This window comes from Quercus robur, chromosome 6, assembly GCF_932294415.1.
Source record: "Quercus robur chromosome 6, dhQueRobu3.1, whole genome shotgun sequence".
Lineage (NCBI taxonomy): Eukaryota > Viridiplantae > Streptophyta > Magnoliopsida > Fagales > Fagaceae > Quercus > Quercus robur.
The window spans coordinates 16,533,437-16,677,615 of NC_065539.1; the positions used below are offsets into that span (position 1 = coordinate 16,533,437).

A 144,179-nucleotide genomic window follows, 5' to 3' on the forward strand; every position below is an offset into this window, starting at 1 on the left:
AATTTTATAGCTAAGCTTTGGGTTTTTTTTTTTTTTTTTTGGTTTTAATTTGCTTGAAGGACTAGCTTGTATATGGATAGTCCAGCGAAACATGGTATTAACATTGAGGCTCTGCTTGGGAGGAGGGCATAGAATGAAATGGAAAGGAATGAAAAGAATCATTTTAGAATATTTTTCCCTTCCTTTGTTTGAGAGTTTTAATGGAGGAAATGTAAAGCTCATTCCCTTGTTTGGGAGTTTAAGTAGGAGGGAATAGAATGGGTAGGAGAGAACACTCATTCCTCTCTATTCTCTTAAAACCTCAAATTTTCATTCTCCCCGAAATTGGGAGGAATGGGAGGGAATAGAATTAAATTTAATGATTTTTTTACTAAAACTCCCAAAATACCCTTGTATATTCAATTCTTTATTTTAAAATAAGGGTCTAATAGTAATATTGTCATAAATTGATTCCATTTCATTCCCTCCATGTTGCTCCCAAACAAAATTACTTACATTCCATTATTTCCATTCGTTTATTTTAAAACATCCAAGTAAGGTTACTTAATTCTATTCCATTCTATTCTTTTCCATTGCTTAAATACATTCCATTCCATTCCTTTCCATTCTCTTCCCTTATGAACTCCCAAGCGGAGCCTGAGGGGAAACTTTTTTCGTATCAAAGCTCTAGATAATTACACCAAATTGTTTCACCTTTACAAATTAATACCATGATACTTGTTTATTTGGATTGTGACCTCTAGTTACTTATTTTCGACATTATTTGATATGACATATTTGCATCCTCAAACTATTTGAATAGTGTTTCCATTACCATCTTCAAATTGTTTTATTATCATTTTGCAATCATTTTTTTTTTCATTGGCAATCCCGTAGTTTGCAGTAGTTTATTTGCATAGTTTTTATTAAAAGATATAGTTTCTAATAGTTTTTTTACTAAATTGTGACAAAAAAAACAAAAAAACTAAAAGCTAGTTTATTTATTAAAAATAAAAAATAAAAACGTAAGTATATTTGTAAAAATGCTAAAACAAAAAGTAACAAGCAAAAAAGCTTTTAAGTGACGTTATATTAAATATTAGATAAAATACATAACCCACTTATAATACAAAAAACAATTTAATTTATAATAATAACCCACTTATAATAGAAAACAACAGTTTAAATTTTTCATTTAGTACAGTGCTTAAAAATTTGAACTTTAATGAAAGAATCATAAGTTTTACTATTTATGAAGGGAACACAGATTATAACAGAACACATAATTCATCACAACTAACATTATAACATATTTTGAGTATCTATTAGCTCCATTGGTAAAGTCATTTATTATCGAATAAGAGATCTGAGATTAGTTCTCTGTCTCTGAATATAAAAAGAAAATATTAAGAACGGGTATCATAGGCTGAAATATATATATATATATATATATATATCATTATAACACATTTCAAATATATACATGCATTTAAAAAACGTAAGATCACAACTCAAAAAATTGGGTCATTTTTTTTTTTTTGGGTAAAATGGGAAATTTGATTAAAAGAAATTAAGTAGTGCAAAGTTTAGGGTACATATCACCCAAAGCATTAGTCAACAACTGTTACCAAATATAATGAGGACTGGAATACAATATATAAAAGATTCACTACAAATGTTTCCTTTCCTCTCCAAAAGATCTGTGGACTGATTTCCTTCATGGAGGATATGTTGAAGGTGAATCTCTTCAGAAAGCTGGAGCATGGCATACAATTAGAGTTAAGAGCATTCCAAGGGTGACAAGAATTAATTAATATGTTAATGAGATCAGGATGACAAGGACAAATTCAAAAGGTTTGATCCTAATGGTAGCCATTGGTAGGTACATAATGGATAACAAAAGGGAGCATCTATTTTTTACTTCATTTTACTGTTGTATCTTTTGTCTTTCTCCATGCCTAATTTAAAATTTTAAAAAAAAAAATCTCCAAAAATAGACGTTTACTATTGTACTTAACTTGAATTTTTTTTTTTCCTTGGATGATCATGACTGTTAGAGAATAATTAACCTATATATGTCATGATTCACCACAAATTTTAAATCTAAAAATAGACGTTTACCAATGTACTGTACTTCATTGTTGTAGACAGTAATTAAAACTTGAAATTTCATATTCTTTGCATCCAAACTCCTTTTATCCCAAGACTTTCCAAATTTTAAAATAATCTAAGTGGACTAAGTACAAATATATCTGAGCCTTTCTCATGGTTACTCATTTTAACAAACCATAATAAACAATAGAAAGACGAGGGATTTGGTCTAGGAAACTGTGTTCACATGGTTCGTTGGGATAGACTATGCCTTCCTAAAAAAAGGCTGGAGGAGTAAAACTATCACAAACTTTCCTTCTAAATAGAGCACTATTGGCTAAACAATTTAGGAGGTTCATGCATGGCAAGAAGAATTGCCGAATGTTGTTTGGGCATATCAAACGATTGCCAGAACCCCCACCAGAGAAACACCATTTAACCTTGTTTTCAGCGTAGAGGCAGTTATTTCAATGGAAGTGGGAGTGGCAAGCCTGAGTAAGGAATTCTTCAATATAGTGAGAACAATGATAAAGAACTGAAACTTAGCTTGGATTGTTTGGATGAGTAGCGAGATAATGCCTTTCAATGAATGACGGGGTACTAGCAAAGGATGGCAAAATACTATGATCGAAGAGTGAAGCTTAGAAGATTCAATCTTGAAGATTTAGTGTTGCGAAAAGTATTACTAGCAACTAAGGATCCAACCCAAGGCATACTAGGGCTGACTTGGGAAGGCCCTTATAAGATCGTTCGTTACCGAGGGAGAGGAAGCTATTATCTAGAAGCAATGAATGGGCAAGAGTTGCCCCGTCCAAGGAATGTTGAACACCTTTAGAGGTACTATCAATAGGCATTGAACTAATTGTATTTTTATTTGTTCATGCTCTTTGAAGTTTTTTTTTTTTTTTTTTTGGTCCATGACCTAACTCTAACAGCTAAGTTTTCTCTGTTTGCTAGTGAAAGTTTGGGTTCCCCAACTTCTCTTAGGCTAAGAAAGAGCCGGCCTCTTCTTTGTGAAGGCTAGTCAGTCCCTGTTAGTCACCATTTGGTTGCTACAGGTTAGTGGGTTTTGCTTCTTGCAGGGGTTTGGGAAACACATCTTTTGTGGGTATCATGGACGGGATTACTGCGGGGTGGAACCAGATGTCTCTTCAGGGACCAGAGGAGGAAAAGTTGATCTCCGATCTGATATGGGTTCTAAGGATTTCATCTTGGCTGCAAATTTTCACATAAAACGGGTTCTTAACGTTGAAGCCGTAGCTCGGAGCTTCTCTCAACTATGGCGAACTAGGAACGATTTTAAGATCAAGGATCAGGGTAACCATGTAGTTCTCTTTATTTTCGAAAACAAGTTCGATTGTGATAGAATCTTCTCTTCTCAACCTTGGAGTTTCGATAAGTTTTTGGTGGTTTTTCAAAGATATGATAATAACATCCATGTTCGAGATTTGGATTTTGAGAGAGTCCCTTTCTAGGTGCAAGTTTACGATATTCCGATTAGCTTCATGAAAAATACGGTGGCTGAAGGATTATGTTCTGGTGTTAGTGAAGTATGCCCCTCTGATTTTTCAGTCATGGAAGGAGGTGACCATGTGCGTGTCCATGTTATTCTAGATATTTCAAAACCTCTTTGCCATGGACATAAAATTTCTTTGGACGGTGGAAATACGGGCTAGGTTTCTTTTAAGTATGAAAGGCTGCCAAATATATGTTTTTGGTGTGGTTGTTTAACCCATGGGGAGAGGGACTGTGTACAATGGATTGCCAATGAAGGCTCGCTCACTGTGGAAGATTGGAAGTTTGGGACATGGTTACGAGCCCCTTTATCAAACCAAATCAGAAAATCCACCATTGTTGTTCCAAGTTTCTATTAACAAAAGAAAGACTTTAAGGTTTCAAGGGACGAGGGGAGTGAACTGGCTTCGAAACCTCATCAAACTTCCTCCCCGGAGAGTGGAACTCTGACGAAAACATTGGAAAAGGTAACTCTGATCTCTGTAGTTCCAAATTTCTTTAACTCTGCTGCATATCCTAGTGTCAGGGATTTGGAAGATCTCCCACCGGGTTTTGAGGGTCAGCCCAATACAAATGGAATCTTTTCACACACTTTATTCGAACTTGCTGCAAGATAGGAAAAAGGTGATGTGATGGAAGATGGGAATGGTCACTTGGAGTTGTTATCAAGGAAAGGGTCTGCTATTTCAAAACAACTTAGGAATGAAGGTAGTAAAGTGATAAGGCCACCGGGTTTTAAGGGTTAGCCCAGTACAAATAGAAACTTTTCGCACACTTTATATGAACCTGATGCAGAACAGGTAAAAGGCGACGTGATGGAAGATAGGAATGGAAACTTGGAGCTGTTACCAAGGAAAGGATTTGCTACTTCAGAAAAGCCCAGGGACGAGATTAGTAAAGTAATTAGGCCCACTTAGCCATCAGTCACGTGTGAGTCTCCATCTATTATTGCCAGGTCAGTTAGACTCCCATTGGTTGATCTCTCAAATACTTTAGACTCTCCCATGTGCACCCAAGTACCACTCAAGCCCTCTTGGACATGTATAAACCATAGCTTCTCTGAATCTGATGAAAAATTAGAGATAGTTGTGGGAAAAAAAAAGGGTCTCACCGCGTTAAAAAAAAAATAAAATAAAAATCAGCAAGGTGCTACTAAAAAACAAAATTGATTTCTCTGACTAAAAAAGAAAATACAGTCATACTGGTGGAGGCTGGTGGCCAGCCCCGCCAAGATTTATGAATCTCATTTGTTGGAATTGTCGGGGGCTTAGGAACTGGTAGATAGTTCAGGAGTTTGGAGAGTTGGTTCGAGCACAAGATCCCTCGATCGTGTTTCTAGCCAAAACATGGCTGGAAGAAGTAAGGCTAGGCACTATTCGTGATTCTCTTCAGTTCGGTCACTATTACGATGTTTCAAGGATCACTCGTGGGGGTGGTTTAGCTATCTTTTGGAAGAATGAATTCAATTTAGAAGTGGAATCCTCTTCCCAGAATCATATTGATGTTGTGATAAATAAAGGTAAGGACAATGTTTGGTGCTTCATAGGAATTTATGGAGCTCCGGAAACACATTTGCGATCTGAAACTTGGGAACTAATTCATAGGCTGCATAGACAAGGTTCTCCACCTTGGTTGTGCGGAGGCGATTTTAATGAAATTTTGAAATCACATGAAAAGAGTGGTGGCAGACTCAGACCTTATGGTTAGATCGAACAATTTCATAAAGTGTTGGATGAGTGCAATTTATTAGATCTTGGCTTCTCGAGAAACAAATTCACTTGGTCTAGGACTTACCTGAATGGAGGGATGGTTTGGGAGAGGTTAGATAGGGCAGTGGGCTCAGTGGATTGGTATGATTTATTTCCGACAACTTGTGTTCAGACCTTGACTTGTGTGTCTTTGGATCATAACCCTATTTGCATCCGTCTAGAGGGGATTGAAGTCAAGTCTTTAAGACCCTGGCGCTTTGAGCAAATGTGGCTCAAGGACTTGGGGTGTAGGGATACAGTGGTCCGGACATGGGAAAGAAATGTATTGGGCTCTCCTATGGAAGTAGTGGTCTCAAAATTGGAGGCTTGTCAAAAGAGTCTCATGCACTGGAGTAGGATTTCTTTCTACCGCGTGAAAAGGGAGATTATTGAAAAAAAGAAGTTGTTGAAAGTGGCTGAACATGAAGTAGCCAAGGGGAGACAAGTGGATCGGTTTCTTAAGATTAAATCAGAAGTTGTTGATCTTCTTCGCTTAGATGAGAAAATGTGGCAGCAGCGTAGCAAGGAGCATTGGATGATTTCCGGAGACCGTAATTTTAAATACTTTCATACTAGAGCTTTTCAACATTTGTGGAACTCCGAAATTCAGAGGGAGTGTTGGTCTCAGGCGAAGGAGATCTCACAGAAATGTTTCGGGATTATTATAAAAACTTATTCCTCTCTTCAAGGCCGATAGAAGTGGATGAAGTGGTCTTGTCCATAAAAACAGTTGTGACCGATGATATGAATAAATGCCTGATCAACCCCTTTTATTGGGGAGAAATTGAATGTGCCCTGAATCAAATGGCCCCCCTTAAGGCTCCCGACCCCGACGAAATTCCTCCCATTTTTTTCCAGAAATTTTGGAGTGATATTGGTGACGATGTGGCCCGCGCTGTGTTGTCTTGCCTTAATTCTGGTAGTCTATTTCTAGGTTTGAACCATACTTTTATTTCCTTTATTCCTAAAGTAAAAAATCCTGAGTATATTACTAAATTCCGACCCATTGCGCTATGTAATATTTTATATAAGTTGGTATCAAAAGTGCTAGCAAACAGGTTGGAAAAAGTTCTACCTCATATCATTTCAGAATCTTAGAGTGCCTTTCAATCTGATAAGGCAATTTCAGATAATATTTTGGTAGCCTTTGAAACTCTCCACCATATGAAGTGAAAGAAAGGGGGTAAAGTGGGGCACTTAGCTTTGAAACTGAACATTAGTAAAGCTTATGACAGGTTGGAGTGGGTGTTTCTTAAGAAGGTGATGGAGAGAATGGGTTTTCATAGTAGGTGGGTTGGTTGGATAATGGAGTGTGTTCAATTAGTGACTTACTTGGTGTTGATGAATGGTGAGCCTACAGAAACCATTATCCCAACTAGGGGCATTAGGCAAGGGGACCCTCTCCCCCCTACCTTTTCCTCCTATGCTCGGAAGGTTTAAATGGTCTCCTTGAACAAGCCGTGTTAGCAAAGTCTCTTGAGGGCTTCTCTCTTTGCAAACACGGGCCAAAAATTTCCCACCTTTTGTTTGCCGATGATAGTCTCCTTTTTTGCTGTGCTAGGGTGGAAGATGTGTCAAAAATCCTCGAGATCCTTGGAAAATATGAGCGAGCTTCGGGGCAGAAATTAAATGCAAATAAAACCACTATCTTCTTCGGTGGTAGTGTGATTGATGCGGAAAAGTTGCAAGTACAAATTCTATTGGGTGTTTCGGAAATTAAGGAGTACGAGAAATACTTGGGGTTGCCGACGGTTGTGGGGAGACGTAAAAAAGCAAGTTTCAATTATATTAAAGATCATGTTTGGGGTAAATTACAAGGGTGGAAGGAAAAGCTTTTATCCCAAGCTGGGAAGGAGGTTTTGTTAAAAGCCATTGTTCAAGCCATCCAGACCTTCGCTATGAGTTGCTTTCATCTCTCGGCAGGTCTTTGTCAAGATATTGAGGTGCTTGCTCGAAGGTTTTGATGGGGTCAATGGGGGGATCGCCAGAAAATACATTGGAAGAAGTGGGAGGTGCTTTGTAATCCTAAGGAAGAGGGGGCGATGGGTTTTAAAGACTTGTGTAAGTTCAATGAGGCCTTGCTCGCAAAACAAGTGTAGAGGCTGATTCATGATGAGCACTCCCTATTTTACAAGGTGTTCAAAGCTAAGTATTTCCCTCATGGGTCCATTTTTGAAGCATTTTGAGATCTAGGCATTTAATTGAAGTGGGTGCTAGATGGAGAGTAGGTGATGGGCAACATGTTAGAAGATTCACCTATAGATGGCTACCAAATGGAGAGGTAGTTTTGTTTTCTTCCTTGGGTGAGCTTCATCTGGAGGCTACTGTTTCTAAGCTTATTAATCGGACCTCAGGGTGGTGGAATGTTCAGTTGATTGACCAGTGTTTTCATCCCCCGGATGCAGCTCGGATTTTGTCTGCTGTATGAGGGTTAGGTTTCCACTGAAAATTTGCTTCAAGCTAGCATCGATGAAACAGGTTTCTGGAAAAATCTTTGGAAAATTCAGGTCCCTAGAAAAATTAAACATTTTCTTTAGCGTGCTTGCACAAACTCCCTAGCTACAAAAGAAAATTTGGTGAAATGAAAAATCTTGTTGGATGCAACCTGTTCTTGCTGTTCAGGTGCTCATGAAGATACACTTCATTCTCTGTGGAGTTGCAACGGTCTCAAGGAGGTTTGGGAGAAGGACTTTGGTTGGATTTTCAAGTCTGAGGTGGTCCTGTCTTCCTTTAAGGAGTTGGTAAAGCTAGTTTTTACTAAGTCAGTGTTGGTGCCTCTATTTGCTACAACTGCATGGTCAGTGTGGTTTCATAGAAACAAGTTCCAGGTTAGTGAGAATGCTAGGCCGTTGGGCTGGATAGTGGGCTTTGCACAAGATTATGTGCATGATTTTAAGTCCCTAATGATAGCACTCCCATGGTTCGTGTTGTAGCTCCTAAGGTTTGGAGTCCACTTGACTATAACAAATGGAAAATTAACTTCGATGGAGCTATGTATTGTGAATCGGATGAAGCTAGGGTTGGGGTGGTTGTTCGAAATTCCTTTGGTGAGGTGAAGGCTGCTCTGGCTGAAAAGATTAGGAAGCCACCCACAGTGGAAGTGTTGGAGTTGCTAGCTGCCAGACGCGTTACCCTCTTCTCAGATGAACTTGGTCTCAACAGGGTTATTTTTGAAGGAGATTCGGAGCATGTTATAAAGGCGCTTCAATGGGGTGGCTGGGATTTTGCTCCGAGTGGTCATCTCATTCGAGATATCCTATGTATTGTAAACTCCTTTGTAAGTACCTCTTTCTCTCATGTCTATTAGCAGGGCAATATTGTTGCTCATGCTCTGGCCTAGAAAGCTAGACATTGTTCCCCAATTTTAGTTTGGTTGGACTCATATCTAACAGACATTTCATCTTTTGTATTAGCTAATTTTCAACCTTGATATATTAAAGTTTCTAGTCTAAAAAAAAAAAAAGTTTTTTTTTTTTTTTTTGGTGTGGAGAAAATCATGCTCTTTGAAGTTAGTAGAATAAGAGCATTCACATCAAGAATGCTAAAAATGCTAAAAAGCCAATTTTACAACCAACACACAAAAATACCTACTACATCAAAAAGCTCTCAAATGCTAAAAATTTTGACACTTAGTTACAGTGAGCTGCCATCTATAACAACTCACTATAACTGAATTTTAAAACCAAAAAAATATTTTTTTAATCCCTCAGGGGGTGTTTGGTAAAGTTGTTTGAGAATTGTTGTTTGGAATTTTTTTAAATACGTATGGGTGAAAAAGTGTGTGAAAAGTACGTAATATTGTTTAAAATGTGAAAATGTGAGTTTGAACTCACTCACCAAACAAGCCCTCAACCTCTAAGCCTCTCCCTCTTTCTCTCTTTCTCATGCTGCCCCTTTTTCACATTTTTTCTATTGGCTCTCCCTCAGCCCATCCCTTCCCTTCTCCCATGCCTAAGACAGAACCCAAGCTTGAAACTTTCTAACCAGTGTGGGCATCAGTGTGGGCATTAGTGTTGAGGTAAGATCGGCGTGGGTCATTGGCATGGAGATCTGTGGGTCATCGGCATGGAAATGGTGGTGGTTGTTCGGGTTTCGTGGGTTGGGGTTGTGTGAAATTCGTGGGTTTGGGTTTCGTGGATTTGGGTATCGTGGGTGGGTTTTTGTTGGTTGTGGTATGGGTGGGTTCATTGTTGTCGATGATGGTTATGATTGTTGTGGCTGTGACTGTGGTGGTTGGTGGCTGTGGTGGCAGTGGGTGTGGATATGAGCTTGTGATTTGATTTTAGGTATGTGATTGGTTTTGAGATTGTGATTTGGTTTTGGGTTTGTTTTTGTTTGTGATTTTGGTGGGTTAGGGTTGAGGTTGTGGGTGGTTGCGACTATGGTAGTGGGTGTGGGTGGTGGTGGCTGGTGGCAGTGGGTTGGATTTTTTTTGTTTTGGAGAAGAAAGATACACATACAAAAAGAGAGAGGAAGAAAGAGAGAGGAATAGATGAGATTGAAGATAATAAATAATTAAAAAATAATTAATAATATTTTAATGAAGTGTTAAAAAATATAAAACTTTTGATGTTGGGTATATTATAAATTGGGGTGTTAAAATAAATATAGTGTTTTGAGTTGCTAAATGCTATATTTTTTAGCATTCTTGATGTGAATGCTCTAAAAGAATGGAATTCTTCATAAATATTTGTCCAAAAGAATTTTGCCACTCCAAGAAAGTTGCCCAAGCAACAATGATAAAAATTCTTTATAGGAATAAAATCATTCAATGATACATTCTTCATGTAAGAATAAAATTTTCCAAGCAACTATGATACAAATTCTTTATGAGAATAAAAATCATTCAACAAGAAAACTGAACTATTGCGGCGGACCTATTGCGGCGGGTGCGAAAACCGCCGCTAAAGGTCGCCTATTGCGGCGTTCTATATGCCCGTCGCAATAGCTCTACTATTTTGCAGCGCACTATAGCGGCGGGCCAATGACCCACCGCAATAGACCTGTTTTAGCGGCGCTAGGCTTAGATATAGCGGCGGGTCATTGACCCGCCGCAATATGTACTCCTTTTTGCAGCGGGTAATAGACCTTTAAATTTCCATCTATTTTTTTCGCATTCCCACTTAAAGATTAAATAGTAAATTACACCCGATTGGCATAAAAATTGGCATGCATGTTAAGAACATATAGAATATGTGATCCAACGGTTGGATTTTAAAAATTTGAATTCAACAATATGTTATTGGTTGGTGTAACATTTTTTAGAGTTACATCAAGTGTAACTTGAACCCAACGCTATATTTCTTAATTTGATGTGAATTTTGACAAATCTACCGTTAGATTACATTTTTTTCATATATTTTTCATGAATACAAAATTTTAAGGTGATAAAAGATTAATAGTCATGTCATCAATCAATTGTTTAAATTCAAGTTTTTGTAATTTAAAATAACGCATAAAAGATAAGTTTAAAGATCAAATGGTAAATTACACCCGATTGGCATGAAAATTAGTATGCATGTTAAGAACAAATAGAAAATTTGATCCAACGGTTGAATTTTCAAAATATGAATTAAACAATAAGTTATTGGTTGGTATAACATTTTTTAGAGTTATATCAAGTATAACTTGAACCCAACGCTATATTTCTTAATCCGATGTGAATTTTGACAAATCTGCCGTTAGATTACATTATCTTCATATATTTTTTAGGCATACAAAATTTCAAGGTGATCAAAAATTAATAGTCATGTCATCAATCAATTGTTTAAATTCAAGTTTTTGTAATTTAAAATAACGCATAAAAGATGAGTTTAAAGATCAAATGGTAAATTACACCCGATTGGCATGAAAATTGGCAAACATATTAAGAACATATAGAAAATGTGATCCAACGGTTGGATTTTTAAAATTTGAATCCAACAATAAGTTATTGGTTGGTGTAACATTTTTTAGAGTTACATTAAGTGTAACTTGAACCCAACGCTATATTTTTTAATTCGATGTGAATTTTGACAAATTTACCGTTAGATTATATTATCTTCATATATTTTTTATGCATACAAAATTTCAAGGTGATCAAAGATTAATAGTCATGTCATCAATTAATTGTTTAAATTAAAGTTTTTGTAATTTAAAATAACGCATAAAATATGAGTTTAAAGATCAAATGGTAAATTACACCCGATTGGCATGAAAAATGGCATGCACGTTAAGAACAAATATAAAATGTGATCCAACGGTTGGATTTTCAAAATATGAATTCAACAATAAGTTATTGGTTGGTGTAATATTTTTTAGAGTTACATCAAGTGTAATTTGAACCCAACCCTATATTTCTTAATTCAATATGAATTTTGACAAATCTACCGTTAGATTACATTATCTTCATATATTTTTCATGCATACGAAATTTTAAGGTGATCAAAGATTAATAGTCATATCATCAATCAATTATTTAAATTCAAGTTTTTGTAATTTAAAATAACGCATAAAAGATGAGTTCAAATATCAAATGGTAAATTACACCCGATTGGCATGAAAATTAGCATGCATGTTAAGAACAAATAAAAAATGTGATCCAACGGTTGGATTTTCAAAATATGAATGAAACAACAAGTTATTGGTTGGTGTAACATTTTTTAGAGTTATATCAAGTGTAACTTGAACCCAACACTATTTTTCTTAATCCGATGTGAATTTTGACAAATCTACCGTTAGATTATATTATCTTCATATATTTTTCAAGCATAAAAAATTTTAAGGTGATAAAAAATTAGTAGTCATGTCATCAATCAATTGTTTAAATTCAAGTTTTTGTAATTTAAAATAACGCATAAAATATGAGTTTAAAGATCAAATGGTAAATTACACCCGATTGGCATGAAAATTGGCATGTATGTTAAGAACATATATAAAATGTGATCCAACGGTTGGATTTTCAAAATTTGAATTTAACAATAAGTTATTGGTTAGTGTAACATTTTTTAGAGTTACATCAAGTGTAACCTGAACCCAACCTTATATTTCTTAATTTGATGTGAATTTTGACAAATCTACCGTTAGATTACATTATCTTCATATATTTTTCATACTTAAAAAATTTCAAGGTGATCAAAGATTAATAGTCATGTCATCAATCAATTGTTTAAATTTAAGTTTTCGTAATTTAAAATAACGCATAAAAGATGAGTTTGTAGATCAAAGGGTAAATTATATCCGATTGGCAAGAAAATTGGCATGCATGTTAAAAACATATAGAAAATGTGATCCAACGGTTGGATTTTCAAAATATGAATTCAACAATAAGTTATTGGTTGATGTGACATTTTTTAGAGTTACATCTTGTGTAACTTGAACCCAACGCTATATTTCTTAATTCGATGTGAATTTTGACAAATCTACCGTTAGATTACATTATCTTCATATATTTTTTATGCATACAAATTTCAAGGTGATTAAAGATTAATAGTCATGTCATCAATTAATTATTTAAATTAAAGTTTTTGTAATTTAAAATAACTTATAAAATATGAGTTTAGAGATCAAATGGTAAATTACACCCGATTGGCATGAAAATTGGCATGCACGTTAAGAACAAATATAAAATGTGATCCAACGGTTGGATTTTCAAAATACAAATTCAACAATAAGTTATTGGTTGGTGTAATATTTTTTAGAGTTACATCAAGTGTAACTTGAACCCAATCCTATATTTCTTAATTCAATGTGAATTTTGACAAATCTACCGTTAGATTACATTATCTTCATATATTTTTCATGCATACAAAATTTCAAGGTGATCAAAGATTAATAGTCATGTCATCAATCAATTATTTAAATTCAAGTTTTTGTAATTTAAAATAACGCATAAAAGATGAGTTCAAAGATCAAATGGTAAATTACACCCGATTGGCATGAAAATTAGCATGCATGTTAAGAACAAATAGAAAATGTGATCGAATGGTTGGATTTTCAAAATATGAATGAAAAAATAAGTTATTGATTGGTGTAACATTTTTTAGAGTTACATCAAGTATAACTTGAACCCAACACTATTTTTCTTAATCCGATGTGAATTTTGACAAATCTACCATTAGATTATATTATCTTCATATATTTTTCAAGCATAAAAAATTTTTAGGTGATAAAAAATTAGTAGTCATGTCATCAATCAATTGTTTAAATTCAAGTTTTTGTAATTTAAAATAACGCATAAAAGATGAGTTTAAAGATGAAATAGTAAATTAAATCCGATTGGCATGAAAATTGGCATTCATGTTAAGAACATATAGAAAATGTAATCCAACGGTTGGATTTTCAAAATATGAATTCAATAATAAGTTATTAGTTGGTGTAACGTTTTTTAAAGTTACTTTAGGTGTAACTTGAACCCAGCCCTATATTTCTTAATTCAATGTGAATTTTGACAAATCTACCGGAAAATTACATTATCTTCATATATTTTTCATGCTTACAAATTTTCAAGGTGATTAAAGATTAATAACTATGTTATCAATCAATTGTTTAAATTCAAGTTTTTGTAATTTAATATAACGCATAAAATATGAGTTCACAGATCAAATGGTAAATTACATCCAATTGGCATGAAAATTGGTATGCATGTTAATAACATATAGCACATGTAATCCAATGGTTGGATTTTGAAAATATGAATTCATTAATAAGTTATTGGTTAGTGTAACATTCAATAATATGTTATTGACCACGCCATTTTCTAAATCCAACCGTTTGATTGTGACCATAATTTACCAGAATTAAACTTTCATTACACTCTTCAAATCCAACGGCTAGATTTCAAATCTAAGAATGGCATGTGATGGATATGTGCTATGTACTTGTATGGTTATGTTTACTCAATCTGACCATCCAATTAGTCATATTATTTTTTTAAAATGTAAACGAAGTTAGTCACATATTAAAATTCTTACATAAATTTAATAATAGCTATGATATATATTTTTTTTAAATTTTTAATGAGATAGAACGTGTGATAATTTTTGTTGTGTGATATATATATATATATAAATATTTTGAGAAAGTTGTGTGGTGACTTTTATTGAGTATATGTAATTGTTTTTTGTTTTTAAATTTTATTTTATAGCTCATTAATAAAATGACCAAGTGACTTCACCAAATTGCAGATTTTTTAAAATAAATATAATTTTTTTGTTTTTATTTTTTTCTCATATTTCTAAGTTGATAAAAATATTAATTTAACTACTATCTAAACTCTTCATCTAAACATTTTTTTTTTTATTTAAATTATATTATCACATGTAATTATATGTCGTAACATTAATATGTTTTAAGCCAACGTCAATTGCGTGTACCTTTTTTTTCTTTTTTTGTTGAGTTAAACCACTCGTGTACTTTGTGATCTAAAATAGGTTACCTTGTTCTAGTAGAAGTAAAATTGACCTTACCTTGTTCGGTCATTTTTTTTTACGTTAATGGGGTAAGTTGGCCTTTTTTTTATATTAATTATTAAATTATATTTTACTAATTTGTAGTACTAAATTATATTTTATTAATTTGAAGTATTATATTATATTTTATTAATTTTTAATATTAAATTATATTTAAATAATTGGAAGTATTAAATTATATTGGAATTATTATATTATTAATTTTTTTTTGTGAGGCAACTCATCACTTAACGCATTTAGACTTAGGAAAAAAAAAAAAAAAAAACAAAGGAAGAAAATGAAAAATCATGCCCAGTACCAATACAAAAGAAAAAAAATTATTATTTAAAAAATAAAATATCCAATTAAAACTTTTTTTAAAACTTTAATCAATAGAAAAATCTTGTTAAAACTTAAAAAAAGAAAAAGAAAAAAAAAAGCATGTCATGCCCGTCATGGCCAGGAAAGAAAAATGAAAAAAAATGTAAAAAGAAAACTTAACAAAAAGGGCTTATTAACAATAAAGAAAAGACAAAGGAAAAAAAAGAAAAAAAGAAAAAAAAAGAAAGAAGAAGCATATCAGCAAATACAAAGAAAAAATAAAAAGAAAACAACGAAACGATTAGACCAGAGCAAAAAAAAAAAAAAAAAAAAACAACAACAACAAGCTTTGGTTAGGGTTTTAATTTTTTCTCTTCTTACCCATTACACCAGCCGTCACTCTCTTTCTCCCTCACCCTTACCCTCACCCTCACGTTCGCCTCTCTCTCTCTCTCTCTCTCTCTCTCTCTCTCTCCCTGCCTCCCTCACCTGACCTTTCCGCCGCCGCCGCCACTTCCCACCCTAGCCATCGCCGTGCTCTCCCCTTATTCTCGACTCTCTCTCTCTCCCTCATCCTCGCCTCTCACTCTCTCCCTCACCCTTGCCACTTTGCCGCCAGCCACCACTGCCGCCGCCCTACTCCTCTTCCCCTTTCCTCCTCTCATGTCCACCTCCGCCGCTAGTCTCCTCCACCGCCAATTTTCTAGTACCTCCTCTACCCTTTGTAATTTTTATTTTGTATTTTTTGTTTTTGGGTTTTTAGTTCAATATATAGAGTGTGGGTTTTCTGGAACCTCCTCTACCCATCGGTGAGTTTTTTCTTTTTTTTTTTAATTGTAGAAATTTCATATAAATACATTACAAGAAAATCATTGATTTGAATTTCATATTTTTGTGATTGAATATACTATTGGGGTTTAGGTTGCAATGTGATTTTGATTTGCAAGTTTTTTTCCCTATTGGGTCTTGTGGTTAGTGCTTTGATATGGATGTTTGGCTGTGGGATTGGGGTTCAAAAAAAATTGGGGTTTTTGTTTTTGGTTGATTGTGAATTCCATAAGTATTTTTTGATTTGGGATTTTCAGAGTTGGGTATGTATATTTCTTGTGCTCATTTGGCTATAGGTTTGGGTTTGTGCTTGTGTTTGAAACGTGGGTTTTATGTTGACCCAGAGGCGAAGCTCCTGTTTATCATTCGCATTCGTGGGTAAGTTTTCTTGTTTGATTTTTCCGTTACATGAATCATTATGGTAGATCACCAGGTTCTTATTATTGGAATTTGGAACTTACAGTATCAATGCCATGCACCAAAAGACTAGAAAGATCTTGCAGCTCTTGCGTTTGAGATAGGTATTACATGAAACTCACCCGTTATGGTACTATAAAATGGCATCTGGTTATTGATGTTTTTATTTATGTTTTTGTGTTGGTCATGACGGTAAATATATCCTTTTGAAGGCTAAGGCAGGTTCAGACTATTTGCTTATTGTACCGGGTAGTTTTAGTAAAAGTACTCGTTTTTAAAGCTATTTAAGTTTAAGCTCCTTGGGTCATAGTCTAGAAATCTTTGAGGCGAAGCTCAAACATCTAGTGTCAAGGTGTTTGGGTGTAAGCACCTTTTTTATTTTGACCTTTTAGAACTTTATATAAGCATTAAGTACACACTATTTCTAGTAGGTTTACTGCTGAATAGTTTGAAACTTGAAGCCCTTTGTTGTGAGTGTTATGAAAAGCTAATCTGAAACTATGCCTGATTCTTTTATTCTGAATGCTGGGACATGCCTAATTCTTTTATTCTTTTAATCTGAAACTATGATAAGCTAACTGACACTGAATGCTGAAACTTGGCCCACGTATTTAGTCATCAAAGGTAAGTTTCAATTGCATTGAATTCAGCCCAATATTTTAAAGAAAATTAAACAGAGGCATCATCCGTGGCCGCCACCTTGCCTCCATTAATGACGAGTCACCTCTTGCTTTCTCCGCTGGAAACATCACTCTCCTCAGTAATTCTTTGGGATTGTATGATCCTTATTCCACTCCTCAAATAATCATTCAAATATATGTTTTTAGTTTATATATATATATATATATTTTTTTTTTTTTGTGTGTGTTTTTTAGTGAGCTTTTGATATGATATTTTTTGGTTTTTAAAATTTTTTTTTTTTTTTATATGTGATATTTTTGGTTCCTGATAAGAGAAAGAGTTGTTTTTTAGTGGCCAGTTGTATTATTGTAAGTAAAAGTTATAACTTTTTGTGGTCTCCCAGCCTATCCAAAAAGACCCCAAATGATTTTTTTTTTTTTTTTTTTTTTTTTAATTTTCCTGGGTGACCAAACTGTTTGTTTCAATTCGGAGTGTACTGACTTTATTATTTTATTTGGTTAATTTATTTATTTATTTTCTATGTTTGTTGATGTTTTAGTTTGCATTATGCTAATGTTTCTTTGGGGAATCCGAGTTTATCATTCTTGGTGGTGTTAGACACAGGCAGTGATTTGTTCGGGATACCATGTGATTGTCAGAAAAATGGTTGCGTAAAGGCCTTATAGTCATCATCTGGAGCGGTATATTTACTTTTTTACTTTGAATTTTCGGTTTCTTTGTTATCGGTTTTATTACTTCCAATTGATACAGCTATATGGGTTCCTTTTTCTTCCTTTGCTATTGCAGTCATATATGCTTAAAAACTTGTTAGAAAATTGGCTTGAATAGAGTGCATTAATTGCACATAGATTTGGCATCATATAGGAATATAACCCAACTTATTAAAAGATGAATCTGTCTTATATGGCTAGGAAAGTCTCAGTCAACTTAGATTGTAGACTTTTTTTTTTCTTTTTTCTTTTTAACTATGGAATTCTACTGTGGAATTTTACTATGGAATTCTACTTGAAAAGGTACTATAGGCAAATAGAATGGAACTCATATGAATGAGTAAAGCATGGCAGGGACCGAGAATTCTAGAAAGAGATGTAGTCGTCTCATGTTACTATCACTAATGAAAATGAGAAAGAACCACTAAACCAGACAGATTTAGTGGTCTGATATACTATTGAATTTTTGGTGGGTATATAATCAATTGGTGAAAGCTGTCTTGCATATTATTATAAGATTATGATTCCTTCTCTTTGATTCCAATTTAGTTAAGTTTGAAATCTTGTGGAGTTGTTTCATATCATTTTTGTATTTGTTAATTGAGTTGTGATTGTTTTATAACTACTAACAAGATGTGGTAGCCGCAAACATCATGTTGATGATTGTCTGGTTGGTTGCTGAGTAGTGAGTAGTAGAGGAAAAGAAAAACTAAATGTTATAAATTCTTAAACTTGATGTTGTTTTCTCAATGCTGATTTTGACTAGATCTACATTGGAATTACTTTCAGGGGTATGTTGAGTTAAACACAAATTCTTCATAGCAGGGATGGGTTCTGGACATTGGTTTAAGATGATAATTGGCTCAAAGAAAGGGAAGCGCAGCAGTTCAAAACAAGTAAAGGTATGAAGCCCTTAAATTGCAATAATACTGCTAAATGGGACTATTTGCCCAACAGGCCTCCAATGGACCAAAAACTAAATTGTTATCTTCTTACTAATTTGCAATCCCTTTAGCTGTCACATTGAATTCCTACTAATTATAGGCTTAGAATTGAAATTAATGAGCTATTGTTGCTACATTATATATTGTTACTTGAAGACTGAAGAGGGGATTGAGTTTAGGAATAGGAAACCTAAATAGAGTTAGTCAAGGTTTTGGCTTAGAATTGAAATTAAGGAGCTATTGTTGCTAAATTATATATCGTTACTTGAAGATTGAAGAGGTGATTGAGTTCAGGAATAGGAAACCTGAATAGAGTTTGTCAAGGTTTGGGATTTATAATTTATGAGCTCAGGGATGGTGTACCTCCTTTGGGAAGTCCTGATTAATTGTTTTTGAATGCTTGAAGGGCTTTTTATTATATATCTTTCTTGAAGTTAAGATGTACAAATCTTGTGCTTGATATGAAAGTAGCTTTTCATGATAACTTTTCTTTTTCGTTTGAAAGGCATGATTATGTTTTTATAATGATGCAGTGGGCTTAGATATATTGTGTAGGTAGTATCAAATTAAAATATGGTGCTAGAATGGTGCATCCATTGAAAAGCATTATGTTGATATTTCTATCCTTTCTTAAATTTCCTTCACCATCTGTAATTAATGGGTCTCAAGGAAAAGTCAAAGTCCTCTAAAGTTAAAATCTTTGCTATTGGCCACTCTATCTCAACTTTTCTGATGGTTTTTAAATGATAAATCTATAGGTCTACTTGCTTCTTTTGTAACTTGGATCGGCCAAATGCCACAGTTCGTTCTAGAGTCAGAAATCCCAAAGGTATTGACACAAAACCCAATCTTTATCTTCTTTATACAAGAATGCTTGATTTTTTTTTTTTTTTTTTTATAAAAATTTTATTTACCACTTTATTGGCTTACACTTTCACAACTTAAAAAAATTGTGTAAAGAAAAACTATGTTGGTTTTATAGTGAGAAAAAGTGATAAGAATAATTGCTGCACTTTGTTTTTTCGTGTGTTTGAATCTCATTGGTTTGTGAGTAGTGGGAAAAAAAAGTAGATCAATTTGGAAGTTACAACAATCTGTAAATAATTGCCAGAAAGAATAAGATAAAAATTATGATCATAGACTAACTTAGAAATAATGTGCAAAACTCTCAATTTTTGTGAGTTCCACTTATTAAAATAAGAAATAAAAATATTTTGAATAGATAATGTGAAATGCAATTTGCATGTTATTGCAAACAAATCATTATAGATAACCAGTTAACCATACATGTAGGACCATATGTATCAAATTTATTTATTTATTTTTTGCTGTATTAGGTTGCATTTTGTTCATTGTTGTGCTCCTAAGGTCTTAGTGCAGCTAAAATTAATTATTACAGGTTATTTGTAATAGAAATAGAAATGTGGTTTTAAAACCCAGTAGAAAAGGGAAAAAAAAAAAAAAACCGAAACCGCCGCTAAAAGGTACATAGGGTACGTTGTACAAGAAGCCCTATAGCGGCGCTTATTGACCGCCGCTATAGGTGACGACATACAGCGGCGGGCCTATCCTGCCGCTAAAAGGCCTTTTGACCCGAATGACAACCTCATATGGCGGCGGTTTTTAGCCCGCCGCAATAGACCAAAAGCGTCGCTAAATGGCAGATCTATTGCGGCGCTTTTCTCGCCCGCCGCAATTGACCTATAGCGGCACTGCAGCACTGGCGGGACGGCCCGCCGCAATAGCACCCGTCGCAATATGTCAAATGTACCTTTAGCGGCGCTTTTTTGGGCTTTAGCGGCGCTTCTGGCCCGCCGCAATAGCCCTTTTTCTTGTAGTATTCTTCATGTAAGAATAAGATCGTCCAAGCAGCAATGATAAAAATTCTTTATAAGAATAAAATCATTAAACAATACATTCTTCAAGTTAGAATAAAATCATCCAAGCAATAATGATAAAAAATTCTTTATGAGAATGAAATCATTCAACTATACATTCTTCATGTAAGAATAAAATCATCCAAGCCACAATGATAAACATTCTTCATACAAGCACTCAACGACACATTCTTCATGCAAGAATAAAATTGTTCTAATGAATGGTAATAAAATTCCTTACATGAGAATAAAATCATTTGACGACATATCTTTCATGAAAACCGATCAAAACATCTTCGTACAAGGATAAGGGAATACAAAGAAAAAACATTTTTTAAAATGTCAATAGCAAAAGGTAAATTCAACGTTCAAACAAACCAGAACAATGTAGAATGATCTTTGGACGTGGTGTGCAAGTTCTTTCCATATAGGGATGCAAGAGTGGAGAATACGCCAATGGTATGGGATTGGGTGTAACCACCTGTTGGTCTTGGATAACCTGACGGGTGGAACTATTATTCCCGACGTTCATTTGGGTGGAGGGTATGGAAGGTGTCACGTTACTATCTGACCCGAAGAAGACCTTGTAACCCGAAGGGTATTTTCATCTCAAAGGGCAAAAGGAGTTAGAAAAATTTTGCCTAAAAATATTCCCTATCAAGAGGCCTTAAACCCCAAGGTCTCAATCAAAGAGGTTATGATCAGATTTTCTTTAATTGGATAAAAGGGTTGGCTTGCTTTTTGCACAATTTGGGAAATAAAGTTGCCTAAATTCATGGGTTGATGTTTCCTAGACATGGGAGGCCCTTGGAGGCTGCATTTGGTTGCTATAGCAGACAAGGCTAGCCACTTAGGGTTAGCTATGTGTTTTAGGCAAAAATAGTATAGAGTAGAAAAGTTGGGCCACAGTCAGCAAGAGTGTCGATACCGTATTTTGTCCGGCCTCGATTCACATGTTAAAAAAGGGTAAAAATAAATACAATGTGATTCGATGGTAGATCTAAAAGTAACAACATTTTTTTTTTTTTTGAGGAAATGGTAACAACATTTGAAAAAGTCAATTTATAGTAATTGAGACCAAAACCCTAATCGATAATGGTAAAAAAGTTGAATTTTTTATCCGATCGTTGGATTGTGTTGAATTTTGGACCATCTTGTAGGGCATATTTTTCCCTTCAAAATGATATTTTATGGGCTAAAATTGAATTTTAAACAAATGAGATATCACCAAAAATACCGAAAACCCTAATTAAAACCTTCATTTTTTTTTCCAGGAAAAACTAGGAGTTTTTTACCCGACTTCGCGCAATAAACTGTACCGATTTGGCGAGAACTGGAATGAGCGGGCTAGACCACCTTGAAGAACAATATCTTAGCTAATTTTAATTTGAAGGGCTCGACGATATCTACTTCGGATCGGAAGATATGAGTTTTTCAAGGAAAAACATCACAGAATTTTTTAGTGCAGCATCACCTTCCTTCCGAGCACAATATCTCAATGATTGTAGCTCCAAATCAAATAAGGCTAAAACTGTTAGAAACTAGACATCCACAGCTTTCCATGCATATAAAATTTGAAGAAAATAGAGCTCGAAAATGCCTCCAAACAATAACGTGAAGATTGGGTCAGAAATTAGATAAAGTCGAAAAAGGGTTGATGAGGTGGTAAAAATGGGAGGCTAGCACTAGTGTATCTTGATACACTAATGCTAGCTCCCATTTCTTTTATCTTGCTTATTGTTCAAAGTTGCTTTATTTTTACTATGCTCTTGTACATGTTGTGTCTATCTCTTTATTTCAATGTTCATATTATTATTGTTGTTGGTTTATATTGTTGTGTTGTTTTCCTAGATGGGTATTGAACCATCTCCTAGGCTATGTATGGGAAGTACCCTTAGAGGGAAGAAATCCCATCCCACCTAGGTGCATCTAGGGATTTTACTATTAATGCTTTTATTTTGTCATCTCATTTACTTTCAAGCAATCTCCACCCCCTTTTATTTTTGGTCATTCCATTTACTTTCAAGCAATCCCAATCCCCTTTTATTTTATGTCATCCTTTTAACTTCTTGCACATTCCCTCTCCCCATTTACTTTATTGCTCCTATACACACACACACACACACACACACTATATCTAGACACCTTAAAAAAAAAGACTTTCTATCATCTTTCTTAAATGGTTTTTATACCTCAAGTAAAGCACAATATGTGTATGTTTTATAGGAATGGCTGATGGCTTAGAACTCCCATTTCCTTATGATGAAGGACCCATAAGGCTTGAAAGAGATTAAATCTATTTAAGAGAGACATTAAAAAAAAAAAAAAAGCTTTTTAATCAACCTTTACAATATTTCAGCCCTTTAATTTTATGTTCTTTACTTTTATGTCATTTAAATTTCAGCTCTTTACATTCTTGCAACTTAAAATTTCTACACTTTATTTTCTTTGCAATTTAATATTGTTGTTTCTTTACATTTCTCATTATTAATGTTGCCATAAGAAAATGTTTTTCTACTCGCTATTCTAAGAAAATGCTTTTCTCAAATCTTTTCTCACATTTTTCTATAAAAAATAAAAAGAGTTTTCATAAAAAAAATAAACTTTTTTTAAAGGAAGTCTGAAATTTTATAAAAATATACTAATAAAATCTGTTTTGAAAGTAAAAAAAATCTGCTTTCAAATCTGTTTTCAAAGTAAAAAAAAAATCTGTTTTCAAATAAAAAACCTGTTTCCTAAAACTGTTTTTAATTTTTTTTTTTTAAATCTGTTTTCAAATAAAAAACCTGTTTTCTAAAACTGTATTCAAATAATAAAAAATCTGTTTTCAAATTTAAAAAAAAAAAATCTGTTTTTTAAACTGTTTTTTTTTTAAAAATCTGTTTTCTAAAATCTGTATTCAAAATAAAATAAAATAAAAATCTGGTTTCTAAAACTGTTTTCAAAATAAAAATCTGTTTTCAAATAAAAGAGAAAATCTGTTTTTTTTTTTTTAAAGGGAATTTTTTTTAAATAAAAATAAAAATGTTGTCAAAAATCTGTTTTCAAATAAAAATAAAAATCTGTTTAAAAAAAAAAAAATATGCATGTTTTCAAAAACGCTTTTCCAAAATGTTGTCAAAAATGTTTTTCAAAAACATTTTCAGAAAGGATGATTCTTCAAAGATGCATGTTTTCAAGAAACATCTTTTACCACGTCAAAGAAAAATGGCTTTCAAATAGTTGTTTAAAAAAAGGGTAAATTACATCTTACAACCTGTGGTTTGCCCAAAATTCAACTTACCTATATGTGATTACCTACCTATGCTTACTGCTCTGTAACCCACCTCCCCCACATGCCATTAGTCTAACACATTTTATGCCAAAATCAAAACACACAACAGATTAAACACCTCTCCCCAAAACTTTTTTCACGCTTGCTCACCCACTCAAAACTGAGGATGCTACCCGCCTGAGATCTTAGACCTGTTTATGATTGGGATCCTCTGAGTAATTTCAAGCAAGGAAATCAAGAAGAATGTGGAGTTACTGATCCGTTGATTATGGGTTTTGATCATTACCCACCCGATTTTGTTAACAGTTTAGGTTTTGATCCATTTTGGGTTTCTCTCTCTGGGGTGAGTTCCTGATTGAGCTTGAAAGTTTTGTTTTTTCTTTTCCATTCATTGCTCTTTTCCTTTCTGAGCTTAATTGTTTTTTTTTTTTTTTTTTTTTGAAATTGGGTTTCTACAAAGTTTTTTTTTTTGCCCCTATCTCTATATTACTATTGGGCTTTGCTGCTGTAAAATGGTGGTGTCACGCCCCGAACCCAAAAAGAGCTAGGCACGTGACAACAGCCACACACTTATAAAGTTTACACTCTACAAGTGTGTAAGGCTCTCTTAAACAATTAAATAATTATCCTCAAGAAAATTTCATCAATAAATTTTAAAATATCCTCAATAAAGAAATTCTCAAAAGATCTCCAAATAATAATCTTCCAACATCAAATAAAAATAAACTAAATCATTTAAGTCTGAAGGATTACACAAATGGTAATCTTAAAACATAATAGTTCAAAACTTATTCCATTGATTTCCTAAACTTCACTCATGCGCACATCCCAGCGGAAGCCCAAACATATGCTACTCTTCCTGATCAAAATCTGAAAGGAGAAAGAGGGGGGGGGGGGGGTGAGTTGACAACTTAATAAGTAACCAAAATCCAATTAAGTTCTATCCAACAATAGATCTGTGAAGTAATAGGATGTAATATGAATCTTCAAAAATTATACTATGCTATGGGTTTTCAAAAATAACTAAAGAAATTTCATAGTCTTAAAATAATGAGTTGCAAATAGATCACATACTTTAATCTTACAAATATATCATAGATGGTTTAGGAAGTAGTCAGTTTTTTCATATATCAAAAGCTATAACTCACAATAGGTTCTAAAAATACATAAACAGTTTTAAAGACTCAAATTAGTTCAAATACTCAAACGTAATTCATATTCTTAACAATCTTATGACTATGGTCACGCTATATCCCCGTGACTGGGCATCAGAGTACCAATGAATAACCGCCATTGGTTTAGGTATCAGAATACCAATGAATAACCTCCATTGGCTGGGTATCAAAGTACCAATGAATAACCCCCATTGGTTTGGATATCAGAATACCAATGAATAACCCTCATTGGCTGGGTATCAGAATACCAATGAATGACCCCCATTGGTTGGGTATCAGAATACCAATGAATAGCCCCCATTGGTTTGGGTATCAAAATCAATTCATAGTCAATTTGTCCATAATCATATATAATCATATTTTCAGTATTCAAATATTTTTGTGATATTTCTATATTCTGTACTTTAAATCAATATAGTTAAAGGAACAATTAAATAAATAAATCATATATTCAATGCTCATATTTATTTGTGAAATTTCTCTATTCTTTACTTGAAATCAGTAATATAATAGAAATATATAGTAACAACTGTAAACAATTTTCAGTAGTTAAAATACGCAAAATAAAACCCATTAGGATAAGGTTACTTACCTCATGTAACTCACCACAAGGATCTTTTTCCTAACACTTTCTCTAAATTCCTTAGATATCACCTAAACAATTTTCAAGCACTATACTCAATAATCAATTAATTTAAGAAAAACTTAAAATGGTACCCAGCTAGAAGAGTGGTGGTTAAAATATCTCATACTTTTTCACTATTATCTCAAAGCAAAAATCCACTTATTCATATATATATATATATATATATATATATTCCTTACTTTCTGCCACTAATAATCCCCTAGGATAATATGCATAAAGGGTAAAAGTCATTTGTAAAAGAAGAGGAACATCTCAGGTACACGTGTTTTCCATTTTTTTTTTTTAATTTGGTAGTCGACCCATCTTCAACAAATACACTGTTTTACGTACACCTTTTCTTCTTCTTATTTTTTTATTATTTTTATTTTATTTATTTTTATTTTGGCTTGTCAAACCTCAAACCTATACTACTAGACTTTTGTATTTTCCCAACTCTATCAATTTTGGGTACAATTCCTTAAAGTAGAACTGTGCAGAATCTGACCCACTATGGCCATGCCTAACCTTCTGCAAACCCATCTACATTTAACGCAACTGAGGCATAGAAAAAGAATAACCCAACTATTATCGAGACAGTACAGGTACCAAGAATATGATTTAATCCCTTGATTGTTCAGTTCGAAAAATTCATTAGAGATTTTAAATAGTTTCACTTCTTGGCCAAAATACTCATATAAAAAAATTACTCTAATTCCAAATAAAGCTTAGATTGGACAAGAAAAAGATTCTTAGGCTCTTACCTCTATTGTGCAATCAAATCTTCTTTGCTTCAGTATTTTGGGTAGTCTCCTCTCTCGAAACATCTGTCAGTATACGCTGACTTAAAATTAGACTATATAAACTAGGGTTTCAACCTTATTTTCTAAAAACCCCTTAGTAATATTAATTATAAAAGTTGACCCCATAACAAATTTACTTAAATACCCCTCCTTTTATTTTATTTTATTTTATTTTTCCGGGTATTACAGGTGGTTTTATTACATAAATGATATTATTTAAGGCTGAATCTATTGCACAATTTATTCGAGAAAACCATAGGTGGATGAGTTGTAATTTGCCCTAAAAGAAGAGGGCCAAATTTTTGCCAAAAAAAAAAAAAAAAAAGGAAGAAAATGTTTTCCAAAATAAATGTGTTTTACCACGTTGGAGTTCTAAGAAAATGATAAGATAAAAAATGTCTTTTCTCGAGATGTCTCAATAAAATCTTTTCCAAAAATGTCCATTTTCAAAATAATAAAATTAAGGTTGTAACTTCTTTATTTCAAACCTTTTTCTTAGAATAATTGTAAGGATTTGTGTTCAAGACTCATTCCCTTGAGTCTTTGAACCCCCTTTAAGCTAACATTATTCCTACCATTTCATCTTTTTTTGCATGATAAAAAATGAGAAAATTGTGGATAACAACAAGGTGCTACTCGTCCAACTCTCTTTTTTTATTTTTACATTGTAATTTATTTTTTTGTATAGTATTTAGTATCCACATGCTTAGGGCGACCCTTCCCTTAGGCAAGTTAGGCAATTGCCTTAGGCCCCTAAGTGGAAGGGGGCCCCAAAATTTTAGAAAAGAAGGGGTAGTAGGGGCAAAAAAAAAAAGTTTCAGATGAGTCACAAAAATCTAGCACATCATTTTAACCAAAAAACAAAAATTTTGGTAAATCTGGTTAAACATTGGGTCTAAACAAAATCATTGCTAAAAAATAACATTATTATCCTCTAGACAAACCAAAAATCAACCAGATAAACTACAAATCCGGTTTAAGAGATTAACCACCATCACAAATCAAAACAAATAAAACAACTCAAAACCCTAAAAATTTTACCTCTCTCTACTCTCTCTCTCTCTCTCTCTCTCTCTCTCTCTCTCTCTCTCTCTCTCTCTCTCTCTCTCTCTCTCTCTCTGTGATTCATTTCTCTCCACTGTTCTTGTTGGAAAAATAGCATGGAGTGACTGAGAAATTGATGTTTTCTATGTTCACTTGAAAATGTTATTATAGGTGATGAAAATCCTTCAGTCCCACATTGGAAATGATAGAAAATATGGGTTTTGGGTTGGATATTGGGTTGGGCTTTAGGCATGTGTAGACTAGGCCCACTTATCCAATTAATAATAATATTTTAATTATTGAGTCAGTTAGTCTGTGCACAGCTGTTATCACTGAAATAAAATACATGTTCAGTAACGTATAAGTTTTCATAGTCCCTCATTCATGAAAACTACTTTTTAGAAAAACTCTCCAAGTGAGAATATTATTTTGTTCATTCATTTTGTGTCAAAGAGAGAGAAAGAGACATTGAGTAGTTCGCAGAGTACGACCTTGTGTGCTTCGTTTTCGTGCTGTAGATCATTTTATCCGGGGAGATAGACGTCCACGAGTCTCAAAGCACCACAGTGATTGTGTGAGGGGCGAAATCTGTTTTAAGGAGATTGTGTAAAACACAAGACTTGATCTCAATTGTTCATCCTTTCACGCATTTGGTCTGTGAGTTTTTAATTATTTGCAGATTTCTATTTATATATATTAAGTATTTATTTATTGCTTTTGCCTATTACATCTATTCGTGTTATTGCTTATTCTTAGATTTGTGTATTGTTCCTTTTACCTTATCACAAAAGTAAATTGTTGAAATATATCCAATAGTTCTCACTTCTCATTTGCTCAATAGCTAAAGCAAGGCAGCGAGCTTCCTCCACCTGGACGACTGGACTGCTCTCTGCTCAGATTGCTCTCCAGCCTCCGCCTCTCTCAACTGTTCTCCACCTTTTTGTTCAGCTGTTCAAGTATAAAGTCTTTGACTTGGCTTTCTTTCTTTTTTTGGTGAAAATGACTTGGCTTTCTCTTCATTGGTTCTTGTTAAGATAATAAGATTAGGCCCTAGTTTTGTTTATCAATTTTGGGCTTTTTTTTTTCGGGGTGGGTCTTATTAATAAGCCTTGTGTTATGGTTGTGCTTAAATTTTTGTTATGCTTGTGCTTAATTTTTTTTTTTAAATTTTAATCTTGTGTTTTTTTTTTCTTATATATTTTAGTTAGTGGTAATATATTGAATAAGTCTTTATTTATGCAGGTTGAGATTGCTAAAAATTTGTTATTGTTTAGTGAAACTACAACAATACTTTTTATATAAATCATGTTCTATTTCTCATTTGCTCAACACTTGAAAGTTATTTTTTATTTTAGTCTTTATAAATATATTATTTGATTAGAAATGTCTACTAGAGAATATGCATCTGGGTATGAAAAATTTTAAAAAAGAAAAAGAGAAGAAAAATTAATTGAGTCTCAAAAAGGATCAATGGATAAACTTGTTACTAGTAATAAACAAAATATAATACAAAATTTAGATGAAAATATCACAAATGAGCAAGAAATTCACCAAAAAGAGTTAGAAGATAATGAAACAATATGATTGCAAGATAACAATGATTTTCAATTGAGAATAGATTTGAACAATTTCAAATATATGAAGATATTTTTGGTTTTTTATTAACTTCACAAAATTGAAGTCACTGGATAATGATAGTTTACAAAAATACTGTCTTAAACTTGAAGATTTTCTCAAACATGATGTTTATTATGATGTTGATGGTTTAGATTTATCTTTAGAGTTAAACGTTTTAAAAGAAATTTTACAAATAAAAGATTATACTCCAATTGACATACTAAATTATGTAAAAAGATTAGATTCATTTCCAAATACATGCATTGCTTATAGGATTTTGTTAACAATACCTATTAAAGTAGATTCTGCAGAAAGAAGTTTTTCAAAATTAAAATTAATAAAATTATATCTAAAATCGACAATGTCCCAAGAAAGATTAAGTGAATTAGCTATATTATCGATTGAAAAGGAGATGTTAGAAGAACTTGAATACAAAAATTTAATTAGTCAATTTGCATCTCAAAAGGCAAGAAAAATAGATTTTAAATGAAATATATTATAATATAAAAATATTAAATAAACATTAATTTAATTAATATTTAAGTATAAAAAATGCTCCATTTTTAGTTCTCGTCTTAGGCCTCAAAATGTCTAGGGCCGGCCCTGCATATGCTATCTATATAATAAATAAATATTCACATGCTATTGTATAGTATACTTGTATGCCTTTTCACATGATACCTATATATATATACCTTATATGCCTTGATTGTATATACATAAATATTTACTCACAGACACACACACACACATATATTTGTATGTATATTGTTTGCAAAAACCTTTTCAAAAAATCAAAATGCCAAGTATTCTATTTTTTCATAAAAAGTTAATAATTGAAATAAATTACTATTTTCTGATAGGCGTTGTGGGGTGCCTAACACCTTCCCCACACATAACCAAACTTTCAAGTCCAAAATCTTTGGTTCAAAGAATTTTGGTTTACCATAATTAATTAACAAACCCATTAAAATTGGTATAGTTAATTAGGTAACTTAAAATAAATTAGACTCTAAGTGACCAATTACACCTAATACAAAATCAATGATTGGTGGTAACTCTTAAAATAAAAAAGAAAAGAAAAAGGGAGTCACATGCACACATCCCACCCTAGAAATATAAGCACACAAGAGTCACGTCGCCAAGGACTTAATGTGTGACCAAACCTAAGGTAAAAACCCTAGTACATCCACAAAGAGCATAAAAGCTCTTTTGAGGGTGGAAATTTTAGGTACAACACCTCCTCCATGAGCCTAAGGTGCTACCAGTGTTCCTTACCTATTTGGTAGAACACACGGGCTGGGCTCATGCAAAAGGTTTGAAAGAAACAGACTCATACCCTCCAAACCACACTTCCTCAATTTCCCCCAATATGTTACATGGGCTTGGGCCATGCTTAAAATAATAAAATATAATACAATACATGAAATGGGCTTGTAAAAAATGTGTCGTGAAAATGGATATCTGCTTGCTTACTCCCAAGTGGAGGAGTTCATAGCAATATAATTCTCGGAGTACAAGGGTCGAACCACAAGGAGCAAGGTAAATTCAAAGACAAAATAATTAAATAATAATTTGGGTGAAGAAGAAAGTACTTTTGCTAGGTGATTGTTAACAAGAATAATAATAAAAACTGATTTAAATCAATAATGTAAATACTAGGACATCGGGGTGTTTCCCTATATCAATATGAAATTCTTTGTGATCTAAGAAATTATATATTTCATAATTGATTATTTTTATACAATTAAATACTTATGATTCGATTGAACTGAGATAATTTAAGAACGCATAATAACCTAGATTAATAATGCGATTAGAAAAATTTTCAGAAAAACCATTCACTTTAAAACCTGATTTCTATTTGAAACTATTAGAAATTCATCTAAACTATTAGGTTGTTTGATATGCATGATTAGATGAATGTTAGGCTTTGGTTGGCATGTATGATAGATGTATAGTTAGGGATGATTGATGCCATGTTGTGTGTTTAGATGTATGCTAGCGTGTGTGTGAGTATAGATGCAATGTTGAGTGTGCCTTTAATAGGGATAAGACATAAGACACAATGAGGGAAAGTCAACCTTAGGGTTGGGCGGTTTTGGGTGCCTAACACCTTCCCAAGACCATACCTTAACTTCGAACTCATATCTTTGGTAGTAAGATCAAAAGGTCCTTCCTCAAGAAGACGCTATATATATGGTTCCTACACCATTGTAAAAACTAAGTGGTGACTCCCCGTTGTGTCCACAATTATCCACAATCAGCTCAACCTTCTTTTCTTTTACCTCTTCATCAAGTTTTTGGCAAGTGGTATCTTCAATCTTCAATTCAATAACTTGTTGCATGTTTTGATCTTTTTTAACCTCTTTAAAATTTTCTTTAGAAATAGGCTCTTTCTTCTCAACCTTCAAACCCTTTACTTTACTTGACACATGAGCTTGATTATTATAATTTTGGTTTTGTGGTTGACCTTCAATGTTTTGAACATATTGCTTTTCACATGAATATACAGATTTATAATCAACACTTGTATAATCTAGTATATCATAATAGTCATTAGGAAACCATATATCAATTAATACCATTTTCATTCTTTGCCAAGAGCAGATTGGATGCTTACTTCGTCGCTTTCTATCGATTTGAATATCTTCCCACCATTCCTTTGCTTCATCATCCAATTTATTAGATGCAAGCCGCACCTTTTCTTCATCACAAATCTTCCAAAAACTAAAATACTCTTCCAAATCAAGAAGCCAGTCAATAAAATCCAACTTACACATATCTTCGTCAAAGAATGGAATTTTCTTGTAGTTAGAAATGTTGGAAAAATATAGTTTGTATCGCATACAAAACATATGCAACGGAAAATTAATGGATCTACTTCATTCACAATTGATAACATGTACTATGTAAATTTCAGAATATAAAAATAAGAGAGTGTACCTTGATGCGGTGAAATTCAAAACCAAAGATTAGAAGTACTTGGAAACACTCTTAATCTACACTCCAATTCCACTTGTGCCCAAGAAGTATGGTCTCTCAATCAGTTCAAGGAAGAATAAGAGAGTGGCTTTCACTCATATACACACCATTTCACAATAGTGTCACTTACCAAATTCTGTATGTTTCTCCCTTTTTATCTAATTGATTATCTAATTGGGTTAGCCTTTTGGGCCATTCCAATTGGGCTTAAGTATGTGGTTTGGAGTGGTACCAAAAGGGAAGCAATAAGACTCTAGCTCTAATGGGCATTAGGCTTTTCTGTCAACTCTTGACAAGTCCAAAGTTACCATTAATTATATTTAATACCACTATATAAATATAATTGCACTCTACGTCTTATTAATAAATTATATCCCAAGACTTTATTATACATACAACCCCTTCATAAAATATTCGTAATAATACAAAGTCATGAATGTTAACTGTCACTTTGAAGATTATTACATCTTAATCCTTGAGTACCCGGTTTAATCCTTTAAGTTATTCATCATATATTTATGAAATCTAATTTCATAAATATATACTTTAATAACTCCTTACTAAAGTGGTTAGGCCTAACACTCTGAATAACCAAACTCATTAAACTTATCTCAAGGGAATATTTTATATCTCCGTTAAAAGATTATGAATTCTATCTTGAGAATATATGTTCCCTTAACACTAAATGTGGCTGCTCAACATACTGAGGTTTTGATCATGACTTTAGATCTCATTCCTGATATATCAAAGCAACCTACACCTCATGATCAAGTTCATTATTCTCTCAAGATTAAGAGTTGATGTAAATAAAAGTTGTGAGATTTATTATTCATTTGACAGTCGTTAGGAGAATAATAAATCTCACAGCGGTCCAGTTCAATATGTCTTAACTTTTAAAAAATATCAACATATCAATTAGAAATCTCCACTTCCATGATCAAGATAAATCATCTTAATTGATATGTTATACTCTTCGCAAATGAAATGCCTAGTTTCACCACCGGCTACGAACTAAAATTCTGAGTTTACAAAAAACTTGTGATTTATATATTCTGTGACTAAATCACATACTATGCATCTCATGGACTATATGATAATGTCCAAATATTTATGTTACCATTATTTTAGATAATAATAAAATAACTTTATTAATCACAACATAATGTCATACATAGTATCATACAATAGGATTTAAGGGCACATATCCTAACAATCTCCTAACAAGGAGTGTGTCATTGAATATATTGATCATTGTTGTTGTGAGATGATTTCCTAGCAAGAAGATTAGCAATCATTTGCTTACTCTTTTCACAAAATTGTTGATTCTCATCACGAGCCTCTCTACAAAACTCGAGGAACTTAGCCCTAGTGAGGACTGGGTTGTTGACATCGTCACCACCATTATTGTTGCGGTGGTTACCATCTCATCAGTTAGCCATCAGACCAGGGTATGTCAAGGCTCTGATACCAACTAATTTCGCAGAAGCCTAAAGAAAGCACACACGATGCTTTCTTGATGGAATAGAAACTAAACTATTAACTTCTGGTAGTAAACCTTAAATCCAAGAGAGGTTTCCTTGAATTCATAAGAGGAAGAAAATTGGAATCCACCAGAAAGATAATTTGACAAAAAATCTATGTTTATTAATAATAGTCTATGAAAAACGTTTACAGACTTAAAGACCTATTTAAGGGCTCCATAAAACTTGACAGATAAGAAAATATATTCTAAAATAACTCCTAATTAATACCTAACTATAACAGGAACCAAATTTGACCTAAAAAACCTTAAAAGCACCCAAAAACAAAGAAATAAATCACCTAAACCTAAAATAGCGTTTTTTACATAAAAATATTAAAATTAAATAACTACAAAAATTAAATTATAGATTTTGTCCTACATCAGAGCATTTGATGAAGAAATTATTCAATATGAAGATGGCAGAAAATGCATCAATAGCACAACATTTGAACGAATTCAACGCCATCACAAATCAAATGTCTTCCGTAGAAATTGATTTTGATGATGAGATCTGTGTACTGATCGTTTTGGCTTCTTTGCCAAATAGTTGGGCGGCTATAAGAATGGTAGGAAATAGTAAACTCAAGTATAATGACATGTGAGATCTAATTCCAGCCAAGGAAGTTCGTAGGAGAGATGCAATTGAATACTCAGGGTTTGGATATGCCTTAAGCCTCGAGCACAAGGGTAGAAGTAATAGCAAAGGACATAATGATCGGTTTAGATTTAATGAAAGGTCACAATCAAGATATAGATCTTACTTTAAGGAAACAAGAGAATGTTTCTATTGTGGAAAAAAGGGTCATATAAGATGGAACTATTGGCATTGGAAAAAGGAAAAAATTAAAGACAAAAATGAAGAGAATGATAATGAAAAGAATAATTATTGAGAATGCTTTGATTTTCTCTGTTGAAGATCTAAAGTGTGAGCATGTTGTTAAGAATTATGTTAAGTGGGTTGTTGATTTGGCAACCTTCCACCATATTATCCCTACAAAAGGGTTGTTCAACCTCCCACCATATGATATTGAGTGGGTTGTTGATTCGGCTCCTAATTCCAATATTTAGAAGGCCTTGTGGAATGCTTATTTGCCTGGGAAATTTCTTTCTTTCATGTGGAAAATACTGGTGCTTAGTTTTCTCCCGGATTTTAGTAGTATTAAAAAAAGAAAAAATATATATAATAGATGTAACGGATCGGAGTGTGGATGTGGGCAGAGATATGGACCGGGCTGAGATTGGCCCAATTTCAGCCCCAAATAAATATTTGACGGCTAGCACCGCCCACTTATGTTCTCAGCCCCAAGTAAATATTTGACGGCTAGCACCGCCCACCTCAAACATAAGTACTTAACACACTCGATTCTCAAAAACTCTCGGTACGTGTATCAAAAAAAAAAAAAAAAAAAACTCTCGGTAGGGTTGCATCGCTCTCCAAAAATTCCACAATGCCTTTCAAACTCCGTACGAATTTATGTTAATTGATTACGGTTTTGTTTTTTTATCGTGTAATTGGATTTTGCCTTTTCTTCTTCCCCTAACCCTAATTCCGCTTCTCATGTTTTTTTGTTTTTGTTTTTGTAGTATATTATATCGGACTTGCTGTTGTGGTTGCCAATCTAGGAGATTTAACGTTCTCATGGCAAGTACAATTGGTTTTATTTATTTATTTAAATTTTATCTGCCTTTACTGAGATGATGCTAATCCTTGTTGCATCTTGGTCATTCAGGTGTGAAAGAAAAGCCAAAAAAATCAAGTATGTCTAGTTTTACATTGCTTTCATGTATTTACTTCATATATATATATATATATATATATATATAAGACCTTTCAGTTGGATTTATAGGCTGTATATATTTGATGAGAATGCATGTGTAATGCACCAACAATCTTGACTCAATTATGTTAATTTTACAAGCTTATTGGACAATCCGGTAAAAATACAATCCTAACTCCCACTAAAATATTGCCTAAAAAATAGGGTTACTCCTTATTGATTTTCAAATTGCTTTATTTACTTATAAATTAGATTTTCAAAATAAAAATTATATATATAAAATACGAACATTTTTTTTTTCTACAAAAAAAGCCTTATTGCGTGTGATGAGGTTAGTGTGTGTGTGTATATATATATATATTTTGGGGGGGGGGGGGGGGGGGGACATGGGCTTTACTTGTATTGGTATATAATATGCAAGACATGAATTTAATTGTTGTAATTTATAGGAGTTTAATAATTTGTATCATTTATTACAGTTCACAACTATTATATTAGTGGCTTTCAATTATTGGAAAGGAGATTATGAGAATAGAATTTTTATTTCATTATGGACGGTAAAGTGAGTTTTTAATAGTTAGATCCATTACAAATTAATGGTCTTAAAAATGTGTAACCTTTTAAGAGTTATACTAAATGTAACTTTAACCCATATCTCTCTCTCTCTCTCTCTAAGTGTGAGTTTGGATTGTAATGCGTTTGCGTTGAAGTTGGTGTTTGCGTTTTTTGGCTTGAGTCCCGTGCATTATTCACCGAACCCGCAAATACAGAAAAACGTAAATCTAACTTCAAAACTGGATCCCACGACACTATTCATACATTTAAAAATTATTTTGTTACAGTATTTTCAGCAATAAGTTTTCAGTTTTCAGCAATAAATAGTATCCAAACATACCATAATACTTAGGTACACTATTTAAGTATTGTTTATTAGGTTTCCCTCTTAAGATTTTGTTATGTGAATTTTTTCTCATAGAATGAAAATATATTTTTTAATTAAGTAGTCATGTGGCTAAATCTTTAAAAATGAACATAAGAAATAGTAAGAAAAAGACCTTGATAATCTTTTTTACTCCTTCCTTAAATCCTTCTTACAACTTTTCACTAATTTTGCTTTCATCTGACCCTCAAAAGTCCTCAACTAATTGACATATATCTTTCGGTTTATTTTATACTTATCCTAAATTCCCAGATAAATAAAAAATAAAAAATCATTTTTGGAGAAAATGTAATGCATATCAGTAAAGGCACGAATCCAGGTTGTTGGCATGGTATCTCCTTAATTTCTTTTAGTGTAATTTCTGATTTATCTAATGGTTTTGCATGTGGACACTTTAATGTGTATTGAAGGTGGGATTGGATATGTTGGCCTTTATTGAGATGATGCTAATCTGTGTTGTATCTTTGTCATTCAGGTCTGCCAAAGGAAAAGATGCAGCTACACTATATGAGTATGTCTGGTTTTACGATGTATTAATTGATACATAGTTCATAGAAAACTCCATCTAAACTCAATATGTGTGCATGTACTAATTTATCAATGTGCATAATATTACTGTTGATGATTTCAATACCCTGCAAAAATTTATAGGCATTAATGTAGCTAGTTGGCCTTATACTTACCTTGGTTTTCATTTTGATGGGTACCAGTAGGTCTTTTAATCTTATTACTATGATTTTAAATTGAGTTTTGTGCCCACTGGTTCTGGTTTCGGACATGTATAGAGTAGATAATAGAAATACTGGATAGAGCGGCGGAAGTGATAAATGAAAACGCTATTTATCCGTCTTACATATGTTTATCTATGATTTATTTTTAACTTCATTGAAAACCATACCATGCATTTTTAGATAAGGTGATGCCTCGTGGTAAAATTATTAGTGACATTAACTAATGGATGTGGATGGACCGATGGAGGGACCACATTGACCACAATTTTGAAGATTGAGGGTTTAGTTGATTTAATAGGGTACCATCAACGTGCTTCCTAGTGGTGAAAGGCTTTGGATGGTTTTGTGGACCTTAAAATCCTGAGTTGAGTGGATCCAATTCCCCACTAGTAGTTTCCTTGGATTACACAATAGATACTTTTGATGCGTGGGGTCATGTTCCAATGTTTACTCTCTCATTGTGTCCAAATGGTCTTATCTTAGTAAGATTTCATGTTATTTTAAAAAATGATTCAATAAAATGCCAATGAGTTCTAGTTCAAAAGAAACTTGCTTTTCTTAAAAAAGTAAGACTAAGGTCGAGCTTGTACGTTCAAGACTCATTAGGTGAATATGTAACTTACTAAGTAAAAAAAAACATGTTACACTAACCTCCATTGAGATTTTATGCAATGAAACCCCCCTCCTTTCTCCCTTGAGGTTTATTATTATTATTATGAAAACATTTTTTTACAGGATAGACAAAATCCATGACATAATTCGTATGAAGGGAAATGCAGCAAAACGTATGACTGTGTTGGAGTTGGCTAAGGAACTTAGGTAAGTTTTACAATTTAAACAAATCCATTACACATGTATATTGAAAGACACCATGGTAACACTATGATATGCTCACAAGAATCTCCAAACTGATTTGTTCAAACCAAACATAATGTACTTGTTGGGCTGTAGAATTGTTTTCTTTAAATAAAATGTAAAATTAAATACCAATTAGATGAGGTGGTTCATGAATTTTTATTCGATATTTGAAGATGTATTACATTCAAGCTTTTGTTTATCTTATTTTTTCATAGTTGGCCTTCGTTGCACAGTAAAGGCTAAAAAACACAATTGTGTAAAATGATATCTGTCATATTTTTGAACTAGAAAACGATATCTGTCATTTTTTTTTTCTTGTGTAAAATATTCGTAATGATTTCCCTATTTGTTTGTGTCCTAGGTATTATGAAGTTACAGAAGGTATATGGAGCGAATTGCTTTATTCCAGTTAAGTGGACCTAGGAAGGAAGACATTTTGATTTGAAATTGGAATAATCATGTTCCTCACTTTTCACCTAATTATCAATTACTAGTTGATATTTTGCGTGACGCATGGTATATTTTGAAATATTTTGTTAAATTTATTTTATGTTGTAGGCATATCATTTTTCTTACTTTTTTTTTCTTTAGGGTTTAACTCTAATAATATTAATTCTTTTTAGAAAGAGAGGATAATCAAGGGTATGAATTAATTGCATTAAATTTTATTTTCTTTAATAAAATAACATTATTTATAGTTCATTGGTCAATGCAACCAAGTGTTTAATTTAATTAAGCAACTTATTTTTCTAAAAAAAGAAAAAAAGAAAAAAAAAAGAGCAACCTAATACATTGCACTTAAAGAATCGTACTTAAGTTCTACTTATTGTCTTTGACATTCTTGATTAGGTGCAATTCACTTTGTTTTTATCTTTTGACACACTTTGTTTTTAATTGTTGCTAGATAAACTCAATCTGTGCAAGGATGTCAATTTCAAATGGTTTTTTTTTCTATTTTTATTTTTTTATATATTTATAAATCTTATACCTATAATCATTAAAAGTAATTTTGATTAAATAATTAGTGCATCCCTTATAAAGTATTTATATATGAATTTAGCGGCATTATAGTATTTGTACTTTTTTTCAACTATATGGTACATATATATAAATATATATATATATATATATATATATATAAGTTGTCACTAATTAAGAAATGTCACGGGCTTGGGTGAAACTAACGTTTGATGTGGGCCGGAGCCTGAAGGCATTCAGATTGGGCCTAAATGGAGAGAATCGGCTTGGGACTTTTAATGGAGGGGGCTTATGTAGCTTTTAGTCTGAGATAGTATCTGATCCACATGGGTCTAAACCGGTCCAAAAACAAACCCCACTCAACCAATTAGGGCCTAAAGACAGTATCTATGGACCAAAGATAAAAAGCCTAGCCACCTCACCATCTTATCTTACCCTTATTTCTTTTAAGGCTCAAAATCCCCAGTAAATGTTATGCCTTACATGTCAAAATCACACGGTGGTGAGGTGGCTAGACAGTATCGATACTTAAAAAAAATGCTTAAATAACTTCATAAACTAATAGAGTTGGACAAAATAATTAGATTAACTCAGGAGCGAATAAACTAAATGAACTGAAATTGATCAAAATACTACGCTGATATGGCTTAAAGTAGAATAACAACATTAAATACTACACTTTAACTTTTAGATAACATAACAATATAGATGAGCAATCCTCAATTAAGTGTACCGCAACACATCAGCCCCCAATATCCCCTCTAGCTCCAGCTTTCACTTCTCCCTTACTCCCATTTTTCTCTCAATTTAGAAAAGTCTAAGAAAAAGAGAGAAACCTTCACACAACATTGACGATTTACAACTCAAAGCTTCAGAGCAAACTTGCAAATTCATCTGTAGAATGAATGTGACAGCTAACAGTAGTGCTGTGGATCAAAAGAGCAGCACCTCACAACTCCTCTGATTTAGTGGTCCCTTCTGTTTTAGAGTCTTGAAACCTGCTACTTTCCAAGTATTCTTCTTCTATAGTTTCCTTGAGGATGAACAACCTCTGTATAACCACAGGCTGAGTCAAGTGTTTGACTTCTCTAATGTCAGTGTCTTCCTTACTGAGATTGTAAGCATCAAGCATTATCTTAATCCATTTGTGCAGCTCTTTGGGAGTACTGCTTAGCAACAACAAAACATGATAAATCCAAGGATGTCATACTCTGAACATAAGCTGATTCTCAAATACCAACATAAGGGTACTATGGTAACCTAAAGAAGCAAGAAGCTCTCTTACGTGTAAAGTGCATTAGGGTCCTTGGCTTCATGTTCATCACCAGGAGAGAAACCAGTTGCCAATGCTGAGAATCGCTCTTCAGGATCAGTGATGTTCAGCAAATGCTTAAGTAGCTTTATTTCTTTTGGCGCAATGCTTCTAAGATTGCTCTTTGTTGCTTTATATAAACGATACATTATATCTTTGACCTGCAGTTACACATCTAAGATTAAACAATACAAAACAAGGAAAAACTTGGCATATAAAGGCATTTAAAAACATTGAAATGAAAGAAATTATACAAATCAAAGCTTGATTTCAAGTGTCAGGTTTTGTGGGATCCAGATATTTTCATGGGAGAATTAACAAACCATGCGATTGATGCCATTATAGTCTTTATTCATGGTAACTAAGCCTGTGAATTGTGCATAGATATCTGTCACATGATAACTAAACTGTTTTCAAGGACATATGTTGCACCATCAAATGAAATTATTCTAGTGTCTGCAAATAATGGCAATGCAAAACAAGGAATTTGGTTTGTCTATGAAACATAAACCAACCATTGAAGGGCTTTACTCTATTCAGGAATAATCTACACGATCAGTCTAAATAAGTTTAGGTATTTTTGCCATACAATGACATTGAAACGGAGGGTTAGACTACTTTACTACCTAAAGAGAATAACATTAAGTTCAGCAAGTTGTTGCTCATATGCATAGAGGGCAATCCCATGCAATCTAATGCATTTTTTAAGGAGATCTACAGTTTATAATCCTTTTTCTTGGTGTATAATCTATTTAACAAAACATACTCTTAAAGTTGAGACATACTTTAAATACCATCACAGCTGTAACCACAAATGTTGCATTATACTAAAATTATAAGGAATATATATTTTAGAACAAGGTTTACTTTGTGACTATTAAGGTCTCGTCCACCTTGCTTGTGCATTTTATGATGCATTAGCAAGTTAGGAAAGTGACCCCTGTGGTCCATCAAGGGGAATGTCCTCAATAAAAGGTTGCCATCCATTCATCCATACCTCATCTTTCAGAGTTGTGGATTCTTTTGAAGAAGCCCAAGCACTGTTTATCAACAAGATCAATGAGGAATCTAGTTCCTTTGCTTTGGCAAGGCTTTTAATCTTCTCACATGCCGCATCCACTGAAGGAGAGTCAAGGATATCATCAAATTTGGCCTGAGCAACCTCTAATGTATAATATAGTGATGTTTTAAAAAAATGAGTCTATAGCAATGTTTCAAAGGGTCTATAATGGCATTTGACAAATGCCACTATAGGCCCTTGGAAGAATAGGACCTATAGTGGCGTTTAACAGACGCCACTATAGGCACTTTTTTTTTTGGTTGGTTTTATTTATTTATTTATTTATTATTATTATTTTTTTAATCAGAGTTAGAGGAGAATTAAAAGACCTAGAGTGGCGTTTGAATTAAAAGACCTATAGTGGCATTTGTCAAACGCCACTATAGGCACTTTTTATTTCAATTTTTTTTTTGTTGGGTTTATTTTTAATAAGAGCTAGAGGAGAAAAAAGACCTATAGTGTCGTTTGATAAATGCCACTATAGGCCATTGTAAAAATAGGACCTATAATGGCATTTGTCAAACGCCAGTATAGGCATTTGTAAGAGTAGGACCTATAGTGACGTTTGTCAAACACCACTATAGGAACTTAAAAAAAAAAAAAGAGTTATACTGAAAAAAAGACCTATAGGCCCTTGTAAGAGTAGGACCTATAGTGGTGTTTGACAAACGCCACCATAGGCACCTTTTTTTTTTTTTTTTAAAAAAAAAAATTAGAGCTAGAGGAGAAAAAAAAGACCTATAGTGGCATTTGACAAACGCCACTATAGACCTTTGTAAGAGTAGGACCTTTAGTGGCATTTGTCAAACGGCACTATAGGCACTTTTTATTTCAATTTTTTTTTTTCTTTTCGGTTGGGTTTTTTTTTTTTTTTTTTTTTATTATTATTATTATTTAATAAGAGCTAGATGACAAAAGACCTATAATGTCGTTTGACAAACACCACTATAGGCCCTTGTGAGAGTAGGACCTATAGTGGCGTTAGGCATGTTTTATTTCTTTTTTTTTTCTTTTTCAATTGGTTTTTTTTTTTTTTTTTTAATAAGGACTAGAGGAGGGAAAAGACCTATAGTGGCATTTGACAAACGCCACTATAGCCTAGCATGAAAAAAAGAAAAAGAAAAAGAAAAAGAAAAAAAAAAAAAGAGAACGATAAGAAAAAGAATCCAGCAAAAAGAAAAAAAAAATTTAAAATAGGGGACCTATAGTGGCGTTTACCAAATGCCACTATAGGTCCAAAAAGTGCATATTCTACAATATTCCGTAATAATAATAATAATAATAATAAAAACAAATGGGTTCAGGCTTAAACAAATACTATGGCATATTCTACAATATTCCTAAAAATAAAAAATAAAAAAAAAACTAACTGAATGGGTTTCAGCGTAAACAAAACTATGGAATATGCAAGTGTGGAACTCGGCAATTTTTGAAAAAGTAAGGTACGGGTGCGGCAGTATACATTTACTAATAAATTATTAAATATATTTTTATTTCCAAATTATTAAATATATTTTCATATGATGGTAAATATATATCAATCTAAGAGCAATATTAACTACAAATAATTCAGTAATTTCAATTTAAGTTTTTTAACATACAAATAATTTGACAAATATATAATAAGTTAATAACTAAATAAGAAATCAACTCAAGTTTTTTTTTTTTTTTAAACATGTATTTCGGCCATTTTCTCGATCAATTTCGATTGTAATCAGTGCGACTCAGCCTAAATCGGCACTAAACTGACGCGACTCGGCTTGAATCGGCACGAATCAGCCCAAACAAAAAATACTACATTTTAACTTCTAGATATTATATTGACATAGATGAAGAATCCTCAATTAAGCGTACCACAACACATCAGCTCCCAACATCCCCTCCGGCTCCAGCTTCCACTTCTCCCTTACTCCCATTTTTCTCTCAATTTAGAAAAGTCTAAGAAAAAGATAGAAACTTTCACACAACATTGACGGTTTACAACTCAAAGCTTCAGAGCAAACTTGCAATTTCATTTGTAGAATGAATGTGATAGCTAACAGTAGTGCTGTGGATCAAAAAGAGCAGAACCTCACAACTCCTTTGATTTAGTGGCCCCTTTTGTTTTAGAGTCTTGAAACTTGCTAGATTCCAAGTATTCTTCTTCTATAGTTTCCTTGAGGATGAACAACCTCTGTATAACCACAGGCTGAGTCAAGTGTTTGACTTCTCTAATGTTAGTGTCTTCCTTACTGAGATTGTAAGCATCAAGCATTATCTTAATCCATTTGTGCAGCTCTTTGGGAGTACTGCTTAACAACAACAAAACATGATAAATCCAAATATGTCGTCATACTCTGAACAGAAGCAGATTCTCAAATACTAACATAGGGGTACTTCGGTAACCTAAAGAAGCAAGAAGCTCTCTTACGTGTAAAGAGCATTAGGGTCCTTTGCTTCGTGTTCATCACCCGGAGAGAAAGTAGTTGCCAATGCCAAGAACCGTTCTTCAGGATCAGTGATGTTCAGCAAATGCTTAAGTAGCTTTATTTCTTTTGGCGCAATGCTTCTAAGATTGCTCTTTGTTGCTTTATATAAACGATACATTATATCTTTGACCTGCAGTTACACATCTAAGATTAAACAATACAAAACAAGGAAAAACTTGGCATATAAAGGCATTTAAAAACATTGAAATGAAAGAAATTATACAAATCAAAGCTTGATTTCAAGTGTCAGGTTTTGTGGCGTTTGAATTAAAAGACCTATAGTGGCGTTTGTCAAACGCCACTATAGGCACTTTTTATTTCAAATTTTTTTTTTTTTGGGTTTATTTTTAATAAGAGCTAGAGGAGAAAAAAAAACCTATAGTGTCATTTGATAAATGCCACTATAGGCCATTGTAAAAATAGGACCTATAATGGCATTTGTCAAACGCTAGTATAGGCATTTGTAAGAGTAGGACCTATAGTGACGTTTGTCAAACACCACTATAGGCACTTAAAAAAAAAAAAAGAGTTATACAGAAAAAAAGACCTATAGGCCCTTGTAAGAGTAGGACCTATAGTGGTGTTTGACAAACGTCACCATAGGCACCCTTTTTTCTATAAAAAAAAAAAAAAAAAATTAGAGCTAGAGGAGAAAAAAAAAACCTATAGTGGCATTTGACAAATGCCACTATAGACCTTTGTAAGAGTAGGACTTTTAGTGGCATTTGTCAAACGCCACTATAGGCACTTTTTATTTCAAAATTTTTTTTTTCTTTTCGGTTGGGTTTTTTTTTTTTTTTTTTATTTATTTAATAAGAGCTAGATGACAAAAGACCTATAGTGTCGTTTGACAAACACCACTATAGGCCCTTGTGAGAGTAGGACCTAAACGCCACTATAGGCATGTTTTATTTCATTTTTTTTTCTTTTTCAATTGGTTTTTTTTTTTTTTTTAATAAGGACTAGAGGAGGGAAAAGACCTATAGTGGCATTTGACAAACGCCACAAATGCCACTATAGCCTAGCACGAAAAAAAGAAAAAAAGAAAAAAAAAAGAGAACGAGAAGAAAAAGAATCCAGCAAAAAGAAAAAAAAAATTAAAATAGGGGACCTATAGTGGCGTTTACCAAATGCCACTATAGGTCCAAAAAGTGCATAGTCTACAATATTCCCTAATAATAATAATAATAATAAAAACAAATGGGTTCAGGCTTAAACAAATACTATGGCATATTCTACAATATTCCTAAAAAAAAAAAAAAAGAAAACTAACTGAATGGGTTTCAGCGTAAACAAAACTATGGAATATGCGAGTGTGGGACTATGCAATTTTTGAAAAAGTAGGGTGCGGGTGCGGCAGGATACATTAACTAATAAATTATTAAATATATTTTTATTTCCAAATAATTAAATATATTTTCATATGATGGTAAATATATACCAATTTAAGAGCAATATTAACTACAAATAATTCAGTAATTTCAATTTAAGTTTTTTAACATACAAATAATTTGACAAATATATAATAAGTTAATAACTAAATAAGAAATCAACTCAAGTTTTTTTTTTTTTTAACATGTATTTCGGCCATTTTCTCGGTCAATTTCGATTGTAATCAGTGCGACTCAGCCTAAATCGGCACTGAACTGACGCGACTCGACTTGAACCGACACGAATCAGCCCAAACTAGCACGACTCAGCCTGAATTGGCCCGAATTGGCGCAAATCGGGAAAAAAAGAAGAAGAAAGAATGCGAATCGGAATGTCAAGTGCGAATTGACATGTTGTCGAGTGTTTGGTGCGAGTGCGGTGGCCTTAGAGCTGCACACATGCTTTCTAGGGTCTAGAACAGGACTGGCTAGGGGAGTTTGGTCTGGAACGGGACTAATTTTAGAGTGGCTAAAAAGCTAGAAAAGATTAAATTACCAATAGCTGTTGACTGTTTAAATGGCTAACAAGCTGGAAAATACGAGGGATAACCCAGTTATATTGTTATCTACTTGGATCAACAAGAACAAAACAATATTTTGGGTACTCCCAAGTAGGAGCAACAGCCTATTATGTGTTAATGTTGAAGAAAAAAAGCAATTCTAGAGAGATTTAGGGAATTTTATTATAAACTGTGATAAAGATTACAATGAATTCATGCTATTTTTACAATCTGAATAGACTGACAAACTCTAACAAACTTAGTGCCAATTACTCTGATCTAACAAACTTTCTAGTGCACCAGTAGATTAAGAACAAGTGGCCTTCCACTTTATTTGATCCTGTCACTAACTAATTACATTATGCTACACAGTTTTGGGTTTTAGTTCCTGACTACATGTCGTTTTGGTCTGAGTTGATTTCATAATTGCATTAGCTTGAAATGTATCTGTTTGATTTGTGTTAGATATCTTTACAAACGCATGCTAAAGCGTTGTGATAGTAGTAGGTGCAAAATTCAACACAAGTGAGTCTCTTGAAATCATACTAGACTGTCCAATTTTTTATTGTAAAGGTGTTTTTGGCCTCAGATAAGTGGGGTAGGATTGCATTTGTAGCAAAATGATACAAGGCAATCCACTTTTTGTAGGCTGACTCATAGTTGCTCAGTACAAGCAACAAGGACAAGAAAGTAGCAAACCTAATAAGAGTCAATGCCTAAATCACTAATTTCTAGGGAGTAATAATGACATCACTATATGAGTGTTTTTTGACCCTTAGATCTAATAGTAATTAGTGGTCTATAAAATGTGTACCTCTTGTGAAGTTACATCAGGTGTAACTTGAACCCATCTCATATATATATATATATATATATATCTCAGAACAGCGTCTTTTAGTAGTTTTTCTTTTTATTTTTTAAACAAAACGGCGTTGTTTCACTTAGTTGTTGTTGTTGTTTTTTTTTTTTTTTTTTTTAAAGGCAAAAATGCAAAATTGACCCTTTAACTTTCACATTTTTTCATTTCAGTCCTTTAACTTTCAGTTTTTTCATTTCAGTCCTCTAATTTTCAACTTTTGTCAATATAGGACTCCGTTAGAACTCAGTTAGTGGCTGCCATTAGAACTCCTGAAACGATGCCGTTTTGCATTTTTTTTTTTTTTTTTAATTCGGAATTAAAATAAAATAAGAAAAATCTGAGAAAAAAAAATTAAGGGTCATCGTTCCCTTTCCCCTAAAATCAAAACAAAGATCTGAAGAACACCGGCTTACATAAATTGCAAGCTAGGGAAGTAGTAGCATAAGAAGAAGGTGACGGCAATTGCATAATTGCATTGCATATGTTCGTCAAAATTCCTGAGAGAAAGAAAGAACAGAACACGAGACAAGACGACATGGGCAAGAGAGGAGGAGGAGGTTTCAGGAACAAGAAATCAGCGCAAAAGTTGTCATCTTCAAATGGGTTTCACAATCCAATCTCATTGAGAGAAGAGATCACTAGAAAAAAGAAAACAAAAGGAGGCAACTCTATCAATTCCAAGTCCATGTTAAAGCTTGAGCATTTGCAAAAGCTTGCAACGTGGGCTAGTGGGGAGGCCACTATTCCTTCTTTGGGTACTACTAATAAGGTAGCTGGTGATTTCAATCCTCACTCCTCAACTTACTCTCTCTCTCTCTCTCTCAAACTGACCCCCAAATTTACACGGTTAGGGATCTAAGTGTTCTTCAGATCTTTGTTTTGATTTCAGGGGAAGGGGAATAACGACCCTTAATGTTTTTTTTTTTTTTTTAATTTTCTTTTAATTCCGAATTAAAAAAAAAATGCAAAATGGTATCCTTTTAGGAGTTCTAACGGCAGCTACTAACTGAGTTCTAATGGAGTCCTGTATTGACAAAAATTGAAAGTTAGAGGACTGAAATGAAAAAAATATGAAAGTTAGAGGGTCAATTTTGCATTTTTGCCAAAAAAAAAAAAAATGAAAATGGTGTTGTTTTGTGCACAACCCTAACCCTAACTCCCTAGGTATAAATTTGTTATTTTCTCAAACCTTCCTCCTTAACTCTCTTAGTCTCTCTTTCACCTCTCAGCTTTGCTGGGTGATGGCTCTCCACTCTCCTTGAGTCATTGTCTGATGTTTCTCTCTCTCACCGCCTTGCTACCGCCAGCCACTACACCGATAACTCCATGTCTCCACTTTCCATCTCTCACCTTGCCATTTTAAAGATTCTATCTCTCACTTTGAGTCCAACTATCCAAGTCCATCTATGAACTATGATCTATCTAACGTTTTTTGTTCTTGGCATTTTTAGCAATTTGATTTTTGGCATCTGTGAACTATACCTTTTACTCATGCTTTCGTTTATTTATTTATTTCCTATTGTGATGCACTACCTGGTCAAATTGGATAAAATTCCTCTATATATATATATATATATTTTTATATAGAAACTAAATTAACCTATAAAATCTGGTTGAAAAATCTCATCTTTCTTTGCTTTTCCTAAACTTCTTTGAGCAACAAAAACAAAGCATGATTGCAAATATATTAAAGATAAAGACGTTGTTCTACCTTCTTCACTTTTCTTCCTCGTGAAATCAATTTTTGCTTCATAGTAGGGTCGCCTTCTGCATCTACCCACGAACGACACTGATTGTAGAAGGTTTCCCTATACTTTTGCCACTCCTCCCTGAACACCAAATACTTCCTCCATTCCTTTGATTGTAATCAAACTAATTAGGCGTGTGGAAGTTGCGTTCATATCTATATCACCTTGACTATGTAAGGTAAAAAAAATATATAAAAAATAAAAAATAAAAAATCTAAATATATAAACTAATCAGGCGTGGAGAATAGACTGAATGAACTAAAATAGATTGAAATACTATGCTGATATGGCTCAACAAAAACATAACAACAAAAAATACTACATTTTAACTTCTAGATATTACATTGACATAGATGAAGAATCCTCAATTAAGCATACCACAACACATCAACTCCCAACATCCCCTCCGGCTCCAGCTTCCACTTCTCCCTTACTCCCATTTTTCTCTCAATTTAGAAAAGTCTAAGAAAAAGATAGAAACTTTCACACAACATTGACGGTTTACAACTCAAAGCTTCAGAGCAAACTTGCTATTTCATTTGTAGAATGAATGTGATAGCTAACAGTAGTGCTGTGGATCAAAAAGAGCAGCACCTCACAACTCCTCTGATTTAGTGGCCCCTTCTGTTTTAGAGTCTTGAAACTTGCTAGATTCCAAGTATTCTTCTTCTATAGTTTCCTTGAGGATGAACAACCTCTGTATAACCACAGGCTGAGTCAAGTGTTTGACTTCTCTAATGTCAGTGTCTTCCTTACTAAGATTGTAAGCATCAAGCATGATCTTAATCCATTTGTGCAGCTCTTTGGGAGTACTGCTTAACAACAACAAAACATGATAAATCCAAATATGTCATACTCTGAACAAAAGTAGATTCTCAGATACTAACATAAGGGTACTTCGGTAACCTAAAGAAGCAAGAAGCTCTCTTACGTGTAAAGAGCATTAGGGTCCTTTGCTTCATGTTCATCACCCGGAGAGAAAGCAGTTGCCAATGCCGAGAATCGCTCTTCAGGATCAGTGATGTTCAGCAAATGCTTAAGTAGCTTTATTTCTTTTGGCGCAATGCTCCTAAGACTGCTCTTTGTTGCCTTATATAAACGATACATTATATCTTTGACCTGCAGTTACACTTCTAAGATTAAACAATACAAAACAAGGAAAATTTTGGCAAATAAAGGCATATAAAAACATTGCAATGAAAGAAATTATACAAATCAAAGCTTGATTTCAAGAGTCAGGTTTTGTGGGGTAGATGTTTTCATGGGAGAATTAACAACTCTAGTAATCAATCTGAACCATCGAACCATGTGATTGATGCCGTTATAGTCTTTATTCATGGTAACTAAGCCTGTGAATTGTGCATAGATATCTGTCACATGATAATTGCAAGTTTATCTGTTTTCAAGGACATATGTTGCACCATGAAATGAAATTATTCCAGTGTGTGCAAATAATGGCAACGCAAAACAAAGAATTTGGTTAGTCTATGAAACATAAACCAACCTTTGAAGGGCTCTACTCTATTCAGGAATAATCTACATGATCAGTTTAAATAAGTTTAAGTATTTTTGCCATACAATGACAGTGAAACGGGAGGTTAGACTACTTGACTCCCTAAAGAGAAAAACATTAAGTTCAGCAAGTTGTTGCTCATATGCATAAAGGGAAATCCCATGCAATCTAATGCATTTTTTAAGGAGATCTACAGTTTATAGTCCTTTTTCTTGGTGTATAATCCATTTAACAAACTCTTAAAGTTGAGACATACTTTAAATACCATCACAGCTGTAACCACAAATGTTGCATTATACTAAAATTATATGGAATATATATTTTAGAACAAGGTTTACTTTGTGACAATTAAGATTTCGTCCTCCTTGCTTGTGCATTTTATGATGCATTAGCAAGTTAGGAAGTGACCCCTCTGGTCCATCAAGGGGAATATCCTCAATAAAAGGTTGCCATCCATTCATCCATACCTCATCTTTCATAGTTGTGGATTCTTTTGCAGAAGCCCAAGCACTGTTTATCAACAAGATCAATGAGGAATCTAGTTCCTTTGCTTTGGCAAGGCTTTTAATCTTCTCACATGCCGCATCCACTGAAGGAGAGTCAAGGATATCATCAAATTTGGCCTGAGCAACCTCTAATGTATCCACATAATCCAGCGTATTATCATAAGCACTGACAGCAGACAAGCATCTGGCCCCCAGTCTTGCCACGGCTGTCAAAAAAAAAAAATTAGTAAATATAGAGCAATGTTATAAGAGAGACAAGACCAAGCTATACACAAATCAACCTTCTTTTTATTTTATCAGGTTAAAATGTCGTGAACAATCAATACAGACTTATTTTAGGCCAGATGAAGGTGATTTTGGATTAGCTTTTTCACTTGCTTATGTATAGTTTTTTAAAAACTCACATTTTTTAGGTACAACTGTACTCTTGCTAACTTTAAATAAAAAAAGAAATAAAATTTCGGCAAAAAAGCTAATCCAAACGCATACAAATCAAAATCTCAGTTAGTTATTGCTCATTTTCACTCTTGTAACCTCAGGGTAATTCATACTGGACTTTGCCTTAGCTTCTATAAACCTCCTACTGTTTGATTCAAGTGGAGGCTTACTCACTAGTCATATGATATGCAATCGAGCCAACTAGCCATTAATTACAATAAATTCATCCAAATATTAAAAGTTACCATCACGGTCCTCCAGACTGTCGTGAGTCTCCGACAGTAGAGTGAGGTAGCGAAAAAATTCCCCTGTGAAGTCTTTGCGCCGCCGTGCAACAATGGCATTAATGTCAGTTGGGCTGTCTTGGATCTCCTTCAGAAGTTCACTATGACCTTCCATTTCATCATCAATCTGCAATGCTTACCCCTGATGAAACAGAACAGGAAGATACCACTAAAACTACACAAATATATGTATATTCAATTGAACAACCATTTGTTTGTTTGTTGAGAAAGGTAGCAAAATTAACAAAAGTAAAGGCTTAAACCTGAAATTTAATTGCTTGTGTTTCGCTACCTGGTCAAATTGGATAAAATTCCTCAATTTTTTTTTTTTTTTGTTATATAGAAACTAAATTAACCTATAAAATCTGGTTGAAAAATCTCGTCTTTTTTTGCTTTTCCTAAACTTCTTTGAGCAACAAAAACAAAGCATGATTGCAAATATATGAAAGACAAAGACATTGTTCTACCTTCTTCACTTTTCTTCCTAGTGAAATCAATTTTTGCTTCATAGTAGGGTCGCCTTCTGCATCTGCCCGTGAACGACACCGATTGTAGAAGGTTTCCCTATACTTTTCCCACTCCTCCCTGAACACCAAATACTTCCTCCATTCCTTTGATTGTGGCTTCTCCTTCAGAAAGACCTCAATAATCTTATCAATGAATTGAGTTAAAGTATAACCCTCAGCAACCTCAACCTCTACCTGCTCTTGCACTTGAGCAGTGGCTGTATCACTGGCTTGAACACCTGAACATCATTTTTTTTTTGGCTTTTTCTATGAGAGACCCCAAAAAAATGAACTACAAATAGCAATTAAGAACCACCCATAAAACCCCTTATACACAAAACGCTAACATTAGTCTTTAACCTTTCGTCAGTTGCCCAATAAACATTGGAAAGTACTAAGTAGTCAATCATTGATTTTTTATGCATTATGTTGTTTTTGTTTACAATAAAGCCATAAAATTGACAAAGAAAAGTAAACCCAATTCTCAGAAATTTAAAAAGAAAGAAAGTGAGAGCAAAAAAGCACAGCAAATAAATAAAGAAAGTAAAAAAACTCACTGGTTGTGCTTGTGGAGTTGAGATGGGCAGTGTGGGATTTGAAGCTGTGAGTTGTAATACTTCTCCTTTTGTAGCTGGAGTTGGAGTTAGAGGTGTGTTTGGAGAGTGGGAAAAGAGAGGTTGGAGTTGGGGATAGGAATTCAGTGAAAGGGAAGGAATTTATGATATGGGTGTTGTTGAAGAAAGAGGGTTTGGGTGCGAGTGAAAGCTCCAATCCCAGAAAGTTGCTCATGCTCCCGCTCATGGTTGATGTACAGTACAGCTGCTTTGCTTGGACTAGCTATGAAGCTTGTAGATAACAATTACCAAATGTTATTCGTAGTTCATACTGAAACTTTCAACAATGTAGAAGAAATGTCTCAATTCGTCGTCGTTTAGAATACAAAAATTTTGTTTATTTATTTATTTATTTTTTTTTTAGAATAAAAATTTACTTAAAGATATCAGTTTATATAGTAATATTTGTTAGGGTAAATTCCATAAACCTCCCCTGAGGTTTGAGGAAATACCAAACACGTCCAACAGTTGTTAAAAATGACCAATTTGCTCCTAAAATGCAAATGGCGTGTGACGCCGTTTAAGCACCGTATATCAAACTATATTATGTAATTTCTTTCTTCTTCCCGAATCACACAGAAAATCTCTCCTTCACGCCCAAAAAATCTCTCTCTTTTTCTTCACGTCAAAAAATATCTCTCTCAAGCTCAAGTCTGAAATTTCAGACTCGGGACCAACAACTCCTCCACCGGAATGGTTTCAAAGCCAGTTTAACCACAAATCTCAAGCTATACTCCGCCGTTAAAAGCTTTGTGGTTGGGTTGCGAATCACGATGAATTGTAGATGGCGATTGCTGGGTCACGATGAGTGGAGACGGCGGTTCCAAGGTCAGTTCGGTGAGCTGCCGTTGTGGGTATGGGTATTTTTTTTTTTAATTTTTTGATTTGGGTTCTGTTTGGTTCTGAGGTGTGATGTTTGATAGTTGGAACGGTTTGGGTTCGAGGAAGATGTGTGGGTAGTGATGGGTGGTGCCGTGGTGGACAGGGGTTGCTGGGTCACACGATGCTCGACGGTGGGTCTTTTTTTTTTTTTTTTTTTTTTTTTTTTTTTTTTTTTTAAATAATTTGGGTTTTGTTTGGGTTTGAGGTGTGAATAATGTGATGTTTGATGGTGGGAGTGGTTTGGGTTTGAAATCGATGGGTGGGTAGTGATGGGTGGTACCGTGGTGGCCGGCGGTTGCTTGGTCACACAATGCTCACCAATGGGTCTGGGTTTTGTTTTGAATTTTTTTTTTTTTTTTTGATCTGGTTGAGCTGATCTATGTTTGATTGCCTTGTGTGATATTGGATCTAATTGGGTTGATCTTGGTTTGATGGAGGGAGGATTTTTGTTTTTGGAATGTAATGTAAATTTTTATTTTTCCAAATGAGAATGTATGGTTTTGATTTGAAAAATGGGTACTAGCTGAGTGATTTTTTTTTCTGTAATCTTTCTCAAAATACATGTGGTTTGAGCTTTCAGAGAGAAGCGTTTATGTTATGGCGTGAAGAAGAAAGTGAACAGAGAACATGGAAAAAAATCGTTTGGAGAGAGTAACGGCAGTACACGCCGTCTACTTTTTAGGAGTAAATTGGTCATTTTCAACAATTGTTGGATGTGTTTGGTATTTCCTCAAACCTCAGGGGAGGTTTCTGGAATTTACCCTATTTGTTAATATTTTAGTAATATTTTATGTCAGATTTAAATTTGATACTGGTAGTTTATTATTTGTTTACTTCAGCAGTAGTTTTGATAAATCAATTATGTTTCATTAGCGGAATAATTATTGGTTTATATTGTAATAGTAATGTGATCCACGTTTGTATAAAGTGTACAATATTATATATATCTGCATAAAAAGGTATAATATTGTACACAATTATTTAGTTTATAATATAAATATGAATAGTACAATGTAAATTAATAATTTTCTTTTTAATAATTAGTGAATAAACTATGATATTGTTATATGTTTTGTTTATTATGTTCACTTAGGTTTCATATTTTTTATTTATATTATAAAAGTTATGATATAAAAAATACATTTGAAAGAAAGAACTCTATGTTTATTTGGATTATTTTAGTCAAATTTTCAATTCTTACTAATTTAATATATTTATTTATATTTTAAATAATTATAAAATTAATTATGATATTATCATATTTCTACTTCGGTTCGATTTTAGTTTGACCTTAAAAATTTTAAATTTCTTTTTTTAATGTTCATTAAACAGTCCAAGTTTCAAAACCATATTTCTACATGGGGTTGAGCCGAACAAATAGCTAAATTGGAAAAAAAATTAATCAAAATATCATTATTAGAATACAATAATAAGAGAGAGTCCAAGGCTTAAAAAGAGAGAGAGAGAAGATCCAAGGGTATAACAAAATTGTTTTTAGGTGTGTTTGGATACCACTTATTTTGCTGAAATTGAAAAATTATTGCTAAAAGTACTATAAATAAAGGTAAAAGTTAGTTGAAATAGTATAGTGGAGCTCATAAATAGTGTCAAAAAGTGCAGTAGAACTCACAAATAGTAGCAAAAATAAGCTAAATAGTAAAATAATTTTCATCTTTCATCTATACCCAAACGCGCACACATAGTGAGCGATTTTATCCAAAAAATAAATAGTGTTGTAAAATGTAATGAGGGTAAGTGAAATATATTTTAGTTTTTTTTTTTTTTTTTAAATACTTATGATGGGCTAATATATAATCTTTTTATTATAAAAATATTAGAAAATTTTGTTGTAGACGTATCATTTAAGAAGCTTCTTCTTAAAAAAAAAGAAAAAAAAAAAAAAAAAGCCTCTGTTTGGTGCTCTTACCCATTTAATAACTAAAGTATACGTTGAGAGAACCCAAATACTCAAAGAGATTAAAATCAAACCCAAACCAAGATCTGATGAGAAAAAAACCAATATGATCTAGACAATAATTTCTTTGATTTACAAGAAAAGCAATACAATATGATCCACCTTAAAGACACCAAAATCAGTCTAAGGAGAAAACCATATCTTAAAGAGAAATCGCACCCAATTGAGAAGAATGCAAAGCTTGGTGCCAACACAAGGAGACCACCGGTCTTTTAGCACTCATGCTTAAGAGCACTAGTATTGAGGCTTGTAAATGTCAAATGTAGGTATATTTTAGCATCAAAGCATTAAAAAGGCCTATTACCCGGTCATCCAATTATAAAAAAATCCTAAAAATATATGATGGTACTATAGCAAGTTTCTATAATTTTTTATTATATATTATTCTCTCTCTATTTATTACTTTTATTTTATTGTATAATTTATATTATTTTAATGTGTTATATTTTAAAATAAAAGTTGGGATGTTGGATGTATTGTAAAATAGTATGATATAATAAATAAAATAGATTTTGAGATGATAAAATAAAATAATGTGAAGATAATACTGAATGCTAATGCTCTACAGCACGTGCTAAAGGAACTAAAATCTAGACTGGTTCGAGTTAGATATGGGTTGAAGACTGCCTCTCAAGGGCTCTAGAGTCTAGAGGGCAACTCAACTGCCACAATGGAAGAGATGCAACCAATTTTGGTTGTTGCGATACTTGTGGCAGAGATGGCATAGATTAGAGCATCACTAAAGGTAACGAGAAACCCATGAGGGGCCTAAATATAGGACTTGGGTGCACATTAGCACAGAGACACTAACTGGCAACTTTTATTTACCACAAATGTAGATAAGCTAAATAAGTTGGAAAATCTTCAATAAGCAAGAAGTTTGGAATGTGGCTCAAGATAGTCATAATTCAATTGATTTGAAAAGTGGAATATGACCCTTTCAAATTTAAATGCTGGGAGTCAATTTCATGATTAATAATAAATAATATTATATATATACAAAATATCACATTATTTAAAATTTTAAATTATATGAGACTAGAGACATCTTTAGCGATCCCTCTCCTCCAAAACTTAAAACCCTTTGTAACTAGCCGAACTATGTTAAGTAATTAATGTTCAAACTTTGCTTGACAACAAATGTAAAATGTTCAAGCTCTACTTAAGTTCGAACTATGCCTACAAACTGTTTGAGCTTGACCTTGTTAGATAGTTTAGAAGTTTGAGCTCTCAAACTCAAACTCAAACTCAATATAAAGCTTTTGAATCAAATACAAGTTTATTATCAAGCCTATATTAAGCATATTGTTTCGTCCATTTGGTTTAGACATATGACCCCAACTTCCAATCAATAAAAGTTTAGTAAGATATGAGTTTATTTTTGAAGCCCATATCAAGCTTATTACTAAGCCCATAATCTAATCTAAGCTCAACTTGTATTTTATCAAACTTTATTATTCACGAGCTTATTCCATGAGCAATTTTTTTTGCTTGGGGTCAGTTTGTTTATTGAAAAGCCTAAACTTAAGACTCAAGTATAACTTGTTTATAGATAAAGAAACATGAACGAACCTTTTTATTGAGCCAAACTTAAACTGTTTTTGAATGACTTGTTTAATTATAACTCTATTTGTAACGGAAAATTATAGAATACCTCACAAGTAGAATTAATACACACTCCCGTTAAATAGTGAACCTTATCATGATTTTTTGTTTATTTTTTAAAATTTTGGGATGAAATCCTTATCATGAATTTAATTAAATAGAATCACTATTATGTGAGAGTAGAGGATATACGTTTATTATACTCCTCATGAGATATTACATTCATGAAATATTCTATAATTATTAATTACTCGCAAGGTTGTAACAGATTAGCTTAGTATTTGACAGCCTAAAACTGGCAAGTACATGATCACTTACAGTATTGTTAATGAAATTAATCCGAATGATGCTTCCTTTATTTGCACTTTGAAAGCTACGCTGAGAAGGACATAATTGTTACCTCATACAATTTGCAAATGTAAATAATTAGATCACCGATGACAACACAAAGTGTTTACTTCAGCTACATAATGACACCAAAAATCTGCAAGAAAGTTCAAACAAAATTTGGCTAGCATACATGTCCAAAGAAAGTCAAGGCCAGCAGGCAGCTCCAGGCTAAAAGCCTAAAATGCACACAATAATGTCAAAACCAGCCGATGATGGAAACAAGAAGGCATTTTCTTCTTTTCGATTGGAACGAGTCCATAAGGATTCTTCAATGAAAAGAGCCTCATGTAAACTTTGGGAATACCTCCTTAAACCTTTTCACTGGTTGTTACAATTATTTTTTTTTGTTTTTTCACATTGTTTCCTCCTTTTTAATTCTCCTTCAGTCCTAGCCCCCAACTTACTGGGAGACCCCAAAGGAAAAAAAGAAAAGAAAAGAAAAAAACTAACACTCTACCAATGTCTCATACCAATAGTGATCGTCGTGACACAGTGATCGACATAGGGAAGCTGGTTAATTTCACTGGTGGACTCGAGTTTTCAAGCCTTACATATACAGTGACAAAGAAAAAGAAGGATGTTGAAGGGGAATGGTTCAAAAAAGAAGTAGGTTTGTTGAACAGGATTACTGGCTATGCACCAAAAGGGTGCATCACTGCAGTGATGGGTCCAAGTGGTGCGGGCAAATCTACACTACTGGATGGTTTGGCTGGGAGAATAGCTAGTGGGAGTCTCAAGGGCAGGGTGTCCTTGGATGGGAAGGAAATGAGTCCGAGCTTGATTAAAAGGACTTCAGCATATATAATGCAGGATGATAGGCTATTTCCAATGCTTACTGTGTATGAGACTTTGATGTTTGCTGCTGATTTTCGGCTGGGGCCTATTTCAAGGGCTGAAAAGCAAGAGCGTGTGGATAAGCTGATCGAGCAGCTTGGGTTGTCTGTAAGTGATTTAAATTCCCACTTATAGTTAAAGGTTCAACATATTAGTACTTAAAACTTTATGATATGCATGTTAGTTCCCAATTCTCGCGTTAAGACCTTTATTTCTCTAGGATTCACTTCCACCAACACTAATCATTCCAACTTGTTGCACTGGTTGGAGTTGGAAACATTATATCTAAAAACCAAATGGATTGAATTAGATCAATGTGTTATGCATGTGGTGTTTACCAAGTTAAATTATACTATATAATTGATTACAAAGAGTTAGAATTATAACTTGGCTAATCCTCTTTTGGCATAGCACAGATGTGGTTGTGACCAAAAACTTAATGGGAAGCCATTCTTTCTTGAAATTGCTAACACTTTTCCCTCTCTTTAATAAGTTTTTGTTCATGCTAGGTTTCAAAATAATCGGTTGAATAGCCATTTAAGTTATGGTTATTCAAAGGAGATAAAAGTTGACAACATGCTAGCTAGTGAAGAAGTTTCTTTTGATATTTATCTCTAATCTGTGACTGAATTTTCCGACTGTCTATTTTGTAGTCGTCCCGGAACACTTATATAGGTGACCAGGGGATCAGAGGAGTGTCTGGTGGAGAGCGTCGCAGAGTGACAATAGGGGTGGACATCATCCATGGACCATCATTACTCTTCCTGGATGAACCTACTTCAGGTCTGGACTCCACCAGGGCTCTTAGCGTGATTGAAAAGGTGCACCACATTGCACGCTCTGGAAGCACTGTAATCCTCACAATCCACCAGCCCTCATCAAGAATCCAGTTGCTCCTTGACCATCTCATAATCTTGGCTCGTGGCCAGCTCATGTTTCAAGGATCACCCAAAGATGTCACTCACCATGTATCACGGATGGGGCGCAGAGTTGAGAACTCAATTGAGCACCTAATTGATGTCATACAAGAGTATGATCAGTCTGAACATGTTGTTGAAGCAGTAGCTGAATTTGCACTTCCCGGATTGAAGCCCCTGCCATTGGCAGGGATGGATATGTCTGTTTCATCGACTCTACCACCAACGCCTACTCCACCATGTCATAGCCGTCAAGCAGAAGGTCAAGAGAGTGCTGATCATCACAAGGGACAGGGAAAGCGCCTACAGTTACAAAATAATTCTCTTGTATTTGATTCTTTTGATCACAGTGTAAGAAGCCCATATAACAATACTTCAAGGTCATGGAGTGCTAGTGATCGTGGATTAGCAAGCACTGAGGCTTACACCTTCGCAGGCTAATAAAAAAGGTCCAAATTCAATAAGGTAATTAAAAACACAATTTGTAGTTGCATAACACATAGTTAAGCACAAAGTAATGCTTGACACAAATCACCTTTCATTGACGGGTCACTTTGTAAATCCTTGTAGTAAAATTAAAAATAACTTTTAACATTTTCTTGTAGCACATAATCAAGTTTTGCTCTCTTTGAGTTACATGTGCTAGCTCTCTTATCTTTGTGTACATGGTGTTAAGCAGTCTATCCCCTGGCCACTACGCATACTCGAGTGAAATCCTTAGCACTCCAACACCTCACAGCAGTGACTACACTGTCAATGAAGATGACTATCGCACCCCTGGCGGCGCTGATGTTGCTATGAACTCCACAGCAAACAATAACCATCTCGGCCCAAAGTTTGCTAATTCATTCTTATCAGAGATCATGATACTCATGCGCCGCAGCTTCAAGAACATCCGTCGTACACCTGAGCTTTTCCTCTCAAGACTAATGGGCCTCACCATAATGGGTTTAATGATGGCCACCATGTTTGTGAAACCCCCAAAATCCTTGCAAGGCATCACAGACCTCACCAGCTTCTTCATCTTCACTGTCTGCCTCTTCTTCTTTTCTTCCAATGATGCTGTCCCAGCCTTCATTCAAGAGCGTTTCATCTTCATCCGAAAGACTTCTCACAATGCCTACAGAGCCTCATCTTACACCATTGCTGGTGTTGTTACTTACCTTCCTTTCCTTGCCATTCAGGCTGGAGTCTATGCTGGCATTGTGTATTTTGCATTGAAGCTCAAAGGACTTTTCATATATTTCTTGATTGTTCTCTATGTTTCCCTTCTCACAACAAACTCCTTTGTGGTGTTTGTGAGCCCAGTGGTGCCAAACTATATCTTGGGTTATGCAGCAGTTTGCTTTCACTGCCCTCTTCTTCTTGTTCTGTGGCTACTTCTTGAGTGGTCATGACATTCCTTCCTATTGGCAGTGGATGAACAAGATTTCCACAATGACATATCCTTATGAAGGGCTTTTGATAAACGAGTTTCATAGAACGGATATTTATGCAAAAGACCCACTGGGGAATAACGTGTCTGGTATTGATGTTTTAGATAGCCTTAAAATTCATGGCAGCGGAGGAAAGAAGTGGGAAAAGGTGTTCATAATGTTGGGTTGGGCTGTAATCTATAGGATTTTGTTTTACATAATTCTTCGCTTTGGTGGATAGCCTTCAAGTCCTCTAAATTCTGATAATGTCACATTATTTACATATATAGATGAATTTATGGAAAATTATTAGGTATTCCTAAAGTATAATAACCTAAAGTATAATAACGGCACTCCTCTCACATGAATGGTGGATGCATCATAAATTTAGTTGATGGAATCCATAATTATATAGAGAAAAGAGTATTATGTCACTATACTCTCAGAATACTAGATAATTACTTATTTACGAAATGTATAAGAACTTCTAGCAGCCTGCACTGATTATAGAGTGATGGGCCATCCCATTTTCCCTTGAGTTTGGTGATATATCAATCTGTTGACATATAATGTAATCATTTTTACATCAAATTCTGATAAATTTGTCCCAGAAGTTATACTAGGCAGGATTCTTTGTAGGTGTGAGGGTGTGAGCTAGATGGGTAGCCTCCAAGTCCGGCTTCCCAACCATGGAACTTTCTTATACAAAATTGCATATTAGCTTACCATAGAGACTAAGCTTCATAGAGTTGCGCTCTACTTACTCTGCAAGCTATAGAAATTATTATAAGTGGATTGAGTGCGTCACTTTAGATTCTGTGTGGGGTGTTGGTTATCATAATTCTGCACCCATTCTACTGATGCTTTGAAAGTACCATATGTTTTCTATTTAAGACTTGCCTGACAACATTCCCCAGTGTGCTCGTAAAATTTCCAATAGAGAGTTTATAGATGGCAATATCATATCACATTGACATATGCCAAAGTCTACAGACAGAAAAAAAATGTTATTGCTCTATACAATCATTACATTTAGACAGTTATCCTCTTTCTTTACTATCTAAAAGTATAGTGGTTAATCCTCTGATTCATATCCTGAGGGTCTGTCAAAATTGACTTTTCATTTCCAAAATGAGTGCAATGTGGATGTGCTAGCCCTTGACTTGAGCTCTTACTTTGAGACTACTAGCTCAATTTTTTTAGATGTTCTACAGATCTTTTTTCATTTCTTCCTTCACTTAGATTCTAATTAGTACCATCAGTAACTTCCTTAATTGAAGTATTGCACATCAGAAATATCATGTTTCACTCATTCATTGATTTACAATAATTATCAGGGATATGAGCAACAATGATCTTGTGGGGCGGATTCCAGAATCTCTTACCTCACTGCCATATTTGAAATTCCTGTAAGTTTTCTTTTGAATGTATTATTGTGCCATATATAAACTAGTATATGCCTGTTAAATTTTAAACTGATTCCTGTTTATGAAACATACTTCTATTGATTCAGTAATTAAGTGCTTGCTCCAGATTTTTTGGATGCAATTCCCAATTAGACAAAGGGCATAGCTTCAAAAGCTCAACACTTAATACAGTGTATGAATTCTATTATCTATAAAATGAAAAAATGGATGTGTAGAAGAATGGGAAATCTGAAATTTGGAATCTATTTTTCGGCGACGGAAAATGTGATACTGGAAAAAATATATCAGCAATTCTCATTGGCACTGTTGCATGTGGATCCTTCCTACTTACTACTGTGGTCGGAATCATTTTGGATTGTGTTTACAGAAGAAAGATGAGGCCTCAAGGAAGATTTGATGGGAAACGATGCCAAATGGTTGAGAGTAAGTCCACTAATCTATTCTCCACCCATTAATATCCATTGATGTCTGAAATCTTGTTGGGAGAATATGCATGAACTGATAAAAGCATGAACGAAGATCTAAAGCACAAATGAAGCTCTTATCCTCTAAATACATAAATATAATCTTATCCTTTAGTATGAAGGCATTAGCACAGATGAGAATTAAGAAACATCATTTAAACCCCAAGGGGATGACTAGAAAACAATAGATTTATTATACCCTCCATATAGATGATGAATCCATATGGAAGGAAATTGTCTTCCTGATGGTGCACAACAACAGCTATTTTACTATGTTTTCATAATTCACTCAATAGTATGAACAATAGATAGTGTTAATCAGGTGATTACATAACTACTTGAGGCCAATTTCAGCTGTATATTTAGCTTTGTCAATTGTGTTCATCTCAACAAATTCTCCCAAAATATGCAGATGTAGTTATTTTCATGCCCAGCAAAGATGACATGAGTATAAAGTCGATATCTATTGAGCCGTTTACCCTAGAGTACAGAGACCATCACCGAGAAGTACAGAACATTGATAGGTGAAGGAGGATTTGGGTCTGTTTACCGCGGCACTATCCTTGATGGCCATGAGGTGGCAGTGAAGGTTCGGTCAGCCTTGTCCACTCAGGGTACTCGGGAATTTGAGATTGAGGTAATAGCCTATTTTATGTATTAGAAAGTTGTATCATAACTTTCTATATCTTTAAAGTTAAACAGGATTGAATAATTTTCTGCATAAGTGCAAAGTATTCAATCTCTTGCCTACCCCCCCCCCCCCCCCCCCCCACCCCCCAATAAATAAAAAATAAAAAAATAAAAAAAAAAAATAAAACCTGAACTTTTGGTAACAAACTGCATTAATTTTTATCAATTAAATGAATAAATGGAATCTATTTATTTATTTTTTTGTTTTGTTATTATTTCTTTTTCCACAAACACTATTCAACCAAAAATTTTCATTATTTCCCTTTTTATCCAGAAGTATGACATGCTTTAAAAATGTGTCCACTGACAACTCTAATGATGTATGACAGCTAAACCTGCTTTCAGAGATTCGGCATGAGAACCTAGTGCCTCTTCTGGGTTATTGTAGCGAAAGAACCAAAAAATTCTTGTTTATCCTTTCATGTCTAATGGCTCTCTACAAGATCGCCTCTATGGTACTTATTACAGCCTTGATTATTCTGACTGATATCAATTGATATTCAACAATGTCTAATCACCAGTTTGTTCCCAGGGGAACCAGCAAAAAGAAAAATTCTGGACTGGCCAACCAGACTTTCTATTGCTCCTGGTGCTGCTAGGGGCAAGTATAATGGGTTTTCAGTTTTATTATTTTATTGCTCTAATTCACAAGTAAAGAGAAGCTGTAAAGGAAATCTTAATGCACAGAGAAGCTAAGGAAAACTTGATTAATATGCTACATGCCACAATAACTTAAGTACTTGATGTTGCCACATGATGAAATTTCTAGCAAGTAGTACTTTTTATGAGATACTCTACTGTGTTATACCTACTAGAGGAAAGGAAATGATGGAGAAGGTGTACCCCAATTAAGTATTCTACAGTTACCTTTGATAAAAAGATGATAAAACCATGACATGATGACAAGTGAACACAGCTTCAGAGTAAACCAATACAGTGACATATTTGTCAAAAAAGAAAAAAAAGGTAGGGCAACTTTGTCCAGTCTTACTGACAGAGCTGATTGAAAGAATTATCGTGAAACTTGAGCAATGATTTAATAACAGTTATGGTTCATGGGTGGGCTACATATGGCATTTTGATGTTAGAGGCATTTCCAAAGCATTGTTTATTAATTGGTTGCATTGGATGGATTAAAAGATACAAAAGAGAACAAAGATGGGAATGACCTATTGTGAACTAATGATCCATTACTTTTTCTGGAATTGGTGTATATGGATGAAAATGGAATTTTCAATGTCGTTGCTTCCCAAAATTTCTTCACTTGATTGGCTTTCCTTTGGTTGTTTTGGTTGATTTAACTATTTTTATTTTCTCCCCCCACCCCCCCCCCCCCCCTCCCCGCCAAAACTAGCATGTAGCATGTTTGAATGAGTATTTTCATTATTCAGGTTTGACCTATCTTCACACATTTCCTGGACGTAGCATAATACATAGGGATGTGAAATCAAGCAATATACTTTTGGATCATAGCATGTGTGCAAAGGTTGCAGACTAGTTTTTCAAAATATGCTCCTCAGGAAGGGGACAGTAATGCATCTCTGGAAGTGAGGGAGACAGCTGGTTACCTAGATCCAGAGTAAGTCTGAATGTTTTTCTTAGAATTGTTTCTATATAAAACATTCAAACCTTGCTTACTTCTGTCTCTATGAGCAACAGATTTTGTTCCACTTAATCAATGATCATCAATAATTTAATCTTCTTCATGGATATATGCATACCTAGGTTTTCTGGAATCTTAAGTAGATCTTAACTGCCCAAGCATCCAACATTGTTCCATTTCGCCTTGAAGTTGGTTTTATGTATCAAAGAGAGTAACTATAGCCATGGAAATTTTATGGCCTTCCTTATGTTTTGAATCTATCATTCAGGTACCATACAACACAGCAACTATCAGCAAAGAGTGATGTCTTCAGCTTTGTTGTGGTTCTACTTGAAATCGTAAGTGGTCGAGAGCCGCTCAACATACAGAGGCCACGAAACGAATGGAGCCTGGTTGAATGGGTACAGTCCAATTTCATGTTTTCTAGCTTCTGATAATTTGATGACTATAATCTTGCCCTTTTAGAAGTCACATTTATGAATCAATGACCTATAGTGTTACACACTTAACACTACTCTTTCACACTGCATGATGCCTAAAGATAACAACCTACATGGAATTTCTAATTCACATCTGTCCCTAGAGATCCAAAATATCCTAGAGGGCTGGTTGACCCATTAATTGAGGACTAACTCTGACAGTGGAACACTTTGCATGCAGGCAAAGTCCTATTTTAGAGAGTCAAGGATTGATGAAATCGTGGATCCTGGCATTAAGGGTGGGTACCATGCAGAGACAATGTGGAGAGTAATGGAGGTGGCATTATCATGTATTGAATCCTATGCTGCTTATCAACCATGCATGATTGACATAGTCCGGGAGCTGGAGGATGCTTTGATTATAGAAAACAATGCATCTGAATAAATGAAATCCATAGACAGTCTGACGACATCCAACTCTAATCGCTTCTCTCTTGTCTTAGATAAAAGGATCCTCATACCACCCATTTCAACTCCAACAGAAACGTCGTCTATTATGACACAAGCCCCGTCCCCTCCGCAGCCAAGGTAGTAAAATGGGTTAATGTGAGATGTTTCATCAATATGTGAAAGATGGAACTTTCTTTTTTTCTTTTACCCATTTTCGACAGATATTGATATGTGAATAATGAATCATTCTAGTCATGTCATATGCTAAATGATAGTAGAGAAAATGGGGATAATCCCACAATACTCTCTTCAAATTAGGCATTAGGTCGCTTTTTCAATATTCTTTAGATTAAATATCAAGGAATTCAATTTATGCTAAAATACAACTGAGGAATATAATATGGGCATTCCATTGCATTATTTTTCCATTAGAACTACTTAATCAAGATTTTTTTTTTTTTTTTTTTTTGATCAGTAAGAATGTAAGAATTATTAAAAGATGAAAAAAAAAAAGCAGTATGCAGAAAGTATACTACATAACAGTACAGACACAAAAGAAAAATAGAATCAGCAAACAAAAAGGCTATCTGGCATGGACAGAAGATCAAAAGTAGGCTCAGGGGAGATGGAACAAGCCTTATGCCTAGAGAAAATAGTGCCTAGTAACTGCGACTTGAGAAGGAGAACCAAAGATTCTTTATCTTCAAAAACACACGAAATCCTCTCTCCAAATGATCCACATTTAGCACAAGAGAACTGAACTCTACACCAGCAGCATGTCCTTGACTGTAAGGCCATTCCAGCATAACAACAACTCGCCCACCCTTTGAGGCATCACCGATTCTACCCCTAAAAGGCTCAGAAAACCCCATGACTCCCTAGCCACCCAACAATGTAGAAATAGATGATAAATGGACTCCCCATATGTCCTGCACAAACTACACCATGGAATGACAATACCCCATCTCTGTAGATTATCGGTTGTCAAAATGTTGCCTTCCACTGTTACCCACATGAAAAAACAAACTCGAGGCAGTCCCTTAACTTAGTCAAGATAATTTACCAAAATTAAATGCATTGCTAGTCTTGGGAGTAAGATGCCAAACTATTCATGCAACAACAGTCTAGTTAAGCATCTCGTTGAGCTTAAGAATTGATAAATTAATGAGGGTCCACCAATATTACAACATTTATGAACAAGACAATTTGATTTATGAAGGAAACTACATGTGCATATACATGCATAGGAAGCACTCTTCAAGACAAATAAGTGATCAGATTCAGTAAAGGTCATCCACAACTATTTACTGGGCTGGTTAATGGAGTAAGTATCATCTGCTCTGTACATAAGAATACCTCTTGAAAGTTAAAAGTAATCCCTGAAATTTAGACAACTTAAATTACAATTTGCATTAGCCAGCCCATGACCAATAACCAGAATGTTTTTGTGTAGGAAGAGTTTTAGCCCTTTAACAGATGCCACTGCTTACAAAAAAGATGCAGAAAAAATAGACCATCATCAGTTGGCTATCATGAAGGTTGTTGGTAAATGATAATTAGATGAATCGGATTAATCAACAGTCTGCCTATGTGAAACATGTTGCTTCTACCTACCCACAGAAAGAGAAACTTGTTGCCATATAACCAAAGGAACCTCAAAACCAAGTCCAAGTGGATGAAAAGACGTTATATGTTATTAGCTGTAGCTGAGTCTCAAAAAAAAAAAAAAAGCTGTAGCCATTCATACAAGAAAATCCCAATACTTCTAGAAACTAAATGATTAAAGAACTGAAAGCGGCAAACAATATGCTGATATTATGAATCCACTTTAGACGACAAGTTAGATGGTTGAGGTTAGGCAATAGAAAATAGAAGATTAAGTTATGAGTCCCATAAAGGTGGCAAAAATTACACACAAGAGAAGTGAATTATAAGCAATGAAGGTTGACACCATTTTTCAACTAAAAACCCAAAGGACTCAGCCCCTCACCCTCCCCCTCCCTCTATCTATCCAATGGATGGAAGGGCAGAGGCAAGTGATGTCCCCTCTAGTCAAGAATTGGGGCCTCTCAATTTAATTGCAAGAGTAATATGGCTCATTATAAAAGAGTTACAAGGACAAGAAGACCAAAAAGAACATGGTATAGACAGAGTGATGCATGAATAACCATAGACTAGTCTTAAATGTTTGCGAAACCAGTATGAACACTGATTTTGCTAAACTCAATTACAAACAATGCCATATTTCTTTTTTAAATTGGTAAGTCACACACACAATGAACCTTGAATCTACAACTTCACACTCTGCCATATTGTTGCAAGGGAATGAGGTGTCATTTGAAGTAGAGCTCATTGTCACAGGTATATACAGTATACACCTAGTTCGCTATTAAAAACCACCCACATGATATTGAATTTCCTTAATTAGTGACCTCAGCCAGATAAATCTGCACCATCGATAGATTCTAAAGTTGAAAAAAGTTGAACATAGCATTCACTGTCTAAAGAATCTTAAGCCTATGGGTTTAGGCTCAATTATGTTACATTAATCACTCACTCTTGTCATCATAATCCAATGTGAGAGGTCACTGCTTAACTTACCACTCCACTCAAACGTGAATATTCCAAAAAAAGCATGTAATGTGCACAAAGAAGCTAAATCACAATCACAAAATTTCTACTGCCTCAAACAAATCCACGATATAAGCAACAGAACATACTAATACATTAGAGTTTCATACAATATTACAAGCCAAGAAATCTGTTCACATTCACAATACAGACAAGAGAAGAGTGTGCTTACAGAGAAGCCGTATCACAACAAGAAGGACAACAATAACATTATCATGTAGCAAAAAGAGACGGGTTGGCTGATGCTGTTCCCACTTGGACTTCAAGGAGTTCTAGACGACGCTCCAGCGTATCGAGCTTCTCATTCAGTGACGCCAATTTGCTCTTCGTTGTAGCCTCTGAAATGAGTAAAAAAGAAGCACAATATAAGTGAAAAATATAACACCACCACCACCACCAAAACCCAAAAACTGATACTTTATGTTGCAACAACCATGTAGGATTTCCGGAAAAAACTAGACTCAGAAAGCTTAGATAGAATTAGAAGCACAATATAAATGAAAAATATAACACCACCACCAAAACCCAAAAATTGATACTTTGTGTTGTAACTAACCATGTAGGAATTCCCAAAAAAAAATTAACAAGACCCAGAAAGCTTTAGATAGAATTAGAAGCACAATATAAGTGAAAAATGTGACACCACCACCAAAATCCAAAAACTGATTCTTCATGCTGCAACAACCATGTAGGATTTCCCAAAAAAATAAAACTAGACTCAGAAAGCTTAGATAGAATTAGAAGCACAATATAAGTGAAAAATGTGACACCAACACCAAAACCCAAAAAAAACTAATTCTTTATGTTGCAACAACCATGTGGGAATTTCGGAAAAAACTAGACCCAGAAAGCTCAGATAGAATTATAAACAAAATGGGTTTGTTGGCATTCATTTCATTGATGCAATCAAAGAAGGTAGTATTGAATGAATTAAAACGAACCCCAGATCAGCAAATTCAGCTAAAACAATGAAAACAATACAAAAAAAGAAGGTAGTTCAATGAGGAAAAGAGAGTGGTACCGAATTGGACTAGGAAATCGAAGAGGCGGCGAACATTGAGAGAAATGTGAGAGATGAATTCACGGTTTTCCCAATCAGCTTGCACAGCTATACCAACGTTCACTGCATTTGTTATCCCTCCTGCTCTTGCCATTTTTTCAGTTTCAGGTGCTGCCTCTGTTGATATGAATATGATTATGAATTTATGGGTTTTTGGGGTCAGACTTTCAGAGATCTAATCAAGGCCGAGGTAGTTGGTTAGTAATGGGTACAGTCTACACAACCAAATTCAACAGCTGGGGTGATCTTGTTGGTTTATGGTATTGGTATTGGTATGGTATGTTCCTGATTGTGAAAAAGTGAAAAATGTTTAAGTTTAGTTTGACTTGTTTTTACTTAAAATGAACTTCATCTCTAATATTTCTACTTCCAAGCCAAGTAGTCATAATTACCGTTACTTCCCTTCTTCTTTTTTTTTTTTTCTTTTACCTTTAAAGTTTAAAGGCCCAGAACTCCCTTTTAACTTTCGTTTTTTCGTAACATATATTTATATATATGAATCCAAGGAGAAACTTAGATTTAGTGTTTAGGTGCTATTTTTTAAATTTTCTCTCTTAAGATTCAGTTATGTGATTGTATTTAACTTAAAATACACTTTCATCTCATGAGAAAAAAGTCATATAGTTGAATTATAAGAGGGAAATCTAAGAAACAACACTTAGGTATTATACTTAAATTTTGCCCTAAATTCAATAATTAAAATAGTGTGGAAGGGAATTCAATTTTCTTTTTTTCTTTTTTGAAAAGAATCAAAACATAAAGAAATGAAAGCTATGTCATTGAATTACAAGAATCTTTTAACTCTTTTACAAATTAATAGTTACAGTCAATTTTACTATTATTAAAAACAAGTTTAAGATCCATATATTTTAATAAATTGGATTTAAGATAATTACTCTTAATCCAAATTTGTCTTTTTTTCATTTTTAAATAAGTCCACCAAAATGGACCTAGTGCACTAAAATGCTATGATTATATGGTTTAATAGGAGCATAATAATAATTAATATTAAGCTTCTAGCTTTTAGATATTAATAGATTATAAGTAATTCTTTTGCTCTCTTTCACATCCACAAGTACTTCCCCTCTTTTTCTCTAGTAATTGTTGTTGAGGCTCATTTTTTGGCAAGCCCAATAAGAGAAAAGGCCCAGCAACATGGGCAGACCAAAGTTAGCAAACAAGAAAAAGCCATTGAGCCTAAGTGGTAGGAATGAATAGCTCACGGGCTCATAAAGTGGGTCTTGGAGAAGCAAACAGACCTGAATGGACTCTGAAAGAAAGAGGAAGCAAACCCATGGGTAGTATGTAGAAAAGTGAGAATGGGCCACAATAGGCCTAAAGTAATGTAAGCAAAGAAAGTAAAGGACTAATGGAAGACCCATCAGCCCCAAGGATGAAGTATAAAGTAATTAGGCCAGAGAAGTCCAAGAGAGTTAGTAAAGGCCCATGGGAAAGTAGAATTGAAAAAGGGTCGAGGAAGCCCAAGGAAAGCAAATGGGCCAAGGATGCCCAAGAGGGAAATGGGACAGAGGAGCCCACAAACAGTGTAAGAAAAGGCCTAGTGAACACATTGAGTCACTAGGAGGGAAATAAATAGCAGGCCCAAAAAAGCCCAGCAGGATTGAGTTAAACAACATTACAGCAGGAATAGCAGAGTGATACGGCAAAAAAATGCTAACAAGGCCACAGAGTGAACATAGAATAGGCCGGGGGAAGGAAGGCCCATGATCCAACAAGGCCCAATCCCCAAAAGAAGCAAGTCATAAAGAATGGTAGATTGGAAAACAACCCACGCCATAAGAAGTCAAAAGTGCATGGCAGAACGTACAAACCAATCTCCAGAACACGACAAATGCATGAGCGGTGGGTAAAAAAGGTGAAGCACGCGCGAGACCCAGGCACCACCAGCCTATTCCCAGCCAATATAGGAAGTGGTGGATCATGGGTCAGAGGGCATGGTCTAGTGGTGGGGAGAGGGAAAAAACCTATTCTAGGGTTCTTGTTTAGGCTCTTTTGGGGGAAATGTCTTGCTAGGATGACATGCTACCCAAAAGAAGTAAGGATGTGTTGGAACCACCAGGTGCATGCCATAAGGGATAGAGAGAGAGAGCACACACATTGTAATGGGTAGAAAAAGCCACAACAAGCAAACAAACAAAATAGCATTTTTTATCTAGCAGAGGGGAGCGGCATAGCCAACATAGGTAAGTGGTGGTGGCTAAATCACTAATGACCAGTAAGTGGTCAATAAGGACATCCACACCAGACAAAGACACTTAAGGGCTAAAACAGTAAATATCAGTCACGGCAGGCTCTATAAAGGACCCCTTACTATGCACTGAGAAGGGAGATTCGAAAAATCACAGTAATAGGAATTTTTAGAGAAAAACATAACCCAGAAGTAAGCATTGAGAAGGAAAGGAAGTAAAACAAAAGAAAAAGAAAACTAAGAAGTAGGAAGGAGAGGAAAAGAAAAACAGAGAGTTTACAATGGCAGGCATGCACCAATAGGTTGATTTCCTCTTTCCCTCAATAGCTTTGCTCTCTATAAAAGACAAAAGTTTTGTATTTGGGCATGGACCATTTAGGCTTGTTCTCTCAAAGCAATTAATTTCTTCTCTGAGATTACTCGTGTTGAGGAAACAGTTTTTCCCTTCTTGGTTTCAACCCCGTGTATTACTTGGCGTGGCAGACTAACGCTTTGATTTTGCTAACTCTTTTTTTTATCCTTCACTTAGCTTATTCTGTGTACAAAGAGCCTTTTGTTGCTCACTTTTATTTATTGTGGCTAAAAGTAGTGATTGTGTTTCTTATATCAGCTTTATTATATCTGCCTGTCATAACTTACTTACAGTGATTCTGCCTGCCATGGGTTTGTGATTAAACTCTGGCGAACGGGGCATAGTTTGTGTACAAGCCGGACCAAAGTGAGTTATAATTGGACCGGTCCCGACTCCCTTACTTAGAACATTTAGGCCAAATACCGTAGGAGGTAGTCCAACCCAACATTGCAAAAAATGCCCACTACAATCGGTATCTAAAAATTTCTTTTTTGTTTAAATTTAAATTTGGATAATTGTGTTGATTTTAATGACTTTTTTTTTTTTTTTGTTCTAACAATTTTTCAAAAAGCATAACAATATTCTCTAATCTTTTATATATATATATATATATACACAAACCATGGTGGGATTAATTTTTTAGGAAAATGTTTTTTTAAGTCTAAATTTGTCATAGTCAAGCAAGTAAACTTAGACTTTAATATTCATAAAAAAGAAAGACATTATCAATATTTTTCTTCAATAATATTTATGGAGATAATAGTTTTGAACAAAAGACATCAAATTAATTATAAACTTATTAGATTTATATATGTAATAGGATGCTAAGTTAGACTTATTAATAGTATAAATATAATTTAATAAAAATGAGTAATTTATGAAATTTGACTAAAATATTATTTCAGTCTACTATCTTATCATCTTATACCAAATTATAAATTAGTGACGTCCACAAGTCGATCTTGGTCGGGTTTGTGACTAACCTAGAATCGACCCGATCACTTTGGGTCCTTATATCTAGACCCGCCATAGCCCACATGTAAAAGGAGTTGGTTCAGGTGGTCGAACCTCATCGAGTACCAGTTAGTCCTCGGTCAAAGTTGAGTTGGGCAAAACTCCGCCAGATCTTACCGAAATCCGTTGGATCTGGCCTAGATTTGGTGAGATTTGGCTAGATCTCGGCAAATCTTGAAGAGGTTAGGCCAAATCTCAAAGAAATCTTGTTGGATCTTGACAAATTGGACAAAAAAGAACGGCAAACCACTTGTCTCGACAAAGAACAACGATTTTCTGGTGTATAAAAGGTCGGATTGATTGAAAATCAGATTTTCATGCTTAAACATGCCAACCGAGCCATCAGGTGATGGGGGCAGAGACCCACCGTCGACCTTCACCAGCATTAGGTTGGCCAATTTTCAAACCCCTATTATAAATTACAAATTCAAGGGTTCTATTACTTATAGTCACCTAATAGATGAATAGTAGGAGCTTTGTCAGTGCTTTCTTGTGTAATCTTATGTAATCATAGTTACAATGTATAAAGCATGCCTTGAGTAGTTGCAATAGCATACTTTTTTTATAATGGAAATTGCAATAGCATACTAGAGCTCCTTTAAAGACACTTAAAAATCAAAACTTAAGCAATCTAACATACATCCATCCCTCTTTTTTTAAGGTGGGGAGGGGGATGTTGACTATTGACAATATCCTTATTTTATTGTTCCATTTTTTCTTTCTCATTTTATGTATATTATTCTCTTCTTTTTAGGCCAAAAAAATTTTTCATATAAAACTTCAAAATTCCTAAACTAAGCGGGTAGTAAATTTCACAATAAAAGATAAATCCATTGGTGGTGTACAGCATACGGCCCTAGGCCCATCGGGCCTTGGCCCAGACACACCCCTAAGACCGTCTTAAGCCCAAACTCAATGGTATGCCCGTTCTATTGATCGCAAGCTAGACAAGCTCATGTTGATCATGTATGGATTGGCCGAGGGCTGTACTGACCAGGGGCAGCCCATGACCTTGGCAGCTCAATGTTGCCTTGGAGAATATCGCTGCCGAGCAACCTTTTGGAAGCTAGAACCAATTCCAATACTATTACCACAATTTCCAAGGAAGTATATTCCTTATTAGGAATAATCAAATCGGACCCCACCCACACGAGTGAGACCAAAGGGTGATCATGAGCACCCTACCAACCTTAAGCTATAAATTGGAGAAAGGAGCGGAGAGAAGGGGTTAGTCATTTGGAGCGAAGATAGGGAGTGGAAGAGGGAGAGAATACTATCAACAAAGGGCAACTTAAAGGGAGAGAGGGAAAAGGATCACAAGAGAATAGAAGTGTATTTTAGAAGCTCAATTGAGAGCTACCCATAGTAGGAAACCCATAACCCACGATACAAATAAATTGTGAGCCCACCACTAGGCCCAGTCCAGTGTGGAAATTTGGGCACGTACAGGTGGGCTCATGATGGATTGCAAAATGTCCTGCTTGTTACAATCCCGTTTAGCAAGAGCATCCATTGCTCTGTTAGTTTCCCTGTAGCTTGAGGAAAGTTGAGAATAGTCCTCAAGCTGAGAATAGTGCTGCATTCCACCACAATATGTTGTACCAGTCAACTGGAGGTATAGTTGCTAGAAACAGGGTTTACAACTTTCTTAGCATCTATTTCCCCCACAAGCTATGATCAATCAATCGATATTCTGCATCTACACTGGTCACAATACCGCTCTAAAAAAACCCTGGACCAAAGCACCCTCTACATTCCAAATGAGGCATCTAGCTCTAGTCACAAATTCCAAAAGGATGATCCATTTGCTACATGTGGTTTGAACCAAATTTGAAAAATATCAGCATGAGCTCATGGAGAGGTACGTGAGGAGGAAAGAAAGTGGAATTCAATAGCCTTCCTAATGCACTCCTCATGGATTTTTTAGTTTGGCAATTCTGATTGAAAAACAAATTTATTTCCATCTAACCAAAAAGTCAACTATCCGAACAAGAAAATAACACCTCGGTAAATGTTATGATGGTAAGAGCCAGATGAAAAGGTCCCATTCAAACGTACTTGTACCATTAATTTCACCCATTTGAGAGATCATAACTTAAAATTTATTCTAGGATCTTTCATTTTGGTGCAGAGCGGTTAAATTGATTTATTTCAGCCAAGATGTACAATAACATCAAAAACCAAATAAACAAGTATATGCATGTTCTTTGTGACAATTAATGTTACGACTTATGCAGAGGCTGTGGCTGGGATGGCTAATAACCCATTGTGCCTGAGCAGTGCCTCTGGTGAAGGTTCTCTACCACGGAATTCCACAAATACCTGGATGCAACAACATAAATTATTATGAAAATCAAAGAAGAGAAATCTCGAAAAGTACAAGATCAATCAATAAACTACAATGCAATGAATTAAGATAAAGCCCTCCAATGCTTATTCAATTAGAAAACCAATGAAAAGAAGTTTTTTTCTAACCTCTTCTGGTGCTTTGCCACCTCCAAGAGCAAGGATTGTTTCTCGAAACCTATGCCCTGTTTCTTTCACAGCCTATTGCAAAACATAAAAATCACTCCCATTATAAAATGCCACAGAGTTCTGACTACTAATTATTGAGAGCAAACCTATAAAAGTGTTTTGTCTCCAGAATTATATGTGGTGCTAGGGCTAAAAAGTCAATATGGACATTTGTATGCAAACTTAAGGCTAATGACCCCAAAACGACACTTCAATTTGGGATGTTTGTCTCAAGTTGTACCTGGATGCCCAAATGCCATGGTTAAGGCCTCCCTATCAACATAGTCTACAATCTATAAATAATTGCTACTTATCAAATTTTCATATTGCTTTATTACATAACTTGACTAAATTTGGAGATGATCCACAATAATTGACAAAATTTGTGAACCCAAAAATGCAATGGACACCGAGTCTTCAACGAGGTGCCCCAATGCACCATCATTCAAACAAGAAACTATAAATAAAGAGATCAACCTGGTGCAACATGAAGATGATATGCTCTAATTTAGAAATTATATTCTGTATGAAAATGAAATTGGAATAGATAAAAAAATCAAGGTAAGTTACACGACTATAAAGGCCTATCTTTCCATACAGCTCTTTTGGACTTACTTTGTTGTCATCCAGTCCAGCATCCTCAAAAGCAGAGAATGCATCTGCCGACAACACCTCAGCCCACTGCCAAATGCAAAAATATGGTATCAGAATAAACTCAAAGGGAGGAATAAACAAAGGAGTTAACACGCAACTGTACAAAGCATGCCCAGTGTTCACGAAAGAATCACACCATATGAATGAAAAAGATAATTATGAATATTACAGGAATAGATAATACCTTGTAACTAAAGTATCCAGCCGCATATCCACCTAATATTCACAAAGAGTTTATATAAAAGAAAATATCACAAGTTTAGGTTTCAGTTAAAGAAGTAAAAATGATATTGAGACAGTAAATTTGAGAGGGAGAGCAAACCTGCAAATATGTGGCTGAAACTACAAAGAAACCGGTCTTCTGGTAGTGGCGGGATCACTTGCGTCTTTTCAGAAACCCTTCGATCAACATCATAGATGGATTCTGACCCACCAGGAACATACTTTGTATGAAGCTCCAAATCAACACTGGCAAATCTGATCTGTAAAATTATAATAGAGGCAAAGAAAATAGAAGTCAGTCATGTATATGAACATTATAGAAATTTTAATTTATTACTTCCCACAGAATCACAACCTTCACTCGTCAAAACATAATCACATAATGAGGAATGCAATTCTATAATTATGACTTCCATGAGAAAAATGTAACATTAAAATCAAAACATATCAAAAGAAACAGCAATCTAATTCTTGTTCAAAGTTGAAATTATGGGAAACAAAAATATCACAAAATAAATAAATAAATAAGGGATTCGTGTCCAACTTTAAATATTTCCACCCATACAAAAGATCCACATTAAATATGAACATCTTTAAAATAACTCATAAAGATTATCATAAATGTGCTTTCTGACTTCCCACATCAGACATGTTTGGAGTCTTTCTCCAAGATAAAAGTATCAATCTTCCTCATTAGCTACAACATCATTGACCTCCCTGCCATTGGATGTAGATCCCGCTCTAATAGCTCCGAATTAATTAAATACATGCATTAAGATACGAAGGCTTCTTATTCCACAACAACGAAAGCACTCTTTCACTCTTTCATATACTAGGGGATTTCACTTGGAAAAGAAAATGTTCCATACTAATGCTAATGGATTCGGGTCCATAACCATGGGTTCCAATGTACGAGATCTTGTAACACTTACCAATGAGGCCCTATCAATTAGTATTACACAGAAGAAATTAATTCTAGATACTAATATAATTAGATCTGCTCTTTATAAACAAACTTGGGATTTGCGATCCCAGGTAAGATCAATTCATGATCATGGGATTCTTTTCTATCAGATAGGAAAGGCTGTTGCACAAAATGTACTTCTAAGTAATTGCTCCATAGATCCTATATCTATCTATATGAAGAAGAAATCATGTAACAAAGGGGATTCTTATTTGTACAAATGGTACTTTGAACTTGGAACGAGCATAAAGAAATTAACAATACTTCTTTACCTTTTGAGTTGTTCTGCTGGATCGGTCGCTCAAGACCTTTGGTCTTTACTCGAACCCGATGAAAAAAATGGGATCACTTCCTATGGACTCGTTGAGAATGATTCTGATCTAGTTCATAGCCTATTAGAAGTAGAAGGAGCCCTGATGGGACCCTCATGGACAGAAAAAGATTGCATTCAGTTTGATAATGATCGAATGACATTGCTTCTTCGGCCCAAACCAAGGAATCCCTTAGATATGATGCAAACTGGATCTTGTTCTATCGTTGATCAAAGATTTCTCTATGAACAATACGAATCGGAGTTTGAAGAAGAAGGCGAACGAGAAGGAGTCCTCGACCCGCAACAGATAGAAGAGGATTTATTCAATCACATAGTTTGGGCTCCTAGAATATGGTGCCCTTGGGGCTTTCTATTTGATTGTATTGAAAGGCCCAATGAATTGGGATTTCCCTATTGGGCTAGGTCATTTCGGGACAAGCGGATCATTTATGATGAAGAGGATGAGCTTCAAGAGAGAAAATTTCTTGATGACGTAATGTAGGAATTAGGACTTTTAGAAATTTGAAACTAAATTAGGAATCTTGATGAGATTGTGGGGTACTTGAATAGGATATGACCTTTGGGTGTTCAAATAAGGTTAAGTAAAAAAAAAATTGGATTTAAATGGAGTTTATTGTTGTTTGGTGTAAAAACAGCAAATTGCTAAGAAAGGTCCCAAGAGAACTTTCTATCATGCGTAACATCCCAAATTAATGCTTGAGTACTCAAACCAACCTTCCCCCGCCTCTTATAAGTCTTTAAAGGGGGCTTCCAATTATGTTCCCCATCAACATGAGATCACCACTTTCAAATGCCCATCCCAGCACCAAACCTTGTCACAAGGGTATGCATTTAACACACCAACTAGATGAACCCAACCTAACCCAGCTTAAACCAATGCCTTGGGTTGGTTTTTATGGGTTGATGGGTTGGGTTCTAGGATTTTCTTTTAAGTTTGGGTTAGGTTGGGTTCAAATTGACAAAATTTTCAACCCGAATAACTTGACCCAATCTAGTTATTGATAGTTTTAAAATATATATGCATCTTGAATTTGTTGATTTGATTTATTTTAGATTTTGGGACTTAGTTTTAATGAATTTGGTATATTAGACCCAATTGTGTAATTAAAATCATGTATTGAATTATAGGTTTAAGTAGTTAGATGAAAACCCAATTTCTTAAAAATTTTAAGAGGCCTAACAATATTGCCCCAAATTGATCCCTAATGGTTGAATTGGGTTGGATTTTAGAGCCAACATAAGTTGGGTTGGAGATTTCTCAACCTGAGGATGTCAGGTTGGGTTGAAAAATACCCAAAACCCTACACATGCACACCCCCACCTTTTTGGACCTAATGAGTGCCCGGTTGTAATTTTTTAAGGATGCTCACACCTTTGAGCAATCCTTCATTCCAATATATAATTCTCTTACTTGTATAAAATATAAATAAATAAATAATACAGACACCCACCTTATCATAAGTCTTTAAATTGCATGTAAGATTAAGAATTCTATAAAATAAAATAAAAATCCAATTCCCAAGAAGGATTGTTCATCGAACTCCCACTTAATTCAATACAGACTTAATAGTTCGTTTTTCATAAAGCCCGTCATTTTCAATGCAAAGGCAAAAGACCAGGAAGCTATCCTAGGCAGGTCTTCTTTCCTTTCAGTCTCTTAGTTAAAAATATTCAGAGGGAGAAAAAAGGAGGTGATTGCCAATATCCGCTGGCTCAAATCATACATACCCCATAAGAATGGGGCAAAGGGTCAGATGATGGATTCAGAACTCATTACATCCATTTATATCTTCCAACCAAGGACAGGAGGTTATCACAACAATAGAGCATCTTGAAACACCACCAGACCCATCTAAACATAAAAATATTTGGCTTCCCTTATAAAAACACTAACATGGAATCAATGTTAATATCCACCCCATGGCTAGCTTTTATATTCAATTATTACCCACTATAAAAAAAAAAGAGATAGACTAATTGCAGTGAAAAGGGAAAACTTTTTTTCCCTATAGTCAAGCTGATAGACAATGCACTTCTGTATACAAAAGACAAGCTCACAAATTATGTGGCAATGCTCTCATCTCTATATTTAAGAGCACATTCTAAAGATTTCTAATGGCTTTAACCAGCTTCTATCTCAATGGATCTTCCAAATTTATTCACAGTACCTCTTTAAGACTTAAATGCCAATCACACTCAGTTAAGGCAACACAATGCTACCTAAAGTCCAGATTGTTACAGGCATGCAAAATAGGAACTGGAACATCACATGCCATTTAATATGGAACATGAGTTGAAATGAAGACCCACTTCTAAAATCACATCAGATTACCAAAGGATACATGACAAATAAATGGCAAAAGATAACAGGGAAGAAAAAATAACACCAACCAAACACACAAACCTGGCGAAGACTTAGTGAGCCTGCCCGAAAAGTCCTAGCTGCAAGGAGCTTCAAATATACTTCTTCAGGGAGACTCTCCCCGGTCTCATAATGCTTTGCAATGCTCATCAAAGTATCCCTAAAAAGGACATTAGAAAAAATTAGATGATGACATAAGAATAAAGCAATGAGATGCTAATAACCTGTATATTGTCACATAATAGCACTATATTAATAAGGAAAAAAGAAAAAAGAAAAAAAAAAGTGTCTACATTTCAGTCATTAAACATTAACATCTAGATAAATTAATATCATATGTAATGGTTAAAAAGGTGAGGTCATTTTCATTTACCAAGTACTGGCAGTTTGCATGTCAAGCATCCGTAAAAGCTAGTATTCAACCTGATTGCTTAATTAAGTATAATATGGGAAAGGAGTTGTCTCGTTATGGGTCAGAGTTCCTATTCAGAGTGCACAAATGAGAAGTTCACGCAAATCAAATGCCCCAAAGCTAACTATCTACAAGGACACAATTACCTGTGGTAACACCAGTTTTCCATGAACTGAGAAGGTAATTCAACAGCATCCCACTCTATCCCCCGAATACCTGAAACTAGACCCTCATCTTGCTTGGTCAGCATATGCTGAAGTGCATGACCAAATTCATGGAAGACAGTCTCAACCTGCAAAAAAATCATTAATAAATCTGACAACAAATTATATTTAAAACTCAGAACCACTAGTAATCGTACTTTATTTTTCTAATATTTTTATCTTAGGAACTAGAATTTATAGAAAATAAGCTAAATCCAAAGTGATTGACTTTACTTACCTCACGGAATGTCATTAGGCTTGGTTTGCTCCCCACTGGTGGTGTTTGATTGCACACCATGTGAGCAACTGGCAACCTTGCAGAGGAACCATCACGTGACAACACACGACTTCGACCAACAACCTCATCCATCCATGCACCTCCTCTTTTCTCAGATGACCGAGTATATGGATCAAAATAGAAGTATGCAATAGGATTACCTGAAGAATCTTTGACACGGTAGAATCTAACATCATTGTTCCAAACCTGAAAGTAACAACCATATTTTAATACAAAGCAAAAAATAGTATAACAACCTTTTTTCCTAAGTATGATGTAACTAAAATATAATACCGGAGCTAAACCATCAGCTTGCTCAATATCAATTCCAAACAATGTCTTTGCAAGGTCAAAAAGGCCATCCATAACCTTTGGCAAGGAGAAAAATGGTCGTAGCTCTTCCTGTAGAAAAGAAAACAGGTAACACTGAAATTTCTCCAAGTAAAAAGAAAGTAAGAATTTGGCAACATTTAAAGTATAACTCATTCAAGTACAATACATATTGCCGGATCAAGTTACATTTAAATCACTTAACGTTATATAAATAATATGTATTTTTTTAAAGTATATAAATAATATGTATTGTGTTAGGCTAATTTAATTTTAACCCTACAAACTTCCCAAAAAATAACATGGTATCAGAGCAACCACCCACCACCGATAACTTTGGTATTCTCATCATGTTGATGGTTTTAAGTAGGTAGATTTGTCATAATGGAGGTTTTGGGAGGGGGATTATTTTAGTCATACTGGAGGTTTTGAAGGCATTTTTGACTATTTTGGAGGTTTTAAGTTTATTTTGGTCATTTTGTAGATTTGAGAGTATTGCAGTCATTCTAGAGGTTTTTAGGATATTTTGATCATTTTGGAAGTTTTAGGAGTATTTATGTCAATTTAGAGGTTTCCAAGGTACTTTGGTCATTTTATAGGATTTTGGGTATTTCAGCCATTTTAGAGGTTTTGAGAGTATTTTGGTAGTTTTGAAAGTTATAGGATTTGGTGGAGCCTCGTACCCCATACTTCTTTTTAATAATTAGATCTTCTTTTTAATAATTAGATTTGTTGTTCAATATATCATCTAAATCTCCTATGTCCTCAGCCTTGCCCAAAACATTCAAATGTGCAGTTGGGACTACCTATGCCTTGCCTATTTTGTGAAAATGGCCATTCCTGTACAACAAGGATCAAAGAATGTCTTAAAGCTCGCTTATTTGTTTTCTTAAAAAGAAAAGCAGACCCACCGGTAGACCTAGACTAGAACAGATAGAATCACACTACCACTGCCGATGTCGTGCCTTCACACCCGAGATGCTCACTTATAGAGTCAGTGCTTCTGCCGCTGCCATAAGAAAGAGGGTATTTTGGAGGTTTTGAGAGTCTTTTTATTATTTTGGATTTTGTTTTTGATAGGTAGAAATTATTTTGGAGATTATTAGTAGCATTTCTATCATTTTCAAGGTTTGAAGAGGTATATTGATCATTTTGAAGGTTTTAGGGATATTTTAAGTGTACTTTTATCATTTTGAAATTTTTCTCTAGTGCTTAATGGTGACTCCAAGTAGGTCTAATAGGTGATTCTTAGGTAAGGGTGGCAATTCATGTTCACATGTCAGGTTCGTGTCAGGTTAACTCATGAGTATTTGACTATGTGGGTCAACAGTATCCCGACACGTTTATTAATTATTAAACGGGTCAAAATTCCTCAACCCTAACACGGCCTATTTATTAAACGGGTCAGTTGTATCGACTTGCTTATCAGATTTTATCAAAAAAAAAAAAAAAAAAAAATTTAGTATTAACCCAATTGATTTGAACTATGAAAAACTAAACAAATAGGTTTTTAATATAAAACTCTAAACATCACAAATAATCATTCAAAATTACAGAATATCTCAATATCACAAATAATCAATCACAATATGTCAAACAAAATATACCGCAACAATTAATAAGTTTATATACCAAGGGTTTTGAAGAATATATTGGTAAAATGACATTTAGTCAAAAGGGTCAGACATGTCAAAGGGTTCCATGGGTTGGACATGAACACGGCATGTTTATTAAACGGGTCAGTTATGTCAACCCAAATATGAAACGAGCCCATTAGGCCTCAACTCATAACCTACTAACTTCGTGTCTTGTCATGTTCACGGATTGTATTAGATTTTGCCACCCCTATTCTAGGTTCCTATCTTTTATCTCCTGCTTGGTGGTGAATCCTAGGTTCTATTTTTCTATTTTCATGGTGTGGTGTTGATTTCAAGAAAATTCTAGGTGGTGATTCCTACATCCTATCCTTCGTTTTGTTCTTCTTTGTTTCCCAACCACAAGTCCCCCTCTTAGATTTGTCATCCAACATCATAGACATAACACAAACAAAGAGTCTAGTCTCCATTCAAACTGAAACAAAAGGCATAATTGCAAAATCCAAGAAATAGAAGACAACTATTTACTTACAGTTTGGATAATGGAAGCCAAATCGACTTATAATTTCAAAGCAGCAAGTGATTAGAAATGCAAATTCACGTGTGCATAAATACACACACACACACACACACACACAAAGCCAACCTCATTGATGTCAAATTTTGACTCTCGAAGCCTCTCACTCCAAAAGCTGATATCCCAATGGCTCAAATCATCAGCTTCTTGTGCACCCTGATTCTTGGAGAAAACTTTTATGTCGTCCATATCTACAAGGATCAATCAAAGAGTCCAATCCTCAAGTATTTCCAGCATAAAAAGTATTTGTTGATAATTTTTGAGAAACAATGGATTTAAAGAAGAAAATTTGGGCAGTTATTGTTTTCAAAAGATATGCTAAAGATATATAAAACATAAAAAATTTTGGGTAAACAAAAGCATCTTATTTTGAAAATAAATGTCATAGCTAAACTCACATCGGTATAATAAGTGTATCAAGCACTAATTAACGAAGTAAATTTTCAATTTGCAACATGGCATATGAAGTACATATACAAATGAGAAAACTAAACCACCATACTAGATTTCAAAGACTACAAAAAAAATTAACTAACAATGAGATGCCCCAATAAAAATTATTTAATTTCAAGCAATAACACCTACCAAGAACAAAGTTAATTTAATGTTTTAAAAGGTCATCCAAATAGAAACTTGTTTATAACATGAAGAAACTTTTCTTTTTTTTTTTAATTCGTATGAAGAAACATTTTTTTATTATTGGTAATTAATTACACAGGTACCCAAGAGGTTTTGAACCCACGATCTCATCCTCCATATCACTCTAATGAGGGGAGAAAGAGACATTTAAGCTAAAACTCATTCACAACTATGAAGAAACTAAATACAATGCACTACCTTGAACTGCAGCATTCCAGGAAGCACTACGAAGTTTTTCCAAAAGCTCTTTTGCTTTTTCAACAGTAGCCATTTTGGTTGCCATGCTTACCTGAAAAATAAATATACTTTAGCAACCCTAATAAAAAAATTGTACTGTTAAATATAACAGAACATACCTCAGCATAATTTTTATAATTGAGAAGGTTAGCCTTTTCCAATCTAAGCTTCAAAGTCTGGTCAATTATTGATGTATTGTCCAGATCTCCACTAGAGGCACGCGTTACATAAGCACAGTAGACTTCTTCACGCAAAGATCGGTTTCGAGCATGTTGCATAACAGCAATATAACTTGGAGCATCCAACGTTATTACCCAAGGCCCATTCTCAGCAGTCGCATTTTCATGACCCTGGTGAGATACATTATAAATGCATAAAATAAGATAAAACTAGTTGTAGCAAATTTGAAGAAGGAAATAGAGATTGAATAGCCAAAAGAAAAGGATTTCAACAAGGAATACCTTAGAAACTGCAGCTTGTGCAGCCATTCCAAGAGCCGTAGCAGGCAATCCTTCAATTTCTTTCTTATCTGTAATTAATTTCTCAAACTTCTTTGTGGCATCCAAAACATTTTCATCAAATTTTTGAGATAGCCTTTCCAACTCCTATAAATGAAGTCAAAATGAAAAGTAAGTAAAGACCAAGCCCAGTGGAAAATCAAATCAAAATGAGCAGAATAATCATCACCAATCTTCTTTGGTCCAAGTTAATAATTTGACGTCCACTACCAAATTAGAGGATAAGCAGAAAAATTATAGTTTTCTAATAGAATTTAATGTTAGATCCACCCCCACCCTCCTCAATTTAAACAACAAAGGAGGACAGTAAGGAATGTAGAAAAAGAAGGGCTGGAGAAATAAAGATACCATTTTACAATCTCAAACAAAATATTCATCTATATTTCCAACAAATGCCATGACAATAGCGTATCATTTTTTTTTTTTTATAAAACAATAGCATATCATTGTGGTCTATACTATTCAAGTACGAAATCCTAGCATCATGATTAAATACATATGTATTTATTTCAAATAAAATACAAACGCAACTTCAAGGAAGACAAAAATCAAAGAAACAAACAATGATTCTTCAGAAAATATGACCCCTTTCTCTTAGTTTGGAGACAATAATCATACATTTGTTTTGTGATGTGAGACATACTCAACTAACTTCATGTGCAATATATATATATAAGATAAGATAAGACACTAGTATTTGGAATCTAAAATTATAAATACAAGAACTGACTACTTGATGCAACAATTGATTTCAAAATGAGAGATTAGCCAAGCATACCTGTTCAATTTTGTTAAATTGATCTCTTTTATCATCTTCAAGAGAAACACCATTAAGAATTGCCTCCTTTATCTGAGCTGCATGCATATAAAGCATCAGAATGCACAAGTCCAATCCATAACATTTACAAAACATCATACTATAGGCAGCTGTAGATGATGAACTTTCAATAGAAAACTAGGTTATCCAATTGAAGCATCTTAAAAGAAATCATAAAATCATGGAAATCAAGTTAAAATAACAAAGGTAGATGGCACAAGTTTACAAAATTGTAATTGCCAAGAGCCTTACAGCTTAGTCTCCTTTATAAGAACCAAGGTTTGAATCCACTCTCTCCCACTTGTTGTACAATTGAATTATTAAAAAAAACAGGTTTACAAAATTGTAATCAACATTACAAAGACAAGATGCGTAAGATCTAGTTTAATATATATATATATATGGTATGAATTTACAAAAAGTACAAATGCTATTTCGCCAAAACTGACCCTGATGCATTACACCCTTGACAGAAAAAAAAAAAAAAAAAAAAAAAAACAAAACAAAACAAAACAAAACAAAACCAGAAAATCCTAAAAAGTGGTTCCTTTTTTTAATGTACAAGTGAAAGTGTTCTACCTAATAATTTACAGCCAAAAGGAATGAAAAACAAAAACAAGGTTAAGTGCAGAAACCTCATGAATAATTATGATAAAAGCATTTGACATATACTTACATTCCACAATTCGTTTACGAGCATCACTTAATGTGTTCCAATCAGGGGATTCTTGAATGGCTTTAAACGCATTGTAAAGGGGTTTACTTTGCCCCAACCTCAGCAGAAATTTAACCTTCTCTGGCTGCAAACAAGTAAACAACATAAGCACTAATCAGTATGAACAGAGTGAAAAAAAAAAAGGCACAAATTCATGGACCTGAAACAAATATAACTAAGTCTAAACAACAATTAATCTGAGAAGAGAGCTAAAGCTCCTGGCCTAGCCACACTAGAACTAAGGAAAATATAGCAAATAAAGTCAATAGACAAATATAGTGTAATGCTCAAGATACAGGAATGTAACAAATTTCCGGCTTAGTCACCCAAGAATCAATCATAAAGGAGAAATTGAAGTTTGTTTATTAAGAAAATAGAAAATCCAAAGCACATATGTATAAAATGGCGCTTCACACATGAACATAGAGAAAGTTATAGATACCTGGACTTCTTCAATGGCAGCACGGAGCTCAGGAGAATCCTTGACAGCCTTGAGATGATTAACAATGCCCCAGACCACAGTCAACCGGTCTACGATCTTCTCCAATGGCTCAACCAATCTAGGCCATGATGGGTCCACTGTGCGCTCCAATTCCAATAAATCATCCTCCTAAAAAAACCCATTAAAAAAAAAAAAACTCAAAACCAAACCACAACAAAAATGAATAAAAACAAAAACCCAGAAACCAAAATTGTCCAAAGAGAACATACAAGCTTCTTTAAGAGGGCACGGATCCCGGGGCGAACGTGTTTGGCTTCGACAACATCGAAAGGTGGGAAGTCAAAGTCTTGGAGAAGAGGGTTGCTTTCGATGGATTCTTCCATTGGTAGAGAAGGAGAGAGGGGGGTAGAAGAGCAAGAAAAAGAGGAGTGTGAAAGAAAAGAGGTGGGGTTGGTGATGGTGGATTTGTGCAAGGTTTGGAGGCAGAGAGAGAACGAAGAAGACCAGAGTGGACAGGGATAGGATTTGCGGTATTGTTGTTTGGATAATAAAAGGGGAAGCGTACGTGGGCTAGCCTTTAGGAGTGGATGGATCGAGCGGGAGAGGCTTATGCGTGATGCCATTAACATGTTCACTATAAGAAGGACTCTTATACTTGGAATCGCAAAGGACATATATTGCCTCATTTTTGTTTCGATTTGGTTTGGTTTTTTTTTTTTTTTTTTTTTTTTTTTTTTCCTTTGTATATTTGTCTCCTTTTCCTGCTTCGGAAATCAATCGTTTTCTCTATATGGAATTTGGAAGATATTGTGAGACAATCCAAAAAATGTGGTAGCCACTTTAATTGGCGTACCACGTGAGACTCGTGTTTGTTTTGTTTGTATGTATGTATGTATATGACATGTGTTACGACATTGTCCTTGCCTTGTGGGATGTCTTTGATTGATCCGTAGAAGCATTGAAGCAAAGAAGCTATTACACTTTCATGCATATTAAGTTATCAAAAATACAATATGCTTTTTGGATTTTAAAGTCTCAATACAGAGTAAGGGATAGAGGATCTAATTGTAAGTTCCACGTGTGGAGTTGGAAGATGTTTTTTTCTTGAGAATCAAGTCGGAAGAATTAGATGCAAAGTTAAGTAGTTAACTTTATCATGAAAGCATGTTCGACAGCATCTGCTAATTCACAATTTCACACCCAAATTTGATCTACAAACTCACTTTATTCTATTTTTATTTATTTTTCAAATACACTTTCTCAAAAAACTCTTCTTTCCCTATCACATTTAACCTTTTTTTTTTCTTTCATTCTTTTTTATGTTCCTTTTCCAATGATCAACTTTTGTTGGCTCGGACCATCTTGAACTTGGGTCATGTGTTGGGCCACCCTTCAAAAGGATCATGTGCTAATTCACAAGTGGGGGCACATGTTTGCAATCTTAGACTCTGTTTTTTTGTTGTGTTCCTAAAAATTTATCAAAAAAAAAAAAATAGTGCAGTGTTTGGGCCCAATGGAAAATACAAAATAAATAAAAACATAAAATTCACCATACCAACAGTTTAATCTATATATCTATATATATAATAATAGGTAAAACTGATAAAAAATCCAATTAGATTTCAAATTGAAATTAAATTAGAGTTTAATTTTAAGTCATGTATCCCATCTAATCTAAGTTTTTAAAATTTTGTGTCAAGTGAGTTAATTCAATGTAAAAATTGGATTTCAATTAGAGTTTAATTTTGTGCCATGTGTCCCATCTAATCTAAGTTTTTTAATTTTTGTGTCAAATGAGTTGATTTAGCATAGTAAACTAAAAAAAAAAAAAAAAAAAAAAAAATTGAATGATTTTATATTTATGAGCTTTTTTTTTTTTTTTTATTATAACTGAAAACAATTCAAGTTTATAAGTCATATATATATATATATATATATATATTAATAGCCAAAACTAAGAGAAAATCTAATTAAATTCTAAACTGGAGTCTAATTTTGCGTTACGTGTCTCATCTAATTTTTAAATTTTTGTTTCAAGTGAATTATTAGGTGCAAAAATTAAAGAGTCTAAATTCAATTAAATTCTAAATTTAATTTTAATTGGAGTCCAATTTTGTGCATGTGTTCCATCTAATTTTTTTTAATTTTTGTAGCAAGTAAATTATTGAATGCAAAAACAGAAGAGTGTAGATCTAATTAGATTTTAAATTATATACATGTAATTGTGATTATTTTTAAATGTATCTGTGCATATGCACGGAATTATACACTAGTCTCATTAATCCACAATACCAAAACAAAATGTGATTTCACAAAATATATCCAAAAATCAATTGATTTTTTTTTTTTTTAACAAATGCAGAAGGGAGAGAGAGAGGCATGATTGGTTCATTGTTAGTTGCAGTGGTCCTAGGAAGGTTTCGACATGCAAGGGTTGTTCTAGGAGCTTGGGGCTGGTGGTGGGAGTGGGGGAGGGGCTCAGGTTGGGTTGAGTGAAGAAGCATAAATTGTTTTATGCCGGAGCCCAAGTATTAACCCTTTTACACCCCATGAACCAAAAATTTACAGGTTGACTAGCATTTTCATCACACCAAACACTTGAAAATGGGAAATATTTTTCAAAAAATATGTTACATCAAAGCAAACACAATCTTATAGTATTTGTGGTAGATATGGGGTTCCTAAGCCCTCTTCAAGGCTACTTGTGTTTATTTTAGCACTTAGTCAGTCACAATGAGATTTTCTTTATTTTGTGATAAGGTTTATCCTTTTGATGGTTCAATTTTGTTTGTTCATGGATTTGGGCCCTTTATGGCCTATACCCAAGGGCGTAGCCAAGAATTTTTAGTTGGGGGGCGAATTATGCATTCCTATGTTAGTCATATTTCATAAATATATTGTATATAAAATTATCCAACTTAACATATCATAATCTTTCTAAACTCAAATGAATATATACAAATTAATAAATTTGTTTTTTTCCCAAATTTTTTTTTTATTTTTTTTTATTTTTTAGCTATAAAGATATACAAATTTGTGGGGACTGGCCCAAAATAACAGGTTGGCCTTAGACTCGTCCGAGGACCCCAGCCCATTCGAGAAGTCAACATAACTCAAGCAATCCATGGTCAAGCGTCACAAGAAACAAAGACAACATGTTCGAGGAGTAATTTCTCCTCGGATACTGAAAATTCGGAGCAAATGTACATCCCAACCACTGAGACCCCTATCCTGGATACATGAATAGGAGGGAAAAACGAAATATCTAAGCTAAAGCTGTCACCGCCACATTGAATGCACTACAACTACTCTCCTGACCACATTAATGTGGAGAAGACTCCTAAACAGTGCTACCTTGACTTCCGCAACTCACAAAGAACTGAGAGAGGTGTTTGATGGGACAGGTGCTCAAGTAAGGGTTTAGATGATCGACAAGTGTAAGGTCCAGATGACAAGAAAGGGCCTATATAATGTGTATAAGTCCCCGTAAAAAGGGGCAGAGGAAAAGGGGAGAAAAAGAAAAAAGAGGAAAAGGGAGAGAGAAAGAAAAAAGAAAAAAGAAAAAGAGAGAGAAAAGACTATTGCATGAAAAGAGGTCCTGCTGCATTTCTTTGTATCTGGAAATTAGTTTTTATCCTGATCATTCTGGGAGATTTTGAAACTTAATGACTTTGTTTCTTGTTCATACATTCCCTCAACCCATGCAGTAATCCGTTTAACTTACTTAAACCTAGTTCTTAAACCCATACTCTACAAAAATTCATTGTGTTGGACTTTTTGGACCAAGACTTGAACGATAAGGACTGGGCCACCGAATTGTTCCCCTACAAAAATATATTAAAAGAATAAATTAGCATATCCCATCAAAGTTATGCTCTCAACGACGATCTTTCATTGAATACAATTGATCTATTATCATCTTTTTAATCTTTAATTAGAAATGATGGAACAATTGATTTTGGAAAAACCATAAAATTTTAATTTTAATTAATAATTTGTTCTCAATGATATGGGCCACATGGCTTACTTTCCCTATTCAATTATTCCTTTAAGCCCAATAAACCAAAATTATCATTTCAAGACATAATCAAGTAACCAACCAGTAACAAACAATGGCAAACTTAAGCAAAAAAATTTTGTTTTTTTTTTTAATATCATGTATTAAATTCTCATGTAGCAAACTCATTGTACATGACATGGGAATCTTAAAAAAGAAAAGTTTATCGTCTCTTTGACAAACCCATATTATCTTCTATAAAAAAATCAATATTGGAACAACTTATTTGAAAATTCAAGCCCAAAAGCGGGGGGCAATGATGATAACATGAGAAAAATACTCAACTGCCAGTACGCACAATTCACATTTTTTTAACTTGAAGTCTTGCACACATATTGGAAAAAGTAAGAAAGAAGGAATAGCTAAGGGTTTGTGAGGGGCTGCCCCGGGGGGGGGGGGGGGGGGGGGGGGGTTTGGAACCTGGCCTACACCTAAAGTCTGTCTAGAAAGAATCATGAAAAGATTGAAAATAATTTTGGGGGTGGGGGCACTATTTTTTATGGGGGCCAACTAGTATATTTTAAGGGCTTTGCAGATTCTCATGGTTCATATTATAAAAAATTGAGAAATTTTTGGGGGTCATGTGCCTCTGCCCCTGTCTACACCTAAAGTCTGTCAAGAAAGAGTCATGAAAAGATTGAAAATGTATAGTTCAGGGGGGTGGGGGGACTGTTTTTTAATGGGAGTCAACTAGTGTATTTTAAGGGTCCAGCAAATTTTCATGGTTCATATTATACAGAATTGAGAAATTTTGGGGGATCATGTGCCTCCACCTGTTCCTACACCTAAAGTCTGTCTAGAAAGAGTTATGAAAAGATTGAAAATAGTTTGGACATTTTATTACACTTAAATTTCTTCAACAAAAGATGCATAGGATTTAAATCCCAACTTCACCATTGTAACTATTGAATTATCAACAAATGGAAGAAAAAAAAAATAGCCCCACCTGTTTTATGTGTTTATGTTTCCTCTTCCTGAGGGTTTTTTATTAATATATTTTTTGAACAACGTGTATTGTAAGAACCAAGTACAAGAACTCTGGGCCTTAGATCCCCTGGGCTCACAATTTATTTGTAGTGGGTTTAAGGATTTCCTACAATGGGTCGTTCTCGGCAGAGAGACTCAAAGCGACACTCAGTTGAAAATGCTCTCTCCTTGACTATTTTTCTCTCAATCTTTCTGAACCCCTTCTTCTCCCATCTTTCCTCTATTTATAGCCAAGGTTAGTGGGGAGACCATGATTATGTTCATCGTTAGTGCTATTGAAGGTCCAGTATCATCTGGTTAAAGTGGCTGTTTTAGGTGAGAGGGCGGTGCAGCATTTATGATCTTGGAACTTGGCTCCATTTTCACCGATTGTGTTCGGCGACTCACGTTCCCGTGCATATCATGACCTTCCCGGGTATTGGCTCATGCGCTCTACCGGGAAATGTTATCCGGTCAACCCCGGGAGCTTAATAACCAAAACTTGTTTTTGGCCCTAAGGCAGTTTTAAGAAAGGCATAAGGTAACGGGAACTATCTGCTGGGCCTGCGCCCAAGGCTGGTACGGGCTTGGGCCCGGGGCCTAGATGGGTCTGGGCCCAAGGCTTGTATGGGCTTTGGGAGCTCGGTGCCGTACAATAGCCCCCCCTTGATTCATACTCGGTTGCCGAGGAGAATCAAGGAGCTGCCTGGGCTTCTTGACCTCGGGAATCTTTTAGTCTGGGACTTCTGGCTGTCATTTCTCATTAATAGCCATCTCAAAAGACGCGCCGTTTCGCGGCGCCAGGCGCAGACGTCATTATTGCCTGACGGTTCGTGAACCGAAGCGATGCGCAAATCGGTTACGCTTGGCATTTGCTGGGTCGCTCGTTCGCTGTGCCCATTTATTGTGTGATCAAGCGTTTCTTCTTCCCCCATTTCTTCTGACTCTATAAATAGTTCTTCTCCAAACGTCACTCCACTTTTCCTTTGCCTCTGATTTTTAGCGCCTACTCTCTGCCGACCACATTTCTGTGTGCTTGCTTGCTCAGCGTTCTTTTACTCCTTAGAACCCAACGTAAGTCTCTTTTTCCCTTCCTGTTCCTTCAGCTTTGTTTCTTTGATTTTATTCTTGTAGTTTTAGGCTTTGTAGATGGGTTATTCTTACCTTCTAGATACCCCGGCTGCTTTGGCCAACTTTAGGAGTAAATTTAGCATCCCCAGTGACGTGGACGTGGCTTACTGCCATGAGAGTGATATGGAACTCCACCGAGGGCATGGTACGGCCTTCTTTCCTTTGATGTCCATCTTAGAAGGTGGGGTTAGGTTCCCGGTAGATCCCCTCCTGATAAGCACACTTACCTACTATGGGCTGTGTCCCGACCAGCTTCCCCCCAATTTTTACCGGGTAGTTAGTTGTGTCAGCCAGTTGAACCGTACCTTTAACTTACAACTAGATCACCATGATATTAACCAAATGTACAGCCTTTGTGGTAGCAAATCCACAAATTACTACATAAAGACAAGGGATGCTCGGGTACGGCTGATATCGTGCCTACCTGATTCGAACAGGAACTCCGCCGGGGAGTTTGTCAGGGTGCGCGGCAATTGGTTTGCCGGGGAGATCCCTTGCCCCCTCACACGGCGTGAAGTGGGTTCGTACCTTCCCCTTCTTATAGTTGTTTGAGCAAAAGAAAATCTTTTATTGTTAAAAGCTAACGTGTTATTTGTTCTTCTGCAGACGGCAAAGTGTTTACTCAGGACCTCAGAGCCGTCCACGTCAAGGACTTAAACTTCGTCCTTCGTTCCGAGATCTACGTGCACTGGGACGGGCAACTCCGGGCCTCACACCTGATCCTCGGCGTGGAACCGGTTTACTCTACCTGGCAATCATTCAAGCAGGCGTTGATAGTTGACAGCCCCCTGCTCTCGTACATAGACGTCCGGTACGTGAACTTCTTGCCGCCGAAGCTTACAACCGGGGAAGCGAGGGAATTTGGTAGGCGGTTCACTGCCGCGGACGAACTAGTTCCCCTTCGAGACGATTCCGCGGAGCAAGTATCCCGGCGCCTTAGAGAGAGAGCCCACGAAGCTATACAACAAGCGGACCAAGCCCAAGAGCAGACCCATCCCGAGGATCCACCCGTCGAGCATCAACATCAAGTGGCAGACGCGGCTAACCTGCTAGCTGAAGCGATCCAGCCCGGTGCAAGCATGGTGGCAAGGCGAATAATGACCCTAGACAGGTTCGTGCCTGGTGCCCGGCCGACCAACCAGCCCCCGCTTACCCAGGGTCGGGGTCCAGTTTCTCAACCTCCTCCAACCTCGCAGTCCGGACGTGCCCGGAAAAAACAGAAAGTGGCCGAGCCACATTCCACGGCCCCGGGGGACGTCGCTGCCCGGACTCCTCCCCGACCAACAGGGGGGATTATCATCCGAGAGCCGCAGACCGAAGCCGGCACGGGGGGCACGTCCTCCTCCCAAGTGGCTCCGGCGTGGGAGCCAAAGTTCCTTCTGGATGGCAAACCATTGCCGTCAACGGCCTCTGTTCGGATATGGGATAAGGGCGAGGGCGGCCGCATTGCCCAAACCTTGGCCGGAGCTCTCCAACTTCCCGAGGACGTGCACGCCTTTGAGGATGGGTCCGAGGAGTCCGTGGGGCGCCGGTTAGAGTGGCACGCCATTGCGGTAATTCTTTTGTCTATTTGCTCCATGTAAATTTCTTTTGGCCACTTTTCTAACCTTCACGCTTGCTAGGCCGCTCAACTAGCTCACATTGTGGCTGCCCGGGCACGGGAGCTTGACGAGGAAAATGAGCGTGAGAAGGCGGCGCGGGAGGCAGCAGTAAAAACGGCTAAGGAAAAGGCCAAGATTGCTGAGTCTGCCGAGAATAAGGCTGCTGCCGCGGAGAAGTTCCGAGCATCTGCCGAACAGAGGTGTACTGACCTCCTGGCCAGGCAAAATGAGACGGAACTTAAACTGGCCCAAGCCCTCAGTCTCAACACTTCTCATGCCGAGGAGATAGCTGATCTCAGGGCGGGCTTGGCGGCCGCGGAGCAGAAGTGGTACGACGTGGGCTTCGCTGACGCCGAGAACTCCGCAGAGCCTGTGGTGGCTCGGGCTCGGCATATGGGTTTCGAGGCCGGGTGGTTTGCTGCTCTTCAAGCAATGGGGGTTCCTGAAGACTCGCCGCTGAGAGACCCCGGCCAGATTCCATTTCCGAGTCCTATACCTGCCGTCCTGAACGCCCCGGCTGCTCTAGATGAGGAGGAGACGGCCAGTATGAGGGAGTTGGTTGAGCAAATAGACTCTCATGCTGAGCCCGAGGAACTGGAGGCTACAAGCACACCGACCGTGCAGGAGCTTCTTGACGAGGCCCAGCCTTTCTCCTTGATCGTCCAACAGGAAGTGCCACCACCGACTCAATCCCCTAGTTGATTTTATTTTAGCTTATTTTTATTTCGTTTTTATTTGCCTATGTCACCGGGATGTGGTGATTGAACCTTTGTTTTAATTTATTGGTTTTATTTGCCCATGTCACCGGGCTGTGGTGACTGAACAATTGCTTTTACTCTTTTAATTGGAAGTCCGTTTTCTTTTCCTGTTTCAATTTTGTTGAATGAAGTTATATCCGTTTGCGCTTTGCTTGAATTATACTAGTGCTATGGCCGCTTAATAGAATGCACCCCCGAGAACCTGTTGTGCGGAGCCGTGAGTAGTTTTGAGAGCGCTATTTGGACTTAGTTTTTGTAAAAAGGGTTAGATTTTTATCAGGTTTTGGTTTTAACCGAGAATTGAGTTTTCGCCCTCATAGTTTTAACTGCAGGGTTCACATATGCTCGGTGATTTTGACCGAGCCGAGGGTCGGGTTCCTACCCTTAAGATTGATTCATCAGGTTTTCCTTGCTCGGCGATATTTATCGAGCCGAGAGTCGGGTTTTTGCCTTTAGGGTTTTTGTTTGTAAGGTTTTCACCTGATCGGCGACTTTGATCGAGCCGAGAGTCAGGTTTCTGTCCTTAGGGTTTTGTTTGTAAGGTTTTCACCTGCTCGGCGATATTGATCGAGCCGAGAGCCAGGCTTCTGTCCTTAGGATGTTGTTTGTAAGGTTTTCACCTGCTCGGCGATGTTGATCGAGCCGAGAGCCAGGTTTCTGTCCTTAGGGTTTTGTTTGTAAGGTTTTCACCTGCTCGGCGATGTTGATCGAGCCGAGGGTCAGGTTTTTGTCCTTAGGGTTTTGTTTGTAAGGTTTTCACCTGCTCGGCGATATTGATCGAGCCGAGAGCCAGGTTTCTGTCCTTAGGATTTTGTTTGTAAGGTTTTCACCTGCTCGGCGATATTGATCGAGCCGAGAGCCAGGTTTCTGTCCTTAGGGTTTTGTTTGTAAGGTTTTCACCTGCTCGGCGATGTTGATCGAGCCGAGGGTCAGGTTTCTGTCCTTAGGGTTTTGTTTGTAAGGTTTTCACCTGCTCGGCGATATTGATCGAGCCGAGAGCCAGGTTTCTGTCCTTAGGTTCTGCTGGCGATTCTCTTGGTGTGCGGCTACTAGTAGAAAAAACAGCAAAGACAAAAGAAAATTCATCATACTCTTAATCTTCATAGAATACAAGTTTCGGCTTACATCGATGGTTACGCGTAGAACTTCTTCAGGTTGTTGGCGTTCCATGGTCGGGGGAGGGGCCTCTCGTCCAGGTCTTCCAAGTAGTAAGCCCCTGCCCCTGCGACGGCTGTGACTCTGTATGGTCCCTCCCAACTCTGAGCAAGCTTCCCTGCAGCCACGTTCCGCATGTTCCCTACTACCCTTCTTAACACTAATTCCCCGGCACTAAATTCCCTGGTCCTTACATTTCGGTTGTACCTCTGCGCTAGCTTCTGCTGATACTCGGCAAGACGTACGGTCGCAGCCTCCCTGCATTCTTCTAGCCAATCCAACTGCTCCATCATAAGGTCGGCGTTTTGTACAGGGTCAAACCCGACGACCCGCGCACTGCATAAGCTCACCTCGGACGGTATCACTGCTTCTGCTCCGTATGCCAGAGAAAATGGGGTTTCTCCCGTGGATCTCCTGGGGGTCGTGCGGTAGGCCCACAAGACACTGGGTAGCTCTTCTGCCCACCTTCCTTTCGCTCCATCCAACCTTCTCTTGAGCCCGTTCAAAATAGTCTTGTTTACTGCTTCAGCTTGGCCGTTGCTCTGGGGGTATGCCGGGGTTGAATACTTGTTCTTGATGCCGAGCTCGTTGCAAAAGGTCCGAAAAGCGTTGCTGTCGAACTGTAGCCCGTTGTCTGTCACTAGTGAATTCGGCACCCCAAACCTTGTAACTATGTTTTTCCACACAAACTTTTTCACGTCGGTATCCCGGATATTGGCCAAGGCTTCAGCTTCAGCCCACTTGGTGAAGTAATCTACGGCCACCAGTACAAAACGGCGGTTCCCCGTTGCTCGGGGGAATGGCCCGAGGATGTCAAGCCCCCATTGTGCAAATGGCTATGGGCTGCTGACAGGATTTAGATGTCCGGCAGGCTGATGTATCATTGGGGCGTGTCTTTGACATTGTTCGCAACTCCGAACGTATTCGGCGGCGTCCTTCTGCATCTGTGGCCACCAAAACCCCTGTGTCATTGCTCTGTGTGCTAAAGATCGTCCCCCGGCATGCCCGCCGCATACTCCTTCATGCAGCTCGGCTAGAAGCTCCTTAACTTTTTCAGGATGCAGGCACAAGAGGTAAGGGCCCGCGAAGGACCTTCTGTACAACTTTCGGTCCGAAGACAACCAGTACCTGGGAGCCATTCGTCGAATCTTATTGGCCTCGGCCTCATCCTCTGGAACTTTATCTTCGGAAAGAAAGTCTATGATCGGGTTCATCCAGCATGGTCCGGCCACCGCCACCTGCGCAACCTCTACTCCGGCCCGGTCGAGGGCAGTCTCCACACAGATGCTTGGTTCCCTTACAAATTCAATCGTGATAAGCCTCGGGGTGTCATCGGTAGCCGATGAGGCTAACGTGGCAAGAGAGTCAGCGTGCTTGTTCTGCGACCGGGCCACCTGGGATATCTTCACCGTTCCAAACTGACCGATAATCTGCTTTGCTGTACTTAAATAAGCTTTCATTCGAGGATCCCGAGCCTCGAAGTCCCCGGTAATCTGATAAACAACCAGCCGAGAGTCTGAGTAGATTTCTACGTCCCTGGCGCCCAGATGCAATACTGCCCTTAGTCCGGCCAATAGGGCCTCATATTCGGCTTCGTTGTTTGAGGCTTTGAACCCCAATCTGAAGGAATGTTCCAGTCGCATACCCTCAGGGGTGATTATGACAATACCAGCCCCGGCTCCCATAGCGTTTGATGCGCCGTCCACAAATAATCTCCACGGGCAGATCTCCGCACTACAGATTACCTGGCCTTCACTCTTAGGTGTGAATTCCGCGATGAAATCAGCGAGAATCTGCCCTTTCACTGAGCTTCTAGGTCGGTACCTTATGTCAAACGATCCCAGTCGAGTCCCCCATTTAGCGATTCGCCCTGTGAAATCGGACCTCTTCAACAGTGATTGTAATGGATACTCGGTGAGGACGTACACTGTGTGTGCCTGGAAGTAGTGTGGTAACTTCCTCGTGGCGTGTACCAAGGCCAGAACCAACTTTTCAAGAGGCAGGTACCTTGTCTCGGCATCGACCAAGGTCTTGCTTACGTAATACACCGGTATTTGCACTCCCCGGTCCCTTAGTAATACAGCACTTACGGCGTGATTGGTGACTGCGAGGTACATAAACAGATCCTCACCGGGCTCCGGGGCCGTCAACCTCGGCGCTTTTGCCAAATACTCCTTTAGTTCTCGAAAAGCTTCATCGCAGCTCTCGTCCCACTGAAACCCCTTCCACTTTTTTAGAAGCTGATAGAATGGCCGGCAGCGATCGGCAAACTTGGAGATAAACCGGTTCAGGGCGGCCAACATCCCGGTGAGCACCTGCACCTCCTTAGGGTTGCCCGGTGGTTCTAGGCGATTGATTGCCTCTATTTGGTCGGGGTTAGCCTCTATTCCTCGAGTGGAGATCAGATAACCCAGGAACTTGCCAGCCCCTACTCCGAAAGTGCACTTTTCGGCATTGAGGCGCAGCCTGTGTTGCCGTAGTATCTCGAATACTCCCCGAAGGTCTTCAGTATGCAGCGACTCTTTTCTGCTCTTTACCACCATGTCGTCGATATAAACTTCAACCGTGCAACCAATTTTCTCCCGGAACATCCTTGTCATCATACGCTGGTAGGTGGCCCCGGCATTCTTCAATCCAAACGGCATGACCTCATAGTGATAGTTTGCGTTCGGGGATATAAACGCTGTCTTCTCTCGGTCCTCGGGTGCTAAGGCAATCTGGTGGTAGCCTTGGAAGGCGTCCAGGAAACTCATTCTCGGGTGCCCGTACGTGGCGTCCACCAACTGATCAATCTTGGGCATCGGGAACGGATCCTTAGGACATGCTCTGTTTAGATCGGTGAAGTCCACGCAAACTCTCCATTTGCCACTCTTCTTCTTTACTACGACAGTGTTTGCTAGCCATCTCGGGAAGAACACTTCCTTTATGGCCCCGGCTTCCTTCAGTCGCTGGACCTCCAGGTTTACTGCATCGACGTGCTCCTTTGATGCTCTCCTCGGCTTCTGCTTTTTCGGAGGAAATGATGGGTCCACATTGAGTTTGTGAACAATGAACTCGGGGTCTACGCCGGGCACTTCATACGGGTTCCACGCGAAGACATCCATGTTCTGCAACAGGAACAACAACATCTCTACCCTTTCCCGGTCATTCATGCTTGTACCTATCTGGAAGTATTTGTCACTATCTGGGAGAATTCTTACCTTCAGCACTTCCTCGGCAACGTCCGCCCCCTTTTCCTGGGGTATCTGTAATTGCTATGCAGTCTCTTTCTCGGCGTGCTCAGCTTGGCCGAGCTGTTCCTTTTCCCACTATACCGCGGCTACGAGGCATTGCTTCGCCACCTGCTGATTCCCCCTTACCTCTACAATTCCGTACTCAGTAGGAAATTTTACTTTCACGTGAAGGGTGGACGGAACAGCCCCCATGGCGTGAATCCACGGCCTCCCCAGGATTGCGGTGTAAGGTGCGAACGATCGGACTACAATGAACGTAACTACAACTTCCTTGCCCTCCATGTCTACTGGGAGTGAGATTTGCCCCTCGGGAATCACAATTCTCCCGTCAAACGAGACCAATGGCGTGTTATATTTTGCCAAATCCTGGGTTTTCAACCCGAGCCCTTCGAAGAGGTCCGGGTACATGACGTCAGCCCCGCTACCCTGATCAATCATCACCCTCTTCACCAGGAATCCGCCTATCCGGGCGGTCACCACCAAAGCGTCGTCGTGTGGTTGGATGGTTCCTTCGAAATCATCTTCTCCGAACGAGATGTCTAGCCTTCCGACTCTCTTTTGCTTCTTGGATGATTCTCCCTCCGCGCAAGCCACTGTCATCACCATCCTCGCCGCTGCTACCCCCCTCGGGGCGGCATGAATGACGTTGATTACCCCCCGAGGTGGTCGAAGGGGATTCCTTCTTTGTGGTGCGCCCTGCTCGGTCTCCCGGTCAGTGGAATCTGCTACAAACTCTTTCAGGTGCCCTGCCTTCACTAACTGCCCGAGATGATCTTTCAATACCCTACACTGCTCGGTGGTGTGCCCCTTGTCTCTGTGATAAGTGCAGTATAGGCTTTGGTTCCTCCGAGATGGGTCGCCCCCCATTTTGTTCGGCCATCTGAAGAATGGCTCGTTCCTTATCCTTTCCAGTATCTTGTGCACGGGCTCTTTAAACAGCGCATTAACCCCTTCGACCTGCATCTCTGGTTCCTGCATTCTGAACTCCCTTTTCGGCTTCTGCGGCAAGATGCTTTGCCGAGACCTCCCCGAAAAAGGGGCTTTCCCCCTGCTTTGCAGCCGGTCATCCTCCAGGCGTTTGTATTCCTCTATGCGTCTCATCAGTTGCCTCATGTTCTCCGGGGGTCTTCTTGTCAACGACTCCCGCAGTTCAGAATCCTCGGGGAGCTCCATCCTGAAGGTGCTAGCCGCAATTTTCTCGTTTCCCCCACCAATCTCATTGTAGAGTTCCCAGTATCGGCTGGCATAACTCCGAAGGGTTTCCCCGACCCTCATTTTCATGGAAAGCAACGCGTCGACCGGTTGTTGCACTCGGCTACATGTTACGAACCTGCTGCCGAACTCCTGAATCAGCTCGGCGAAGCTGTGTATAGAGCCTTTCCGCAACCCATTGAACCACCTCAGTGCGGTAGAGCCGAGACTAGAGGGGAATACCTTACACATCAATGCGTCGTTGTGCGCATGCAACGACATCATGTGGATGTAGTGACTGACATGCTCCACGGGGTCTGTCCTCCCCTCATAGGAATTGAATGGTGGACGCGTGAATCTACTTGGCATGGGTGCCCGTTCAATCTCATCAGAGAATGGAGATCGGGCCGCCATCCGCAAGGCCCTGCTCATGGCGTCCATCGCGGCGTTGTGCTGCTGCCGCTCTTCTGGCGACTCTGACCCTTGGTTATCATATCCATGCGACCGGGAACGGTCCCGTCTGCGCCGAATATCCCGGGAATGACGACGTGATTCTTGAGAATGGGATCGGTCTCGGTGTTGTTGTGTAACAGATCGGTTGGAACCTTCCTCGCCACGGTTCCTCCTGGGTTGGGGGTTGCGGTTCCTTTCGTGGCGCCGACCCCTTGCTTCTAGCTCCAAGTCCATTACCAATCTGCGCAACCGCTCTAGCTCCCGGTCTCTATCATCATGTTGCCGATGTGCCGAGACGTTTGAAATCGTCCGGTGCGTTTGGTCCGATCCTTCTCCCAATCCGGACCTTTCCTCCCCTCTTGAATGCTCCCTATCCTCCAGCCGCTTCTGCCTTCTCTCCCTCCACGTCGATCCCCGAGAAGATCCTGCGGAATTGCTCGGAACGTGCCCTCTTGAATGCTCCTCAGACATCTTCTTTGCTTGAGTCTCACTCGAACCACAGCTTCGTAGGATGGCCCCATGGTGGGCGCCAATTGTAAGAACCAAGTACAAGAACTCTGGGCCTTAGATCCCCTGGGCTCACAATTTATTTGTAGTGGGTTTAAGGATTTCCTACAATGGGTCGTTCTCGGCAGAGAGACTCAAAGCGACACTCAGTTGAAAATGCTCTCTCCTTGACTATTTTTCTCTCAATCTTTCTGAACCCCTTCTTCTCCCATCTTTCCTCTATTTATAGCCAAGGTTAGTGGGGAGACCATGATTATGTTCATCGTTAGTGCTATTGAAGGTCCAGTATCATCTGGTTAAAGTGGCTGTTTTAGGTGAGAGGGCGGTGCAGCATTTATGATCTTGGAACTTGGCTCCATTTTCACCGATTGTGTTCGGCGACTCACGTTCCCGTGCATATCATGACCTTCCCGGGTATTGGCTCATGCGCTCTACCGGGAAATGTTATCCGGTCAACCCCGGGAGCTTAATAACCAAAACTTGTTTTTGGCCCTAAGGCAGTTTTAAGAAAGGCATAAGGTAACGGGAACTATCTGCTGGGCCTGCGCCCAAGGCTGGTACGGGCTTGGGCCCGGGGCCTAGATGGGTCTGGGCCCAAGGCTTGTATGGGCTTTGGGAGCTCGGTGCCGTACATGTATGATTCCAAATTCCGTCCACAAATCTAAATGCATAAACATATTTTCAATGGCACCCCATTGTAGGCAATGCCAGTTGAAACCCCATCACTCACCAAGGGGAAAGAGTTGAACGAATTTGCATCAATTACCATCACCATTTTGGATACTCCAAGAAACGGACTGGGACCTCTTTTGCATGATGTTCGCATGGGTAGTTCAATTTAATTTGTTTCTCAGGAAAGCATTGCATTCCATGAAATTTTTTTTTGTAAATATATAACTTTTGTTCATGTTGTCTGTGCCAGCAAATAAACGAACTAGATTAGCAGTCTAGCACCCAGGTGCAACTAAGCTCGAATAGCATCAAAATAACAACGTTAATGTATACTAGATTTGTCGTCTTTTTTTAATTCATTCAAAATGATTAGGCAAATAAAAATTTCTCTACTGCCTGATTTTCCTGTCGGCAACATCCTTACAGTTACCAAACCTAGGAAGCAAAAAAAAAAACAAAAAAAACAAAAAAAACAAAAAAAGAACAAATAATAAAGGAAGGTAGTATTGCTATGAACTGAAAGCTGCAGCAAGTTCTATATTGTCTGCATCCCTAATCCTAGGCTTTGATTGATCATGAAAATATATTCCAGTTTGATTGAATAATGCAAGTAAATGCAGTAACTCCTTGTTACACAGCTTTGAAGGCCTCTTAGCTTCAAAACCACCTGATTTTAGAACTCCTATGATCTTGCCCTTGAACACACTCATTTGTGTCTCTGAGCAAGAAGATGAATAACAGTCTACTTCATCACTATCCACTTCTTCATCATCATCAGCAGAACCAGCATTATTGCTGCAGTCATAATTGTCATCATTGTTGGCACTTTCGGTTGAGCAAGTTGTTCTGGACAGTCTCAACAACTCCAACACCTTCCTCTTCCCCTTAAATGTAGCACCCAGCGTCTTATTTTTCTTACAAAAACAGGTTCTCGTGAAAGCCAACCACTCATCCAGATTCACATCAGGAATTTCAGCTTTGGGACTGATAATAACCACGGAGGAATCAACCTTTGGACATGGAACGAAGTCCCTTTTGCTTACATCCATGACAAACTCCACATCAGCCACCAGCTTCACATTTACCGCCAAGCGATTGAACTCTGAATCACCAGGATTAGCCAACAGTCTCCGCGCAAACTCTTTTTGAAGGAGAAGCGTGGCGCTCCTAAATGGTTTATCCCCATATACCAACTTAGCCACCAAAGGCGAAGATATTCCATATGGAATGTTGGCCACCACAAGATCAAATTGAGGAAACTCAGTCTTTAACGCATCTTTACATATAACCTGCAAAACCCATATGCAAATGCAGCTCATTCTCAATAATTGACTCGTGCACAAGCTCAAAACTTTAAGCTAGGCATTTCATCGAACATGTAATAGACATGCTAACTCACAGTGAGTTGATCTTCAAACCCCTTCTCGGCAACGCGTTTGTGGAGAATCTCAACCATTCGTTTATCGATTTCGACAGCAACAACCTTCCTGGCAGCTTGTAGAAGCCTCAGCGTGAGATTCCCGGTACCGGGTCCGATCTCAAGGACCGTATCAGTGGGTTTTATATGGGATTTTCGGACAATGGAGTCAAGGACTCGTGGGTTAGTGAGGATGTGCTGGCCCTTGCTCTTGTATAGATGTAAAGGCGCACCTTGATTGTCCTCTCTTCTATGAATGTTGTCGTCATTGTCGCTCTTGGGATGGCAACGACTACTGGATCTTGCATTTAGTTGACGGAGTGAGAGTGTGAACTGAGTGGGAACCAACCTGGTATTGGAAAGGGACTTTGGGAAGCGATGCATGTGTAAATCCTTTCAATGCTCTATTTGGTATTTATCAGAGAAATGAAGAAATTCTGTATTTCATTCATTACAAAAAGAGAGTACAATGCCATATGTATAACAGAGATCAGAAACTAGAAACTAGACAAACTAAATAACTACCTGAGACTAACTCTTACACGTGAGTATATACAAATAACTAACAGTCCCACGTGTGATCACTTATACAATCAAAACAAATGCTAAGCTACAGGTCGTTGCTCATAATGCTACAACACAGAAGCTACCAATGTCGTTTATGCAGTGCCCATTACTCAGATCAAGCTCCACTGTTCTCACACTCTGCTCTTGCTACTTCCTTGTGATCAACAGTTTCACTTGCACCTTCACTTACACTCTGATAGTATTTACCGTTTCTTTACATTTGAAATTCAGTTAACTTGGAGTTTCTTTCCTCTGTTATAGGTTGGATCAATGTCGTTTTTGGTTTCTGACTATGAAGATTGCCTGCGGTTAATTAATGATGAGGTCCGACTTTGGGCGGCAGGTTTAATGGATTTTAAGTTCTGTAAACTCGAAAGTCCTCAGTTCCGTTCACCACATTATCGATTTATGAATTTTTGAAATATCTTATAGATAAAGAATGAAATAATTTCGTTAAAAATTAAAGAGAAATGCTAACGAATGTCATTAGAGCATTAGTTAATAATTCATTTAAAGAAAATTTTATAGAAAAAATAATAATAATAATAATGTTTTGACAGCTTTTTTTATTTCCCAATAAAAGTGGTGTCAAAACTTTATTAAAAATGATTGTTAACCAATTCTCTAAAGGGCACTCATTAACATTTTTTTTTTTTTTGAGAAAACAAAAAATGGGGGCCTTTATGACTATATTACACCCCAGGGCGTCAGATGGTCTCGGACGGGGTAACCCGATCTCTGGGGCACTCATTAACATGATCCAAAATTAAAACACCATTTTCTTAGAATGAAAATAATTTATAATATTACCATTTTCCATTGAATAAGTTTAAGGGAACAATTTTTTTACAATTAAGTTTAGCATTTTCATTTCTCTCTATGCACAAAAAAAATTTGTAAGTGTTTTTTAAAAGCATTTTTTTAGGGATTTTATTAATATATATATGGCATTCATTTTATGATAGTAATGCAGGGAAATCCCTTGGCAATATCCAATATAATTACTTAATTAAACATGAACTCTAGCATGCTTGCACTTCCTTGTGGTATATCATATGGAACCCCATCACGTGCCATTAAGGCCAACCGAACCCTTATTAGCATCTCCTTGGGCGAAATCCCAAAGGGAATTCTTGGACACATAATATTGATCTCCTTGGTTTGGTTCTTGGATAATGTTTAGAGAAAGCTAACCGTTGTCTCTTTATTTATTGTTGTCACCTATCGATAGTCACGATGCATTTAATGCTGAATGACCCATTTAAACGATAGGGATGGTAGGATTAGCCCTATACCCATCCCTTCACTCTCACAAAAGTAGGGGAGGTGGATAGAATCATCCTCCCAACCCCAATTTCTAGGGGAAAGAACTCAAGTCTCCTCTATAAATACCCTCCTACCAAGTTCAAGGGGGAGGCAGAAAGGGAAAGAGTGATCAACTAGCAATAGACTTGAGAGATGTTAGTGTTTGAGCAATGTCCCTTAGTGAAAGGAGAGACACCTTAGTGTTCCAATTGTTTATCTAACGAGATCACTATTTCTAGATTTTAATGTGGTTCTCCTAAGTTAATACACATTGTGTTGAGTTAAATATTTACCGACTACAATTAATCTTTACCATTAGGTCAAAATACTAATGAGTTTCTTTTTGGTATAGGCGAGATTGAACATGTTCTTTTATTGACAACAAAATACTTTAACAAGTGATATTTCTAGTTGTTAAATTGACATATCACCTCAACAAATCCTCTTGGTAAAAGTCCCTGCAACTTTTGTCACCAAAGGGCTCTGCTGAGGGGGTTTATGAAGGTAAATTTTCAATTGTGAGAGAGCATATCAGAGTTTGCCTTAACTAAATACATCATAGGGATAAAGAAGTAGCTGCATTTCAGATCAAAGCTAGTTTGTGACATTGCAAAGCCTCAGTTAATATGTTTATATACGATTCATGAATATCCAGATCATGGTTTGATGGATTTATACATTAAGGCTCTAAATACGTATCCTTGACATATGGTCCTTCCCTTTGTCAACTAGGAACTCTCTCTTGATTTTTGCTTGTACTGCCTGTTCCCAGAAAAAAGAATGTGCAGTTAGAACAAAACTGAAAAGTATATATAAACAGAACATGATGTGATCTGCCATCTACCTCAAAAGTAACAATCAAAAGGATATTAAACGAAGACACTACAAAGATGTAGATAACGGAAGAGCAAAGCATTACTTTCTACTTTTAGGTATCACTCAACTGACTCAAGTCCAAATGTATCAAATAGTTTGGGGCCCTGGAAATATGTTATATTAGCCCTCTAATGTGTTGAATATCTGCATGTATAGATCATTCTTACAAATAATGTCATAATTACCTTTTCATTTTTATATTATCAACGATGCTTTGAAGCCCAAGGACATATTTCAAATTAAAATGAACATTTTTCAAAGGTAATCCTATCTACGACTCTCCATTGTTCTTCTCTGCATGTCCTCAAGTACACAACACTCCTATGGACACATCCCAATGAACATAAAACTATGCCCCAGCCACAGAACCTGTGAGAGTTGCTGAACTTAACACCATGTTTGTCCCATTGGAGATCCTATTTTCAGTCTCTTAATCATCAGTCAGATTGTCTAATATTAGTTACATTCTTTAAAATTCTACCATTTTGTTCTTGATAGATTATTCTCAATTAAAAAAAGTACAAACAAAAAATATGATTTAACCCTATTACAGTGGCCTCGTAAGCACGAATGCAACACTCTAAAGATAATCAGGTGATAAGTTACCTAACACAACAGGATTTCTTTCTCAGTCCTTGTACTTCATGGATTCTTTCTCAAACCCTATTGTAGGAAATTGCTTTGCATATGCCTCAACTTCATGGCGGAGCTTTGTGATCTCAGATTGGAAGTGAGGAGCAGACTGTACAGCCAAGAAGTCCTTCAACTTTGTTCCTGGTTTTTACACCACAATTAACCCTATATAAGCAGGATTCAAGCGCCTAGATTTTCCCCATACCAACCATTACAAACACAAGCACGTGTACATGTCCATATGACTGGTGATCAGACAAACACAAGACCAAGAAGCATGAACTTTAAATATCAAAGATACCTTTGGTTTCTGCCTTGATCTTGACTGCCAACTTCACAGAAGCATCAAAGAATTCTGCTACCTTAGCAAAATCCTCTTCAACAAATCCCCTAGAAGTAAGAGCAGGAGTTCCTGAAGTTCACAAGAATTCATCAGGTTAAATTATTAAGCAATAATTAAAGAAGTACAATCTGATAAATGAAAAGCCTTTACCCATCCTGATGCCACCAGGAACCATGGCAGATACATCTCCAGGAACAGTATTTTTGTTGGCTGCAATGTGAACAGATTCCAAGACCTTTTCAACTCTGGAGCCATCAATACCCTGTACACAGAGAAATTAATAACAGTTGTGTTAATTATTCATCCTATGTCTATCTGAGAAAGTTGACGTCTTTAATGCATTTTGCCAGGACACTTGGTATTGTCTTTTAACCAAAATTCAGTAGCAGATTTGTTTCAAAGTTGTTGTCTAATGTAAAGCACAACTAAATGGTAGTGTTGGTGATTTCATAAGACACAAATTTTAGTATCGAAGCCTCTCTAGAAAAGTCAAGAGATTAAAAAGAAAAAGAAAAAAAAGGTTGCCTTGGTTACCTTGTTCTTTAAATTCACCAAAACAAGGTGGTTCTCAGTACCACCAGAAACTAGCTCATAACCCTTCTCAACCAGAGTCTGCAAAATTTCAACAATAAAATAATAGAAACAAATTAATTAGACCCATCCATTGATGAGAGAACATCATATTAATTACAAAATCCAATGTAAGTCAACAAGGTAAAGTTGTATTTACAAAATTTTGATTCAAGCATAAGTTTTGCTATTTCTCATAAATATTATACCTGTGCAAATCTTGAGCAATTGCTGAGAACTTGCTCTTGATAGGCTCTGTATTCTGGAGTTGTAGCCTACATCCAGACAGATTAAGAAAATAAGAAGTGTGATTTTGAAAATATTGAAAAGAGCCCGAGTGATGGACAAACTAATTTTATATATATATATATATATTTTTTTTTTTCCTCCCCTCCCAAAAAATAAAAGTGGGGTGGGATGGTCCTAAAAATTTCTTTTTAAGCACATCTATTAAAGTATTTTCATTTTTTTTTTCCAACGAATTTGGCACTTCCACTCTCATTCTGTGAATCTCATAAAATGTACCATGAGCTTCAGGCAAAACACTATTCATGCAATAATGCCATTGCACCAGCATGTATCAACTGCCCCATCAAACAATATGAACCTAGCACCATTTAGAATGTGCAATAAAGGGGAAAAAAAAAATACCAGAACTCACTTTGTTGGGAACTTCAACATTCAAAACCAATTTAATGTCCACTATAGTATGCATTACTATGAAACAACCTCTTTTGGGGGGGTGGTCACAATGCAACCTGTGAGGGATTTCACAATTCGCTCCAATATCAATGAGTTTGGTCTATGATCAAATGCTATAAAAGATTTGTGCCCCCTCATCCTTCACCAATTGGTCGTTGGATGGATCGGTAAGGCACATGGTCCGACAAGTGGTATCAGAGCCTGGTCATAGGTTCGAGTCGTTGAAGCCACATTGTAAGGGAGGGATTGTGAGGGATTTCATAATTCGCTCCAATACCAATGGACTTGGTTTGCGATCGAATGCTATAAAATATTTGTACCCCTTCATCCTTCACCAATTGGTTGTTGGATGGATCGGTAAGGCACACAGTCCGACATAACCCAAAAAACCTCAATTCTAATAAAAACTGTAAGTGGTGTGGATTCCTTTCTGCTGCAAATAATTGGAACAAAATCTACTATTATGGAAATAATTAAATGATGACAATCTTATTAGCTGCCAACCTGTTTCAATGCAACTGCTAAACCAGAAATTGTGTGGTTATGTGGGCCACCTTGAAGTCCAGGAAATACAGCCTGATTTACTTTGTCTTCATAATCATATAATACCTTCAGGAAAAGCAAAAAGTATAAACTTTTGATTTATTTCATAAAATTCATCACAATATTAAGGGAAAAGTAAATTATAACAAGTAAAAAATGGGGTCAACATGGCAAGAACAAATATACCTCTTTCCCTTGTTTGTTAATCTCTTTTACCCCCTTCCTGAAGAAAATCATTGCTCCACGTGGCCCACGAAGTGACTTGTGAGTTGTGGTGGTCACTACATCCGCATACTCAAATGGAGATGGGATGACATCAGCTGCCACCAGCCCGCTAATGTGTGCCATATCTGCTAACAATATAGCTTTCTGTTTGTCACAGACCTATCAAATAGCAAAAAAATGTTACCTTGGATTCTCAAGTCAATCATTAGCTAAAAACCATATACACTAATGCACAATAATTTCTTGATAGAGATCAATATATTACCTTACGAATACGTGCATAATCATATAGCCGTGCATAAGCACTAGCACCAGCTACTATCAACTTTGGTCTGAATAGTGTGGCACTTTTCTCCAACTGTGATTCACATCTTTTCATGTTACACAATTTACACTTACACATAGATATGGGGGATTTGAAAATAAATAAGGGAGTTGAGCTGAAAAGCTACCTGGTCATAGTCAATATAGCCAGTGCTCTCATCCAATCGATATGGCATTGTCTCAAAATATATAGAGACTGCAGATATCTTTTTGGTGTCAGTCTGCACCGCAGCAAAAGAAACAATGTAAGGTTATAAGACAAGCCAAAGATAGTGTCACAAACAAGGAGAGTTAATCAAATTTTGTTACAAGACAAAAGACTAAATCCACTTTAAAGTTCAAAACTCAACAAGATTAAATTTTATGATCATCGTACGCCACACAGCTATGATGACTTCCCAAATAAAAGAAATGTTACTGAAATTTGGGGAAATGATGCCTACTGATCTTCAAGGGAGATAAAAGTCCAAATTCATTTATATGAAAGCTGTAAATACCTGATATCCATGGGATAGATGCCCACCATGAGGAAGATCAAGTGCCATGATTCGATCATGAGGTTTTAACAATGCAGTGTAAACTTGAAAATTGGCTGGAGAGCCAGATAGAGGCTGCACGTTCACTACAACGACAAAGGTGATATGAATTTAGGAGAACTTGTTAGCCATCACATACTAAGAAAAGTCAATCCCATTAAACTTCCTATTAAGCAACTGTCCAATAACACATCTCCGTTTGCCACCAAACCTAAAATTTAGTAAGTTACTTCTTATCATGTCCATGAGACATAAGAACTGGTAATTTCATGTAAAATGCCATCCCTAAACATAGTTACAGCTAACCATTTATTTGATTCAGAAAGGTTTTGAGACAAATTTCATGTGATGTATCAGCAAGAACAGTAGCACATATTTACCTCCCCATTTTGCTGGATCCAACCGAAATGCTTCCAGAGCACGCTTCTGGCATAAGGATTCTGCCATGTCAATGTACCTGAAATGTGAGGGAGTTCCATGCTTATCTGTGTCAAAATTTAACCGGGAAGTTCAAAAATAAAAAAAATTTAAAGGGGTCAACAACATGCTAATCACAATCACATCCATGACAAGCACAAGCAAGAGATGAAGAAGACTCCACGTACTCATTTCCTCCATAGTATCTAGCACCAGGATACCCTTCACTGTATTTGTTAGTCATGACGGATCCAACTGCTTGCATTACAGAGACAGAAGTGAAGTTCTCTGAGGGAATGAGTTCTAGCCCCTTTACCAACACAATAATGAATTCCAATAAGATATTAGATTACACAATAAACTGTAATTACACATTCGTCAATAGCAAAACCCCTAATCCTTCATCTATCACCTAGAGTATGCAAGAAAAGAAAAAAAATTAATTCTATTCTTAAATTTGTCCATAAACCTAATACAACTATGTGGCTTAGTTAAATTTGGTTTTTCACACTACTTTACAAGAGAAAATAAATAAATTCTAAATTATGTTCTCACATAAAGGGTACAAAAAACTAAGAATTTATTAACTTTTTAAATGAATTACACAATACACATAAAAAGTTTCACCCCTCCACAAAAAAAAGAAAAAAAAAAAGTTAGGTATTGTGTTGGCAAATCCATGACAATGTAGGTCTTGATTGAGTTGTAACATTGTAAATCAAGTTCAAGACCAAGTCTAAGATTCAGCTCAAGATAAAGGCAATTGCGGTTTTTTCTTGATTCTCTCTCAATCGACTCGTAAATAAGCCTCTTTCAATCAAGGATCGGGAAACCTAAGTCTCATCAAGCTGACAAGCCCATTTAGTCAGTTGTTAAGTAGGACTTTGTGCCCTACATGCTAAACTATATAAGAGCACATAATAGTTGATGAAAATAGAGTTTTAGACAGCTTGTGCCGTGTACTACAAAAGAGAAAACCCTAAACCTAATTTCACCAATAAGTGAGTTCATAATTCAAACCTCAAGAGGAAGCTTTTGTTTGGCGATCAAGGCAAAAGCTACAGTGTTTTACCTGTTGTAAAACAGAGAAGAGTTTTCAAGGTGGTCATTGAAGTCACAGATGCATTTCTTGCTAGAGATTCCAGATTAGAAGAGTCCAAGTAGCTTGGAGCAGTGTGGAGTCACATATGTAAGTACTACTACCAAGGGTAGCAATCAGTTGTATAAATTTCAATTCTATTGGGTTGGTGATAACGTTTTTCCAATTAGAATTGTCCATTGGTTTTTCAGTCAGTAAACAAATTGCCTGTGTTGTTTATTTTTCTGCACTTTACATTATTTGGTGATTTGTTTAACGGAGTTTGAACTAAAATCAACCTCAAATATATGAGTTGTTTGGAACAATTACTCCTAATCAAACTAACAAATGAGCCCAACATGTCCAAAGATTAACAGAGAATGAGTAAGTGTACCTTCCATTGTCTAGCTTTCTCTAGCTCTATAATGTTCGCAATCTCGGGATCAACAGCCTCCAGGGGAGCATTCAATTGCTTCGGCCACTGTATTAAAAAAAAAAAAAAAAACAGAGCAAAGTAGGAAATGCAGTGAACACGTACATGTGTAATAAAACATAAATAGAAGTACATATGTAATAAAGCTATGGTGGAGTGGAACTGGAGATTAAAGAAATAAGCTTACAGTGACACGGGTTTTTTCCTTCTCGTACACAGCCTCGTTAGGCAAAGATGACTATCAATTATGAAACAAAACCAACGATAATAAGTTGTAAGAAAGGAAATGTTTAGGAACACAAAAGAAAGAACGAAAGAAAGAAAGAAAACCATGTAATAGAGGGAACCGCCATTGAAGATTGGGCGAATCGGCTTGTCAATGGATGAGGCAAGCCTGCGAAGCGCCATTGCCATTGCCATATCTCTCTCTCTCTCTCTAAAAGCTCTCTATCTCACTTTGTTAATGTATCGTTTTGTGTGTGTGTGTGTGTGGTATATGGGGGTGGTGAGATTTTGGCTTGGGATTTGTCGCTGCCCAAGGTTTGGTTTTGGTGGTTGCTGATGTATTCGTTATCCCACTCTGTGTCTCTGGTTCCTCCTAGCTTCACAAACAGAGCATAGGCACCAGGGGCCCCACCATATCTATTTCCTTCACCTTCCTCTTATGACATGAATTTTTTGTGATTAATGGACTTGATCAATTAGACAAAGTTTTACTCCAAATGACAATTTTGATAATCTATAAAATTAAAATGGAGATAGTTCATTTGACCCTTAAAATTACATGGTGCAACGACATTTAAATATACAAAACTTTTTTATTTTTTGCTAATCTTAAATATACAAAACTTTCTTTTAAATTGATTTTGATTTGGAGAAGATTCTGTCAGGTGCCAAGGGTGTGAATTCCCTATTACAAAAAAAATTATGAACTCCAAACACATAACAATCTTGTTATTTCTTGGTTTGATATATACCTTGAATTGCGGGTTCTCTACAATACTATTTGAATGGCTTGTGTTCCCTATCTTTAGAGGTTAGATAAGTTGTGTTAATATGGGTGCCAAATGGCTTAATAATTCATAACTTCCATAAGAAATTTGCCAGAAGGTGATGGTTTTAAGTGAGGAGAAAAGACTTCCTCTTATTGATGAATAAAAAAAAAAAATTCCAGTTCTAATAACAAAAGATAATCAAAATTTGAATTATGATGGTACTTTTTTATTTATTTATACTTAGTACTTACTATTGTAAAAAAATAAACAAAAATGAAATTTTGTATGTTTCAGGGTTCATTTTAATGGATTTTTTTAGCCAAAATTATATGTTTAAGATCACTTGCACGGTAAAATGACATAGTAAGTTATTTTAATCTTGTGCATTAAGAGTACTGCATTAGAATTCTTTTATAATTGTTATTCCAGGAGCAATTATATAATTTGATTGTATTCATTAATCTGAGCATATATTGATGCTTTGTTGGAGGTCAAAAGTGATCAAGAGCTTGTATAAAACACTTAAATCCAAGCATAAATTCTAAACTTATTGTGGATTTCACTTAACTCAACTTGTAAAATCGGCATATATATTAAAATTCTATTGTATTTAAAATATAAAAAAAAAATATAAAAAAAAAACTCGAGAACTTGTTTATCCAACTACTTATGCACAATAAAACATCATTTATAAATGAAATAATTATTTAAAATTGTGGACTAGAGATACAACACCACCAAAACCAGCCATGAAAACCCTATCCGATCTTCACATTTTCTTAGCCACAAAGTGAGGCCTAAAGATATAAAAATGATAGAATGCGATGTTTGAGAGACAAACTTGGCCACCGATGCATTTTGAATACTTCCTTCTCTATCTAGGACCTCTACCAACTTACTGTGTCATTTTCTTGGAGACTGCACTCAGAATTGTTAAGACATTACAGCCGAAAGCCCAAAACCCAAAAGGCTCTTACAGTTAATTAGCACGGTCCATAATTCTAAGCCCACAACTGGGTTGGTCCAGAAAAGAGGCCCGATCTTTGTGGGTCATAACTCATAAGGATACTTGGGCTTTGTGGTTGAAGAAAGAGGCCCGATCTTTGTGGCGCGTATGCACAGAATTACATGTTAGCATACCTTAAATTACAACAAGTTTAGTCATATATTTTTACCTTATAAAATAAGAGTATGAATTTGGCAAGGATGGGGTGTAAATCTCATGTTTTATACCATTCAATAATAGATTGTCACATCAGCATTTTATTTAAAATTTAATACACCTTACCACACCTAATAATATTTTAATAAACTCCCAATTTGGTTGGATTTATATATGGGTATTAGAATTGATTTGATATAATTATGCTTATTCTTAAATATGTGATAAGGTGATGTACCATGTTCGGATTGCAAGGGTAAAATACGAGTTTTACACCACATCCGTATAGAATTTAATCTCATAAAATAATGTTACAATTTACAACTAGGAAAATTCGTGTGTAAATCGCTTAGTAATTAGGAGTGACTCCCAAGATGGTTAGATAGAGAGATTTTATTTTGAACATTATTTTGTATGTTTGATTTTATTTTGATTTTGATTTTTTGATTTTTTGATTTTTTTTTTTTTTGATTTTTTTTTTGATTTTTTTTTTTTTTTTTTTTTTTTTTTTTTTTTTTTTGCTTTATAACAAGTGAGAAGGAAAGAGATTTGATTTTGAACTTGGGTCCTCAATGAACGAACTGAGCAATTCTACTTAGCCACAAGACTTGGTTTTTTTTTTTTGTTTGTTTGTTTGTTTAGGACATGCACGAAAACTAAAATAAATATTGGTAAATCATTAAGGAGCCCAAACTAATAAAATCTGTTATGAACAAAACCAAGTTTAAAGCTTTTTTCTCTCCTACTTTATTCAGGGTTGGCTTGATATGGTTGGGGTCTAAGGCGATAATTTTATGTAGGGGTATTTATATTTAAACATCAATTAAATAAATTTATGTAATACTAACGAAACCAAGGTTAATTTTATGAATTAATATTAACCAAACTAAATTTAATTTAATAAGGGAGATGAGACTTTTGACAACAAATAAGATGAGTTAAATACATTACAAAATCTATAATATTGACATTATATATTTTTTTTCTTTTAAAAAAATTAGTTTTGGTTTACGAGAGGAAGAAAGAGAGATTAGAATTATTGACAACTATTTCATGAGGCGTGATCCCAACCGACTATGTTAGCCCTCACAGTTAGAAATTCATGTGATTCATCCAAACTTAAACATACATATTTGATATTTATAAATATCTTGTTGAAAGTATTGTTTGAAAAGACTATACATTCACTTTCAAAAAAAGAAAAGAAAAGACCATACATTCATAATATCCCAAATATTTTCTTTTTCTAAAACCAAGAAGGAGAACATTATTGTAGATGAACCTCCTTTATTACAATACACAAAGGAAAAGCATAAATTTAACTCTTCCAAGGATAACACTGTTCATTAGCACCAATTAAACTGTGTTGCAAACATGGACCTGCAGCTCTAACCACCCAAACACAATTCTTGCATGTGTCTCTCGTAGGATCGAAAATGTCGAACGTGTGGGAATCCTGTCCCCATTTGAAAGTGCAGGTCATTGTTATATCAACAGTGCGATTGTATGTACCTATTGCATAGGCAATTAGCTCAGTAGGATAACTTTCCTTCTCGGTTGTACAAAGGATTGAAATAATCGTGCCCTCCTTTACGTAATTATAGACATCAATCTCAGCAGCTTCTGCATTCATAGAGAAAGTAGTAACAGTTATAAACAGTGCAAGCAACAACAATGGTGATACGTTTTTATTAAATTGATTCATTTTGTTTGTCTATAAATGTATAACTGATGAGTGCAAAATAGAGTTGTTAACATGTCCTTTATTTATAGTATGGCGGTCGATTTGTGATTTTCTCTTTTGCTTTTAGAAAAAGGATAAAATACAATTAACACTCCCAAAATTTTGTTGTCATTATCCCGAATTTCGAGCTTGGTTGGCACTAGTCCAAATTTGGGAGAATTAATTGTATTTTACCTAATTATGAAAATATGCCAATGATTTTAGAGTAATTCTTAAATACTCCCAAAACACAAAAAATGAAGCTTCCTCCTCTTACATCTATAATGGAGTTTATCATAAATGTGAGATAAGAGAGCACAATTTCTCCATGCTTCGAGAATACTTAAGATTTTTCTATGATTTTAATGTTTATTAAAGTAAAAAAAAAAAAAAATATATATATATATATATATATAATATCAGTTTACATGTTAGGTAACGCTACAGTTACAAAATATTTTATAACATTTTTACAAACTGTTAATGTGACCAATTCCTACTTGTTCTCATTTGGATCCACCAATAACATCATTTTTTTTTTCACTTATCAATAACCAATCATCATATCAACAATTTGAAAAAAAAAAAAATTGTAAAATAATTTATAACTCTAGCATTTTCCATGAATTAAAGTGTGTAAGTGCAACACGATTACTAGGAAGAAGTCAAACGAATCTTTGCATGTGAGTGATATGTATAGAAATATACGTAGAATCTTTGCATGTAAGTGATATGTGTAGAAATATAGTTCCTTATCCATATCTTGTTTAGCCCCTTAAACTTTGAATGAAATCCATCCTTCGTCATTGAGTTTGATATCATTTAGGACAATCAATATTAAGCTGTCTTAATTTCTTACATTTATTTTTATTTTTTTGGTTACAGATTGTGTTAGATGATGTAAATCTTGCATTTAGGAATTATAGAATTTCCACCCTATGTTACCAATCTAGAATTTCCACACACAATCTGTTTTGAGTGTTGTTCTAATACAACCTTTTGACTTTCCACTTTCAAACCCCATTACAAAGAGATACACAACCTTTTGACAAAATTTTCTGGTTTTCTTTTTAAAACACATCATTATCTTTTCTTTTCTTTTTTAGCAGTTAGCTGAAGTTTGAATGTTATCCTTATCAATCCTCACACCGAACCTTTTAGAGCATATTTAGTAGATAGTAAATAGGTACTGTAATGTAACAGTTATTCCTATAGATTAGTTATTTAATAATTTGGTTATGTTTTTATTACATGGAATAGTCATTCCTTATGAATAGCTATTCTTTAAAATTAGGAATAACTATTCCTCCCTAAAAGGGTTGTAATATTTATTCCTTAGTAGATATAATAATTTCTAACATTAATATATTTCCAAATAAATAAACTTTCCATATCTATCTAACAATTATGGAAATAAAAAATTATCAAAACGTAACTCATCTCTCTAAAATTTAAAATATATTATTTTTTAGAAAATATAATTATATGAATGAGATATTTTCTAAAATAAATTATAAGTTTTTATTCTAATGTTATAACTCACAACCAAACTAATAAATATGTTTAATTATTTCATTATAACACATTTTATTTTCAGGAATAAAGTCATAAAGATTACAATTCTTATTGTAATCCATATTCAGTATACCCTACATACCCTTAGTTTAGAATTTTTTTTTCATTAAATTGTGTCATTTTCTTGGAGATTGCACTCAGAGTCGTTAAGACACCACAGCCTAAAGCCAAAACCCAAAAGGCTCTTACAGTTAATTAGCACGGTCCATAATTCTAAGCCCACAACTGGGTTGGTCCAGAAAAGAGGCCCGATCTTTGTGGGTCATAACTCATAAGGATACGAGCTTGGGCTTTGTGGTTGAAGGAAAAAAAAAAAAAGAAAAAAAAATCTTATACCGCTAGAAGGAGGGCTTGAACCTCCGACCTTGTGGTTAACAGCCACACGCTCTAACCAACTGAGCTATTCCAGCTTGTTGATGTAGTTCATCCTTAATATTAATCATATAGTTTTGTACATTTGAGCCCAATATTACGTGCCATATTCTGGATGATAAAATATTAAAGGGATCATTTTTCATCCCCACATTTTCACACGATTCTCACTTTGGTCCCTAACTTTTTTTTCACCGTTTTTAGTCCCTATCCTAGAAAACGCTTATCATTTTCGTCCCTACCGTTACATCAAAGACGAAACTTGCACAGCTGGCAGATGGCTTAAGTTAAGAACATTAAAATAATGCCACATAAACCACGTGGCTTTCCACATCAGCATTTAAATTAAAAAAAATTAAAAACAGAAATAAAAATAAAAAATTACATTAATTGAGATCTAAGTGTGTCTTGAATAAGAACACAAACCCAGATCTAAGAACACAAAATTAAAATCCAAAAATCACAAACCCAGAAACATAAACACAAACCCAGCAACAGATCTTCCTGATCAACCAAACACAAAAGCAACAAACACAAACCTAGCAACTGATTTTTCTTGTCAACCAAACACAAAAATAACAAACACAAACCCAAACATCAGTAAGAATACAAACACAAACCTAGCAATCCATCTTCAGAAAACCCAAGTCCAAACACAAACCCAAATCCAAACCTGACTACTACTACTCAATCGCCTATCGTTATTGGAATCGGAATCGGAATCGGAATCAGAGCTGGGGGCGACGGCTACGAAGAGCTTGTCCTTGCCGTGACTAATGATCTCCGCTGTCGATTTCCATACGGAGGAGTCGATATTGTTGATGGCTTGACTGACCAACTTGAGCGATTCCTGAGGGACGGAAGCGCCGGCGTCGAGCGAAGTCGGGAAATCCATGACGGCGCGCGACGCGACTTCTCGGATCACCGACGTTTCTTTCTTCAACCCGGACCCAAATTCTCTACATCACGTCGGTAGGTCTAGATCACTGACTCCGATTTCGACGCGATTGTTTTGATCAATCTGCCGAAACTCCAAATCACGGTGGAGTCCGAGTCCGGATCTGGGTTTGGATTTTGGTCCAGGTTCGGTTTGGGAGTGTCGTCGTTTTGGGGTTGGTCCGGGTCTTCGGAGGAGACGAATTTGAAGAAATCCATTATAGTCAGCTCCTTGTACCCATTTCTTACTAATGTTTGGGTTTGGGTTTGTGTTTATTGTTTTTGTGTTTGGTTGACAAGGAATAAATGTTGCTGGGTTTGGGTTTGTGTTTCTGGGTTTGTGATTTTTAGATTTTAATTTTGTATTCTTAGATCTGGGTTTGTGTTCTTATTCAAAACACACTTAGATCTCAATTAATGCAATTTTTGGTTTTTATTTTTGTTTAAAATTTTTTTTTTAATTCAAATGCTGACGTGGAAAGCCACGTGGTTTATGTGGCATTATTTTAATGTTCTTAACTTAAGCCGTCTGTCAGCTGTGCAAGTTCCGTCTCTGATGTAACGGCAGGGACGAAAATGATAAGCGTTTTTCAGGATAGGGACTAAAAATGGTGAAAAAAAAAGTTAGGGACCTAAGTGAGAATAGTATGAAAATGTAGGGACGAAAAAGGGTTTTATCCCAATATTAAAAGGTAGAAGAATCCATATGCTATTTTAATAAGATGGGACAAGGAGTAAAAGGAAGAAGCTCAAAATTTATGACATTTTGAGGAGTCATAGATTATACGGAAAGGCAATGAAGAGGTAATGTCATTCAATTGAACAAATTTTATTGGGTGATGGTTTAATACAAATTCGTGAGTAAGAGAAATAATTGTCTTGGTCGAATCCTCGAAATTCCATTCATGGATTCCAATTTCCACATAGGGTGGGATCCATCCATCCTCTACGACAATGAGAGTGGAAGAGTCTGTCAGGCAAATGTAATAATTTCACTAGACTTTATGGTAAAAGAATAAAATCCCTTTTTAAGTAGACAAGACAACCCTTGTCACCTCTTTTACAGTCTTACTTCTTCCATCCAAGAGAAAATTTCACTCACTTTCTCATATATATCCAGTGAGACCTTTTGTTAGAGGACACGCATTCTATCTGCATTCAAAATCTTCATAAAAAGTTTATAAATTTGAATTCATAGTTCTCGCACAACCATTTAAAACAATAAAGAAGCGTAGAAATTAATAAACCATTCATGTATAGTTTTAATCATATGATTTATTTAATAAGTAGTGCGATTTGTTTAAATAATACACGTGGATGATTTTATGAATCATCACATGATGGGGTAAAAGAGATTTCTTTAATTTTTTTTTGAGAATCTGATTTCTCTAAATTAGTTTGTAAAAAATTAAAAAAAAAAAAAAAAACCTACATCAAACACACATTAATAAGGCTTCATTTGTTTTGTTGCAAAATGTTTTCTCTTCTAGGGTTTGGTTATATTCTTAAAAATATTTTTTGGTGCAACATAAAAATGAAATATTTTCCTATCTCATAACCTAATCCACTTAATCTCATGACCCACTAGATTGGTGCAAACCCTATTGATAGGCCAAGAATGTATTGATCCATTGTGATGAATTAACCAATTAATTAATTAATTCAATTTACATGCAATAAGCATGTTAGCACAAAAAAATCACCAACTAAGTTAAAATGCAGCGAAAAATAAATTGACAGGTTTTGTTTACAAATGGGGAAAACCTACATAGCAAAAACTCCACCGGGTGATTTTAAGGTCATTACTCCCGAGAATTCACTATTATCACAACAAGCGGTTACAAGTAAATGAATCTCAATACCTTATACCAATCTACAATTGAACCTTTACCCAATACCCAATTGGATTTGTTCTATTGTAACAATCTCTCATTTTAATGCACGACTTCTAGTACATGACTAATCAATTTGATGAGCGGATCCCAGTACACGGCTTACTCACCAACTTGAGAAGGATGTTGGCTGCAAAGTTCTTCAGTTCATCACACGATGAAGAACATGAAGTTCCTTGGTTACAAAACCCTACGGTGTACAAAACACAGCAGCTTCTTGAAGAGAAATATGAATTATGGCATATGTTTTCGGTTCACAATATGCTTGTGAAAAACTTTTGCATTTAGTTACATCAGCTGTGAGCCTGTGACGGCCTTTAAAACAATCCTTATATATGTTTAAGGTTGTGAGAAAAGAAAACTTAAACATCTATTTATAGATTGGAGTGAAATCAGCTCTGAAAAATTGATTTTCATAAACCCCGATAGATACTTTATCTGTCGAGCAACTGTCGAGCATCAAGCTGAAACAGTTTTTTAAACCTCGATAGATACTAGCTATTGAGTTTTAAAATCCAACACTTCTCCACTTGCTTCTTGGACAGATTTGCATGGTTTTAACTCTTGAACTTGAAATCTTGTTCCTTGAAGTATTAAACACATTCTAGATCTACCCAATTACAAATAAAGTGCGTTTTATCAAAAGATTAGCTAATTCTATATTGACATATGTTCCTAACATTGATTCACATATGTCTTAACACCTATTAGAATTACACTCAAAACAAGTAGATTGGTGCAAAGTTAATTGGATCCACACACAAAACAACCAGATTGGCGTAAACTCGACTAGATCCACACACAAACCACTGGAACGTCAACTATTTATGTTGATTGCAAAGCCCGCAACCTCATCAAGTTGAGTTTTCTAATGAGCGCCACTTCCCAACTAGCCACCACTGGCGGCCACTACTCACCCCATGCCACTATACTAACGACCTTGTGCCCCTTTATCAGCAATATCCTTTGTGTGCGAGAAAGAGAGGAGGGAGGGTAGGGGGATTTTGGTGAGAAAAAAGTTGGAAAAAGGGGTGGTTGCTCAAGCCTTAGTTTGGAAAATGTTTTACCAAAAAAAAAATTGGTAAAACATTTTACCATTTTTACAACTGTGTTCTTTACTCAAGAGAAAATGTTTTTTTGGATTAACCAAAGTTTTACAACAAAACAAACACTAAAAAATGCTTAAAATATTTTTTGACAAACATTATACAATGAAAAAAAAATAGTCTTACCAAGATTACAATAAGCATCATCAATAGTAAAAATTCTAACTTTATTACATAGTCAAGTAAGATGATCTTGAGGTAGTCTAGGGCTTAGTGGAATAATATTCTTGATGGTATGAGTTTAATGAGGGAAAAAAGATACTATATCCATTAAATTGGTCCACCAACAATGTGATTGAGTATCAATAAGATTAAGCTAGATGACACACACCAAATTACTCTCTCTCACTACCCTGAAGGTAGATGGCGTGGACAATCATCCATCTTTGCAAATGATTACCATAGTCCGTGCATGAACTAAGACTTCATTGTTACATCATTAAATAACAAAACATATATTATATATTTTTATTATTAAATGATAGTTATGTGTGCGTTTGAACTAATGATTTGCTATTATATTTTCTTAGAATGGAGGAGATTAAATTAGACTGATAGTTGACGCATATGTCAGTTAAACTAAACAAGCAGAAGCAGTATGCCACATCTGTAAGATAGTTACAGTTAATAATTAATCTTTTGGTTGAAGGCAAAGAGATAAAAGGGAATCCAAGAGAGTCAGAAAAAGATAAGCAAAGACATGGAAGTGCTGACATGAAATGAAATTCTAGGGGCTAAAATGTTTGTATATGACATTGTCCACTGCTTTTATCTGTTCCGTTACAGGATTTGAAGAAACACGACAAGCAGCAAGTCCCCACAAATTTCGGTTGCTGTGACTGGTGATGTTGATGTGGTTTTACCAAGTCACTTGCTTAATCATACAAATATTCTCTATTCTCCTCTTTTTTTTTTCTTTTTTTTTCCTAGTTGTCATTATTTCACTTCATCTTACAGACTCAGATCAGACCCTGTATTTTTATTCTCTGTAATTATTGTTTTTACAGTTTTGTTCTAAATTATATATCCCTTCCATTTTTAATCCTCAAATTCTTCTATGATATAAATTTTGAAAACTAAATTATGCTTTTTGCTTAGCTCATGATCAATCTAAGATGTATAGATATAGACACGACACGATTATGGGTATGAATACGAATATAACACAGCAACACGAGTGATTTTAAAAAATTATAATATAAAATAACTGGTATAATATTGATATGACATGAGTACGACACAAGTATGACACTCTAAATAAAGTGTCCATATTTCTTAGTTCTTAATCTAATTATTGTACATAAAATTTGTTTTACCTCTAAATCATTTTTTTTAATTGTTACAATAAATAAAGGCAGAATTCAAATCTAATTTTCCTAATAAGGAGATCGGATAATATCATGTGTAGTTTCATATTCTCCATCAAATTAAAGCCACTTACACTACAATTGTACCAGAAGTTGGTCTATAATAATTAAATTATGTCCTTGCTGGTTTGTCATTATGATTATGTGATATGTTCTCATCATTATTGTTAGAATCTTTCATATTTAATAAAGTTGTCAACCACTCTTTAAGCAACTACCACCATTAATTTTCTTTAACAATCGAGCTGTTTTATCAATTGAAATCATTAACGGATCTTCTTTCTCATTTCAATTATCATAACTTCATAAGGCAGGATTCATGTAGCTAGGAGAATGTTTTTCAGTTTCACATTATAACATTATTTTTCAGAGAATATATAACATATAATAAAAGTCAATGTTGTCAGCAGCTGTTTTTGTACAGATGCATGTGTCCATTCATTTGACAAAGTGACAAAAATTTTAATTTCCAAAATTTATAATTATACAATATTACTACAATACCATCTTATTTGTAAGATGATACTGTAACAGTATTGTAAATTTTTTTACAATTGACACATTTTGCAAGTCCGGCTGAAGCAATATTTGAAGGCTGAAATGCTAAAATATCTCAGCATATGCCATATAGCATTTGGGCTGCGGATGCTCCTACGGGGTCAACTCCGTTGCATGATCCTCAAATCATATTTGCTTGCAAAATATGGTACATATTATGTAATTAATTTGTCTAAATAACGTCATATTTTTTGAAATCGACTTGGGTTCAGTGCCCAATTATTTCATTTTCCATTAATTTGAACAACAATCTTATAATTCCACAGAGTTCACGCCACAATATAGAATTTCAGTTAGTTCAGGTTGGGAGAAGTAACAAGTAACGTGAGGCAACCACAAACAAACCTTTAATAGCAAAGTATGGACTAATGAGTATCTCTTCTCTAATGGCAAAGAGAAACCACACCAAACAGGAGTAACCACCCAAAGTCTATCTTTCCAAATATTTATCTTACCTCCAGTTTTTTAAGCTTCTAAAACCGCAATTTTCAAATAATTAGTAGACCTCTTGAACTGCAGTTAGACCGAATAATTAGAGAAAGAGCTAGACTTTTAAATCATAAAAAATTAGTGAACCTCTTGAACTGCAGTTAGACCGGATGATCACAGTCAAAGCTAGACTTTTAAATCATAAAAAATAATCCATTTACATGCACCACACCTAGAAAAGTATGGACTAACGAGTATCTTTTCACTTATGACAAAGTGAAACCACACCAAATAGGAGTAACCACCCAAAGTCTATCTTTCCAAATATTTATCTTACTTCCAGTTTTTTAAGCATCTAAAACTACAATTTTCAAATAATTAGTGAACCTCTTGAACTGCAGTTAGACCAGATAACCACAGTCAGAGCTTGACTTTTAAATCATAAAAAATAAACCATTTGCACCACGTCTAGAACTTGGGTTCTAGTAGAGTTATTTTTAATTAACACACCAACCCCTACACCATAGCTGGTTGTTTAAGTTCACTGTGGCAAACTAATATATTTGAAGTGTATTTAAAAGAATGCCATAAGAATAATTCTTTCATTACTATATATTTATATTATGTGGGCACCCAAAATACAAGACCGTTGGGCTTGACTCCTATTTGTGCTCACAATCTATTTGTTTCGTGGGCTTTTGGATTTCCTACTGTGGGTGGTCCTATGCTCGATAGGCCCTAATACGCTTCTTTTTCCTCCCCCTTTCACTCTTCCTCACATAATTACTCTTTTTGCTTTCTCTAAGTATTCATCTATTTTTCTAGTATTCTTTCCAGCTTTTTTCCAACCCCTATTCCCCCCTTCCCATCTCTTATTTATAGCTCAATATTAGTGGATGGGCTATGATTGCTCTGGATAATTAGTGGGCTTGGGGGTCCAATTCCATCGTCTCAAAGTGGGTGTTAAGGTGGGAGTGGGAGAAGCGGCATTGGAATTGCTTCCCACCTCAGAAGATATGCTCGACAGCAACATTCCCAAGGCAATGCCGAGTAGCCGAGGGGTGTATCCCCTGGCAGTTGCCACTCCACCCGGGATATAATTAGCTGGATGGGACCCAAGTGATAAAGCACGATGAGTGCGGACCTAGTCTGTTCACCCAATGGGCCCTAGGTCGGCCTAAGACCTGAGCTTATGGCCCTAGTGAGCCTAGGGCTTGGTCTCGGACAAAGGGGTTGGGGTCATAGGCCGTACTGTTGGGTCAAGGTGGGTCAAGGTCCAGGGCCCAAGTAGGCCTGGGGGCCCTTATGCTGTACAATTATAATAAAAATTAATAATATATTATTATTTCATTTATTTTAATTATCCATCTCAAAAGTCAAAAGGGGGATATATTAAAATAATTATAATTAAAATTCTTTAAATATATTCATAGTTTTATACTTAAACAATTAACTATAACTTTCAATGGTCTTTTATACTTTATAATATTTATAAACTTTCTTATAACTTTTTGAGAATAATTTTATTTTGCATAGATATATAAACAAATAAATAAATATATTTAATCAATATTGCTTATTTTTTTTAAAATTTATCTCATTTATTGATATTTTAGTTAATTATTAATTCATTATGATGTTATCACGGTTCAATCTCGGTTAAACCTCGGTCTGACCTCTAAAACCTTGAAACTCTCCATTTTTCGGTTCTTTGAATGGTCCAGGTTTCAAAACTATGAATGAACCTCCATAATACTACACCAAGGGTAAGAGACTCTTCGTGGAGTCACATCTTCAAGAAGGAACAATTTGGGAAAATACTCATTTGTTTGAGTTTGTTAGGTCTTGTATTTGTTGACTAATTTCATGACAAATTTGAAGTTTTTTTTAATATATTTTTTTAAATCTTAAACTTTATGAGTGTTTATGTGATTTTGTGGGATTTTCATTTGTATTGGTGGGTGAAGTGGTCAAAGTACATACATTGAAGTTTGCTATTTCAGATTTTCATTCCTATGAACTTTTCTATAAGAGGCCAAGTGAGGAACAAAACTTGATTTTGAAAAGCAACTAACCCAATAAGTTCACCCTCTCTCAAACGACCTTTGGAGGAGCAAATTTCAAAGAACTTGAGACAATTTTGTTATGAATATTTCTTTGCTATTGATTCTAACCCATACCCTCACTATATATGCTCTCATTTCCCATGACTTTTGTGACCTAATTTCCATATAAAGAGCTAGAGAAAACCCATAAACCCTAGAGCTAAAACCTTCATCAATTTCTCTATCTTCTCCCTCTCATTATTGTTGTTAAATATTAGTTTTGATATACTATGTTGAATATGTTAGAATGGATGCGGAAGTGGAAGTTAAAATAGAGAACACAAGAACACAATGACTATGTGGTTCAGCCTAACAATGTACATTCATGGAGGAAACCCTTAAGGGTTACATCTTTATTAAATGAGAGTGTAGTACAATTCTTGTGTTACAATGAACATAACATGGATATATATAGGAGGCTAAACCCTAAACTTCTAATATAACTAGGAGACTTGCCTTGCACAAAAGGTAGGTGTGAGCTTGGGCCTATTCTATTTGGTTAAAATGTCTAATTTATCTTTAACAATTGTCAAATCCCTGAAAGGAGATGAAATTCATCACACTTAAATCAACCTTCAAAGTTTTGGTGGTAATTGGAGCTTGAGAATCATTGGAGCAACTCGTAATTTCCAAGGAGAATTGGAGTTTCCAATTGGAGCTAAATTATAGATCTGATGATTAGAGGAGAGAAAAGACTCAAGGAGTCGATTGCTAGTGGGAGATTGGAGGGCTTAAGTACATTGTTTATTTCTTAGCTTGGACGTTTTGTATGTAAGATGTATTGCAACTATTTTCTCTAGTGAATCGTTTGGTATTGTGACGTTTCGAAGAGGTTTTTCCACTTGGTACTTGGGGTTTTCTCTTTATAACAACTTTAGTGTGTTGTGGGTGATTGTGCTTTATTTAACATGGTTCTAAAAACCGAAATGGTCAAAGAATCAAAAAATGAACTGGTTTATGATTTTTACCATTTTTTTCGATTTTTCAAGTTTTTACTGGACTGGTTCTATGTTCGGTTCTCGGTTCAGCCGTTTGAACCATCTGGTTTGGTCTGGTTTTTAAAATATTGTTAATATGTTATTTATATGCTAATCCATACATGCAAGTGTTAATTGGTTAATCACTTAAACAAGTGGGCAGTAAATTATGTAATTAACATAAAATTGACATTAGCAGTAAAACTTGGGGTGTAAGTTGCGACCCTCGGGGTCAAGTCGATCCATTTGACTGATCACAGTGAAGTCGGTGGAAAGTGCGGAGTATTATACATTTGAGAAAGCCATGTTAAGTTCTGTCATTTTTGATACTAGGTAACAAAGTTGTGGGTCATGTGACTATATAAATATAAATTGACAGAGAGGAAAACATTGGTGAGGCCCACAAAACTATTCATTCAAAAAGGGATCTATTACATATATGATTGGCACTTATTATAGAAATGGCATCCTCTTTCTCACTCATATAATTATTGAGGAACCATATGAGAAGCAAGCTTAGCTAGATAGCCAGGGTACCAAGATCAAAGAAGATAATTAAAAGCCACATTTTGTGTCGAAATGGAGAGTGATCTCAGTCACCGGAGATCCTCATACTTCTCTGGGTGCATGAGCTCCCCTTCTTGCTTTCCAGTGCATGAAGAACTTGAATACTCTCGCATCCATTGCTGCAGCCATAACAAAAGGAGCCGGAGATGGAGAAATCTTCTTAGGAGGTTTGTTAGAGAGAGTAAGAACTTTTATGGGTCAAAAGACTCAAAGCCTTTGTCATTCCACTACGATGCTGTTAGCTATTCACAGAATTTCGACGAGGGTTGTCACAATGATGAAGTACCTGCACGCCATTCTAAAGTGTTTCAAGATGTTAGATGGGAGTTCCATGAATCATGAAGCTGTGTGTTTAATTAGTGATTTTGTAAGTCTCTATATAATTGTCATTACTATTAAGATCTATTGCATTTCAAGGATTATATATGTTTTTCTTGTCAAAAGCCTTACAACTCTTTTTGCAAATTTCTTTTTTTTCCATGTGCGCCATTGATGTATAATAATACGATTGTGTTAGTGTTAAGCTGAGAATTATGGATCTACTTAGAATTACTTTACATTAATCATTGGAACTGCACAAGTGCCCATGCCATATTCTGGTGCATTTACAAATCTATAAGCTAAAGAAGATTAAGACCTTGGTCTTTTAGCAACAAAAAAAGAAGAAGAAGAAAAAAAAGACCTTGGTCTTTAAATTAACTTTATCCTCTTGAACTTGATCCACTCAACTTATTTGAATTATCCCAAAGTGAATATTTTGTGATCTAAAATTTTCTGGCTGCTCATCTATTGGCTGTGGATTATGTACCATATATGCATAAATATTTGGATTGTGATCCACTCAACATGATCCCTGCAATTCATGCAATCATCAGTGATACAGGCTGCACCACCTATTAATTTAGGCAATATTTAGACGCTTTTGGTGATAAATATATGAATAGTTTAATTACTAATGCTTAATTGTGTTTTTTTTTTTTTTCTTTTGAAAGTGAAGGTTTATTGTTCAAGTCATTATACTTTATAGATATGAGATCGTCATAGGATTATGAATTATTGTTTTACTTGAAAAGGCGCGGCCGGTCATGGCTGTCAACTATGCCATGAGGACATTACCCTCTTTCTTTTCCCCCACCTTTTTCAATTAGAGTAACTAATCAAGAGGTCGTTTTTAAAATAAAATAATAATAATAATGGGTCTTGTATCATTCTCTTCCCTTCTAATTAAGTTCAACCATACTTAACATATTTGTAAGTATGAAATTTAGCTGTAGAAATTTACGGACAAGATCATTTTAACTAGAGAATAAATAATGTAGAACTGCATTTGGAATAAGAATATACAGCTAGGTTACAGACTACTTTGTTTTTATTTGGCTGCTATTTGGGAATGCCTAAGCTACCTTATTAGAAATAGCAAAATACCTTCGACCCATCCTGTCCGCACAAGTTTTCTAGTCCCAAGTTCCAACTCCTAAAGAGAAAGCGGACGTAGACGGGACACCATATTCTAATTTGGTCCCGTTAGTGTTGGCCTATTGGGTGGGGGAGAGCCTTACTTGGCGTTGCTGGAGAGAGCCATATAAAAAGGTCACAGAACGACAGAAACCGTACAAGCGACAGTGTGGCAGCTTATTTTTTTATTTTTTTTTTTTTATTTTGTTTCTTTACGTTGAACTTGTTCTCCTTTTAGTTTTTAACGTACTCATATATTATTCATTGCATCTGAAGAGCATCATGATAAGGTGGTCTCAAATTTGGAGGATTTCTTGTCCTCTAATCAGTGTAATGTAGTCTTATAAGAATACTTCACGGTTTTTGGATATTCACGGTTGTGTTTGGTAACTTCAATTTAGATTTTAAATTAATATGCTCAAAAATTAAAATGTATTGATTTCAAATTCATAAATTTTAGATACTATTTCGAATCAATGGATTTTAAAGGTATAAAATCCTCTTAAAATCTTTGTTGGATTTGGTTAAATTCTAATGCTTGACCTTTTAAAACTACTCTAACATGATATTTGAATTTTAATCGCTCATATTCAAACTCACATACCAAATCCTGTTATCTAAACGCATCATTATAATATGTAAAATATGTGTTACAACACGAAAGTAAGCCATCCGATTACTTAAATCCCATATCCAATGAAAGAGAGACATACGATATAAATCCTTTGACATAAAGTCTTCTAGTTATGATAATCTGTAGTTAGGGATGATTTAGAAGGCACTCATCACTCACATATGACAGCATTGTCCTGGATCGAATAAGATGTTGGATAATACAAAGCCAAAGTTTTGCCATCACACTAAATAAAATGATTTAAGTGTAATATACAAAATCTCACGTGGTTTTTTCGTAATATACAAAAACCCCTTAAGATTTAAGTGTAATACTTAATTTTCATATTTTATTGTTTTATGTGTAAATCATTAATTGTGTATACATAAAAGAGAAAAAAAACCGTTGGTTGTGTAAATACACTTTTAAATATGGATGTATCATTAAATGAGCAACTCACAATTTATTTATAGGATATTTAATGTTTACATATAGGGTAAATTGCAAATTACAACTCTAAAATTTAAGAGTTTTTGGATTTTACACCCTGAAATTTCAGAATTTGAATTTTTCTCTTTGAAGTTTGGAAGTGTTTGGATTTTATATCCAAACGTTTTAGAATTTGGATTTTATCCATTAAATTGGGGTGTTTTGATTTTACTCTTTCAAGTTTGGGGGTATTTGGATTTTACGCCCTAAATTTTCAAATTTTGGGGGTGTAAAATCCAAAACTTCCAAATTTTAGAGGGCAAATTTCAAAATTTGAAATTTTAGGATGTAAAATCCAATTACTCTCAAACTTTAGAAATGTAATTTGCAATTTACTCTTACATATACAACAAAGTATTACATAAAAAATAAAAAATAAAAAATAAAAAAATTAAGGGTTGATTCTTGAGAGTTACACTGCAGATACCGATTTTACGATTTATGTTAATTTTAAGCTAATTGTCAAATTACACCCAATTGTTAATGTAATTAGCCAAATAACATATGCATGGAAACATAAACAAAACAACAAACCCCAAACAATCAATTACTCCCACAAGAACACTGGAAGTGTTCATGGAGATAAAAACCCAAATCAGGGAAAAACTCTTCGAAGCCTATAGCACCAACCAATCTACTAAACAAGAATAATTATAGTACAAATCACTTACAAAACCCTTCGAGCTAAGTAATGACTATGTAGTTGAGTTTCTAGCTCTTGCTAGTAATTGATACCTCTAATATTTTCTTCTTATTAGTTTCTGGATCTATAAATTACAAGACCAAGTCTCATTTGCCACTCCATAGCTTCTTGGAGATTTCTGGAAGCTCCAATGATTTCCCAACACCAAAAAACAACAAGAACTTTAATTTGAAAGATTCCTTGTGTGTATTAGTTTTAATCTCCTCTCATAGAACTTGGCAATTGGAGAGGGAGAAGTTAGAAAGAAGAAATGAGTTTTAGCTCTAGGAATGTAGGACTCTCTCCAGCCATCAATATTGGAATTGGGTGTAGAATATTATGGGTAACGAGGGCTATATACAGAGGTATAAGGATAGGAACAACAAAGAATGGAATAACAAATTTGACTAAAAAAACATAACACCCTTGACACTTCACCTAACCCTTACAATTTCGCTCGACCAAGATTTTGTGGACTACGGCTCCAACTTGCAGCTCTTGACTTCTTCCCCATTACAAAGTAACCTACAATTGTACATGAGACAATATAATTAAAAGCTTAAAAATTACATGCAAATTTGGCATGAAATTTGCCGACAAACTAAGGTCCTAACAGTTCCATATGTTACCCAAAAAAAAAAAAAAAAAAAAAAAAATTCATGCTGAATTTTGTGTACTTCTATTTTTCTAGAATAATTGTAGAGATATTCAATTTCATACAAATTTCACAATTTATTGACTTGTGTGGCTATAACTGGTGGATATTTTTTTGCCAATATGGACCCACCACTTTTGTCAACCACTCATGATTTGTACAATTAAGAAAGTTGTGAAATTGAGAGTGAGAATGGGCGTATTCGTAGTCCTATATTTATTGTACACAATTTTTTTTTTAATTTAAAAAATGTACACAATTCTATATATTTAACGTGCAAAATTTTTGACGTGAACTTTTTCTTTACAAATAACTGAAAGTTTAAGTAATGCCTATACATTTAATATCCAAACATTCACAAAATCTACACTATTTTGTATATTCAATGTATATAATTTTGTGTGTTGTGTGTAGTATAACTTGCCCCACCCTCCCTTAAAAGTTACCATGGTTTTTGAGTGGAATTGTGGTGTGCCTTTGTGTTAGAACCCCTTTCACTCTCTCTTGTGTGTGTGTGTTTGTTTCTAAAAAAAAAAGAATGTTTCTAAAAAAAAATGTATATAATTTTGTACATTCAGTTTATACAATTTTACAAAGAATATACCAATTTTTCAATAAATGTACAAACTTTTATAAAGAATGTACATAATTTTGTATATTCCATATATACATAAATTTTCAAAGAAAATATCCAATTCTATATATTTAATGTACAGAAATTTTTTATTTATTTATCATATTCAAATTTTTTTTTTTAAATTGTACACAATTGTACAAAAATGGAAAAAAAAAAAAAAAAACGTCCTTAGCTCTCCGAATATCATTTATCTTCCTTGGATTAATGATCAATATTTGTTTGTGTCATCCAACTCCTACATTATATTTTCTCCCAGGAAAAAAAAAAAAAAAATCCCATAAAAAAAGTTTTAAGTTAATGTATGTCTTTAAAGCACATATTAATTAAGGCAAATATTAATTATCCATTTAAAAAAAATTTGACTAGGAGTTCAGAAAGCCCTAAAAAACAACCTATAATTCAGATCAACGGTGATGAATGGCCCCTATTATAAAACAAACTAATGCTATTGGATATTGGGCTTGGAAAGTCAACGACTTTGGGTCAATCAAGCGGTTCCAATTCGTCTTCTTCAGGTAATTGTCATTACGATTCTAGTCTGTTTTGAACACTTCCATATGCAAAATTATTCCTTCTATTTGGTTGCTGAGAAAATTGAGAAAAAAATGAGCAAAATCACCAACCAGTTGAATTATGCTATGCTAAATCGCGTGAATGTTATTGCTCTCACTATGAGCATGAGCTCCCCTAATACTGAAAAAACAATAAGGAAAATTTATGATTTTATTAGCAAGTGGAACTATTAGGGTTTTTGATCAACAAAGTGTTTACATTTTGAGTTTTTTAAACTTAAAATTGTACACAAAACATGAGTTTGTGGATCAGATAGTAGATAAACTCCAATTAACATGAAATTTAGCATGCATGTTAAAAACAATGAAAATAAGTAATCCATTGATTGGATTTTCAAAATATCAATCTTATAAAAAGTTATGGCCTATGGATTGGTGTAACATCGCAAAGAGTTTGACTAGGTGTAACTTGATCCTAATCCTTGTATGTGTGTATGTATGTATGCATGTATGAGTGTTTGTGTGTGTCCTGATAAAGAATATTATTGAAAGAAATGCTATTTCAAACTTGTTTGGTTTTTTTTTCTTTCATTTGTGATGAAAAGGAGAAAGAAAGTTGTGCCTGGAAGTTTGATGAGGCCTGGCCGGGGTGATTCAAGGCCTTCAGATGGTGATCAGGTTACTCTTTTATTTATTTATCTGTTTTTCTCTAGTCGTGCTTGATTGTACTCCTTTTAGTCTTAAATGTTTGCGACCAGTTTAACAGGCAGTACTATATATGCTCAATTGGGCATCTGAGTGGCGGTAAATGTTTTAATTTATAAATTTACAACCTGTTTAGTGGACATTCTTGCAATTGAAATGGTGTCTTATACTAAAGTGGCTGTATTATCATCAGGAACTTGGGCTATTGGAATTTATAGTTGGGAAGTGAAGTAAGAAATTTACGTTGAGTTTCTGTTTTGCAGGTCATATATCATTGCACCATTCAAACTTTGGATGGAGTTGTTGTTGAATCTACTAGATCAGAAAATGGAGGTCAGCATGATTTTATGTGTCTAAGCACATTGTGGCTAAACTAGAAAAACAGTTCTATCTATTTTCCTGGTTATATGGTATATTTTAAAAATTTGTTGCTATTCTATCCTATGCGCACCACTGATGCCTACTACATGGTCGGGTAGTTTTGTATCATCTAGCTTAGGCCGCTCTTTACTCTTGGGATGAGTGTAGAAAAATCATTGTTATATAATTCTGACTTTAACCCTTGCATTTGAGTTCTTTGCTCCATGTTTTAAGGTTTTTTTGTTCAGATGCTTTTCAAAATTCCATTGGAAGCTTCAACATATTTCTAGTTAATTTTATGTAATTGTGTTTGTTACATCTCGTTTAGACTGTAATGGATGTACCGAAGTTTTGTAAGAAAGTTGTCCCTTTGCCTCCAGTACAATATCAAGGATTCTTTCTTTAATAATTAGGCCTCGACTAAATTGATTTCAATGTTAAGATGCCTTCTGCTACAGTTATTGGCTTGAATAAATATTTACTTAACACCATGTTTATCCCTTAGGAGGTCCTATTTTCAGTCTCTTAATCATCAGTCTGATTGTCTAATATTAGTTACATTCATTGAAATTCTACCCTCTTGTTCTTGATAGATTATTCTCAATTAAAAGAGGTACAAACAAAAAATATGACTTAACCCTATCACAGTGGCCTCAAAAGCACAAATGCAAGACTCTAAAGATAATCAGGTGATGAGTTACCTAACACAACAGGATTTCTTTCTCAATCCTTGTACTTCATGGTTTCTTTCTCAAACCCTATTGTAGGAAATTGCTTTGCATATGCCTCAACCTCATGGCGGAGCTTTGTGATCTCAGATTGGAAGTGAGGAGCAGACTGTACAGCCAAGAAGTCCTTCAACTTTGTTCCTGGTTTTTACATCACAATTAACCCTATATAAGAGCATCCATTGTGGATGCAAATTTTCCATCTATTTTACACAAAAAAACTACTTTTTCTATTTTACACATCTATTTTTACAAAACTCCCACATCAGTTTATCTATTCTACACATTTATTCAATAAAATATTCATTCTTTTACAATTTTTTATTATTTTCTTCACTGCTTCTCTCTCTCTCAAACCCAACCACCATCATCATCACTACCCCAATCTCTCTCTTAGACCCAACCCAACCACCATCATCATCACTACCCCGATCTCTCTCTCAGACCTAACCACCATCATCACTACCCCAATCTCTCTCTCAGACCCAACCACCAACACAAGATCAGAAACCCATTCAAGATAAAAAAACCGATCGGCCCTAGACCCATTCAAGTCGGCGAACAGACCCAAGATCCATTCAAGACCCAAGATCATCACCCACCCCGATCGGCCTTAGACCCATTCAAGTCAACGAATAGACCCATTCAAAACCCCTTCGCCTTGTCGCTTCAGGGCCATGGAGACATGGGTTCCGACGAAGCTAGCGGCACCGGTGACGAGGATGGTGAGGCCGGAGTTGGTGAGGCCAGTGACAAGGACGGCAAGGGTTGAGCTAGAAGGAAAAAGAAGCAGAGACGAGAGAGAGAAAAAATGAGGAGAAATGAGAAAAATGGAGAGCAACTAGAGACAAGAAAGAGAAAAAATTAATAAAATATTAAATGCAAGTGCTGTAGCAATTGTGTATAAATGTACAATTTTACACCCACTGATGTGGGTGTTTTTTTTGGGATAAATTGTGTAAAAGGAGTAACTTTTTCTATTTTGCAAAACTTTACACAAGCTGATGGGGTTGCTCTAAGCAGGATTCATGCGCCTAGATTTTCCCCACACCAACCATTACAAACAACAACATGTGTACATGTCCATATGACTGGTAATCAGACAAACACAAGACCAAGTGTGTTTGACAAAAATTATTTTTGCCAACTTATTTTATTATTCAGCCTATTTTTGCTACTATTCATGGGTCTCACTGTACTATTTCAACTAACTTTTACATTTATTTATAGTATTTTCAACAAAAAATTTTCAATTTTAGCAAAATAAGCAGATCTCAAATAGACCCTCAAGAAGCATGAAATTTAAATATCAAAGATACCTTTGGTTTCTACCTTGATCTTAACCACCAACTTCACAGAAGCATCAAAGAATTCTGCTACCTTAGCAAAACCCTCCTCAACAAATCCCCTAAAAGTAAGAGCCGGGGTTCCTGAAGTTCACAAGAATTCATCAGGTTAAATTATTAAGCAATAATTAGGTGCGGTTTGGATAGCTAAAATGCAGCGAGTTTTGCATCTGCATTTCAGCCTTCTTTTTTATTTTATTTTAATTTTTTTTAGCGCATGAATAGTAACCCGCACTGTTCATGCACATGGATTACATTGTGCACTGTTCACGGGACCTACAACCACTTTATTCAGAAAAAATATTAAAAATGGGTCCTACGGTACTATTTACACATTTAAAAATTATTTTACTACAGTGTTTTTAGTTTTCAGTTTTCAGTTTTCAACTGTATCCAAACGGACCCGATTCCTAATAAATGAAAAGCCTTTACCCATCCTGATGCCACCAGGAACCATGGCAGATACATCTCCAGAAACAGTATTTTTGTTGGCTGCACTGTGAACAGGTTCCAAGACCTTTTCAACTCTGGAGCCATCAATACACTGTACATAGAGAAATTAATAACAGTTGTGTTAATTAATCATCCAACGTCTATCGGAGAGAGTTGACATCCTTAATGCATTCTGCCAGGACACTTGGTATTGTCTTTTAACTTAGAAAGCACGGACGCGGCTGGGAGGGTGCCGCACCCGAGTCCGACGCGGTTGCCCACGCGTCGATGTCGCGTCTGAGCTTTTTTTTTTTTTTTTTTCTCAGATTTGTGCTAACTCGGCTCGATTTGCGCCGAACCGGGCTGATTCGGCTAGAATTGGGCCGTATCGGCCATATCAGGTCGTATCGGCCGACGACTGAAACAAGCCGAAATTGGCCTTGAATCTAGCCGGAATAGTCGAAATTCTCACCCCAGAGGCATAGTAATGTGTTTCTTGCCTTCTTCTTTCTTTGTTTTGTGAATCAAGCATAGTAATGTGTTTTTTAAGAATATTTTAATAGTAAAAATATATTAAAAAATATTGTTAATAATTTTTTAATTGCTGAGTCTCACCGCATCTGCATCCTACTTTTTCAAAAATTGCTGAGTCCCGCACTTGCACCCGAGTCTCGAAACGCACCTATGCTTCATAGCTTTTAAAGCTTCTCTAAAAAAAAAAAGGGTTGCCTTGGTTACCTTGTTCTTTAAATTCACCAAAACATGGTCGTTCTCAGTACCACCTGAAACTAGTTCATAACCTTTCTCAACCAGAGTTTGCAAAATTTCAACAATACAATAATAGAAGCAAATTAATTAGACCCATCCATTGATGAGAGAACATCGTATTACTTACAAAATCCAATGCAAGTCAACAAGGTAAAGTTGTATTTACAAAATTTTGACTCAAGCATAAGTTTTTCTATATCTCATAAATATTATACCTGTGCAAATCTTGAGCAATTACTGAGAACTTGCTCTTGATAGGCCCTGTATTCTGGAGTTGTAGCCTACATCCACACAGATTAAGAAAATAAGAAGTGTGATTTTGAAAATATAGAAAAGAGCCCGAGTGATGGACAAACTAATTTTATATATATTTTACCTCCCCTCCCAAAAAATAAAAGTGGGGTGGGACGGTCCTAAAAATTTCTTTTTAAGCACATCTTTTAAAGTATTCTCATTTTTTTTTCCAACCAAGTTGGCACTTCCACTCTCATTCTGTGAATCTCATAAAATGTACCATGAGCTTCAGGCAAAACAATATTCATGCAATAATGCCTTTGCACCAGCATGTATCAACTGCTCCATCAAACAATATGAACCTAATACCATTTAGAATGTGCAATAAAGGAAAAAAAAAGAACTCACTTTGTTGGGAACCTCAACATTCAAAACCAATTTAATGTCAACTAAGTATGCTTTACTATGAAACAACCTTTTTTAAGGGCGTGGTCACAATGCAACCCAAAAAACCACAATTCTAATAAAAATTGTAAGTGGTGTGGATTCCTTTCTGCTGCAAATAATTGGAACAAAATCTACAATTATGGAAATAATTAAATGATGACAATCTTATTAGCTGCCAACCTGTTTCAACGCAACTGCTAAACCAGAAATTGTGTGGTTATGTGGGCCACCTTGAAGTCCAGGAAATACAGCCCGGTTTATTTTGTCTTCGTAATCATATAATACCTTCAGGAAAAGCAAAAAGTATAAAATTTTGATTTATTTCATAAAATTTATCACAATATTGGGGGAAAAGTAAATTATAATGAGTAAAAAATGGGGTCGACAAGGCAAGATCAAATATACCTCTTTCCCTTGTTTGTTAATCTCTTTTACCCCCTTCTTGAAGAAAATCATTGCTCCACGTGGCCCACGAAGTGACTTGTGAGTTGTGGTGGTCACTACATCCGCATACTCAAAAGGAGATGGGATGACACCAGCTGCCACCAGCCCGCTAATGTGTGCCATATCTGCTAACAATATAGCTTTCTGTTTGTCACAGACCTATTAAATAGCAAACAAATTTTACCTTGGATTCTCAAGAAAATCATTAGCTAAAAACCATATACACAAATGCACGATAATTTCTTGATAGAGATCAATATATTACCTTACGAATACGTGCATAATCATATAGCCGTGCATAAGCACTAGCACCAGCTACTATCAACTTTGGTCTGAATAGTGTGGCACTTTTCTCCAACTGTGATTCGCATCTTTTCATGTTACACCATTTAGACTTACACATGGATATGGGGGATTTGAAAATAAATAAGGGAGTTGGGCTGCAAAGCTACCTGGTCATAGTCAATATAGCCAGTGCTCTCATCCAATCGATATGGCATTGTCTCAAAATATATAGAGACTGCAGATATCTTTTTGGTGTGATCAGTCTGCACAGCAGCAAAAGAAACAATGTAAGGTTATAAGACAAGCCAAAAACAGTGTCGCAAACAAGGAGAGTTAATCAAAATTTGTTACAAGAAAAAAGACTAAATCCACTTTAAAGTTCAAAACTCAACAAGATTAAATTTTATGATCATCGTATGCCACACAGCTATGACGACTTCCCAAATAAAAGAAATGTTACCGAAATTCGCGGAAATGATGCCTACTGATCTTCAAGGGAGATAAAATCTAAATTCATTTATATGAAAGCTGTTAATACCTGATATCCAAAGGATAGATGCCCAATATGAGGAAGATCATGTGCCATGATTCAATCATGAGGTTTTAACAACCCAGTGTAAACTTGAAAATTGGCTGAAGAGCCAGATAGAGGCTGCACGTTCACTACAACGACAAAGGTGATATGAATTTAGGAGAACTTGTTAGCCATCACATACTAAGAAAAGTCAAGCCCATTAAACTTCCTGTTAAGCAACCGTCCAAATAACACATCTCCATTTGCCACCAAACCTAAAATTTAGTAAGTTACTTCTTATCATGTCCATGAGACATAAGAACGGGTAATTTCATGTAAAATGCCATCCCTAAACATAGTTACAGCTAACCATTTATTTGATTCAGAAAGGTTTTTAGACAAATTTCATGCGCATGTATCGCACATATTTACCTCCCCATTTTGCTGGATCCAATCGAAATGCTTCCAGAGCACGCTTCTGGCATAAGGATTGTGCCATGTCAATGTACCTGACAGTGTTAGTCATGACAGATCCAACTGCTTGCATTACAGAGACTGAAGTGAAGTTCTCTGAGGGAATGAGTTGTAGCCCCTTTACCAACACAATAATGAATTCCAATAAGATATTAGATTACACAATATACTGTAATTACACATTTGTGCAATAGCAAAACCCCTAATCCTTCATCTATCACCAAGGGTATGAAAGAAAAGAAAATTTTTTATTTTATTCTTAAATTTGTCCATAAACCTAATACAACTATGCGGCTTAGTTGAATTTGGTTTTTCCCACTACTTTACAATAGAAAATAAATAAATTCTAAATTATGTTCTCACATGAAGGGTACAAAAAACTAAGAATTTATTAACTTTTTAAATGAGCTAGCCGCGAATCCGTGTGTTGCACGTGACAATCAATTTTATGGTGGTTTTATTAATTTTTTTTTACAATTTAAACTAATTAAATAAAGAATAATGTATTTCTTAATTATATTTTATTTATTATAGGAACAATCATTAATGTAATATAAGAACAATTATAAATCATAAATATAAATTTTGTTGTACCAAAATGAAAATAATACTGTAAGGACTTGATTCGTAACGAACCGTAACAGTGCTGGGTTCGCACGTAAAAAGGCCCAAACAATATGATTTGTAGAGCGTGGGTGTAAAGAACTAGGTTAACTGTGGTATCTCAAAAAGACTCACTCCCATGTATATTAAAGGTCTAAAGTTGGAATAACAATCGCATTCTTTGGTGATCAATACAATTCTTTTTCTCTCCTTTTGCTCTTCTTCTTTTCTCTGTGCTTTTCTCTTTTTTCTTTTTCTGTTTCGATCCCCCTTCATATGTTCTTCTTTTAGTTTATATACCACCCTTTGCCTTCCATCCTCACCGCACACGTGTAGGTTGGGTTCTGAGGATTTCTTTCTGTCCCATCCAGCACCTCCTTACTGTTCAGGTATCACCTCTACATTAATGCGGCCAGAGAGTTGGTTGAGAAGTCATTAATGCGGAGGCAGTTGTGATTATAGATACTTGTCTATCTTTTCCCTTTTACCCTTGGTCTGCAATCTTATCAGCATTGGTGACGTAACTCTGAGGCCCGGCTGCCACAAGACTGTGCCCTGCTTGTCCTTGGACGCATAGTGCCGAGGAGTATGGCGTCCTCGGATGAATACATCACCTCACCCTCGTGATATTGTCCACCACCCCCTTCAGCAATTACCTTATGACCGGACTTGGCCTCCTCGGATGGATATGCATCCTCGGATGGGCCATAGGCCCAACAATCCTGACCTTAATGGACCTATTGATCGAATGGCCTCCCACAATAGCCCCTCAAAATCCTACTTTTCGACTCCTCGGGAGAGAAGGTGGATTTTGACGTCATAAGCCCGTACTTACGCGTGTTTCAGGGCATGCCCCTGACGTTTCAGCATCCCGATTTTGGCAGCATTAAATTTTGACAACGCCCCTGTCTCCCACGTTCGATGGTGAGATCTAAATCAAATGGCAGAAGGCTTCCCTTGTTTTGTGAGCGGGAATTTCACCGCTCACAATCCTCACATGACTATAAAGGAGTTCCCTAATTAATCCCGTACTTTACTTTCGATGACAGTTCCAGAGCTCATACATTGAACCTGCCTTTCTCCATCCTTCGTTATTCTCCTGGTGACTACAAGTAATCGTACGTTGTCCGAGGTCCTTCATTTGAACCTGTAAGTCCTCTTGAAGTTTTTACCACTTTCGTTTCAAACCCAATAATCCTTTTTACTAAGTTTTTTAGAAAAATGGGGAAACAAAAGAATCCATTTCGATGTCTCGTTGAGTCCGAGGAAGGTATTAGAAACTTTCGCTCTAAGTATAAGATTCCCCCAACGGTAGGGATAAGGTATGCAGCCCAAGGGGAGTGGGTTGATGCCAGGCAAACTGGGGAAGTAGTTATCCCCATGATCGCCTTTATAGAGGGCGGGATGACCATCCCCATGGGTAGTATTACTAGGAGTTATCTCAACTTCTTTAGGCTATCCCCCACCCAGTGTGCTCCAAATATGTTTAGGGTCTTGGGAAGCATCGACGCTCTGAATAAGAGAATGGACCTAAAGCTAACCCATCATGACGTGAATTGGGTGTACAACCTTCATCGATTAGTTGACCAGGGATATTATCTCAAATCGAGATACCCTGAAGTAAGGCTAATTCAGTGCCTCCCCACCTCAAATAAGAACCTAAAGGAGGATTTCCTTATTCTCTCTGGGGAATGGCATGATGGTTTGCCCTGTCCGACAGTGGTTGGAACACCAGGTGGGCGCGTAGTCATAGATCTATACTATTTAGTTTGTGAACACATTTTGTTCACTTTTTCCTTTTTTATTATTTTGACTCCTACAATTTTAACTCCAGAATCAACGGTTTTGCAGATAGACGCTACACGAAGCCTAATCTCAGGTTGGTCAATAAGGCGAGCCTAGATAAGTTATTGAAGGCTGAAATATACATGAATGAGGCTGATAGTCAGCTCCGGGCAGCACACTTAATTCTCGGCTATACCCCCATTTCTTTTGCTTTTCAGGCGCCGAAGTGTGTGATTAGAGCACGTGATCCTCGGCTTCACCGTATCAGTGTTGCCTACGAAGGGTTCATTGTCCAGAGGGGATTCCGCTTCCCCAGTACACATCCCGCGTAGAGCCGCTTTTCGTAGCCAGCGTCTCGGCGGGAACTTCTTCACCCTCACCTTCCCTCAGGAAAAAGGGAATAAAAAGGGGAAGGAAAAAGGAAAAAGGCGGGGAAACCGTTGTAACAGTATCTGAGTCCTCGGACGATTTTGGGATTTTTGATCAACCCACAACCCCCGAGGAAGACCCTGACGAGATGGGGATATAAAGAAAACCCCAAAAAAGCCTTCTGGAGATGATGGAAGGTCAGCCGGGAAAGAATGTACCTGCAAAAACAATTCCACCCCAGGCTTCATCTCGTCCAGCTAGGTCTCCTCCTCCTGCTCCTCGCCACCCTCCTCGGTCATCTCCACAACCAGCGCTTCCCAACGTTACTGAGCAGAAAAGGCGCAGAGAACAGAAGGGCAAGGAGGTGGCGGATATGAGCAAGTCTCGTCCCATTCGAGAGGAGGATGTCCAACAAGCTGCAAAGCAGCAGAAAACTAAGCACCAAGCCCCGCGGGGCCAAGAGAAATCTAATTCCCCACATTCTGAGCCACAAGCATGGTTGCCAGTACCTATGCATGATGGGGAGCTCCTGCGAGATGATGCTTCTATAAGGGACTTTAACGGCGGCATTGGGTGTCACGTAGCCTCGGCCATAAAGGAAGCCTTATTGCTCCCAAAAGATATGGCCGAGATAAAGAATATGAGGAAGAATGAACTCATCCTCGACAACAAACGATATTTGGGCATGGTGAGAAGCTGTCTTTTATCCTGTTTCATTCTATGACTGTTACTCACTAATATGCACTTTTCATTGACTATAATGTTAACTCCCCCCCCCCCTTTTTTTTTTTTTTTTTTTTATAGATCATCCAAAATACTTTCAAGCTAGATGAGATGCTCAATGCTTGCTCCGATCAGCTAGATGGCGAAAGGAAAAGACGGGTAATGGCTGTACAGACCTTGTCCAAATTTGAATAGGACTTGGCCAACGCAAGGAAAAAACTACAGGTCGAAGAGGAAGCTCGCAAGAGCGTTGAGTCGGCATCAGAAGGCTACCAGAAGCAGGCCGAGGAACAAGCAAAGCTTCTGCGCGAGGCAAATGCCGAGCTGAAGAAGACTCAGGAGCAAGCTCTTGCTCTTAAGAAGCACCTAGAGGAAACTCAGAAGCTAAAGGAGCGAGCTGAAAAGCTCAAAGAGCAAGCCGAGAAAGCGAAAATCAGCGCCGAACAGGCAATGAACGAAGCTGAGCAAAGAGGCTACAAAGTTGGCATAGCTGAAACTGAGCAGGCTTTGAGAGCCGAGGTTCCGGAGGTATGCCGTATTTATTGCGCAAGAACCTGGAACGAGGCTCTTAACCGTGCTGGGGTTGAAGCCTCATCTGAGTTACGCAGGCCAGAGAACGTGTTCTATCCTGCGGCGATATGCCCCTCCGTTCTTCAACCCCATCAGGCTGATGCTCCTTCTCCAGTTATTAACCTAAACGAGGAGGTTTTGCCTCGCAGTTCTCCTCCTCGCGACCTACCGGAACCAGCTAAGGAGGGAGTTGCCCCTCCAGGAGCTTTCCCAGACAAGACCACCACCGCTTCGGAGGCAAAGACAGCCTCCCAGGTTTTTCAAAGGGAATTGGACTCCACAATTCTACCAACTGGGGGCATTACCAAAGCCAAAGGTGAAATCACAACTTCGGAGGCAGACCTACCCGCCAGCCAGAACCCACAGGTCCAGTTGAAATCAAAAGAGTAGAACCTGTTTTGTAACTTAATTAGATACTTAATAGAGGACTTCTTTGCCCATTTTCTTTTCGCTCTTGCGGCTCTATGTTATCTTTACACCCGTTCACTTCGTCATTGTAATTTTGGATGGGTTCATTTCAACCTCCTTCTTAACTGTACGCCAACCTGCGTCCAAAGATCTCCCTCTGACTCCTCAATGAATGTTACCGGGCATTATTTGCCGTTAAGTTTATGATTAGTAGATCTATCACAACTCCGTTACTATTCAATAATTCAATACACAACATAGGAGGTTAAT

At 35.9% G+C, this 144,179-nt stretch overlaps 8 protein-coding genes, 2 long non-coding RNA genes, 1 other non-coding gene and 2 pseudogenes across 19 annotated transcripts; 4 read left to right on the plus strand and 9 right to left on the minus strand.

The window, feature by feature from the left end:
* Positions 1 to 15,405: 15,405 nt before the first annotated feature.
* LOC126733007 (uncharacterized) lies at positions 15,406 to 28,570 on the plus strand. Of its 8 annotated transcripts, none has more exons than XR_007659601.1 (5): positions 15,406 to 16,288; positions 16,374 to 17,649; positions 18,469 to 18,581; positions 19,382 to 19,452; positions 28,260 to 28,570. It is a non-coding gene; the product is annotated as an uncharacterized LOC126733007 (long non-coding RNA). The 8 variants fall into 8 exon arrangements; XR_007659600.1 differs by lacking the exon at positions 28,260 to 28,570 and adding an exon at positions 21,775 to 22,504; XR_007659596.1 differs by lacking the exon at positions 28,260 to 28,570 and having other exon boundaries at positions 15,406 to 15,891; positions 16,207 to 16,288; positions 19,382 to 19,638.
* Positions 28,571 to 39,776: 11,206 nt separating this feature from the next.
* Positions 39,777 to 48,317, minus strand: LOC126689910 (uncharacterized protein At4g37920-like; the record flags this gene model as incomplete). The annotated part of the gene is made up of 6 exons (XM_050385072.1): positions 39,777 to 39,993; positions 40,113 to 40,300; positions 41,137 to 41,340; positions 43,382 to 43,487; positions 43,610 to 43,797; positions 48,168 to 48,317. Coding segments are annotated over 6 exons (1,053 nt in total), but the record flags the coding sequence as incomplete, so codon positions are not given.
* On the minus strand, positions 42,995 to 52,363 carry LOC126733008 (uncharacterized protein At4g37920-like). Its single transcript, XM_050436120.1, has 7 exons — positions 52,009 to 52,363; positions 51,413 to 51,690; positions 50,907 to 51,072; positions 50,185 to 50,429; positions 49,136 to 49,323; positions 48,799 to 49,016; positions 42,995 to 43,269 (listed from the first exon to the last, which is right to left on the minus strand). Exons 1-6 carry the CDS (start codon positions 52,250 to 52,252, stop codon positions 48,800 to 48,802), a joined length of 1,338 nt encoding a protein of 445 aa, XP_050292077.1. The 5' UTR covers positions 52,253 to 52,363; the 3' UTR covers positions 42,995 to 43,269; position 48,799.
* A 5,013-nt stretch (positions 52,364 to 57,376) lies between these two features.
* On the plus strand, positions 57,377 to 60,428 carry LOC126689659 (ABC transporter G family member STR2-like). The gene is given in 5 exon segments (XM_050384878.1): positions 57,377 to 57,859; positions 58,405 to 59,075; positions 59,077 to 59,133; positions 59,348 to 60,010; positions 60,012 to 60,428. Coding segments are annotated over 5 exon segments (2,187 nt in total). The 3' UTR covers positions 60,325 to 60,428.
* Positions 60,429 to 61,424: 996 nt separating this feature from the next.
* Positions 61,425 to 65,526, plus strand: LOC126733011 (nodulation receptor kinase-like; annotated as a pseudogene).
* A 2,313-nt stretch (positions 65,527 to 67,839) lies between these two features.
* On the minus strand, positions 67,840 to 69,156 carry LOC126733010 (protein BRICK 1). The gene is made up of 2 exons (XM_050436122.1): positions 68,789 to 69,156; positions 67,840 to 68,105 (listed from the first exon to the last, which is right to left on the minus strand). The coding sequence occupies exons 1-2, from the start codon at positions 68,919 to 68,921 to the stop codon at positions 67,981 to 67,983; spliced, it is 258 nt and encodes an 85-aa protein (XP_050292079.1). The 5' UTR covers positions 68,922 to 69,156; the 3' UTR covers positions 67,840 to 67,980.
* A 5,286-nt stretch (positions 69,157 to 74,442) lies between these two features.
* On the minus strand, positions 74,443 to 86,915 carry LOC126733009 (probable cytosolic oligopeptidase A). Its single transcript, XM_050436121.1, has 17 exons — positions 86,484 to 86,915; positions 86,215 to 86,382; positions 85,734 to 85,857; positions 85,019 to 85,095; positions 84,184 to 84,327; positions 83,842 to 84,072; positions 83,684 to 83,774; positions 82,916 to 83,037; positions 80,639 to 80,746; positions 80,306 to 80,551; positions 80,011 to 80,156; positions 79,495 to 79,612; positions 75,893 to 76,052; positions 75,755 to 75,786; positions 75,532 to 75,597; positions 74,878 to 74,949; positions 74,443 to 74,724 (listed from the first exon to the last, which is right to left on the minus strand). Exons 1-17 carry the CDS (start codon positions 86,898 to 86,900, stop codon positions 74,632 to 74,634), a joined length of 2,415 nt encoding a protein of 804 aa, XP_050292078.1. The 5' UTR covers positions 86,901 to 86,915; the 3' UTR covers positions 74,443 to 74,631.
* A 15,504-nt stretch (positions 86,916 to 102,419) lies between these two features.
* Positions 102,420 to 103,875, minus strand: LOC126733012 (ribosomal RNA small subunit methyltransferase, mitochondrial). The gene is made up of 2 exons (XM_050436123.1): positions 103,338 to 103,875; positions 102,420 to 103,227 (listed from the first exon to the last, which is right to left on the minus strand). Exons 1-2 carry the CDS (start codon positions 103,737 to 103,739, stop codon positions 102,448 to 102,450), a joined length of 1,182 nt encoding a protein of 393 aa, XP_050292080.1. The 5' UTR covers positions 103,740 to 103,875; the 3' UTR covers positions 102,420 to 102,447.
* Positions 103,876 to 105,786: 1,911 nt separating this feature from the next.
* Positions 105,787 to 112,519, minus strand: LOC126733013 (serine hydroxymethyltransferase, mitochondrial). The gene is made up of 16 exons (XM_050436124.1): positions 112,238 to 112,519; positions 112,095 to 112,145; positions 111,869 to 111,955; positions 110,585 to 110,706; positions 110,360 to 110,436; positions 109,941 to 110,065; positions 109,572 to 109,664; positions 109,385 to 109,477; positions 109,081 to 109,278; positions 108,856 to 108,960; positions 107,859 to 107,924; positions 107,614 to 107,691; positions 107,230 to 107,341; positions 107,038 to 107,148; positions 106,710 to 106,877; positions 105,787 to 105,989 (listed from the first exon to the last, which is right to left on the minus strand). Exons 1-15 carry the CDS (start codon positions 112,325 to 112,327, stop codon positions 106,732 to 106,734), a joined length of 1,554 nt encoding a protein of 517 aa, XP_050292081.1. The 5' UTR covers positions 112,328 to 112,519; the 3' UTR covers positions 105,787 to 105,989; positions 106,710 to 106,731.
* Positions 112,520 to 117,698: 5,179 nt separating this feature from the next.
* Positions 117,699 to 117,772, minus strand: TRNAN-GUU (transfer RNA asparagine (anticodon GUU)). Its single transcript has one exon. It is a non-coding gene; the product is annotated as a tRNA-Asn (tRNA).
* A 16,735-nt stretch (positions 117,773 to 134,507) lies between these two features.
* Positions 134,508 to 137,098, minus strand: LOC126733014 (uncharacterized). 2 transcript variants are annotated; one of them, XR_007659603.1, is made up of 3 exons: positions 136,901 to 137,098; positions 135,827 to 135,937; positions 134,508 to 134,648 (listed from the first exon to the last, which is right to left on the minus strand). It is a non-coding gene; the product is annotated as an uncharacterized LOC126733014 (long non-coding RNA). The 2 variants fall into 2 exon arrangements; XR_007659604.1 differs by lacking the exon at positions 134,508 to 134,648 and adding an exon at positions 134,655 to 135,280.
* A 164-nt stretch (positions 137,099 to 137,262) lies between these two features.
* LOC126689911 (serine hydroxymethyltransferase, mitochondrial-like) lies at positions 137,263 to 139,602 on the minus strand (annotated as a pseudogene).
* A 2,796-nt stretch (positions 139,603 to 142,398) lies between these two features.
* On the plus strand, positions 142,399 to 143,891 carry LOC126689912 (uncharacterized). Its single transcript, XM_050385073.1, has 2 exons — positions 142,399 to 142,896; positions 143,127 to 143,891. The coding sequence occupies exons 1-2, from the start codon at positions 142,399 to 142,401 to the stop codon at positions 143,889 to 143,891; spliced, it is 1,263 nt and encodes a 420-aa protein (XP_050241030.1).
* The last annotated feature ends 288 nt before the right edge of the window (positions 143,892 to 144,179 follow it).

Coding starts and splice junctions, on each gene's coding strand:
- LOC126733009 (XM_050436121.1), bottom strand. CDS start 86,900: ATGAGGCAATATATGTCCTTTGCGATTCCAAGTATAAGAGTCCTTCTT. Junction 85,096..85,733: donor TCGTAAACGAATTGTGGAAT/GTAAGTATATGT, acceptor ATATGCATGCAG/CTCAGATAAAGGAGGCAATT. Junction 74,950..75,531: donor CTGGACTGGATGACAACAAA/GTAAGTCCAAAA, acceptor GTTTTGCAATAG/GCTGTGAAAGAAACAGGGCA.
- LOC126733013 (XM_050436124.1), bottom strand. CDS start 112,327: ATGGCAATGGCAATGGCGCTTCGCAGGCTTGCCTCATCCATTGACAAG. Junction 111,956..112,094: donor AGGAAAAAACCCGTGTCACT/GTAAGCTTATTT, acceptor TTTTTAATACAG/TGGCCGAAGCAATTGAATGC. Junction 108,961..109,080: donor TTAACAAACAAGGGAAAGAG/GTATATTTGTTC, acceptor CTTTTCCTGAAG/GTATTATATGATTATGAAGA.
- LOC126733010 (XM_050436122.1), bottom strand. CDS start 68,921: ATGGCAAGAGCAGGAGGGATAACAAATGCAGTGAACGTTGGTATAGCT. Junction 68,106..68,788: donor CGATTTCCTAGTCCAATTCG/GTACCACTCTCT, acceptor TACTCATTTCAG/AGGCTACAACGAAGAGCAAA.
- LOC126733012 (XM_050436123.1), bottom strand. CDS start 103,739: ATGCATCGCTTCCCAAAGTCCCTTTCCAATACCAGGTTGGTTCCCACT. Junction 103,228..103,337: donor GGTTTGAAGATCAACTCACT/GTGAGTTAGCAT, acceptor TGGGTTTTGCAG/GTTATATGTAAAGATGCGTT.
- LOC126733008 (XM_050436120.1), bottom strand. CDS start 52,252: ATGAGCGGGAGCATGAGCAACTTTCTGGGATTGGAGCTTTCACTCGCA. Junction 50,430..50,906: donor CAGTCTGGAGGACCGTGATG/GTAACTTTTAAT, acceptor TTTTTTTGACAG/CCGTGGCAAGACTGGGGGCC. Junction 49,017..49,135: donor GACCCTAATGCTCTTTACAC/GTAAGAGAGCTT, acceptor GTTGTTAAGCAG/TACTCCCAAAGAGCTGCACA.
- LOC126689912 (XM_050385073.1), top strand. CDS start 142,399: ATGGAAGGTCAGCCGGGAAAGAATGTACCTGCAAAAACAATTCCACCC. Junction 142,897..143,126: donor ACAAACGATATTTGGGCATG/GTGAGAAGCTGT, acceptor AAATTTGAATAG/GACTTGGCCAACGCAAGGAA.